Source organism: Amblyomma americanum, chromosome 4, assembly GCF_052857255.1.
Source record: "Amblyomma americanum isolate KBUSLIRL-KWMA chromosome 4, ASM5285725v1, whole genome shotgun sequence".
NCBI classification, from domain to species: Eukaryota; Metazoa; Arthropoda; class Arachnida; order Ixodida; family Ixodidae; genus Amblyomma; species Amblyomma americanum.
Genome location: NC_135500.1, coordinates 172,899,372 through 173,041,531, shown reverse-complemented (window position 1 = coordinate 173,041,531; position 142,160 = coordinate 172,899,372). Strand labels below are relative to the sequence as shown.

The 142,160-nt window shown below is 48.2% G+C and overlaps 6 protein-coding genes across 9 annotated transcripts in view; 4 read left to right on the top strand and 2 right to left on the bottom strand.

The window, feature by feature from the left end:
* Window positions 1–6,107, top strand: part of LOC144129912 (uncharacterized) — a 32,000-nt gene extending 25,893 nt beyond the window's left edge. The window contains exon 5 of the mRNA XM_077663971.1: window positions 2,896–6,107. Within this exon, the coding sequence (XP_077520097.1) occupies window positions 2,896–3,259 (364 nt within the window). The 3' untranslated portion in view covers window positions 3,260–6,107. The remainder of the gene's footprint in view (window positions 1–2,895) is intronic.
* Window positions 6,108–25,938: 19,831 nt separating this feature from the next.
* Window positions 25,939–51,277, top strand: LOC144128663 (cyclin-I-like). 2 transcript variants are annotated; one of them, XM_077662245.1, is made up of 8 exons: window positions 25,939–26,224; window positions 44,042–44,183; window positions 44,412–44,546; window positions 44,970–45,044; window positions 45,141–45,281; window positions 46,494–46,724; window positions 48,087–48,215; window positions 49,732–51,277. In XM_077662245.1, the coding sequence occupies exons 1-8, from the start codon at window positions 26,217–26,219 to the stop codon at window positions 49,882–49,884; spliced, it is 1,014 nt and encodes a 337-aa protein (XP_077518371.1). In that variant the 5' UTR covers window positions 25,939–26,216; the 3' UTR covers window positions 49,885–51,277. The 2 variants fall into 2 exon arrangements, with proteins under 2 accessions (XP_077518371.1, XP_077518372.1); XM_077662246.1 differs by lacking the exon at window positions 25,939–26,224 and adding an exon at window positions 41,945–42,319.
* A 1,489-nt stretch (window positions 51,278–52,766) lies between these two features.
* LOC144128662 (uncharacterized) lies at window positions 52,767–54,683 on the bottom strand. Its single transcript, XM_077662244.1, has 2 exons — window positions 54,535–54,683; window positions 52,767–54,185 (listed from the first exon to the last, which is right to left on the bottom strand). The coding sequence occupies exons 1-2, from the start codon at window positions 54,597–54,599 to the stop codon at window positions 53,075–53,077; spliced, it is 1,176 nt and encodes a 391-aa protein (XP_077518370.1). The 5' UTR covers window positions 54,600–54,683; the 3' UTR covers window positions 52,767–53,074.
* Window positions 54,684–56,059: 1,376 nt separating this feature from the next.
* LOC144128661 (hsc70-interacting protein-like) lies at window positions 56,060–96,194 on the top strand. 2 transcript variants are annotated; one of them, XM_077662242.1, is made up of 12 exons: window positions 56,060–56,138; window positions 57,004–57,147; window positions 57,746–57,806; window positions 58,724–58,802; window positions 58,924–58,994; window positions 61,285–61,351; window positions 70,777–70,861; window positions 71,725–71,835; window positions 72,526–72,628; window positions 93,879–94,022; window positions 95,181–95,279; window positions 95,861–96,194. In XM_077662242.1, the coding sequence occupies exons 2-12, from the start codon at window positions 57,032–57,034 to the stop codon at window positions 95,996–95,998; spliced, it is 1,074 nt and encodes a 357-aa protein (XP_077518368.1). In that variant the 5' UTR covers window positions 56,060–56,138; window positions 57,004–57,031; the 3' UTR covers window positions 95,999–96,194. The 2 variants fall into 2 exon arrangements, with proteins under 2 accessions (XP_077518368.1, XP_077518369.1); XM_077662243.1 differs by having other exon boundaries at window positions 56,065–56,138; window positions 57,009–57,147.
* LOC144128660 (sarcalumenin-like) lies at window positions 80,572–91,799 on the bottom strand. Its single transcript, XM_077662241.1, has 8 exons — window positions 91,480–91,799; window positions 87,258–87,287; window positions 86,141–86,357; window positions 85,121–85,256; window positions 83,649–84,090; window positions 83,114–83,230; window positions 82,859–83,031; window positions 80,572–82,729 (listed from the first exon to the last, which is right to left on the bottom strand). Exons 1-8 carry the CDS (start codon window positions 91,577–91,579, stop codon window positions 81,863–81,865), a joined length of 2,082 nt encoding a protein of 693 aa, XP_077518367.1. The 5' UTR covers window positions 91,580–91,799; the 3' UTR covers window positions 80,572–81,862.
* An 11,492-nt stretch (window positions 96,195–107,686) lies between the features above and the next one.
* LOC144128659 (proton channel OtopLc-like) overlaps window positions 107,687–142,160 on the top strand; it is a 66,375-nt gene continuing 31,901 nt past the window's right edge. Inside the window, exon 1 of one of the 2 annotated variants that reach the window (XM_077662238.1) lies at window positions 107,687–108,185. In XM_077662238.1, the coding sequence (XP_077518364.1) occupies window positions 107,842–108,185 (344 nt within the window). In that variant the 5' untranslated portion in view covers window positions 107,687–107,841. Of the gene's footprint in view, window positions 108,186–117,041; window positions 118,210–142,160 lie in introns of those variants that run through there. The other variant, XM_077662239.1, reaches the window with a different exon arrangement.

Genomic DNA, 142,160 nt, shown 5'->3' with positions numbered 1-142,160 from the left:
CACGCCGGTTTACGTCAGACCGGTGTACCACGCCTTTCTTATCTCACTGCACGTCAATACCAGCACCCTCGTACGTAAAAACACGGCTGCACCTTCAAGGTCGCAATAAAGGAAAATGCGAAGGCTGATGTCTGCAATGGCATCAACGGTGGCGCTGCAAAGAGTTCAGTAATCGAACTATGACAGCTCAGTGACCGCAGTGGTGCCACGCGAGCAAGAAATCCGCGAAAATTTCAAAAAGTTGGCGCGAGAGATTATTCTCTTTCCCCTGTTTTCTCCCCGATCTAGAGGTCATGGCTGAAGCAGTCGATCGAAACAAACGACGATAGTGAGCACATAATAAGGAGGAAATGGTTACCTCTCTAGTATAGAGCAGAACGTTGGGCCATTTGGTGTAGCGACATATTCGCGAAAACTTTGCGCAGATTAACACAAGACGGGAGGGAAAACACGCACGTGTGCGTGTTTCTCCCTCCCGTCTTGTGTTAATCAGCGCAAAGTTTTCCTGAATATGTTACCTGTTTATTTCAGGTAAAGATTCGCAGCTCACAGAATCGGCGAGTTTCATCAGTGTGGCAGAGGAGGTATGCCTTGTGAAAAGTTTAGATTCGGGGGGGGGGGGGGGGGGGGGTAGTTGATGCTAAGCCGTATACTTGAACTCTCCTAGCGTCCGTACGTGTAAGTCTCAACCTTAAAGATGGGGACTGTGATAGTTCCTCTTGCCTTCATAAGATTTTCGAGCGCTAGGGATGGGATGCAAAATGAGTCACATGATGTGGCCCAAAAGCAAGGCCCCCTGGTCTCTGAACTTCTGACAAAGACATGTACGCGAGGCTTTCTTGGCTCGCGCATATACAAGCGGCACCAAAAGTAAACGGAACACGGGCCCGACACCAAAGTTCCCCGGCTGACGCCTTTGGCAGAGTGCGCAGTTGAGACTGCTTCAGTGTCACCTTACTCCGCTGACTTTCTGCGCCCCCTCCCAATTCCTGAACAATGCTCTAGACGCGAGTACAATTACATTAGGAAAACCGGTAACTAAAAGATCGACTATACATGTATGGTATACGAGTAAGAAAAGGAATTCCTCCACTGGTTGATATTGTATGGCTGACAAGACAAAGATTCGGCGTTGTTTCGCCAAGCTGACGGCGGTTTTCTTGCGAATAGGAACATGGATTCCTTCGCCTGACGACTGCAGTTCTTCTCGGAACCGCGTCACACAGACCGGTGTCAAAACGGCCTGCTGCGACGGCCACAACCTTCTTAGGAGTTTCCACACGCGCCCTGCCGTTGCGTTTGCTGCTACTGTTTTCTTTTTACTCGTGTTTCGTGTCCGTATACATAATTTTTCTCGCGATTTATTGGATGGCAGCGCGCCTGACAGCGGCAGCCAGCTGTTGCTATGCGTTCGGCTCCACTTCAAGGGCGCAGATGAGCGTCTTCCCAAGCGTTCTGTTTTTCCTGTTATGAAGTTCTTTCCCGTTATTTTATTTTATTTTTTCCTGCGGCCTGTACTACGTGTCGGCCTTTATCGTTAGGTTCGAGTGCTTGCCGGAATGTAGAATGATGCCCGCTCGTCGCAGAACAATGCTACCTACGTCTGTGCTCAACGATACAGGTTGCTCATGTAATTCGTGCCCTATCTTGCTTCATCCCGTTGTCTGTGGCGCTTGTTATCAGCGCATAATGCACGAACGTCGAATATATCGCGGCGTTCACGTCGAAAACGGTTGGCCTCAGCAATGCGTGACGGCTGTCGGTGCGCACGGATGCCACTTCTGAGACGTATGAGGAAGCCTCTCCTCATATATTTACGTTTCGCCAGTTATTCGAAGCCAGTCGCGCCTTATGCCTTACGCCCGCTTTCGTGTTGGCAGATAAACGGCCAGCCTACGTCTAAAGCTCTCTGCTTGTTCCTCCACTCTCGAAGGTGGTAAACGAAAATGCTAGCATTTTCGTTCATTTCGTTCGTTTTGCGAACGGATAAAGGGAGGATTCGGGGAACATTTACAATGGCCTTGATTGAATGTAAGCGCGCGAATGTGAATAGACGTGTGGTTGTTAACCGTCCGAGACATTGGACGCAGCTGCGCTCTCGCACTGAGTTTTGCCTTTGCTTTATTACATAGACAACCACGTTACGTTGCCAGTGGTCAGACATATGTGTTGATTGCATACTATGCCCCATGAAAGGAAAAGCCACGCGTAGCTGTATCTGAGGAGCGCTGTGATTTAAGCGTACAGTCAGGTACACCTCCGGCAACGTCACTGTTTGCAGTTATGCATGTCATATTCCACTGCATGCACTGCAGATATTTATACGTTGCACTGTGTAATGCAAAAAGTGCTCTTAAGAGTATTGCGTACGGATATACGTGGTTCCCCGCACTGAAGATTTTTGCAAGCAGTCAGTATACCGTTAAAAACGGGCCACTGTGACTAACATGTAAACTCCGGTTAAAGATGACACAAGGGATGTGCGGCGAGATAACTTGCGCTTCCTGTTTCCTGGGCCCAAGCACCCGATAATGCATATTTCCCGCCTGCTTCGCGCGATACTTTGCAGTGGCGTGCGTTGTTGCCAGGGCCCACGGTAACGCCAAAATGGACAATTCTCCTCACCAGACTGACTGACTGACTGACTGACTGACTGACTGACTGACTGACTGACTGACTGACTGACTGACTGACTGATTGATTGATTGATTGATTGATTGATTGATTGATTGATTGATTGATTCTATTTACAGCCCCTGGTAAACGAAACGCGTTTACTCAGTTTAAAGCAAAACTTTGTGTAGCAGGGATGAGGTTTCTTTCAGTATCGTTATTATTTCTGTTAGCCAAATTTGTAACACTTTCTCCTCGCTCTATACCTCCTCCTCTCTCAAGGTGCGAGTCGCTGGGAGGGCGCGCTCGCATCGCCTCTCGGATCCGGCAGCCGCTGCCCAAGCTGTACGCGCCCTACACGGACAACCGGGAGAACGTGCAGTCCAGAAGCTACCGGAACCTGGACATAGTGGCCGCCGACGACTACTCGAGGCCGTACACAGAGGTCGAGCACGCGGCCCCCGTGCGTCGGGACGTGTCGGCGAAGACGACGGCGGCGGACAGTGACTCGACCACCACCACCACCTGGCGGACAGTTCCCGCTTCTTCGTCGACGACGCTGGGGCCCCGGACGTCCGCCCAGAGACTCACTACCGCGGCGACCAGCAGCAGCACGTCGACCGCGACCAGCCGAAGCAAAGCGTAGTGCACGCGAATGTGTAGGCCTCTGTACTTAAACTGAACATGCTTCTAAAGACTGCGCTTTTTCTGCTGATTGTGCCTTTATGTGCCGGCTGAGTGAGCAGAGCTTTCAGCGAGTCGAAGCTTCACTGTCGTCGCTGTCATCGGCTTCGCCAAGGTCCCCACGTGCCAGATGAACTGTCGGCGAAGACCTTTTGCGTTTATGACCTTCGAGAGTATGGAGATCTGGGGGAAATACTTGGCTCAGTGGTCCACCTGCCCATGCAGGCTCTATCTGCTGATTTCCTGCGATGCCTGTGTCCGGTTTGCCACGAGAACGAAGTCACGTGGGTTAATAAAAGACCGTCACATTTGCGCCGATAGAAACTACAGGGGATTGACGTCGTTGCTGAGATGTTTACCGAACAAGTGCAGAAGAAGAGCTAGACAAAACCACAGCAGAGCGGGCTCTGCAAACCTCTGCACAAGTCTGGAACGCATCAGCGTTGCTGAATATACCAGTAAAGTGGAGATGGCGAAGTGTTTTTCTGGCATGAGAAGTCGCCAAACTTCATTAACGTGAAAGCCTGAGATCAGTAGAGTTGAAGAAGTGCACCTAAGGAGCATTGAGCCATAAGATGGTCGTCTTTATAGGAGCTAGCTGGTAATGTCTAAAACCTTGCGCTTCAAGCAACGACTGCGGCATCAACACTTTCGTACAGGTGTTGATGCCACACCTAGTGTCTGGCATTATTTAATTTTTAGTGTACAAGAAGGAAGGAATTAACGCGTTTTAGAACCATTTAAAAGAAACTTTCCAAGCAGCTCCGCCTTTGTACAGGTTTCAGCGCAAAGTCTGTGTTCGCATAGCAACTGCAGTACTCAGGCGTTCTGAAGCAAGCTAGGATGCCCTCGGTGTCACATTAATGGGCTCATGCATTCGCGCGTCTTCAAAGTTTAAGCTTTATAGATCGTACAAAAATGCATACAGATGTTCCGTCATCAATCGTTTCGTCCGCACAGCATATTGAGAGCTCTGTATAGCATCTGTAAAATCCGGTCTAGAGTACTTGATCGGAGTATCTGACGGCGCTCCGAACGAACAGCTGCCTTTCGAAACAGCGCCACGAGACAGCTGAGACGCAGCTCGTGACAGATATTCGGCGTTGCGCGATGCACAATGATGAGTCACGACACCGTCCTCCTACACTTTGTTCCACAATTGTTTTTTTTCTTTTTTTTACACAGTCAGCCAGCGCTTTTTAAGGCGCCGGACTCATCGTTGGGATGGCCTGGAAAAACGTTGATAGCTATATTTGAGCTCTGAGGAAAAATTGAAGTTGGCCTCTATATATAGAAATATTACCGAGTTTTAATGAAGATGACGCTAGTTTCTTTTAAAATGAATCTTTATAGGCTATAAAAGTAAAAAAAATAAAAAAAATGTAGGTGTTGCCGCACTCTGAACAGAAAGGAGTCAAAATTGAGTAAGCTGTACTCTGGCGCACTCCGTTTGAAGTGAAAGCTTCACTACGCTAGGTAAAGCCGAATTCGCCGTGCGCTGCCGGTTGACCTTCAAGTGAGCCAGAGGGTCAAGTGTGGCTATGGGCCTTACCATATGTGGTCCAGCATGGTGTCGCGCCATTTAACCTTTCATTTTTGGCCTTTGACCTTTCGATTCACCGAAAGGTGAATCGAACTCGCCCGATCAACCATTAATTTAACTGCCACCTTCCAGGGTGGCAGTGTGGGCGCTCTGCCTATCCAGGGTGCGGAACGCACTCAACGTTACAGACGCCAAGCCGCGCCTACTTGTCTGATACATCACAGCTTTCGATCTCTAATCAGGTTGAGCAGCAGTTAAACTACAGCAATTTTATGGAGGGAGAGCGCTGGAGATCAGCCTTACTCCCTTTTTACTCCCATATTCTTGTTTATGGCCGATTTCGCGATGAAACCGCGGCGCGTGTACATAGTTTTGCTGTGCGGATCCCAGAGGCTAGGCTACCCGCCATTCACTTCTAAACGGTGATCACGAAGTCCCTTTCGGTGTAGACATCACAAGCTTCACTAGATTGGCGGGGAAATTTTTAAATGCGATTTTCTCAGCAATAAACGCCTACTTCGCTGCAGGACAAATATAAGCGTAGCCAGAAAAATCCACGGAACCAATTTTTGCTGAGAAACAATGCTACATGGAGTTCGCCTTAGGGCCTCTTTAAGAACATATACACACCGAGATTTGCTGAAGCTTCATCTTCAGTACCCAGCAGTTTAAAGGAAAAGTGGTAGCTTCAAGCATTCATCGAAAGGTGAGGAAACTGCTCCTCTCTGTGAAGAGCACTGAGTTAAAAAGAGCACGCGTTACTTGTCTCCTGGCCGCATTTAGGCACATTCTTTTCTATCAGTTTTTTTATTACTTTTTTTGCGATCAGAAGTATGTAAATAAACGGATATTCACTGGAAGCAAGTTTGCGCAATACTTCTAAGCCGGCGGTCAGCCCTCGTTCGGAGCGTGTTTTAAACAGTGTGGCGCAAGGTATACACTTGCAATAGCCAAGTTATGAGCTCGCATGTGAAGGAACCTTAAGCTGACCCTAAGGTCATGCTTAGGACAAGCGTTTCCACTAACTTTTCGTTGTGTGTTCTTGTGCGTGTATGCGTGTGTGCGTGAGCGTTGACGCTTCCTGGTCGACTGTTGTGCTTCAGGGTGTTTCAAGTGACAAAAAAATATATATTTTTCTCCTGTCTCGTTGCCGTGTCTGTCTGTGTTACTGTTTCTATCACCTTCGTACACCTTCATACGTAACATGGCGCGTCTCTTCTTATGTTCTTTAAGTCCGTGATTAATAAAAACATCGTACAGCGTGCGACTGCCGGCAATGCGCTGCCTTAATTTACCATGGCTTGAATGGGGCGGAGATGTAGAGAGGTACAAACGTATCTTGTAAAGACAACTGTTACTTTTAAATGGCCATTTCAGTAGAAAGATCACGTTTCCCTTTAGGAGAGTTCTGTATGTATACGAGTCAGAGTAAATGCAGAAAACATGCTCTTTCAGATGTGGAAGTAAGCCGTCGTGATGCATACATGAATACATTATGTTTTTATTGTTTTTTTTTCGTGGGACAAAATGCAGGAGTTACGGCAATTCACAGCATAGAACGTGAAATAAAAGTAAATGGTCATATGAAGCGAGCAGTCTTGCTGAATGAATGAAATCAAGCTGAGTGCGATGGTGTAGACCTGCGCTAGCGCTATAGCGTTTGTCGGCGTTTCTCGTATAAGCATAAAAAGGACTAGTTACGTGCACTGGAGCGGCTGCATCGCCTGCATGCTTTCGAAAGCGCATGTATTTTCGCACGATGCAGCCAAATTTTGTCGACCCACAGCGGCGAGGGTAATCGTGTTTTCGAAATTCCAAAAACTGATATGGCTATTACTAACGACCGGCTGTAAATCTCTAATTGCAACTAGGCACCTAACTCTACTAGTTAAGAAGTTAAATATGAAAAATTAGTTAACAAGCTTACTTCTTTAAAACGATTCACCGGTTTTCTGGTGTCCGCCAACACTGGTAATTCTATGCCGCAAAAGCCATATTTTTACCCCGAAAAGCCTATAATTTCTATGGAAACAAAAAATGGTGTGTCAGATGGTGAAAGGCTCCAAGCGGGGCGTTACATAAGGGAATTATAGTATAGCAAATGACATGAAAATAAATCGCCAACTTCGAAACAATGAAACAGTACTATTCCAAAACGGAAGCAGTTTTATTCGTATTAATTCTGCTTATTGTGTTCCTACGTACTAGTATTACATTAGAAAAATGGAACGGGCATATAAAGCATATTAAACCTGCTATAAGCATACTCTCGAAAGAAGCCAGAGTCAAGTTGCATTACAATAAAATACCCGTGTTGCTGAAATTGAAAAGAAAGTCCTGGAGTTCCTGGAGGTCGCCCGGTATTTCACTACACAGTCAGATTCAAAAATATAGGAGCGTCACACAATAGCAGGTGGAAGTGCATCTTAGTGCAGCGCTTTCGCATAAACCCTCGAAGTAAACACTCCTTTCGACAGGAAATCCGGGACATTATAAACAGAAATGGGTAAAAAGGGGGTAGGTTTTCTTCCAGCGCACTTCCTTCTATAAGAGAGTTCGCTAAAGGACAACTTGCTCCCTAAAAGGAGTGCTCTAAAGACAATTTACTCCCTTCTTACTCCCATATCAGCGTATTCGTGTTTCCCAGCTAGCAAATGTCACGGCACCATTTGCGCAAGCACTGAGAGCCAGTTCACTCACGTACAAGTACAAGTGCACGATCGCCTCTGGGTGATGCAAAGTTTCGACAGGGAGGATTTTATTAAAAACTTAACGACGTATGCACGAACGAGTCGATCGGTCCCCGCGGTTGCTGTATTCAGGCCAAAGATGCCGTGGTATTTGTAGCTGGCGCATGAAAAGGGCTAACTGGAGATGTGAAAGGACTTTGTCCTGCTAATTTAACCTGATTGATAATAATTACGTTTCAAGACGCCAGCTGACGCGCTGGTGGCGAATGTCAGGTATCAAACGGTTCTGTTAACGACCCCACTAAAGGCGCCCTCTCGGGCGATATTTCTCTGGCATAGAGGAAACGCCGCTGACGTCGTGCATTGCGTAGCAATACAAGCTATACAAGAAAATCAGTTTCGCCACGTAGACTGCAAGGTGCGCAAACGTAACCTAAAGTACGCAATCGGTGACCCGATTTCAGAGCACGTGTCTTTAACTGCAGCGTAGACACGTGTTTTGTGCACCGGTCAGGCTGAATTGAATGCCATTGATTCAACTGGACTACATTGGTGCGAATTAATTGAACTGAAATTCAACAACACGCCCGCTAAAATATATCGTATGGTGCGCATGCACTTCGAGATAGCCTCGCAGATCACGTAAACACCTGCTGCAGATTTCGTCTCGTCGTTTACGGCAGCAGACGGCACACTCCAACTTTTACTGCACCTGAGTCGCGGACTGGGCCTGTACAGCAGAAAAGTGCCTGGAAGTTGTACTGCCACCTCACAACGAACGCGCTCAGTCCTTCCAGCGGCGGGAGCGCTCTATCTGGCCTCCGCGAGAGCGGCCATACAGCACCGAAGCGAGCGCCAGCCTGGATGGAGCGCACGCACGAATACGCCCGAGGCTGCGCGGAAGGCCACGAGAAGGCGACGCCGCGAGGCATACACAATGTAGCCAGTTTTCTCGTGCGCGCGCGCGTGTACGTCCGGCAGCTGAGCGCTCTCCCCTTCCAACGAAACTGAGTCGGCTTTCCAGTCTTCCGGAGGTGCGTCCACTACCCGTGCCCTTCCGCATCTGCGAAGCGGTGCGGATCGACACCGGTTTTTCTCGGCTCTCGCTGAGCGTGATTGCTATCTCGCTAGGACTCCACGCTCCTTGCCAGCGCCATGCGGACGGCAGGTGCCGTATTGTTTCACAAGGATATTAAGTGTGCTACGCACAGGAGGAGGATTTTTCGGGTTAAGCCTAGGAAGGACCGATAAGAGTGCATCGAATTTCTTAAATGCGTTTTTAACAGAAAATGGTCAGGAGGAGGGGTAGGGGGACGAGGAAAAACTTTATACATCTGCAAGGGTTGGGACTGGTTGGGAGACGACAGGTCCGCAAGACCCTGGCTTTCACCGACCCCTGTGGCCCACTCGATGGTCCGAAGTTGTAACCTCGGGTCGGAGCTGAGCACAAAAGCTTCCCACTGCGCGGAAGTAATTAAGGAACTAACCCAGGCCCGGTCAGAATCCTTGACGATCGTCTTAACCGAAATAAATCTGGACGCAAGCAGACAGACTTGCTATGTCTTGGATGGCTATCGAAAGTTCGTGCAATGTCGAGAAAGCAAAAGAGGCGGATAAGTGCTCGTACGACACGGGTAGCTGGCTATTTAAGGGTAGCTGCACTTTGTAGAGAAAATTAACGTGTAAGGAATCAAGGTCACTGACGCATGAGGCGCCTAGGACGGTGTGAGGATAGATAGGAAGGGTGGCTGGTAACAGGCGGGCATACGTGGGCGCCAGATTGCCGGACAACGCCGAAAGCTGTTGGGGAGACAGGCGCCACCCTGCCGCTGGCGACCAACGCTTCGTCAGAAACGGAAGAGTAATGGCAGGGGTATTATACCTTTGTGCATGCCAGCCGAAAAATTCCTCTCGACTCAACACCGTGCCTTCAAGAAACCGTCGGAAAGAGCGGGCGGCATCCCGTTCGCCGAAGAAGTCGCGCAGGAACGAGCATGTCCCTCCAGTCGCCAACGAGGCGTGCTGAGGCAAGGCTGTGTGCCTACAGCAGTAAGCGGCGCACTCGAGGGGTCAGCGCCCGCCTGTAAGTAGGGACGGACCCCTCTCCCCCGCTACGCCGTCATTCAAACGTCGCCGGCCCCATGGATGGATGGATGGATGGATGGATGGATGGATGGATGGATGGATGGATGGATGGATGGATGGATGGATGGATGGATGGATGGATGGATGGATGGATGGATGGATGGATGGATGGATGGATACGGCTGAACCCTTTACATCGGGCGGTGGCTCAAGCCACCTAGCCATGTCTTGTGAAATTTTACTCCCGTCTTGCTTTTAGCCACCAATCAGATAACCTTCGCTTGGTTACTTCTAACCTCTTAAAATCCACTTTCCCTTCACTATCCCTAAACCCCAATGCCTTGGGTAAGTCAGCCCCGCTGCTTTCCACTCTAGGGTGAAGCCCTTTACAGAAAAGTATCAAGTGTTCAGCCGTTTCCTCCTCCTCTCCGCACGCAATGCACAAAGTGTCTATCTTCTGGTACCTGACTCTATACGTCTTAGTCCGCAAAACTCCAGTCCTGGCCTCAAACAACAAAGAGCCTCCCCTACAATTATCATAGATATTTTCTTTGACAATTTCCTGTTTATAGGTCCGGTATGTTCCCAGTGCCGATTTCGTCAGCATCCCTGTTTTCCACAAAGCTCCCTCTGTTTCTTTAACCTTTTTCTTAACCGATAATTGCTGATTTGCCCCCTTACTGCTGTCCAGATATTTGCTTGTCAATTTTCTAGTTCGCTTTCTCCATTTCGTGTCAACATTCTTTATATACAGGTATCTGAAAACTTTCCTAGCCCACCGCTTTTCCTCCATCTTTCTCAATCGTTCCTCAAATGCTATCTTACTGCTAGCCTCTCTGCTCTCGAAAGACGCCCATCCCATATCACCCTGTACCCCCTGATTTGGTGTATTGCCATGTGATCCCAAAGCTGGCAGCAGCAGCGGACACGCACACAGCATATCAAGATATTGTCTTCAATTTTTTCAGCATTTCATCGACGTACTGCCCCGTGTCATCGTCAGAGGATAACCGAGGTGGGCGTGTCTGGCACCCACAGTGAGCGCCACCTGGACTATCGCTTACCTGCAGCCGTGCGAAACACGTATCTTCACATTCTATCAGCAGCAGCGGACACGCACACAGCATATCAAGATATTGTCTTCAATTTTTTCAGGTTGGTGCTTGTTCGTATGCTTTATTGTAAACGGCATCGTCACCTTGCCGTCGCTGCTGCTGCCAGGTGTGTTGTGGTGTAATTTTTGTCGCCTCTAGGACTAACTTTGTCGGGTGCTTTCGCCGAGCTCCTCAGCGCGAAAATGGACAGTGCAAAGGATGACCTACAAGATTTCAGGGCTCTCGGGGATAAGCCTCCAGGGAGCATTAAGGAAGTAGCGAAGATTCTTACCGAACTTCTAACTAAACTTGATCTATTTGCATCCGACATGAAAAGCAGCGTCGAAAAAATGGGCGGCTCAAGCACTGAAATTCGCGCTGAGCTCTCTGGCATTAAAGAGTCAATTGACTTCATGAATGAGGGGTTTGAAAACTTCAAGGCAGATGTGGAGGGTTTTCGTCGGGAGCTTGCGGAAGACAAAAAACAAAATGAACATTATCAGAAAACAAATGAGCTTCTGAGAAATGAACTGCAAGAGACAAAAAAAGAGATGTTAGAGCTAAAACAGTTCACCAGGAACATAAATCTTGAAATCAAGGGACTTCCGCTGGCTCCGAATGAGGACCTTGTAAACTCTGTTCAGAAGGTGGCTTCTTGCCTGGGTGTCGCACTTGCCGAGTCTGACATTGATGTAGTGCATCGAGTGCGCTCTAAAGATAAGGATAAGCCAAACGTGGTGGTCAAGTTTGTCACAAGGTCTATCCGAGATAAAGTGCTCAATGCAGCTAAAAAGACCAAACTGAACACGAGACTGCTTGGTTTTGATGAACAAGAACCCTTGTTTGTTAATGAGCACCTGTGCGTTGAAAACAAAGTACTACTATCTAAAGCAAAGAAAGCAGCTAAGGACCACAACTGGAAGTTTGTTTGGTTGTCACAAGGAAAAATTTTGATGCGTAGGGCAGACAACTCTACTGTTCTGCACATCACAAGTGAAGGTGACTTGGCCAACGTTGTGTGACTTTTCTTTTTTTCTGTCGTTCAGATCTTAGCATGACATTTTTCCTGTTTCTTTTGACATGGCTTTTACGTTTCAACAAGTTGACGATTTGATGCGTGATAAAAGCTTTTCAATTTTGCATTGTAACGTGCGCAGCATACGAAGTAACCTAAATAACTTGATTGTACACATGGCAAGGTATGAATCCTGTTTTGATGTAATAGCCGTGAGTGAAACGTGGCTTAAGCGTGATGAAGTAGTCTCTTTCCCGGGTTATAAATTTTTATCCCAGCCACGGGATACACGAGCAAGGGGAGGTGGGGTAGGGATGTTTGTCAGAGATAGTGTCTCCTACCAGCTAATGGGAGTGGCGTCTGTTAGTTTTGACTGCATTTAAACCCTGTTCATAAAACTTCAGGATGGTTTGATGGTTGGTGTGGTTTATCGGACACCTAACACATCGATAACGGAGTTCCTTGAGAAGTTTGAAATGATTCTAACAGAATGTTTTCATGGGCGTCGCTCTAATATTGTCATAATGGGCGATTTCAATTTAGATCTATCACATGGAGTACAGAACAGCTACACTTTCCTTCTCGAATCATTTGCCTTACGTAACCTTATTACAGAACCTACCCACGTAACAAATACTTCAAGTACTCTAATAGATCACGCCCTCTGTAATATTGTCCCAGGTGTGCTGGCCGGTACCTGCGCTGAGGTGGTAGCCGACCATTCACCCATTTTTCTTGTAATAGAAAAAGACCTGCCTCCACAAGCGCAGTTGACGCAGTGTAAAATTCGTAGTAAGATAAACTATGTAGCACTGCGTGAAACATTAGAACAAGCCGACTGCACTACGGCATATGATGAAAACGTCAATACTGAGTGTAAGAACTTTTTAGACATCCTTAAAAATGTCATTGAACAGAGCTCTCTGTCGAACACTAATAAATACAGCCAGCCAACGTGTCCTTGGATGAATACTGAAATATTAGCCGTGTTAAAAGATAAGGACAAATGGTATCGCAAATGGAAGCAGTTGAGATCAAACGAATACTACCTAACCCAGTATAAGCGCTGCAGGAACTTGTCTGTATCTCTTATGAGAAAAAGAAAAAAAGAATATTATTCATCACTGGTGAAACAGGCGCATGGAAATACAAAAAAAAATTGGGATATAGTGAACAACGCAATCGGCCTGCGATCCAGTACGGCAACACTCCCTGAGACAGTTGACGAAGACACAGTAGAATCATTCAATACCTATTTTACCTCTATTGGGCCTACGGTTGCCGCGCAAGTTCATGCTGACGCACCTACGGCGAAGATGCCGGAACGTGTTAACAACAGTTTTGCTTTGCCTGACATAGACATAGAAGAAGTAATCACTGCAGTCGGCAGCCTTTCAGCCGGCAAGGCGGCAGGACCTGATGCAATACCCGTTAGACTGATCAAAAACAACATTGATATACTAGCGATCCATCTACTACACATATTTAACCATTCATTGGCAAACGGAATATATCCTGACGAGCTGAAGGTTGCAAGGGTTGTACCTATTTATAAAGGCGGTGAGCGATCTGATCCGCGAAACTACAGACCAATATCGGTATTAAATGCAATTAATACAGTTTTTGAAAAGGTTCTTTGTAAACGTATACAAAATTTTCTAAATAAATATAACATTATATGTCATAATCAGCATGGCTTCAGGCCCCAAAGGTCAACGTCATCCGCAGTTCTTGTTCTTTCACAACTTATAAATTCTGCACTGCATAATAACAAGCTGGCCATAGTAGTATATTTAGACATATCAAAAGCTTTCGATACGGTTGATCACACAATACTACAACAGAAATTGGAAACCTACGGTTTAAGAGGGAAAATTCGTGATCTAATTAAAAGCTATTTTACAGGACGGAAACAATATGTTGTCGTGAACAATTTAGCCTCACTACCGCAAAGCATTAATCTAGGTGTGCCTCAGGGCTCTGTGCTTGGGCCGCTATTCTTTTCCCTGTATATTAATGACCTTCCATCAACGCTGAAATATTCGAAAGCTGTAATATATGCTGATGACACTGCACTGCTTTTTACAGGGGAAAATTTTGTGGCACTTAAATGTATAATTAATGAAGAGCTTGGTGAAGTTTCGCAGTGGTTTAAAAGTAATCGGTTAACCCTTAATACTGAGAAAATAAAGTACACCGTGTTTCACTCGCGCAGGAAGAACATGAACTACGAACGTATATCTGTAACTATCGACAACACGACTCTGCTGAGGGTGCCTCAATACAAGTATCTTGGTGTCCTGTTCGCGTCTGATATGCACTGGAAAGAACAAATTAATAATGTTTGCTCCAAATTAGCCTATGGTTGTCATGTTTTACTAAAGGCCAGGGACTGCTTTGATCTTCCAATTCTACGCGTTTTGTATTTCGCCTTTGTGCACAGTCAATTATCTTATTGCCTGGAAGCGTGGGGTGGTACATATAAAACATACCTAGATCCTGTTTCTCGCCTTCAAAAACGAGCTATTCGTATGATAACTTATTCAAATAATACACACCCCAGCAGGCCACTCTTTCAGCAGCTTCGTATCTTACCCCTATCAATGGCATATAAACTGAAGATAGCTGAAATAGTAAACAATGTAATAAAATCTAACAACCCCCTGCCCCTTAGTTTATTTAGATTACCAATGAAACAAACAAGAGCTGCAACTAACAATCTATTTAATTTACCACCTTGTTACAATATGTACGGCCGGAGACTCCTAGAATACAGTGGAGCCCATGTGTGGAATGAAATCCCGAATGAAGTTAAAGAAAAAAATAACTTTTCAGCATCTTTAAAACACTATTTAATTTCCATGGAAATGTAGGAATCAATTGTGTGTGTTAATCTTGAAGTTTTTTATTTTACACGGTCTGCGGTAGTATTGTGCTTGTGTTGTATTTGGACCCCTCACTAGCCGTAAAGGCTATGGGTCCAACCAACAGTTTGTGTACTGTTTCTGAGAATAAAGAAAGAAAACTTCAAAAAAAAAACCTCCCTACTCCCCATTGCCTAATTTCCAGCCTTGCTTGAACATCTGGCCTCATACATAGGACCGCATTACCGAAGGTCAGGCTAGGGACTATCACCCCTTTCCAGATCCCTCTTACCACCTCATACCTATTGTAATTCCACAGTGCCCTATTTTTCATGACAGCTGCATTCCTACTAGCTTTATTCATTACATATTTTTCATGCTCTGTCAGATACTCAACACTATTATTTATGCACACCCCAAGATACATGTACTCATTCACTACTTTTAGCACGAACTCCTGTATTCTATGCTCGCCGCCCTCTTCATTAAATATCATGACTGCAGATTTTTCCTTACTATATTTGAAGCCTAATCTATCTCCCTCTGTACTGCATATGTCTAACAACTTCTGCAGGTCTTCCTTGTTGTCAGCCATTATCACTATATCGTCCGCGTATATTAGTCCCGGCAATGTCTGTTTAATCAATTCCCCTTGCTTGAAAAAAGATAGGTTGAAGCCTAGTCCGCTCCCCTCTAGCTTGGTCTCCAACCCTTGCAGGTACAACATGAACAACAAAGGGGACAGAGGACATCCTTGTCTAAGCCCCCGCTGTATCTCTACAGGCCCTGATACATTTTTTTTCCCATTTTATGAGCACTCTGTTACCTCTATATATATATATATCTTTTAAAAGATTAATTACTCCATTTTCCACATCCAATGTGCCCAGCATGTCCCACAAATGCTCCTGAGTAACGTTGTCATAGGCTCCCCTAATATCCAGAAATGCTAGCCATAAGGGCCTATGTTCCTTTTCCGCAATTTCTATACACTGTGTCAATGAAAATAGATTGTCCTCCAACCTCCTTTGTTTCCGGAACCCATTCTGTATTTCCCCTAACACCCCCTCATTATCCACCTAAGCCTGCAGTCTATCCTTTATAATTTGCATCACCACCCTGTAAACCACAGATGTCACTGTTATGGGACGATAGTTACGTCTGCTTTGTCCCCCTTTCCCTTATATATCATGTTCGTTCTACTTAATCGCCATTCATCGGGGACTTTCTCATCCACTATCATTTTGTTCGGGAAAAGTTTCGGGAAAAGCGCAAAGCGGCAGACAGTGACAGTGACAGTGCACAGCAGTGACTGTTTACCGTAATGACCTAAGCGTAGGAACTGCAAGGGGTCATAACGGAAAGGGCTCTAAGGAGGCTCCAGCTTGACACGGGAGGAAAGGGACGTCGGGGTCTGTCTAGTTTCTTCTTCTTTTTTTTTTTTTACGGGGAGTGAGGGTTTCGTGTGCACTGCCAAAGCTGCAGGGATCGAAGGACGGGCGATTCGGCGGACCAATCGTTTTTGTGGAGGTCACTGTGTGCGTCGAATGTTCCAACTAATTTGATTATTTTTTATTTGGATGTGTGTGTTTTGGGGGAGAGTTCTTAGTACTGTTCAGGTTCAAGGGGGTTGCACGCAACCAGGAACCGATCGTTCTTTTGCATGCTATTTTCCTGTGAGCCAGTTCCGTCTTGTCACTTTATTTATTATGCTGTACAGTTTGTAAATATCCTGTATATAAGCTTCAATTCATTTTCTTTTTATTTCCCGTCATTTCAAGTCGTTATTACACCATCCCCGACGGATACCTCGAGAGCAACAAGCTTTGAAGACTACAAACCTTCACTGACACGGGGCACCCTGGTGCAAGGAAAAGAACCATCCTAACTTTACTGCGCGGAATCCAAAGGCGCGGTGAGACAGTGGGGTCTACGGATTACGGGCGCAGCTGTGCGTTTTGAGGTATTGCTCCACGAATTCAGACACACGCCGGTGCAGACGGGGGGTCCACCTCCTAGCTGAGCTTCGAAACGCCGTGTGTTAACAAACACATCAATCATCCTGTAAGGGCCATTGCTAGTTTAAGTAGTTTTTTTTTCCTCTCCATGTAACGAGGATGACATGATATATATCTGCAGCAAACCCCCATCAGCCTGAAGCCACGCAAAACCGTCATGAAAAAATGTAACGTCCTGTTTTCCGCGATTCGGCGTTTCCATCACGTCGACCATGTGACGCTCGACCTTCTGACTCGTGCATTTCGGCTGGGCTCCCCCTATCTGTCTTTTCAATCCGAAACTTCGTTCTTTTGATCGCAAGCAAGCAGATTTTAACGTGCATTCCTTACAGCCAGATAAAGTTATTCTGACATGAAGACGGCTAGCAGAAAGACATGGTTGTAGTTCCCTAAGCGTGGCAAATGCAGGCACGTAACCAGGATTTTTTTTTTTCGAAAAAGACGCAAGGTGATTTTTTGCCTCGGAGACGAAGGTTCTTCGCTCTTGAATACATGCCTGGGCAAATCTATAGCGTTTAGCTCACTTCTCGCTTTCGTTTATTTGTTTTTCACGAATCCAATTTCGCGGAATAGGTTTTTGTACCACGGCCGGATCCCCTTATTCACTGTTACTTTTTCTTACGGTGACAGCATACCTCCTTGCAAGCATAGCCCTAAATACAGGCATGTACGACCATAATAACTACAGTCGCATCAACCGATTCTGCTAAGAAAGAAGACAAAATAAACTCTAAGCGATTGTGACAGCGCGAGAAATCCACTTCTCTTTCATTTAATGCTTCGTTGTTCATGGCAAAACTAGCTGATAGTTTGTCGGGTGCAGTCATCGAAAAAAAAAACGCCAAATTGTTCGTAGGAAATTATATTCGCTGATAAAAAGTTTCTGAAATGAACTCTGAAACAGTCCGCCGAATTTTCAGGGAAAAAAATCCCTGAAACCCCACCTTTCTTTGGATTTTTTTCTTGTAATTTTGCGTAGCATTAATGGTTTGCTCTCTCGGTAGGTATACACCGTGCTTGCCGCGCTCATCGCTTCCTGAGTCTGAAGTAGTACATGAAACACACTGAAGTCCCTGAATTTCTGCCCAAAAATGAAGTCATCTGCCTGGCGGCTGTATTGGACGATCTCGGGGTCTGGACAGCAGAAGATTGGACCTTTCAAAACATGTATTGAAGCGGCGAAGATCTGACTCTGTGAAACAAAATGGTGTGGTCACCACCACTGTATACGCGGGGAAGCTGCACATCGCGGCATCGTACTCTTCGTCTTTCCCGCTCTCCCCCTTGCGTAACCTCTCCGGGCCTGCTTCCAGGGAACGCAGAACAATGTCTTCTCGGCTATAGCTTCTCCTCTAGATGGAGGCGATATACAAATGACGCCTGTGTGCTCGATGGGATGTCATAGCACTTTAATGCACGTGGTTTAAATTAGTCCAGAGTCCTCCATTACATGTCCCTCGCCGCCCATGTGTCGCTACGGGCAACACCAGCAATCGCTAGACCTCGACTGATACTGTTCCTTTACTACACGCTATATCTTCTTCGGTCTTGTGACGGATTCGATCTTCGCAAATTTACATTAAAAGCTCTTTCGTCGTAAAAGGACCATACTGCTAACGCAATGAAAACTCCGCCCCAGCTTTCCCCTCCAGGAGAGCAGACGTCGCTGGAGGGAGGAGTTTGGTGAGAAGGAGACTGCAGCGTTTATTACGAAGTCGAGCCGGGTCCCATGTTACGGCCTATTGGGACGACGGCTCACAGGAGAGGCCAACTGGCCCGGTTAGCCATTACTTCGCTAAGTCCGTGACCCGTTCAGCTTCTAACCCTCATAAGCGTGCCAGCGGACGTGTCCTTGTCAGAGGCACCGATGCAGTCCTTTGCAGTTATTTTCAAAAGCCTCCTAGTCGTTCTGTTTTTGTGTTTTAGGATTGCCCCTGCAGCGCCCGTGGCGTCCCACTTGTGGCTCATCACTGTCGACAACACCCGTCCTTGTCACTGTCTAAGCCGTCTGATGCGCGGGACGAGTAACAGGCATACCACTCCGGGACCCTGCTTCAGCCACACGAGAACTCCATGGACGGTAGTATTCGCACGCTCGCGCTCAGAACACGCCCGCACGTGTGCGCATTCAAATGCGAGTATCCAGCTTGGATGGATGGATGGAAACAACTTTTATTAGAAAAAAGGGAAAAAAATCTTCCAGGGTGGTCTTTTACTGGCCCAGGAGTCCACGGGCTTGTGCCTCACATAAGACCCGATCCACCAGCCATTTCTGGCCGGCGGGCTGAGCGGTCCGTAAAGCAGCCTCCCAGGAAGAATGAGTGGGATTGGGGATGGGGGGTACTGCCTGTGGGAAAGGACATTCCCAAAGGTAGTGAAAAAGTGTGGATCTGGGCACGCCACAGGTGTTACAATGAGGAGGAAAAGTGGGGTGAAAGCATGAGAGACGGTAGGGTGAAATAAAGCAGCCCGTCTGTAATTGTCGCTTGTGGCGCTGGATAAGGGCGACAAAGTACTGTGGGCTGGTGGTAATGTCATGCGGCTCCAGCTTATTATTATTATTATTATTATTATTATTATTATTATTATTATTATTATTATTATTATTATTATTATTATTATTATTATATACAGCTTATTATATGCCAATACAAGCGGGCACGATATTGATATGGGCCAGCTTTTGGCCTGTCCGAGTGGCTAGTTTATCTGAAATTGAAAACACTTCTGTAATTTACCGTCGGCTTTCAATTTCACGAAATACGGCAAGGGCAGCGGGATGGCTAAAGCCACCATGGTAAAACGCGTTTTCCCACAGGAAGAGGTTTAACGAATAGAAAAGTTAATCCACCTTTTAAAATGGCCGCTACCAGCCATTACTTATGTATAGAATTTTTTCTGTTACCAAGCGGCCAGATAGCCGGTGCCACACGGCTCCACTGATGACAGAAAAATGATGATAAATGCTATAAGTGAAGTTAAACACGAAAATTCCGTATGAAGGACTTCTGAAATTGAGAGCAAGAGGTTTTACGTTTACGGAAGCCGTCCCGGTTAATGACGCGCGCATTAACAGTTCCGTACACGTTCATCCCAAGCCTGTCCAGCTTGAAACATTTTGTCACATGAACAGACCTGAGTATACGGATTAACAATATAGGCTTATGAGCCGCCGCGGTGGCTCAGTGGTTATGGCCATCGCTCGGCTGCTGACCCGAAAGACGGTCCCGGCCGCGGCGGTCGAATTTCGATGGAGGCGAAATTCTAAAGGCCCGTGTGCTGTGCGATGTCAGTGTGCGTTAGAGAACTCCAGGTGGTCGAAATTTCCGGAGTCCTTCACTACGGCGTCCCAAGTCTCTTTGGGACGTTAAACTCCCGTAAACCATAAACCAAACACATATAGTCTTATGAGCGACTGCCTAGCGTGTTTTGCACATTTGAATACCTCATCTTCTCTCAGCTGTCATCGATAAGCATCAGGAGCACCCCACTGTTCTACAAAAATTTTCCCTCCTTTTGCTCTTGCTAAGAGGAGGTTTAGGGAAAGAACACAATAAAAATACGAACATCCCCGTGCTGTATTTTTTTCTTTTCGTGCATGCGCATATAAGGCCTTGCCGCATCTTCTGTGACCTAATTCACCAAGCGAAGAAAGAAAAAAGGACAGCAGCTGACTTGTCGTGATGCACGTATACAGCTGTTTTTAGCGCGATAGCGTTGAGGGTACCTTGTCGCAGAAAAGCCGGCGTCGTTGGCCATGAGCGAAAAATGCACAAAAATTCCCCTAGAAACCTAAATGGCAGGTGAGCTAATTAGGTCACGTGACCTTGTGACATCATCACAACCTGGCCACCAGAGAGTAGACTGCCTATAGCATGACAGCTGGCAGTTAAATCAATGATTGGTCGTGACTCGTGAGACGTTGCTCGGGAAGAGCAACTGTGGTCTCTCAAGACCCACCGCTGGCAGCAGCTGCCATGGTATGACGGTCCCATGCAGGGATCTGTGAATGTAAAGTACAGACTGACCGATTAAGCATATATGGGCACTAACCCATTAACGCTATCGCGACATGGCCTTAAGGCGCAGCTTATGTGCCCCAGTATTTTTCGCTTTTCATCCCAAATTGCAAGCAGATAGGAAACAAGAGCCTTGTGGTGCCCCTCGATGAGCCGCTATGTTTAATAAAACATTTAGGGTGAGTGAGGGCACTCAGCGCCTTTCTCTTCTTAACATACGTTTCGAGACTGCATACAGAAAATTCCTAATGAACGGTAGAAGAACATGGCCGGGATTCAATATGTTTATGTTCTGCATAATGTGTTCTGCGAACACATCGATGACCTATAGACCCTTGCAATTGAAAGCCTGACGGCAGTGGGAGCTTCTACGGGAACATATGCGTTGATGTTCACAAGTGCGTCCGTAATCAGTCACACAACTGTCGCACAGCGAGTAAATAAAATGGTCACAATAACCTTAAGCCCCCTTTTTATATGCGGCCTGCCATTTTTTTTTTGAGAGTCTGGCCCGGTGTTGCCAAACTTCATACAGCTAAACTTACAGAAACCAGCCGTGAGGGCTCAATGGATATATGGCGTTTAGAAGCTGCTATACGACTACGATAGCGCCCACAATGGCCCCATATTTCCATCATGGGGAATGCATAAAGCCTTCGCACGCCAAAATTTCGGGGTGCATCGAAGAACTTCGGGTTGTCGAAATTTCCTCTGAGCTCTTTCTTCAGTCGTGCCTCGCAGGTCGGACGTAGTTTAGGCCTGCAAAAATCCGCTAACATTTCAACAATCACTGAATAATTTCCTGTTGTTGCACGAACTCACGCTAAAAGCCTGGTGCTGAAATAATAAAATTCCCGTATGCGCAACACACAGTATGAAAGCGTTCACAGAAGAAAAAAGATAAACAAAAAAGTGCAGCCGTTTGGAGAAGTCCAGTCAATTTTTTTTTTCTTTTGTAAAAATTATAGGGCTTTTTCCGATCCTGTTGATGCTTCTTCTGCAGAAAAATACGTAATTTTTTGCTGAGAAAAATGGGCTTTAAAAGTCGTATATGTTTTTTTCCGCCACTCGAATCAAACTTGTGACGTCAAGACAAAAAAGCACTCCTTGATAACCAGCGGCGAATGACCGCGTAACCTACGAAGCCTCAGAGATCGTGCGCATACAAAAGCTTCCTATACGTCATCGCAGTTTGCTTGTGAAAACAATGACGGTGGTATAGTTTTTTTTTTCTACCTCTCTCTTATCTGTCGTATAAAAGCTCCCTTTTCAGGCCACTGTCATTTTGTCCTCAGTTTCCGTTTAGGCAACGATCCTGACGGGTCGGAGCACACGGCAATTTCCAGTCACGGAGGACACGCATCCATGCGTCCCAGGCCACGAAACGCTTAAAAAAAAATCCAGACAGCTTACAATGTAAGGAGTGTCCCTGTCCAGCAGAACGGTCTATATTGCAACTCTGTATACTTCGTATGTAGTCAGTGCCTGTCTGGTCCGGCCGCGCTCTTCCGCGTTTGAGCAAGATTTTGCCGCTGGCTGTTGGAGCGGTTGGCTCCTTACCGGTCCCGCTTCGTCTGCCTCCTCTCACGCCAGATCTGCAGGCAGACCTGTTTCCGGAGTGGCTCAGAACAATGAGCTCGGCCATAGCTTTTCCTCGCGTGAGTTGCTTCTATGTCTTGTTCTTTCCTAGCAGTCTTTCGTTTCCGCGTATTTCGCGTCGTTGCCGCGTCGCCTTCAAAGACGATCGGCCCTATCGTGCAGGTTATCACAGCCGAGCTGTGATAACCTGGGAGGCTTGCCGAAGCACGCTCTGTCACGTGTGAAACGACAGTGAGGCAGTCATGCGTGCACCGCTGGTCTCGAGCTTGAAGATGAACCGTCGACATCTTGGGTGTAATACTGGCGCGCTGCGAATTCAGACAAGAACGCATCGATAATGCAACACGAAATCTGAGCAGAATTATTCTCCCGGCATCTCGCGAATTGCACGAGCTTGCATGGCCACTATTATTTTTATCATACCTACAATTTGTAGGCATTTCTTATCGCAACTTCGGGCCGCCGAACAGGCTGCAGCATTAACAAGCTCCGGGAATTAAATGGAAATATGAAGGTCACCTCTGCAAAAGTGACGGTGCTTCACTCGGCAGAAGCCAGTGGCCCGTGATGACGCGGACGCCATCTTTACGTGCCCAGCTTGCAAGTAAGGTTGGCGCCAAAGGTCGGCATTTCTTTTCAATTTCCTGCGCCAAGCTGCTTGCTGCATTGGAACACAGCCAGGACAGGTGTCTCACGTATAGCCGAGAGTTCGTTCCATGCAAAAAATTAGTGCTGATGTGCAATATCGTGTAAACTAAAAATACAGGGCGCCCCATATGAATGCAGCCACGTGATGTGCGCGGCAAATATTACAAAAAATGCAGGTTAGCAGGAATACTGATGTAAGTTTTAATACAAGTAACGTTGCCGGTGACGTCACTCAGTGAAATCACGGGAGTGATTGGGCTGGAGCAGGCTGCTAGAAAGCCTCCCTCGCCGGAGCGACAGAAAACGCTAACCCGTGCGTTGCGTCCCCTCTGAATATTCGAACGTTCGACCTCTTGCAGCATGCAGCGGATTAAGCGTGTCAACTACTGGGACATGATCCGAGTGTGCTGTATGACGGTATACAGTGGATTTATAAGGCTCACCCTGGTTGGGTATACTGGCTTGCCTCTACATCGTCAGTATGTTTATACCAGAGATTAGACAAAGCCGCAGTTGCGGAGAACGATGTTTAACTATAAGTAAACAAGGAAGCCAACAGTCATTCAAACCGAGGAAAGCGTAAGACCTATTTTCCTTCTCCTTTCTAATAAGTGATCTTTTAAGTAAAAAAATGATTTCACTACTAATTTCCCGTTGATCAACGTCACAAAATAAAATATAAACATTACCCTCTGATTTCCTCGGTTTCGATTACTGTTGCCTTTCTTCACATGCGTATCGTCACGAGTTCCTCAATCCCCTACCCTTGTTTGCCAAGTATACGGTGTTTTTTTTTTTGCTTAATGTCCACAATAAGGTTTTCAGACTGCGATGACAACGGAGAAACTTGTGCAAAAATGAACTTCTCCACTAAGGCCGGCCAGCGCGCACAGCTTGCCAAACGCGAGAAGAAACATGACTGAAAGAAATGATGAAACGCAGTAGAGGAGGTATAATTGTGTCACCGCTAAAGGCGCCTTACGAGCGATAGCGGTGTGCTCTAGATCCACGGGTGAAAGTTGATGAGGACGGCGGCATCCAAAGCCCGGCTCGCGAGAGACTGGCGGGTTAATGTACCGCCGTGGCGCGTCACGCAGATCTTGACGCACGGCCAGTTATAGAGAATTATAAAGACGCAACTGCAAAATATATTTAAATATTCAAACATCAGGATCAGGCACTAGAATGGCTCCCGAACATCGAAATCTTAAAGATAATTAGGGAATTCGTCTTTACGACAGTCGCTGGTTGGCTGGCGGTCCTTGTGTACATATTGTTTGTACGTTTTGTTGACCGCAAAAAAAGAAGCTGTGATGGCGTAGTGGTGTAATGCAGTGATCAGCAGTGCTGATCTGTTCGCGCCACCGTGGGTTCGAATCCCGCTCGCAGCCATAAAGCGTTTTATTTGTTGATTGCGTCATCCGCCCACCTGACACTCGACATCCCCTGTATACACTTGGCCTCTCCGGTAGCGATGTCGGTACGATACTGTAGCCTTCTAGCTCCTCCTGTGATGATGAACTTTAAAGTTTGGCGGCGCGATGTGATTGGTCCTTGGTAATACTGCGACACCTGTGACGTCAGCACTGTCTCGACCAATCAGGGAATATTCGGCGCAAGAGCTTTGGTGTGACCTCAAACCTTATGTACATCGCATCAATAAACAGCGTTGTGGCTGAAGGCCAAACGGGGAGAGGAGGAACGCTTTGGTCTTCTCAACGCTCTGTGATAATCGATTCGGTTTTGGCAATAGGAGCGCTTAACTTTTAAGCCTCCAAGCCACCAACCATTGCAGCTATCTATTGTCACAGACGTACCTCGGGGTCTTTGTGGCAGGTGTTTCAGGGAAGACTTCAAGTAACTTTAATAATAATGATAATTGGTTTTTGGGGAAGGGAAATGACGCAGTATCTGTCTCGTATATCGTTGGACACCTGAACGGCGCCGTAAGGGAAGGGATAAACGAGGGAGTGAAAGAAGAAAGGAAGAAAGAGGTACCGTAGTGGAGGGCTCCGGAATAATTTCGACCACCTGGGGATCTTTAACGTTCACTGGCATCGCACAGCATATGGGCGCCTTAACGTTTTACCTCCATAAAAACGCAGCCGCCGCGGTCGGGTTCGAAGCCTGGAACTCCGGATCAGTAGCCGAGCGCCCTAACCACTGAGCCACCGCGGCGGGTATCAAGTAACTTTCAAAAATAGGCTTTTTGAGATAAAAATTACGGAGGACACCTTAGACTGCTTACGTGCTGTGAATTCGAAAGCATGCACGCTGGATCTTCGGCTGCGGTGATGGCGTATGCTACTCTAATGCAGTGGCCAGCGAAGCTGATCTGTTCCTGCCGGCATGGGTTCGACACCCACTTTAGAAGAAAAATAAATTTTTCTTCCTTTCTTAGGTACTCCCGTTTTAGGTCGCGTGCGGGTTTCGTTTCTCGCGGACGGTCGGTCAGCGCCGCATTTTCGAACTATGATGAACCGTATATTGCTTTCGCATTAAAATAGGGCTTTTGGGGCAGAGTATTACAGTGCTGGCGGACACCAGAAAACGGAAAAATCGTACTATTTAGTAAGCTGGGTAATTAGTTTCTAATAATTAACTTTTTAAACTATTAGAGTTAGGCGCCTAGTTGCAATTAGATATTTGTACCCGGTAATGAGTAATAGCCATATAGAATTTTGAAAACGCAATTACCCTCGGCGCAATGACCCACCAAATTTTGTCTACGTCGTGCCAAAATACATGTGATTTCGAAAGGCATGCAGGCAAAGTAGCCCCTCCAGTGCACGTAACCATAGCAGGACGCCATAGTGAAGGGCTCCGGAAATTTCGATCGCCTGGGGTTCTTTAACGTGCGCTGACATCGCACAATACACGGGCCTCTAGAATTTCGCTTCCATCGAAATTCGACCGCCGCGGCCGGAATCGAACCCGCGTCTTTCGGGTCAGTAACCGAGCGCCAGACAAGCCCAGGCACTCGGGCGCGGCGACCGGCGGCTGCATTGCAACGGCGTACGAAATGCCTGCGTCGCGCCGCCGACGAAGCGAGCCCGCATCGTGTCCGGGCAGGTCCCGGCGCGGTGAGGCAGCCGCCTCTCGCTGGCCCGTCCGTCCTCGTCGTCAGCGGCGTCTTCTCGAAGCTTCCTCGGCAGCCCGCGAGCGAGAGTGGCCGCGATGCGAGCGCTCAGCGCCCCGCTTGTGGGAGTGTCGACCTGCCCAGTTCACGCCTCGGCCCGTCGAGATCGAAGCCTCGAGAAGGAAGAGCTCCGACTGACACGATATCGAGGTGCACGCCAAGGAAGCGGCTCCCGACGGATCTCGACCCGCGGCGTTCGACTACCATGGCTCGGTAAGCGTCATTTGGCTCCTTTTAATCTCGCATTCGGCGCTTATCCTGTGTTGCTAGGGTATAGGTCTGCTTATGAGCGTGCTCGTTTCGAATCACTCACACTCGCATTTCCGCATATGAGTGAGTGAGTGAATCATAGTGCCCGTGTGGCATGTGCATGAATGCATGGAGGTAAAAAAAAAAAATATTCGCCGGTGAGCGGGAGTGAGGAAACCTCCATGCGACGGCAACAAGTTGCGGTGGGATCAACAGTAAGTACAAATTCGACTCGTTATACTTATCAGGCGTAATGGGACTCATGGACCTTGTAGTGTAAGGCGGCGCAACTATTTTCATGGTTGTTTTTGCCGATTGCTTTTGACGACGAGCGACTGTAATGTAAATAAATTGTAAATTATGAGGTTTAACGTCTCGAATCGATACATATGGACTATGAGGAACGCCTTAATGAATGGCTCCGGATTAATTTCGACCACCTGGGGTTTGTAATGTGCACCGACAGCGCACAGCACTCGGACGTATTTGTATTTTGCACCTGTCGAAACGCGGCCGGAATCGAGACCGCTCCGTTGGGACCAGATGCCGAATTCCAAAGCCACCGTGATGGGTCCATCATAATGAGTTCTCATAAACTTTATTAGCAACTATGTAGGATTTCAGCATATTATATAACGCGTTAACCTGCAACATTTGTAAAATGTTCTTCGTATTCTACAGCGAATTTTTTTATATATATCTCTTTCTGTTCATTCGTACTTTTCCGTTAATATCCATGTTTCCTCATTACTATATTTCATTTCTGCTCTTCCGTTCCACAGGGTACACATTAACTCTAAGAGTAAAGTAAAATCTCTTGGTTCGGAATTATTTATTTTTATTTTCTCACAAGCACCCGCAGCGCCTATGAGGCATTATTGTAGGGGTGATTAACTACATACAGTAACGCATGCAAAGAACATATTGGGAACACGCCAGCAATTCAGTTGGTAATATTGAATAAGGAAGATTGATAAAATGATTACTTCAGCATCATAGCAACGCGAAAAGGCACTCAACCACAACCCGTATTGATTGGACCGACCTTTCTTTTTCACGAAATTGTGAATTTCGCTTTGCTTCGCTACTGATCCGGAGTTCCCGGGTTCGAACCCGACCGCGGCGGCTGCGTTTTTATGGAGGAAAAACGCTAAGGCGCCCGTGTGCTGTGCGATGTCAGTGCACGTTAAAGATCCCCAGGTGGTCGAAATTATTCCGGAGCCCTCCACTACGGCACCTCCTTCTTCCTTTCTTTTTTCACTCCCTCCTTTATCCCTTCCCTTACGGCGCGGTTCAGGTGTCCAACGATATATGAGACAGATACTGCGCCATTTCCTTTCCCCCAAAACCAATTATTATTATTTGCTTCGCAATGCTACTGACGCATTTCGTCATCATTACGAACTACATTTTGCGGACTCCTTATGGGGCGACGCAGAAACATTCATTTATACGTAAAACTAAGCTGCATGTTCATGCCTAAGCGATGTCGCTTCTTTTTATTTCGGCTTCATGCTGTTCAGCTTAAAAAGCTGGCGAATTATTTCTTGCCGGAGACATCGTCTGAAGCGCTGGCACCCATGATTAATTACGTGCATCACAGGCAGCATTCTAGGAATTTTCCAATAATAGCGCTTGCGGCATTTCAGAACAAAACGCAGTGAGTCACCATTGCCTTTCTTGAAACTCCTTGTCGTCAGGCAAAACCCAGCTGTTGCGTGCTCCCTTTATCGTCAACCTTGTATATTTTCAAAACGGCGCTCCACGAAGTCGTGTTCTTTTTCTTCTTTCTGAGAAGAAAAACTCAAAAGCTCTCTTTCTTAGCCTGAACTCCCGAATTGTACTGCGCGTCTGGGCAAGGTCTTCGAGTAGTTCCAGAGGAAAGTAAAGCAACGGATTCGGGTGAAAACGGAAAACATTCGAAACGTTCTTCAGATTTTCGTCCCAAATTGGCATCGCAGAAACCAAACATCAAAAGTTTTCACGTCCCAAAGCGACACATTGGTTATGAGGGACGCCTTAGTGGAGAACTGAGGATTAATTTTGACCACCTGGCCGGGGTTTTGTAACGTGCGCTTACGTCACGCGTTTCTTGCATTTCGCCTCCATCGAAACGCAGCCCAGGCGATAGGGATTCGATCACGGAACCTTGGGATCAGTAGCAGAACGTTAAAGCGCCGAGCCACTATGGCGGGTAAGAAACTAAGCGAAATTGATGTAATCAAGGGCGTCCGCAGAGCTTTCCTTCTTTCTTTCTTTTTGAGGGTGGCGGGTATTGGGGGGGGGGGGGGGGGGGTCATTTGTTACTAAGAGCGGACGGGGAAAGGGAGGCGGTAGGCAACCACCAAGAAAGGCACTCTTTGTGGTCTAAGATTTAATACAGATCACACAATATTTAGAAACGGCTAATTAGCGTCGGGCTTAGAGAAGACAGATTGAATTTTATGAAAGAACAAAACATTACACTTAATTAGCAAAATGTGAAAAGTTGCTATCGTTTAGTGAACAAAAAGGGTCAGTCTCGCTGCGTGCAGGTTCGCGACCCACGCAAACTGACGCAACTCAATATGTTCATCGACATGTAACTGCAGTCAGTCAGTCTCTATTTGAATAGCAGCTGCAGACAGCTCCGGTTGTTCTAGAGTCATTCTTGTGTTCCATTTATTGGGCTTGGTGGTCAGGTTTGGGGGATGGAGTGGTCGAAATTTTGTCAGAAGAAAAAGGTAATGAGGGTCTACAAGGATATGTGACGCCACGATGTTACACTCTCCCTACTAAGTGTAGCGGTCAAGATTGTCTGCTAAATGTAGAGGGAAATTTATACCGAAATTCAAGTTCTCGCGATAAGATGTAGAAATTTATTTGAATTAAGAAAAGTAAAACTTCACAATTTTCACTCAGAATCGTTCGCTGTCTTCAGCAGTCAGCACAACTAGTCTTTCACTGTCGTGACATGACTGCAAGATAATGCCTAGCGTGCAAAATTGGCTCGCAATCTTGAAGGGCGTTTCGTGCGGATACGCAGGACTTGAGTGTGCTGGTCAAGCTGTGTAGTTTTTTTTTTCTGGTGCACACAGCCCCCCCTCCCTTCCCCTTTCAGGACGCCCATGGATGGAATGCTGAATGCCCGGGTTCGATCCCGTGCGCGGCGGCCGCGTTTCGATGGAGACGAAACGCAAAAGGCGCCCTTGTGCTGTGCGATGTCAACGCACTTTAAAGATCCCCAGGTGGTCGAAATTATACCGGAGCCCTCCACTACGGCACCTCTTTCTCGTTTTCTTCTTTCACTCCCATCTTCCTTCCCTTACGAGGGACGCCGTAGTGGAGGGCTGCGGATAACTTCGACCTCCGGGTGTTCTTTAACTTGTACTGACACCGCACAGCACAAGGGCCTCTAGCATTTCAACTCCATGGAAATGCGACCGCTGGGCCGGGATCGAACCCGCGTCTTTAGGGTCAGCAGCCGAGCACCATAACCACTGAACCACCGCGGCGGCTGTCACTCATTTCAAACTCTTGACATCTACATCGAGGACTAGTTGCCGGCCATCATTTTTAAGTGGACGGCAGTGTAATATAGCTTCTGCGGTCGACGCACACAGGTCACTCGCGCGTTTGGCCGCTGTTAAACGGCGACAGGTATATTTACTCTTTGGCCTATTCTTGTTTATAAAAGCTCCGTTCTCGGCGAGACATGATCTCTGTATTGTTAGAATGTCGTAGTCTGTCGATACATGCCAACTTCAATTTTCCCTCGGAGTCAGAAGTCTCGGAACTTTACGGACAACTCTTCTCAACAGAGTTTCGAACAGTTCCGGGCCGAACGTCATAGAAGCAGTAGCGCGTGATCACGACCGTTCCAGAATAATCTGATTATGCGTTCAGCAAGAATTTGTACGGCCAATAGCTCGCGCCTCACAAGCCTGGAGTGAAAATACCTCGAGCCAGCGGCGATAAACAAAAGGACAGTGGAAAAGCAGACGTTAGAAAGGTGTCACATTTATGATACGCATGCAGTGCACTCCTGTCATGCGCTGTTCCCTTGCTTTAGTGTCCACTGATTGCGGCTCAGGGGGGTGTAATGGATTCAATAGAAAGAAAAAACGTGTAAGAAAGGAAGAGGCGGGTATTGAAATCGGTCACTTTCTCGGCGGCGGATACAGGACAAGCAGTAGGTGACAGACAGACAGAAAAACTTTATTGAGCAAGTGAGTTTTAGACCCAGCTGGGTCCCTGGGCCACTGCGCGGTCCCGCACTGCATCAAGTAGGTCATGCCGGGACATGACGTCGGCAGCCCGAGTCACCGCAGCAAGCTGCGATGTCCGGTCTGCAGCCTTAAGCAGGACCTCCCAGTCCTCCCAGCTCGAGATGGCGTGCTGTCCCCGCGGGGGAGGGTCAGCAGGGCAGCCGAAAAGGATATGGGAGAGTGTGGCGGGGGGGTCACCGCATAGGGAGCATGCAGAGGATGTGCCGAAATAGCGGGATAAAAGCTGAGGGGATGACAGAGAGCGGGTCTGGAGGCGTCTGAAGAGGATCTGTTGGGAGTGCGTAAGAGAGGGGTGGGGAGGAGGGTAAGTCCGACGGTCCAAACGGGGTATTTGCGTGAGCTCCGCAAAGGTGTGCGCCCGCTCCCTCGAGAATCCTGGATCGAGACTGTCCTGAGCCCGGCAGATCAAACCTCGGGCCAATTTATCGGCAGCCTCGTTTTCAGGGTTCCCAGAGTGAGCCGGCACCCACTGAATCTCTACCCTGCGCGGTAAATTTTGGGTAGGGGTGTTCAACAATTGCCAGGCAGGGGCGTGAATTCTTCCCCTGGCAAAGTTGGACAGAGCCGTTTTGGAGTCGCTGAAGATGTATTGGGCGTCCGAATGTGCAAGGGCTAGGGCGATGGCGGTCTCCTCTGCTTCCTCAGGCGTACAGCCCGAGGGAAGACGGTGAGTTAGGGGGTGAGGTAGGGTTGGATTGTAGGCAACTGCCACCGCTTCATGCGCTGTACATGCGGCGTCTACCCAAACGGCATCGTGGGCTTGCCCATAATACTTATGGAGGGCATTAGCGCGAGCTACGCGGCGAGGGATGTGATATTGGGGATCGACGTTTCTAGGAAGGGGTTGCACAACGAGAGGTGTATGGATGTGTCGAGGGATGGCTATAAGGGTTGACTGGTTAGCAGGTATGTTGATGCGAAGGGAGGAGAGTATATGGCGGCCAGTGGCGCTCGTGGCAAGTCTAAGGTACTGTGTCTGAAGGTGCGCGTCAACTAGTTCCTGAATGGTGTTATACATGCCTAGTGCAAGAAGTTTGGCTGTGCTAGTGCTACGAAGTAGGTTTAGGGCTGCCTTAGTCGCAAGGCGGATCATTGCGTTCACGCGTTCGGTTTCCGTGCGGTTCAATTTGAGATATGGGGTTGCGTATAGAATGCGGCTAAGCGTGCACTACTTTCATGTTGTCCGCTTCGTCTAAACCCTTGTTAAGGGAGGACACTCGGCGTAGAACGTGTAACACGGATTGCGTGGAGGCCTTGAGTCTTTTAAGGGTGTGTTCATTTCGTCCAGAATCCTGCAAGTGGAGGCCAAGAATGCGGAGGGCGGGTTTGATGGAGATAGGGGATCCTTTTAAATTGATTTGGATGGGCGAGTTAGCGCCAGATTTTGACCTAATTAGGAAGAGCGCGGACTTAGATGGGGAACATTCGAGCCCGATGGATGACGCGTGAGAGGAGATGGTGTCTGCTGCTAACTGAAGAGTTTCCTCAATTTCCCCGTCAGAGCTATGAGTGGTCCATGTGTTAATATCATCAGCGTACAGGGTATGCTTTAGGTGTGGGATTAGAGCGAGTTTGTGAGCTAGGGGGATAAGAGCAACGTTAAATAAAATGGGAGAAAGGACCGCCCCTTGAGGGGTTCCGAGCCCTCCGAGTGTATAAGGGGATGTGGTAATCTGATCGATGTGCAGGGAGGCAGTGCGGCCCGAGAGAAACGCGCGAGCGTAGTTGTAGGTTTTAGGGCCTACCTGTAGAGCCTGCAGTTCCCGTAAGATGGCATCGTGTCGAATTCTGTCAAATGCCTTGGTGAGGTCAACTGCCAGGATAGGTTTAGTGTGGTGGGGGATGGTATCATCAAGCACGTCATGTGTAATTTGAAGTAGGGCGTCCTGCGCAGATAGATGCGCACGAAATCCGAGCATACTGTGGGGGAAAAGGTGGTTGTCTTCCATGTACGTTGTTAGCCGAGCAAGAATTATGTGCTCGAAGACCTTGCCTAGACAGGATGTAAGAGAAATGGGGCGGATGCTGTCTAGGGTGATAGGCTTGTGGGGTTTTGGAATAAAAATAATTTTTCCATGCTTCCACGAGGCAGGGAGAGTACCTGCCTCCCAACATTCGTTAAAGTAGTTGACTAAGTCAGAGATGGAAGCATCGTCAAGATATCTGGTAGCTGCATTGGTAATTTGATCATCTCCGGCAGCGGTATTCTGTAATTTGAATAGGGCGGCGCGAAATTCTGATTCTGTAATAAGGGCGTCAAGCTCGGGCTGGGGTGGGCCTGCATAGTCAGGATACTTGCAAGGGAGACCGGGGGTTGTATAGGTGCATTTCACCTGGGCGAGGAAGGCGTCGGTGTCCTGTCGATGGTTGTGAGCGAGGCGGCGAATGCTAAGGCGCGTCTGAGATTTGGATTGCGTGGGGTCTAGCATGTGCCTTAACAGATGCCAAGCGCGGGTTGGGGAGAGATTGCCGCGGAGACCGTCACAAACCTGAGCCCAGTTAGCTTTGCAAAGAGTGGCACTACATTGTACTATTTGGGATTGAATCTGGGCAAGTTTGAGTTTTAGTCTCCTATTGTGCTTCTGAGTCTTCCACCTTTGCGTTATGTTGTCCTGTGCTTGGAGGAGGTGGGCGAGCTTGCTGTCAATAACAGGGGTGTCCGGGGTAGAGTCGAGCGTTTGATTGTGTTGGCGAATGTCTTTTTGCAACTGAATAATCCAGGTGTCTAGGTCGAAAGGGACCTGTGTTGGCTGCGCTTGTCTAAATTTGCGGAGCGCGTCCCAATTAGTGTGCTTAACAGTAAATTTGCGCTGAGATCGGCGATAGTTAATAGTTAGATCGGCGTTATTCGAATTAGGTGATGATCGCTGCCTAGTGTGGAAAGCATTCTTTCCCACTGCAGGTGGTCCAAGTTTCTACCAAGCGTGGGGTCTGGGCTAGTATCGGCAGTAACTGTTACCAATCCGCGTAAGTAAGCTGAAATCATTAAAGATGGTCAGGTGGAGCGCCAGCGTCTCATTGTATAAAACTGTGCCTCTGTGGTTGGTGCGCCGATAGCCCCAGTCCACGTGAGCGCAATTAAAATCTCCGGCAATAAGTAGGGGGTTTGATCCGGCCAACGTGGTTGCGGATTTGAGAAGTGAGGGGAGTAAGTTAATTGGCTGACGTGGGAGAAGGTAGCAGTTAAGAAAGAACAGGCTTGATTTTGTAGGGGTGGGCGGTAAGACTTCAATAAGGCTGTTAGCGATAGGGGAGGTAATTACGTGCTCTACGTAATGCAAGGATTTACTGACATATGTGGCCACCCGAGGAAGATCAGTGGGGTCTGAGGGGATAAAAGGGTATCCTGGCAGCAGCCTGGAAACATTGGCGTCCTGAATGGCGATAATGTCTGGTGGGGATGACGAACTTGCGATAATTTGCTGCAGAGGATCGCGCTTTCGCCGAAAGCCCCTGCAATTCCACTGAGCAAGAATATAGGCAGGAAGTACAGAGTTACGTAATGGCGTATGTACGGGAAAACATCTAAACGGAAGGTACATACACACGCAAGTGAAAGCTAAACAAATGCACGCATAAGAATGCCCCGTTATTGTCGTACATACAGCGAAGACCTTAACAAGCCACGCGAATAGTACATAGCAGAAAGCTGCGCCGATAGTGCTTGAGAGACATGCGGACGCCACTGAGGGGCGCTTGGCACGCAGGGGTGGCTGGTCGCACTTTGACCCGCAGCGCGCCCTCCTCCGCGTCGACGCAGAACCGGTCCGGAAAACCGCGAGAGGGGCCGTCGTCGACGCTCGCTTCCTCGAGGGCGAACAACGACCCATTGTTCCTCCGGCGACTCGCTCGGCTGCATCGGGCTGAGGAGACAGGCGAACGAGCCTCACCGTTTGACTTCTTCCGTACTTTCTTTTCGCTGGTGCGCGCTGACAACCTCCGCAGTTGATGGCTATTGGCTCTGCGCTACTGAGCAGGAGGTCTCGGGTTCGCGCCCTGTCGCGGCGTCCGCATTCCAGTGAAGGCGAGATGCAAGCTTGTCGACGTCCTGAGATCTCATTGAACCCCAGGTGGTCAAAATTTACCAGAGGCGCTCTATTGCGGCATGCTTTAGGCCACAGTACTACTTTTGATTGGCAAAAGTTCGCTCATATTTTTTTTTCTGTCTCTAGGGATCTGTAAACGTGAGCTGGGATCAGCCATTGTTTTTTTTTTCCTCTCTCATATATTTATCGCGTGTTTTGCCCTCCCCGCTCCCCCCTAATTGCACTCGCACTGACACATACTCGTTTGTTATGCTCTCAAATAATTGGATTTAACTTGGCATGTTACATCCCGCGTTATTTCGTCAGAATGCAGACAGCCCCCAGCACAGACGTGTAGAGCAAGAAAACCGAGGATAATGGAAGCAAGGTCGTCCACTCCGCTGAGAAGCTAACGAGAGACTTGGAGCATACAAAGCGGGGTGCGCTGCAGCAGCAGAGAATCAGCAGGTGACAGGCACGTGACAGAACGGATGCACAAGTCGGATTATCGGCAATTTTCATTCGTTTCATGCTACCGCTCCTGTTTCCTGGAGCGTATTCTTTTCTTACCGTGACTAGACATATATTCCCTTGTCTCACAGCCGCCACCAGCTAGCAGAAGGTTTGGCCTTTGCCACGCATTGACATTTGAAAAAATATATATACTTTTTTTTTAATACGTTTTCTAGCCCTAGCCACCGCGCTAACTACGAAAAACGTGTGGCGGGATATGCACCGAAACGGAAATTAGTGAAGCAAGGAAAAATTCGCCGAGGTCCCAAATCACATTGTGTTAGCAATGCAATATCATTAGAGGCAGTTGATGCCTTTACATCGAGTTTTGTGCCATTTATGCGTGGTGTTTGCGGACCCCTACACGTCTGTCTGCACACGATACATCCCATCGGGTCATCTAGCACTTGGTTACGTGTTTCCCGCACGCGTCTCGAAGTGGCGACACGGACGTCTAGTTCTCACTTCCGGTCTGGCGACGTCACTTCCCCCCAGCCAATGGGAATTACCCGTTTGGTGACGTCACATCACTTCAGCCAATGGGCAAATTTTATGACCAGCTACATATTGTTTTCCGATGAGTCTTTTAACGCTATTGCATGAAGAAAAAAATAAAAACAAAAAAAGCGAAAGCAAAGGAAAGAATAAAGACCCACGGGGCCCCAGGTGGTAAGCGAGGCGTGTGCGGCAAGCCCACAGCAGGCGAGGCGTGCGCCAAGGAAACTCGTGGGTCGTCTGCCACGCGTGGTCGCTCTGCTGAGAGCACAGGGACTGCGGCGGCGGCGACGAATGGCTCACTTGGCTGCAGTCCTTGAACTCGTTCGCCGAGCACTGCGTATGTGCCGCGCGGGTTATTTCTGAGAGCGCTAGTCGACGCTCTCGGCCCGACCGCTGCCCCCAAAGTAGACGCCGTTCCTTCCGGCGGTTTCCGAGGGTCGCTCCGCTGCAACCCAGTAAACAGCAAGTGCTCAGAATTCTTCGCGCTTTTGCGTCATCGCGTTGTCGACAGCTCCCTCCAAATGCAACAGTGTCGTCGTAAAGGTAGAAAAAGACGCGGTCTGTCGAGTTCCCAAAGTTAATATGGACACCTTGGTTCCCGAGGAAAACTGTCCTTATAGCGGGTCGTCCGTAATAACAAATCTTGATGACAAATATTATTCAAGTTATTAAGGCCTGCTCCTGTGTATAATGATGTTTTGACAAGTGAAAATTAGGTAAAATGTTTAGAACAGTCTGGAGTTGGGACTAATTAGTGTATTCTAAACACGGCAGAAAACTGCGTATTGTCTAGACAGGGCAAGAAAATCTGTCGTGTCTTTCTTGTCCTGTCCCTACATGCTTTTTTCTGCTATGTTTAAGAACCTTGGAGCTTCAAGTGCATTATTCTGGTTTAAGTCACCTTAAAAAAAAAATCAACACAGTCTGAAGCGGCTAGTGAACCATGTGACGCATGAAGGTGTCTCATGGTGCGATGGTGTACCTCAGACTTCGGCAGTTCACATCCGGCCAACAGCCAGCTGACAGCTGCTGAACGTGGCTTTTAATGTTGCAGAAACTGGAGAAGCAGCTTCTTTCAAAATCACTCACGCAATACGTCAAAAGGAACACTGACCATGCACCTTACCAAAGTACCTGTATAACATGAAACAAAAAAAAAAGGCCGTCCCTGAGGCATCTGCACTTTCGCAATACATTTCGCTGCACTCAAAACAGAGGAAAGGAAAGTGGCTGAAGCAGTCAAGCTGTTTTTTTTTTTTTTAGCGTTGTCCATAATAACGCGACGGGAACTGCGTGGGCTCTAATGGGGCTTGTGCATTTTCATCCGGATCATTCTCCGAGCAGCGAGTTTCCATAATAACGAGGCGGAAATGCTTCTAGAGAGTTTTGTTCCCAAAAAAGCTGTCCATAATTCGAACCGTCCGTATTAACGGGGCTCGTATTAACAAGGCACAACTGTATTTTTCCCCGGGTATTTAAAACGGCTCTTTACTAACACCCATAAAAATTTCATTTGCGAAATATAAGAATTATTTTCTTGTTTTTTTTTTTTCTCATTGGTCTCGTACACTTTTTTTTTTTCATGCCGCATCGTGGACGATGCTGTGCCCGGCAACTCTAAAGCATTTCAATCCTCAATTCGACGGGCGGTGCTCTCACTGTGGGGAGGTGTCGGACACCTACCACATGGTGTGGGCCTGCCAGCAGAACCCATCCCTACCCCCTATCCCAAACCCCACCCGAGAGGACTGGGAGGCGACCCTGACCGGCTGCTGCACCCTCCAGGCCCAAAGGGCCTTAACGCAGCGTGCCCGGGCTGCGGCAACCGCCAATGGGGTGCCTGACTAGGCATCCCCACCTAGTGGTTGTAAGGGCGTGACCCTTCAGGTCACGGACCCCAACACCTCTCTCTATAATTAATAAATGTTTTTACCACCACCACCACACGGGCGGGTATTAATAAATGAGGGGCCCAGTTCGCGAATCCGATCCAATACATGTTCGTGACAGGGGCTACAGATCGCGTCGTCGTCTGGCACACACGGCAGCAGTCTCGGTCGCCTGAAGTCTGCTGCGGTTCGCGGTTCATGACTTCGTCGGCATGAAGGGGAGCGTTCTCCGAGAACCACGTCCATTCGAGCGACTGATATTGATTAACTATGCTTACGCACGTTCGGATCCGCTAACAAAGGCCGAAGGCATGCATCGTCAGTGCGAGAACGTCTTCGCCACGCACATGTTCTGATGGGACACCCCGTGGCGTTGCAGCCCCCTTGCGACAGCTCAACCGCTTCGATCATTGCCGCTGTATTGTTCCTGAAATGGCTGGCAGTGCTGACATGCACTGTGGAGACTCTGTAAACCATAAGGTACGGCATTCGCGAGCAAACGAATACTTGGCCGTCATTATCAAATTCAGTTAGGTGACGGCCACTACGGGGCAGAGGCTTGATTACCGTTCCCACCAATTGTCCTAATACCGTCTCTACCTGACTACACCAGTCCCGGTCTGCATTTCGCTGCCATTGGAATCCGCTCTGTCACCCCTTTCTTTTTATTTCCCCTAATGCAGCGTTAACCATCCTTTGATCTCTAATGTGTGTCACGCTAATCGTGTCATCAGATTCCGCCCACAGGCTGTTTTAAAGGCCGTGCCCAACGAGGCACCTGTACGCGCAGTATGCAGGGAAAAACAATGGTATGCCTTTTACGAGCAATATGGACAGGACTTGCACTATATGTTCGCATTCCAGAGCAAAATTCATTTTCATTTTTAGAGGATATTACGCAGAAATAGAAAAGGTGTGTTTTTCAGTCATGGGGTGTGTGTGTGTGTGTGGGGGGGGGGGGGTAATTGGTTACAACACGGCGCCCCTTTATAAGAGGTATTCACGTGGCGTCATGGGCGTCATTGTTTTTCATGCGCGTAACTGCAACAGCGCAGGCCAGAACAGGAGGCGATAATTCCTTTAGACACGCCGGCGGCCTTTCAAGTTTGGCTCCACAGGCAACAAAATGGCGGCGCCTGCGACGTACGTCGTTGTACAGTCCTTATTGATTTCACCTTTGACCTTACGTATACGCGGACAAAGTGCCTATTTTTGACAGTATGCGTGCTACAGTCTCCTGACCAGCCATAGCTATTTGTGTTTATGTTTATTTCGTGCTATGTAGGCAACCTGCTGCATGAGTCAGATACTTTCGTTTCTGTTATCTCTGCTCTGTTTTTTTTTTTCCCCTATATTATTGCTTCCAATTCACAAAATGGCTGGTCCTCCAGCCCACCTGCTAACGTCAAGGCAAACGCGGGAAGACAAGAAAGCGCACAACAAAAAAATGGAGGCACCGGAGTGGCGCGTAAGAATGTGACAAAAAGTCGCAGATGACTGATCGCTTCGCGTTCGCGTGCTCTATTAGCGAAGACCTTTCGCTTCCCAGCGAACAAGACAGGCAGCGCTGAATAGAATGCTCCCTCGCTCAGACTGCGTCAGACCGAGCGGCGCCAATCCGAGCACGTTACAGCCAGCGACGCGCGCTCTCTCTCCCAGCTCCGAACCGCTTCTCTCCAGCCGCGAATCTTGCGAGAGCGTCCCACGCCGAAGTGTTGCGCACGTGGTAGCAGCGTGCGCTTTTCAGCGCTGCTACGTCCCGTAACATTCGAGCTCCCAAAGTTCTGCGCAGCGCTGCAGACGCCGGACGCACTCTCAAGAGAGCGACGGTCCTAGAGAGCGACGGTCCTTGTTACGGCTGGCGTAAAAAGTACACTCGTGTTCCAAACAGCGCACAAAGAAGTCGTTTGCTAATTCTAGCCTCACCAAAGTCGTTGTTCACTCGGAACAAGCAGGAATTACCGTTGCAACGCCTCATCAACATTGAAAGTGCTATGTGAACTACTCGCAATAGACGATGGACGAGAACGACATTCGCAGGAGAGCGTTTTTCTTTCTTTACTGACGTCTTTATGGCGCTGTTCACATCATAATATGTGTCACCAACTAGCCTAAGCTGCAACCCAAGTTAAATTGCAAATGCAACACAGTTGAATGTAAACTCTGTGGAGCGAAGTGACACACGATTTTAAAACAAAGCGTGTGTTTAACAGACCAGCCGCTTGTCTTATGCTGCACGGTACTTGAAGCGCTGTTGGGCCGGAGGACAGGCGCGCTGCGGCTCACGCGCACACCCGCACGCTGCTCTCCGTCCGTAGCCTCGACTGCAGCGGCGACTGGCGAGCCCCTCGTTTCAAGGCCACTTAGCGTATTGGTCGGCCTTGGACCATCGCCTCATTGGCCTCATCCTCACACGCAAGTCGCTTGCCGTTCAAAAACAATAAAAAAATGGGGGCTCGCCCTGCCCTCGCTCTCTTTCCTCTCCGTCTGCCCGCAAAACGCGACGACGGACAAAGCGATCGCGCAATGTAGTCTCGTTCGCGGAAGCTCCTTGCTTCCGGGCTGTCGCGGAGTAGAGAGCGGGCAACGCGGTCGCCTGCATTCGGGCTCCGTCCGTGCTTTTCGCAGCCGTGCCTGCGCAGTGTCGACATCGCGGCAAAAGTGCTTTGCCGCTGCAATGGGTTCTTTTTAATTTATTTGACCCACGCTGGGCGCCAGTATGCAAAGAGAGACTGTTGTTGTCAACGGACTGACATACTCCAGCCCGTCTTATTTTAGGTCGCCGTTAGCTACTTACGAAATTGCTACAGTTCCCCAAACGGATCAGAACGAAAAATACGAGAACCCGGAAGAGGTGTCCGCTTATTCAGTGCCCTATTGCAATGGGGCAAATGCGCATGTCTACGGGACAGACAAAATAGCGGTCGTCGACGCAGAGGAAAATAGCGATCGAGTTGCTTTTCTATAATCATTAAAACGAGCGAATTAATATTACGGATAGGTTCATATTTAGAAGAGAGAGCGAGGACAGAAACGCACCGTTGCCTGTACTGCAGAACCCTCAATTAGCCAAAAGATAAGAACGAGAGTGGGGAAGGTAAGTGCTGATAAAAAAAAAAGCGAGAAAATGAAACAATATGACGAGAGGTTTGTTGCAACAGCAAGACTGAAAAGTGCAGCGTGAGAGGAGGTAAACAGCGTGTATAAGAAGCCATATGGGCGCGGACTTAAGTGTCCGAACACCGCTGAAGTGTTCCAGCCCTGCCGTTATCTCTTAAAGGAAATAATCTCGAGTAGCAAATCCTTCCAGATACGCGTTGCCATGCGCACTTGTGCAGACCCCTATATTTTACGTGCTAGCTGATCGATGTGGTGAAACTCCAAGATAATTTATAGCTGTCGACTGAGTTTCGGGGAAAACAGGCATGCATGGGCTGGTGTGCTAGCTGGCTCTATCGAAATAAGCGTACCGGTCAAAGCGGACGCGTAATCGATATTTTATACTGATAGGCGGCTGCGATCTGCTGTGATCGGCATATGCGCTCATCATACAACTGCATTTCGTTATCTTTTTTTCGCAGTGTCGCTTTAATTGTAAAAGTAATAAAGAAACCGCATACAAATTGCGTTCTCGTCGTCGCCGATATTCTAGCTCCTTGTTCATGCTGTTTTTTTTTCTTTTTTTTTCATTGAGCCTATTTATTTTCGCGCGTCCCATTACCAAACTCATCACCAGCCTGACTAAGCCCACTGCAGGGATTAGTTTACTGTCGTCCATTGGAAATGCAGCGCAAATTATCGTGGAATATTTTTGTAGGTTTTTATTGCGGAGAATGAGCCCGAAAAAATTTAAATGCAATGCAATGCAACACGCTATATTTTATGACTTTTATTAGAGCTCCAGGCCTCTTCGTTGTTCTTTCCCGAAAGACATCGACTAACTGGCCAATTTTTTTTCTCGCTGCGCTGTCTGATCAGTTAAGTGGTATTTAATTTAGTATTTGCTTTTGTCACTCCATGTTTAATATTCGCACAATTTAACTACTGTCGCAGCAAGCAACTAGTGCGTAGGTCGTCAACCGTATGGCCGTGGATAAGTCACTTTCATTTTTTTTTCGCCGTTTCTCTCGACATTCTCTCTCTGACGAAAGTCTCGGCTCTGCAACGGCGTCATAAACATTGCGTGAGATCGGTAGAACTTGTTTGACATCTCAGCGATGCTGTAAACTTGCAAACATGGGGGGGGGGGGGGGAATTCACTGCGTTTGCAGCAATTCAAGCTGCCCCATCTAAAGCAAAGCGCCCGGGTTTCATTCCCTTTTATGCCCGAGAATTTTCGCGAAGCGCCGTGCGCCGTCCGTTGCCAGTCGGGCTCCGCATACCCAACGGACTACGCGAGCGCCGAGATTCGCCCTCGACTCATTGACGTCACCGTGACGACACAAGAGAATGAAAAATAAATACATGTAGAGCGCCACCGCGGTGCGCTTTAGAGAGGTCTTCAGGCGCGTCTGAAAGTAGTTCTCCACTCTTCGCTCATTTGTGTTTAAAAGAACGTTGCAAAACTTAAACAAACTATACCATTCAAGGTTCAACGTGATATCTCGGCTGAATTAGTTGGTTACATTTTTCTATTCAGCTTTAATTTCAAACGAGCTTCCGCGCTGTAATACAATTAATCGCCTCACCTTCTCAGCTGTTTACCAACGGGCAGTCATCTGACGGTTTCTTCACTGCGCTGCTGTATTATAGTTATGTCTCGCTTCTTTTAGCCAGTTGGATTTGTTTAGGAATTATTTGTGCTTATACGCCATCATCGAACATATGCTGGTCGGGAAGACAAGTTTGGCTCGACAGCAGTCCGAGGTAAAGTGGTGTTCGTCTGCGAGCTTCTCTCTGACCGTCACTTTTGTTTTAGGTCGCCTTGCAGAGATGCCGTCGCTTGCAATTTAAGCCTTCGTGCCCGGATAATGTTCGTGTGCGTTGAGCAGTTTTCGTGAGATGTCTTGTATTATGCATGTGCTAGTTATATAGCTACGATGTGTGAAATCAGTAGTTATAGTGCCCTTTTTGACCTTACGATTGATCATACTGCAGGGGCGCTCACTGCGTACGAAATTTAATGCACGCTCCTCTGAGAGCAGTACAGTGCATTGCAGCTGTCGCTGGCCAGCGATATATTTGCATTGCATTCTTGCCGCGCATAGCCAACGAGAGCCAGGCGCCTGAACATTTATCATCGCAGTAATCCGTCAGAATTAAGCGATGCTCGCTATCGCTTTTATCACCGCCTGGAAACATAATCCGCTTCCGCGATGCACTGTGTGCTTTATTCTATTGTCTCGCTATACCTGGTCTGCTGTGAATTTGTGTTGTGCACGAACGGCGAGTATCCTGCCAGAGCAGCGCAACTGTTGCTATCCCTCAATAACGAGTGGGTGTGGCCAGTTTGGACCCTTTCGGTTTTGTCACAGCGCAGAGAACTAAGTCATGCCTTGCTGACCTCCGGTTCGAAGCTGTCTGCTGCCCGACAGTCGACGAAGAGCTCATCCAGCGTTTTATATTTGCATCCATCGAGTCGGTCTTCCGCGGTTCCACTTGTTCAAAATGCTCGCGCCTGTGTGGCTAGACTTGAGCGCAAACTGATGCGTTTTGTACAAGATACCTGTGGCCCTCTGACAAATTCTTCCAAGCTCCATTGTGCGAGGCTGAAATTTCAGCCTCTTTATGAGCTGCATTACGAGCGCCATCGCACCGCGGGAAGGCCCAACACCTGCGCCAGGCTGTCTGACGCAACGTCATTTCACCTTGTCGGAATCCTTGGCGATGCGCTGTGGCCGAGCCGCTTCGGACAGCACCTTGTTACCAGCGGGCACACCCAGTGATTTCTCATTCGGCCTACTCTTGTCTCCTTTATTATTTTTACTTACCATCTGTGTTGCCGCCGTGGAAGGCACCCCGGTGCCTGAGCAGCGGCCCGAAGTTCGTCTCACTTTATCGAAATTATGAAGCGCCTATATGTATATAACGGCTTTTGCGACCTTACTAACGTTATTTCTTTCGACTTCTTGCCAAATGAATAGGCGCATTTCGAGCGCTGCGAAGTGTTATCTGCGTAGATTCACTGGACCCGCGGCGGTAGCTCAGTGGTTAGGGCGCTCGGCTACTGATCCGGAGTTCCCGGGTTCAACCCGACCGCGGCAGCTGCGTTTTATGAAGGCAAAACGCTAAGGCGCCTACGTGCTGTGCGATGTCAGTGCATGTTAAAGATCCCCAGGTGGTCGAAATTATTCCGGAGCCTGGAGCTCCACCACGGCACCTCTTTCTTCCTTTCACTCAGTCCTTTATCCCTTCCCTTACGGCGCGGTTCAGGTGTCCGCCGATATATGAGGCAGATACTGCGCCATTTCCTTTCCTCAAAAACCAATTACTATTATTATTATTGTTAGATTCACTCGAGTGATTCAGGGCCTTTAGAGGTATTGAGTGGAGAGAACTGCCGCTGGGAAAAAAAAATTGCTTGTCATGTGCTTGCTGCAGGAGGCTTCGCTTCGAGTGTTCACCTTGCATTGTTATTCTCTCCAACAGTTTGAAGCGGGTGCATTTCGCCGCCAGTGCAGCTGCCATGTCGATCCAGGCCGGACTCACTGCCGACTCTGCCATCGCCCTTGTGCAGCAGTACCTCAGGAAGGAGCGGCTTCACTGGCGGCCCAGCACCTACGCCTCACAGGTCAGTCTGAAGGTGACATTGGCACGTACACACCCCTCTGTGCTGGGCAGTCTTCCTGGCACAGATACATTCTCAGGCCCCTTGCACTATCTAATCTGAAACGCCAGGAGTGTTTGCGGTTTGCTGTGCTGGCCTTTGCATTTATATCTGCCGCCGTATTTTCTGCTTCTCCTTTTTTTCATCCTTGCTATTGTAGTGACACTGCTTCTGTGATGACTGCCATTTCAGGGGGAAGAGATCACATCTATCCAAAGGAACCACACTGTGAAATGGCTGACTGTCCTCACTCGGTACCTGAAGTTCAATCCTGAGACCCTCTTCCTCTCGGTCACACTCATGGATGAGTTCCTTCGCTTGGTTAGGGTGAGTGCCCAGCCAACTTCGCGACAGCATTTTGCCATCAATTGCGGCCTTTTTGTCTTACCGCTCCTGAGAGGACGCACAAGGGCAAAGCATCTAATTGGCTGAGGACATTGCTTGTACAGGCTATTTGTTGCTGGTGCTAGCGTAGCCTTTCTTTTCGGTCATTGAGCCCACTGGAGCTAGCTTCATTAGGGCAAAACCACTAGGTACGAAAGAAGAGATCCTTATTCTGATTTCAGTAGCATTGATACCGGAGTACTTAGACTGCCATGATTTGACTGCTGCTACAAAGTATCTAGTTGTGTCAACAGCCAGGTCTGCATCTCTTCTGTGGTTGTGTGTCACTGAAAGATTCATTTTGTGTTCGTGTGGTACATCGTACCATGTATGTAGTACTAACCTACCTCTTTTATTTTCCCACAGGCACAACCCAAGTACCTGAAATGTATTGCTATTTCGTGCTTCTACTTAGCGTCCAAGATTATCGAGGAAGATGAGGTGAGCACTGAAAGCAGTTTGGCTCCTTTGTGGTGGCTATTTTAGGAGCACTTTGTAGTGCAGTGTCAGCATGAAGTTTTTCTTTCCACTCTGCAGATGGTTCCACATATCAAGGATCTGATAAAGAACTGTGACTGCATCTTCAGTGTGTCTGAAATTACCCGCATGGAGGCTTTGATTCTCAAGAAACTCAGATGGGACCTCTGTCGAGCCACAGCTCTCGACTTCTTGCATGGGGTAAATATTTGTTTTGTCCTTGTGAGTGAGCTTAAGATGGATGTATGAGCAGCTTGCTTTGTTTCTGCTTTGGAGTAGAAGCTTTGCCCCAAGCTGGTAAAGTTTGCTCACATTGTGTTGGGCTGAAGAGCATGGATAACCATAAATGGAGCAGAGTCCGGGAGTCACTGCTATTTCTGTTTGTATTGAAGTAGTCAGCTAGAAGCTTTCTCTTCCCTTTGTTTCTGTCATTCGGCCCTTTAGCATACATGGGATAAATTTTGTGAGATTTAGGCCCCTCTTAAACCCTCCTTTGTGTCGTTCCGATTTTGTTCATTTTGCTAGCCTGTAGCAACTGTGTAGTACCACTGTTCAAAGAGAGTCTCTCATGAAATTCATGCCATCAGGTCAATGCTGTGACCCCCGAGAAATTCGCCTCCTGCTCTCTATTGTGGCACTGCTAACTATACTTCACCTCACAAGTTGTTTGCAACGTTGCGAAAGGTAGAGCTTTCTCATCCAGTCAGGGCCAAGGACGACAACAAATAGTGCCTCAGATATTTTTTAGCAGTGTTGACCGTTTTTTAAACAATTATTGCAGGAATCGAAAAGGTAGTTCAGGATGGTGTTTTGAAAGTACAGAAAGCATTTTATTAATTGGTTAAATTAGCAGAGAAAGTCCACACGAACACAGCACTTCGGAGGCCTACTGCAAAGTGGTGTGTCGCCATTAATGGACATGGCGTCTGCCGAGCCTGCAGAGTCTCCTGTGCGCAGTAGCTAGATACTGGTGCTCTTTCTTCCAAGTGATGGAGCCTCCAGTGACAGGGTGAGGGGCACGGAGCAACATGTTTTGCAGCATATGCCATTCTCATTGTCTCGGATTTCCGCAGCCTTCAAAGCACTGCAAACGACTTGCGAAATAGAGTATAGCAATGTTACCAATGTCATTTTTTAGCGCGGCCATTCTGAAGCTCTAAATCTCTGCAATGTAACCGGAACCTGCATCCTCACTTTCTTAGCCTTTATGTTAGAGGTGATGCAGGCAGTCCACTCCATTACAAAGAAAACCAGGTGGCTTGAAGGCTTTTGACCAGCGGCATACATTAGGATTTGCCTGCGTGAAAGCGGCAGTGCTTATTCTGAACTGTCCGGCAAACTTTTGCTCCATTATTGAATGCAAGTGCTTACATGTGACTATGTATTTTAACTCTGGTGTAAATTTCTGTGCAGTTCTATGCCCTGCTCGTGTTGAACCGGAGCCTGCTCTTGCCAGACCGGTCTGAGCAGCAGTTGGCAGCCTTGGGCCCGCTTCTGGAGACTAAACTGCAGATCTGCCTGGACCAGGCCTCCCTGGTGGCCACCCGGCCTTCCACCCTTGCCCTGGCTGTGCTCAGCCTCGAACTGGAAACGTGGACCCCTAATTGGTTCGTCATCACCATTGCCCTGCAGAGGCTGGCACAGGTGCGTTTCTACCCATTTCTTGTGGAAAACAAACAACTCTCAGTGGGAGCTGACCTTTTATAAGCTAGAAAAGGGTGAAAAATGAAATGCAGGTATTGCCAGGCATTTTCACGGAAAATTGCAATGGCATCAATGCCTTTTCTTTTTGTGTGCAAATCTCAGAGGCTAGACTACACCAGAGTTTTTACACCCAGCCAGCAGTCACTTAGTCCATCATTGTCTTGATGTCATCATCAGCGTTTTGAATGCAGTGGTAAGAAAAAATGTTCTGTTTACAAATTTCTCAGCAGCAAAAAAAAAAACCTTTTGAATTTATCTGAGAACAAAAACTAAATAGATGGAGTTGAGTCCCTTTCACACCAGCCTTTCTTTTTTTTTTTTAAGTGTGTGGAAATTTCTCTTGAGTGTTTCCCAGAAGCTAAATCCAGTGAGGGGCTGCAGATAGTGAAGTGAGCTGATGAAATTATGAAATTTGCGGCAATGGGTGCCTGCATCTGGTGCGGGATTAATGCGCCACAGACTGGTGCATTAATTGAAGATCAGTGGGAGGGCTTGTTCTGCAGTGGAGGAATGGTTATGTTTTTGATATGTTCTAGATGGGTCCTGAAAGACATAGTTAGCACCTTAAAGGAATATGTTTGCATATTTTTGTTCACTTTCTTGCACTTGAACATTTAAAAGAAACTGAGTTGCATTTTAAAATCCTGTTTTGTGTAATAATATGCCTGGCTCTAGTATTCATTCGATTTCTGTAAATTTTGGGGAAGAATGGTTTTGTATGAGCCCCCATTGAAATGCTGTCGCTGTGCCTGGGATTTGATCCCACAACCTTGGGCTCGAGAAAGAGATGCCAAAGCCACCAAGCCATCGTGGTGGGAGAAAGGAAATGGAGCCCGAAATACTATCAATGTGTGAAATTTCAATGGGACCAAGCCAGGGATACTCAGAAATAAAATTCTCTAAAGTTTGAGCGCTTTTTCGTGTTGTGGCAGCTATACATTGTGTCATCTTTGCTATGCAGTGCTCATTCATTTCACGGCTGACAGGTTACTGCAACTACATTTTGTGTTAACCGGAGCTAAGGCGACTGCATTTAACAAAAATGAGCTGTAGAAGCATGTCAGGAATCTTAAAAGTCTTAATGTAACGAGATTAAGTCAAGAAGTTCTAGAGTATCATTGCATCCATCATGTAGTGGACCCTGCTTTTTTTTTTTTCACCCCAACACACTTGATGTCTGTGTATTCGTTCTTGTTCTCTCTCTGAATTTCCTGCAGAAGTATGCTGGCGAAATGCTGCTGTATTGCAGCTTTGCTTGGCTTGCTTCGACCAATCTTAATCGTCCTCAATGCTCTTGCGCAGGTCGAGAACAGTGACGTCATCCGCTGCCGAGAAGAGCTGGCTTGCATCTTTGCCAAAGCACGCACGGCTGTGTCGCGAAAGCACCGGCACTCCGACTCCCAGAATGCCCACAAGCCATCGAAAAGAAGGGTATGTGTTGACCTGTTGCAGAATCCAAATTTAACAGTGTTGACTGTGAAAGCAGCTTGTCAATGAAGCCACTTCTGTGACGCTTAGATCAGAAAAAGGGGAACTCATTGTAAGGAAACTGACTCCAAAGTGAAGTTGGCGCAGATTAATCGATTAGTACCATGTTCTAATTAAAAAGAGTTTATGAGTTAGGAAAAACATTTATGAGTTAGGAAAGAGTGAAAGATGAAAGGCCAGTTTCGCTCACCATCGTGCCCCGTCGTTTCCATAGCAACCTGTGGTGATATTAGGTGATAGTTTTTTTATGTTAAAAGAGAACAGAAAATGTGCACAAAGGATTGCACCCATGAAGCTACCCCCAGTTGTGCATTTTTATTGCACAAGAAAACTAAATTTGAAAAAATAAAACAAAACCATGGCACTTGAGGCCATTAGCAGCATTATGAATTTGAACAAGAGTGACAAGAAAGGATATAAAGGAGTTCAGCATTAGGGTTGTATTTACATTGTCTCAAGGCTGCACGGACACTGCTTTGCAACTCCATTGCACACTCCTCGCTCGCAAGATTTTTCTTCTTAACTTAGTTACCTGGATGTAATGCGACCATAAATGTAACACGATGGCAGCTTTTGCTGGCACAGATGGAAAAGAAGATTCAGATTTTCACTAATGTTTTGTTGGAGAACAAGGGGCAACAATTTCAATTCTGTTATTTGATCCGATCAACATAAACCCCCTCCTCCCCCTTAATTTGAACTCCATATAATTTGACCTATCTTTGGCCTCCTTCAAATTCAAACTGTCTAAGGAGTCCAGTGCAGAAAAATACATTGCATTCAAGTAAATGCGGTGAGCGATGGAAAAATTTAATTAAAATTCAGATGAAAGTCGTAGGTATCCATTCCCCCGAGCGCTTTGCTGTTCAGTGCAGTTCCCACTGGCAGTAGTGCATTAATTTAACCCAATTGACACTTCAGCATCCACTCTTGTCTAAAAGGGTAAGGGTAGCTCTTTGCCTCACCCATTTTATAGCTCTTGCCTGGTGACATTGGAGTTATGGCTTTTCTTAAGATGAAAGAACACCTGACTGCTGCTACATGCTTGGGTGTTTGGCTAAGAGGTCATGATGGGTATAGTGCATCGTCATTGTCAACAGCTATCCTTGTTCTTCGATGGCGTGCAAGGACTAGGCCTGCATTTGTGGATGCGAGTCATTATTGGTGTGACAGTACTTGAATTTGATCTCAAATTCAGTCACTTAAGAAAATGAAAACTGTACTCCTGAAGGCAAAACGTGTGAAGCACCTTGCTTGATATCTTGGCATACCAGAAAAGAGAATTCCACTCACCCTTTCCTCGATATTATTGCAGTTTGACATTGGAAGGCAACAGTAGTCCAATGAATGCTTCTGTCGAGAGGTGTAGCCTAAACTGATTATTTTACTCTTGGTACATATTCTTTTAATGCGTGCAGGAATGGTGTTCTGATTAGTTTTCTTTTGCGCTCCTGTGCAGATGGAGACGACAGACATCGAAGACATCTACGACAGCATAAAGAGGTTGTACGGGGACGAAAGTGCATCGACAGCAGCAGCCAGCGTCTCGTGTGGCATGCATCAGGGCCAAGGTGGCATCAGCGTGCCTGGCTTTCCCGTCCGCGCCATGTAAAGAAGAAACTGCTCCACTAGACGTAGGAAGAAGCCACCAGGCAGAACCAGGCATACAAAAGAGGCAAAGCAAAGAGAGAAGAAAGGCCCGCTGCCAGCCCAAGAAACATTTTCCCGCCTCCACACCGCCTAGTCCATTGTACTTTTTCTTAGTTTTTAACCCGGGCCGGTTATTGCAACGAAAAGCACCGCCAGTGTTATGTGTAGTACTTGCAGCAGGTCATGGTCTAGTCGCATGCCACAAAACTGTTATCGATAGTTTCTTTTATTTTTCTCGTGCCCATTCTAGCGACTGCGGTAATTAACCCGTTGCAAGTGTGGCCGGGCCTACGGGATGCATTGCACGGCTGTGAGTGTAGCCCGTAGGTTGCAGCTTTCTCAGTTTGATGTTTTTTTTGTTAGACTTTTATATTTTGTTACGCATACAATTGGTTGCTACTGAAGCGTTTTTATTTTGAGCGTCATCACTATCATGCGACAGGCAGTGGTCTAGAATGCTGAGGTTTTTATGCGGTGCTAGATTTTAAAGATATGGAAAAAGTGTACTTTATGCGGAACAAATCTGTGTTCTTGTCCGTGTTGTTCTGTGTTGTCTGGCCGAGACGTTTTTAAACCATTTTACCTGGGCTTTGTGAGCCCTTATCCTTCTCCCCTGCCTGTTAATGGGCCGGATGTTTTGAGAAAGGTCACCATAGTGATGCTGAATTTGTAAAGCGATAAAATTGGCAAATAATTAGCCTGCACTGGGGCCATACCCCACACTCTACTATCGTAATGCATCACCTCATGTCCACCATGTGGAGCAATAAGCATGTCAAGCAGCAGCGTCGTCGTTTGCTGTGTCAAATGTGTTCACTGAATGTTTTTGTTCATTTCAGTAGATGTTGTATGGCACTCATTGTGTGTGAGTAGTTGCCCATGTTGCAGAGCAAATTCTTAGATCAGTCTAAAAATTGGCTGCAGTGTACAGATTGAAAGGCACGCCCACTGTCTGTCATTGTTTTCTTCTTTTTCCACAAGCCTGGTGTAACTCTAGCCCATGTGTGTTTCATGGTTGGGGAGAACCTATGTCTCGCTGATGTCCAGTGCGTTTGTCCTCTCTGTCGTCCAGTTTTATGTTCTACAAGAGAGTACATTGTAAAAAAAATGTATAATATGTAAAAAATGTAAAAAAAAACTCACAAGCCTGAAAAACCAAAAAAACATTGTAAATGAACCTCATTTCATCACCAGTTTTTATCATTTTTAAAAGTGCAAGGCACATAGTTTTAGTGTTCTTTTAATGCTCCAGACTTCCCTGTGTTTGTTTCCTTCTCTCGAAAAAAATACCGCCCAGTGTTCTGGGAAACCCTTTTTCATTGGAGGCATTAAAACAAATATTTATGGAACGCACAGACTTGTCTCATCTTTTCACTGGCATCACAATGTGCTCTACCATTTTAACGTCACTGGCATGTAACGCAACCTTCTCTGTTACCCAGAGCTGCTGTGCTGCTTGTAGTGCTGCCAGAACTTCACATCAAGCCGTTACTAGAAAGGGCAGCAGCACATCCGAGAACCAACACTTTCATGAGCTTGGCTACCTTCAGTGCTAACAAAATTTCAGCATTATATGTGGAGAAATTCTTTCTTAAACATTTTTTCTCTTCTACAACTAGTGAAACGAAGCCCTCCCATAGCACTCAGAAATTTCATGACCAGTAAATAAATAGAAGACCATGGCACCATACTTGCGTCAACCAAAGCTGGAAACATTCTGCTGTAAAAACAAAAAATCTGGTGAATTTAAAAATTTTGTGTTAAGGTTATAATTGTGTTGTACTAGACAAAGAAAAGCTAAAGCTGCAATGTAACCACTCTTGAACTCGTAACCCGGGCCAGCAGCGTTGTGTCACAAGCCAGCCACAGTCAATTTCTTGAACTATAGTGCAGCATGTGCATTTCTAAAAGGATCACAACACATGAAAAATCCTGCAACTGAGTTCAGGCTATGCAAAGATGAGTAAGGTCCAAAGAAAGGGAACAAATGTATCACTGAAGCAAATGAATGGCAAGCAGGGTACCATGGTATGTTTCCTAAGGTGCTAAAGGCACACTTGGTTCTTGAAAGGTGTGGGAAGACCTGTAAACCCCTGCAGAAATGCTCACTAGGTTGCAGTCACAAAGAATGAAGAGAAAAGGTAGGCATTCACATTCTGGGTGAAAAAAAAAAATCTTTTATGTAGTGTTAGTGATAGTTGAAACAAGCAACACTTGCGTTCTGTTGTTGCAAGCTGCTCCTCCTATACTGAAACACTGCTGCAGCTACAGACCTTTTCACAAACAGGTCCATGGGCACCACCATATTGGGCACTAGACTGTGCTCGTAGCACAGGAAAGAGTTGAGGGTTTAGCTCCCCGACGTTCTCCCCACAGCCCAGAAAACTCGTTTCCCGAGGGTCGTGAAAAGGCCTGTAAGTGCGGCTTTGTGATGTGGAACTACCAGTATTTTAGAATAACTTCGTTTATTGAAATAATAATTTGCCAAGCCTTAGTCCAATGTGTTCAGGGGTGTCTTCCCCCCCCCCCCCCACCATCATCAAGATGGAGTAGGTTTAAAAGAAGAGGATAACTACACATGGGCATCATTGTTGAACTATTTGGCCTCGTCCTGCCATCTGCTAGCTGTCCCGGTTAGCTTAGCTGGTAGAGTAACTGCCCAAATTTGATCCATAGACAAGGAAGAATTTACAGTTTCTATGAAAGCTGTACAGCTTTTCTTTGTAGCCATATAGATGTACTTGTGTCGATGCTAATGAGCAATTATTGCCAAGCCTTGTAGATATCTGTCCAAAAAAAGCAATATAAAAGGTGCCGTTAAATTGGTAGTTTCAGCTGGAAAAATACTTAGCATGGGCATTTATTCACAACAGGGTTCAACACCATCCAGTAGTGTGAACAGTGCTTCCTGACAAAAAACACTCCAGCAAGCTTGATCTAGGTAAAGGTAGACAATGACTGTAACAAAGAACCAGCAGGAATGTCCTGACATAATGAGTTAGCCAGACTGAATGCACAGGCACTTAACAGCACCATGCATCATGGCATTACACACACATAGCATCAGTTTTTCTCCTTTTGAGCTCTGTTTTTATGCAGTTGTAGCAGTAGCAACAACTCCAGCAGAAAAAAATTCTTCAACGATGCATGGGTCAGCCCTTTCCATCTCCACTGCCATCTGTTGGTTTTGTGTTTGAACCACATTTTTTAGCCATGGCTACAACCCTTTGGCGCAGACCATTTATGATGTCTTCCAGAGCTTCTATGTTCCTGTTTTGGTTCTCAATCACTTCTTTAGACTTAGTCAGCTGCCTGGATAGCTCCTCGTTTCTGGCACGCTGCTCTTCGAGCTGTGTGCAGAGCTCCACAAGAGTGCCAGCAGAGGTTCCGGCCATAGACTTGGGCGCTGCCTGAGTGGCCGCCTTTCCATCTGGCCCAACGCCCTGTCCTGTGCTAGGCTGTGACCTGTACGCAATAGCCGGCCCTGGGGAGGAAGTGGGCACCAGAACCTCTGCGTCGCTTCCTTCATACTCGTCTTCGTCCAGATCCGGCGCATCTGCATCCTCGCTGCCAAAGTCGTCTTGATCGCTGATTCCAGGCTCCGTGTCATCGAGCTTCGGCGAAACGCGGGGCGCCTTGCGCGGAGGCTCTTCACCGAAGTTTCTGTCGTAGTCACCGGAACGGAACTTTTCGGGCAGTCTCTTCACACGTGTCGGCCGGCCGGGAGACTCGTTGTTGGCATTCAGAGAAGTGACGTGAACGATGATTGGACGCTTGCCATCCGCTTCCTTCGCCTCAGCACTCATTCGCGACCTAGGCGTTCCCTTCGCCACCGGCGCCAGGGCTCTGCGAAGCTGTTCTTCGTCCAGCCGGGAAAGCTCCAACTTCGCGATCTTTACGGGAGCGCTGTTCAGGGGGTTGCCTTTGTAGTCGAATGCTCTCTCCTCGAGTTGGCTCGCTGGGACTGTTTGCGCCTCAGGCGAAATTGGAATCACGGCCGAAGATGAAGCACTGGAAACGACACTTTCCCTTGTAGAGTTCGTACAGCGAGTACCTTTTTGCAGATGTCCCGGTATATCGATGACGGTCGGGGCAGCCCCAGAGTTAAGGTACACTCTGCCGTTAAAGTAGCGAAAACAGCCCTCCTCAAAGTGCAGTGAGCAGAGCTTACTGTTTACGGTAGGCTTCCAAAGACCCTTGCCTCTTGCTTTGGACACAAAATCGACCCATTTCTTCAGGCACTCCTTGTCTCTCGAAGGGAACCTTTCACAGAGAAAACCAAAAAGTGCGTTATTACTCCCCACCGTTATACTACTTTCATCAATCTACGCATGGCGGCTGCCGATGGAGGCAAGGACCACATTTGTCTGCTTGCGGAAGCGAGATCGAAGCTGAGCACGTTCTCGGTACTGTCATAAAGACCGATTTTCATTTTCAGCCTCCGATGTGAATTGGCTCAAACGTGCCTCAAGGAACACAAGCCGCGTTGTAATCCGTTCAAGCCCAGAAGCAACTCCCGCCTACAAGCTGCCGAGAGGTCTTGTGCAAGGTCTAGTACCTCAACTACACGTCACAACCTACCCTACTGGACGAATGCTAACAAAACACTCACTTGTGAAAGGTTGTTTTAGTCCCATTATTCGATCGGTTTTTGCACGCCGAGCAGTTTGCAGGCATCACTTCTCGGGTTTGGCGCGACGTTTCTCAATAGCATTCGTTCATTGTTGCGACGCCATTTACGCCAGTACAAAAAAGCGCACGGGGTTGTGAGGGCGCCACTAGACATCCGACCGACAAAATTGCTCATCAATTTGATTTGGCAATAAAAATAAAATAATTAACACAGCCTTTATGCCTGCTTACGATAAAATTGTAAAAACCGCGAAAATGAAAGAGTCGCGAAATAACAGGCGCAGTAAAGGCGTGGGAAAGTAGCAATATAGATGCAAGATGCCACGGTGGTGCAGACGCCGTGAAAAGAAAAGGTCTGACAAATGCATGCGCTAGACGATTTCATTTCAGCAGGGACCTAAACGCGAGTTAAATCTTGCCCCTCGCTCTGTGCCACTAACAGCGCAGCAATGACGGATTCTCCGACATCGAAGAAACCTTTTCTGCCCTTTTCCCAAACATCGTCGAAATTTAACAACGATGCTTTCCAAGTGAGCCTTTTTTCTCGCATAAGGGCAACCGTTACTTCACCTTAGCACACTTAGCTTCCTGCAGTGAGAGGGCTGAGGAATTAATGTCGCAACGAAAATGCACGTGATAACCTTCTAGCTGTTGTCTATAGGCTATTATACGTAACTGTACAGTACATGTTGCTTTCCAATCTATTAAAATCTTGGTTTTTCGAAATATTTTGTGTGCTGATAATTTCCACAACTCTTCCTCTTTCTTTCCACGTCTTGTTCATTAGCGGGAGCTGCAGGAACTTCGTGTCAGTAGGCTCCACGCCTATCCGTCGACCATCTTCGCGAGAGGCGGCCTCATCCCAACAATGCCCTCTCGTAACAGCATTACTATTACGGGTCACAGTATATCCAGATCTTCTCTCTTCGAAGCTGCAACTTCCCTCTGTGACGCGGACAACGTTAGGGCCGTGCAAGCCATGTCGCCGGAACACATGGAGCCTGCTCCAAAGACTCCAGAACCACGACCGGGTCAGACATCGCCTTGTGCTAAAGATGACACCAAGACAACCAAGACTCCCGAACCGTAAACTCTATCTGCGGACAGTGAGCTGCGCATCCGCTGGACTGCTTCCCAAAATCAAGATAAGTTCATAGCGCACGACACTCCTGTGCTCAAGCGTGTCGAAACGACTGACACTTCGTATTTGAAATAAACTATTTTTTTTTACCTTCCAGTATCCGCATTGACAAAAACAGCGGTAATGCTCGCACAGTTGCAGTATTTTGCTAAAATTTAAAACAGAACTGAGAAAGTGTGACACCCCGCCAAACTACCCGGAATTCGAAAATCGCGCGTTTTATGACAGTAAAAATGACTGCGTATTCGACGACTGCCGGTTTGAGAAAATTTTTCATTGCTAGAAATTTGTTGCAACGTAAAAAATTATGCCAGCTGTTCCTAAACAACAAAAAAAAAGGCCTAAATTGCGCATTTTCTTCTGTTCACGCTCCCTTCCATTTCAAAACCTGAGAGGGCGTTCACATCAGACGCTGGTCTCGAATTTTCTTCGCTGCACGTGAGGTACGCACGCTTGTTTTCAATTTTTGACGTTAACTCTATTTCTAAAAATGAACTATATACGTGTGGTTTGGTGAAACAGCAGCGTTCGGAGCTCGAATGTCTGCTTCGTACCGAATTTTTGAAACGTGCGATTTCTCGCCTAGATTGACAGTGCGTTGCGAACGTATCGCTGGTTATGCGAAAACACCCTTGTTTGCGTTATGAAGTGTGGTGCACGCTGGGCGCAGTTTGGCATAATTTGTTTTGTAACTTACAGAAGAATCCTAGCGCTGATTAGCTGTCGAAAATTCTAGGCGATGTTGCAGGTGTCTCGAGGATGCAAATCAAGCTGTAGCCTGGTGCCCGGCGCTTTTTTTTCCTGCTACTATAACGGTTGAAAGTCTGAATAAAATCTAATTCATAAACGTCCTGTGTTTGCAGCTCCATCTGAAAACGAGATAACTGAATAAATGTGTTTTGTTACGGTAGTCAACGAATGTGCCCCAGACGCATCGTGCAACAACCCTTAACAAAACGAGGGACACACTTGCAATGTAGTCGCTGTACAAAAAGCACGGTTCGTTACATCACTGACCCATCACACCAATTTCGCTTCAAAACGATACGCAGTGATCTTTGAGTCCAATCCTTACTGAGCAACGCATGCAACCGGCTCAGACGCTCGGTATCTCCCTGTTGTGGCGGTTGTGGCAAAGCGCGTTCATCTTGCCGCGTGACGAACACTGGGAGAGGCAGTGCTTCTCTGAATCATTGTTGCGGGTTTGAATCGCGCCTTGAAATATAGCATTTTGGTGGAAAGAGACAACGCTGACGTTTTGTGCTGCTCTGTGCCGTGCGTCTTCATAACAACAGACCCGTTTTTCAGTGCAGGGCGCTCATAAAGGTGTGGAAAAATGAACATGCAAAAGGAACAGCTGCTTCAGCTGGAAGCGTTCGTCGAGTTTTGCAGAAAGAAGCCTGAAGTTTTACACAAGCCAGAGTTGAGCTTCTTCAAGCATTACCTGGAAAGGTACTGCTAACAGTGTTATTAACAACTACATTTTGAAGTATTTATAAAATGCTTGTTTCTCACTCTCAAGCTTGATGAAATGTATTGTGGAGGTGTGGGGCAGCTTGGTGGTAACATAAATGCTTCAGCCTACAGTTATTTGATATAAAACACTGGTGTTAGGAACCACCTTTATAGCACAGAAAGGGGGTGGTTGTCAGTGTCTAAATATCGTGCCTCTGCTCATGGTTTTGAGAGATACTTCATTAAAACTTCTTTTTGGGCTAGTTGGTGCATTTTGAACCTGAGAAAAAGAGCAGTGCCAAAGCATGCAACCACAGACGAAGAAAGGACTAGACACAAGTGCTTTTGCCATGTCCTTTCTTCATCTGCGGTAATGTCCTTTCTTCGTCTGTGGTTGCATGCTTTGGCGCTGCTCCTTTTCTTAGGTATTGAGAGGACAGTGCAGAATAATTCACCATTTATTGAGAGGAAACTTTTCTGCCGCGTAGTGCCTGCATAAATGTTGCAGAGTTGGTGGTTCGTTTGGCCTGAAATTATTTCTGCTAGTAAGCATGCTGTGTGTACAAGCCTATTTTGTGGTTCATAAAACATGCAGTCTAGGGGCCAAGATTCCACCAGCTCCGCGTCCCGAGAGTCCATCAAAGGCTAAAGAGGCGGTAAGTCTGTGCCTGTTTTGTTAAAACATGTAGCAGCTTCTAACACATACTCAAATAGAAGAAAGAAGCTCCTGTTAAAGCAACACTGAAGACAAATTAGAGTTCGCCTATATTGTTTGGTTACTGCATTCTTCACAAAGAGGCTACTTTGCTGAAAACGGAACTTTTATAAGACTGAAAAGGCCAGAAATGAAATGTCAATACTGCTGCCAAAGGAAACAGTACAACAAACTGCGATAATATAAATTTTGTTTTTTGTTCCCTCTGCCTATTCTACCCTGGCATCTACTTCTAGCCACCGATAAGAGGACCCATGATCCTCTTGACATTATAGTCTTCGCCAGTTTGGATTCAGTGGGTGGGAAAAGGTTATTTCATTTCTAGCTCCAAATTTTTGAGCAAGAATTGTGTGTTCTGCTGCTAGATGAACGTCCACATAGCCAAACAGACGAATTTTACCGTGGACAAAGACTGGATGGACTTGCCCTCAGTATCCCTGCAAATGTATTGTGATATCTGGCATACCTTGGTTCAGGCTTCTGATAGGAAGGACTGATGTTCATTTTTCTGAAAACAAAAAATAAACCTTTTAACATTCAAGCTCAACTAGGTTCACACCTTTCATTCGATGCGCTACGACATCTTTGTGGGTTATTCACAGACAGCTGCATCAGGTGTGGGTCAGCATGTTCTGTTTTACTGCTTCTTGGGCAGCAGGTCCTCATGGGCATCTAAATTTGGCCCGAGTGCCCATTAGGACCTTGTTTACTCATAGTCAAATTCGTTTCAGTGTCCCTTTGAGGGCTTCTGCAATAGTCTGCACCTTTACTTACTACAACTTTTTTTGTACATTTCTCGTTGTTGAGTTGTGCAAGTGCGATGGTCTTGAATGAGATGTTGCAACTCAAAATTTTTAGGAAGAAGTTAACATGGAGGAGCCGTCAACACCTGAAGAGCCAGAACCAGAGATTCCAGAAAGTGAAGAGAGTGAAGTAGGTGAGGGAGAAAGATTTGTTTCTGTTACAATTGTCTGTTTATTTGCTACTCATGCATAGAAAAAAAACTGTTCTGATGTGCGTAATATATATTGATTCCTTGTTGGTTGCTCACGTGCTAGAGCTGGACAACAGCGGTGTTGTGGAGCCTGACAATGATGACCCACTGCCCATGGGAGACTCCAGTGTTGAGGTGGGTGCATCCTACAGGGCTGTGCTGTGATAATAGTCTTGTTCTTTGAAGTTCTCTTTTCTTATTGCAAGAAAGGCTTTTTCTGTTTAACCTGGTGGCTCCATCCCATTCAAAGATGGTCTGCAGTACTTGTTGGAGCTCTGGTGAACTTTTCTGGCTGATTTAAATCGCTCCTTGCTTTCTGTTTATGCAACATTGTTTGAAAATTTGTAGAAAGTTCGATTTTCATCGATATCATTCTCCTACAGCAAAAACTATTATTTGTGAGAGAATATTTGTCTTTTAATCCTTGACGCATTGGAAACTTTCTCAAGTGAAAAACAAATGGAAGCGTACAGACTATGGCCTTGTTGCTTCTAAAATTTGGTCACTGCAAAGGAATGCATAAGCAGGGTCCTTTGTTTTCGGGCAAAACATAAACCCCAGGCTGATTTCTTGTAAATCTGGATAAACTGATTTATACCCGAAAAAGCATCGTGAGGAAAGAGTTTGTCAGTGTACAAAGCTGTAGGCAGTGCACGGAAACTAGCAGATGTCTTGTAATTTTTTCAGAGTGGCATTTGATGATTTTTTTAAACCATTTTAATTTTTCTTATCCACACCATTGTTCAATTCGTGGATAAGTTTAAACGTATATCTTGGACGCAAGAAACGAGAAGCCAGAAGACAGGCACTGATGGGACATTTTATTGGTGTCATTGTGGCAGGCGCTACCTATTTGCCTATCATATCCTGTTCGAAGGCTATAGGGCATTTCAAATGGCTGGTGTGATGTTGAATATTGTCGTTGTGGTGCTCAGCTACTGAGCAAGAGGACCTGGGTGCAATCCCGGCCGCAATGGCCGTGTTTCGATGGAGGCGAAACACACAGTGCGCCCGTGTGCCGTACGTTGTCAGCATATGTTAAAAATGCCTAGGCTGTCTAGAGAGAGAGAGAGAAAAACTTTATTTGGTCCATTAAGGGTTTAGCGTTCGGTCTTCGTCTTCATCGCTGCAGACTCTTGACCTTCAAAGCAGGGTTGGGCCCCTAGTCCAGGGCTCCACTGAGTCGCGCTGCTTCGCTTGCGTGCTGCACCGTTGCCCTTTGGGCGGCGAGCTCGCAGCTGGTGAGCCGGCTCTCCCACTGCTCCGCACTCGGGGTTTTGTGTTGGTGGAACGTGTAGTTTCGCTTACACTCCCAGGTTATATGGTAAAGCGTGGGGGTTGCCCCGCACCACGGGCATGTGTTCCTATACTGTGTAGGATACATCTTGCTAAGTATATATAGATTAAAGAATGTTCCCGTTTGCAGCCTCCTCCAACTAGCTGCTTCTTGTTGTGTTAGGCCCTTATGTGGCGGGGAGTATCTAATTCTCCTGCCTCTGTATTCCGGCACACACAGGGATAGAAGGAAACGAAAGGGCAGACAGCTTGGCTCGAGAGATCACGTACCGAGCCGAACGGCTATACGCCCTGGGACAGCACTTCACCGTGGAGATCGGATTTTCAGAATACCTAAACTATCAAATAGGCTGTCTAGAATAATCTGGTGGCCTCCACTACGGCGCCCCCCACAGCCCGTGTGCCACTTCGGGACACTAAACCCTACAGTTAATTCACCTTGTTTTTGCAACGCACGAAGGCACGCAGCTCTCGCACAGGTGACAAGTGCAGCGCACAAAGATGTATGTGACAAGATAGTTGTAATCACAAAAAAAAATTTTTTTTGGAGAGCACTTTCTTAGTGTCAGCTGAGGTTTCTAGTCTGCTTATGAAAGTAATCAGTGCAAATAGGAAACTTGTTGCCCCAAACAATAATGTAGTCACTTTTTTTTTTGCTGCTCGACAACTAACCCCAATAAATCCGTTTGTTGAATGACGTGAATTTACTGAAATTTAAATGAAAAATAGCATCTGGCTTTTGTCCCCCCCCCCCCCCCATTTCCAAAAATTTAAAGCCTGAAAGCTAAGGGTCCTAAGTATAATATGCAAGGTAGGGGGTAGATTGGCATGGAACACTTCTTTTATTTAACATTTAATTGTTTCATTTTTTTATTGTTATGTATAGACTTATACCAGCACATGGTGAATCTTGGTGCGCTCCAGAGATCTGTGAATGTACATGAAGTTGACAAGCGAGAAGCGAGGAAAGTTTGGAGCTCTGTAACGATAACTTGGCATACATGTGCACTTGTAACATTGTAGCACAGATTTCACTATGGCTGGCCAGGGCCATTTAAGGAGTCTTGCCATTTTGATTATAGATTTTGATTGTTTTCTATGCCTCTGTGGCATACTGTTTTTGTCTCAGGTCACGGAAGAAAAGATGGAGCAGAGCTCTGAGAAGAGGTGCCAAGCGATGGAGGCCCAGAGTGAAGGTTTGGTTTGAATTTGTGCCTTTGTGTGTGTGCATTCATGTGTAGCTATGAGCAGAGGGCATCTGCGTGCCTGGCAACATGTGGGCAAAAAATTAGTGAAAACTCAGCCATTAAGCCCGTAGGAAACACGTTTATTTTTGAAAATGGTACCTACATGGTCATTCAGTACCTGTGCTGCCATCAGTTGGCAAACCGAAAAAATGCTTTTGATGAGCCCTACTCACCTTAGCACAGCTATTACAAGCTATGAGAAAAGATATATTAAAAACATATAACAAGCCATCCTGTAACAGATGGCGGTGATGGATAAGGCAGTGGGCTAATAATCCATAATTTCAGCCATCTCATGTCCATTTTTTAAATGTTATTTTTACTATGAAAAACTATTAACACTCAAATTTTTTGGACCCACAGCCTGGCTAGTGAAACCAGTTCTGTACTGTTATGCTGTTAGTTTTTTTATGCAGATGTTGGGTCTTGAGTTCCTGTTCAGAGTTCCTACGTGTTGGGTGTCATGCTAGGTCTCGAGTGCCAACACTGGGTCCCGCTCGGTCCCATTTGTAGCATGAGATGAGGAGCTATTTGGAATTCTGCTCGATTCTCACCTGTCTCCTGGAATTGTGGCAACATTCTGCTCTTGTTGTGCAGAGTTGTACTTTAAGGACCATGGATGGCATCACTACTTGGATCATTGTTAGCAGATGTACAGGGTCGATCAAAAGTTCCTGGGCCACAGGGTCTGCTTTCGAGCGCTATAGTCGGGACAGTTACAGCACCCCCAACACCAAGATATTTATAGAAGACAGAAGAAGTATCATTCTCACCTTTGAGAACCTTGATAGCTTTATTGCTATCATAAGTGGCAGGATATGCTTCGATAAGCAGACCCTAAGGACTGGGAACTTTTGACCAACCCTGTCAGTCGCTCAGACTTTACCACGTTGCATAGTGCCTGCTTTATGAATCAGCACTTGTTGCTAAAAGGCTGCCTAAAACTGACAGCAGGTCAGCCATAAAAAGCCACAAATGTACATTGTTGGCGTCTGTCTGATGCATAACTGAATGAATTAATGTTTATATCAGCTTTTATCATACCAAAGCTCGTGGGAGACGAAAAAAGCAGTTCACAGTGACTGCTTGACCGGCTTCGTCACCTGTAGAAGCCGACGTTAACAGTGACAGTTCATACATTATACAAAGTAGAAAACTATACTACAGCAGGGAAAAATAATGTGAAACAAGGAAAAAAATAAGAAAAATATGGGTACATTTCAACACAGCCACAGATACAAGCTAATCAACGAACACTTTGTGAACGGCAGTAAAAAACACTTTGTTTAGGTTGCTGTAGAGATCTCGTAGCGCTCAAACTTTTTGAGTAAATGTATCACAATTCGTAACATAGCAATGCCATGGTTTGTTCTACATCTGGCTACCACAAACATTTTGTGGTCTCTTGTGTAGGGTGTGTTGTATGGTGCAAGCTGTACAATGCAAGGCAAAAAGGGCTCATTTCATCCCGCATCCTTTTTATAAAAACGAGCAAACCCATGCTCACTGCTAATTGACTGAAATGATGACCCTTAGCATTTTTTTGTACAGAACAAAAAATTGCTGGTGGTTTAGCTCTGGTTAACCCTGGTCGAAAGCGAAAAGCTGCATTTCCCTGGCTACGTTTGTGGTCTAGCGACTGGCGGTTTCCATAGATAGCCATACTGACACACACACAGTAGTAGGCATTTCTTTATTTGTTAAACATCTTGCTTTCTACAAAATGACAATAAAGGCACTCACACAAGACAGTATATATTAAAGGGACACTGAGGAGTACTCTTATCAAATTTTTTTTGTTAGTAAAATCTGATAGTTTGGCATTTCATGGGTTTGTTGCCGCTTGTCTGGGAGCAAAAGATGCATTTATTTCAAAGAAATTTGGATTCGAAGTTGAAAAAGTTTTTCCCGCCGCTCCGATTCAAACTCGAGAATTCTTATGACGTCATGGAGAACTCTTATGACGTCATAGGACGGAGTGACGTGAAACGTGACGTAAACGCAGACTCCGTGATTTCTGGTGGCTAGCAGTGTGGTCTAGCAGCTGCCGAAATGAAGGCTACCGCCGCCGCATGTTGAAGGCATCTTTCGGGGGTTGCTACCGTCGCTTTGTTTATGTTTGCACCGGTGTCTTGCCAGCGTTACGATGGATCCCATGCCCGAACCCGACGACGTAGTTCTCGCAAAAACTCCGGCCTGCATTTCAGTGACCTAGGCCCCACATAGCGTGCGATGCTTTTAGGTTAGGCGTCGGCGGGTCGTTTCCCCCTTCCGTTGTAAGCAGCCTTTGCAAACTAAATATCATAACCCCAGTGCAGGGAGTCGCGAGGGGCCAGGACAAGGTCGGCGCGTTTCGCCCATCGAAGGCTGGCCGGGGCTTTGGGGCCAACGGATTGTGATTCCTTGAACGGCGCGGTTGCACGGTGCAGCAGGCGGTGTCGAGGTCTCCCATGGTTGCAAGGGCCAAGTTATTCATTTATTTTTTTTCCACAAAAAATGGATGGGTGCTCAAGGGCGGTCGCGTTTAAAGTTGGCAGCTTGAAACTAAAGCCGACGCTTCAACGGCTTCCGCTAGATCCAGCGGGTCCACTGGATCGGGCTCTCACGCACTTGCATGTACCTTCAGATGTGTACTGTGAATGGATTAAATTAGCCGAGAGCTCGAAAAGAACAGCTCCGCCCAACAGCCGAAGCTATTGAATTACGTCACAATGCGCACCTCGCCGCCGAGCCAAATCAGCCTGGCCGGGCCGGCGGCGGCTGGTGCACTCGGTGCGAAATAGAGACATGCTCCAAGTCTCTGCCAGTGCGGTCAGAATGCGGCGAAGCCGCCGAATGCGTCGGTGGTCAAGCGCAGGGCCTCGCTTTGGCCGACGTGACGTCGCCGTGCAGCGTGCGCGCGCGCGCGTTACGCTGGAGCATGAACGCGCCTTAACAGAGCCTGCGCTTTACCGCTAACCAACGTATTCGGTGGCGGCATCTATGGAAGCCACTGAAACCCCCCGTCCATTCCCTGAATAAAAAAAAAAAATCCTGTGCCAAGGCTTAGAATCGAACTAGGGCATTTGAGGCGGAGATGCTACCTTAAAACCAACTTTCATTTCACTTTCCTTCCCTTGTGCATTGTGAGACAGGCATTATTTCCTTTCCTTAAAACCAACTTTATTTCGCTTTTGTGATTTGGGTGTCCACTGAGATATGTGGGAGATATGTGAGACAGGCATCATTTCCTGATACAGGCCTGATTTCCTTGTTTGGCCTCTAGCTACATTCAAGGTCAAACTTGTGGTCCCGCTGATGGCTCGAAAAGCTGGTGTAGTGAAGCTTTTCACTACAAAAGCTTTTCAGTATTCCACATACAGCTCGGACCGTTTACAACGTAACCGTTTATAATGCAGGACCAAATTATACGTGTTTTTTTGTGTCAACTGCTTCGCTTCTCGTAGAGTTCAATGTATTGGCATACTGCTTAACATGTGGCAGCGCGTAACTGGAGACCGCCAAGCGAAGAGGAAAAGTAGCGGAAACATACATTGCTACTCGCTTAACTTCGACTTCTGTAATTTCCATGCTCATAATTACTAATATACACCACAGTACATGTCTCTAAAGTACCCTTCTAAGACAACGCCGTATTCACTAGACGCGCCTTTGTTCATTCCAAACCATTGAGCTGGTGTGGCGTAGTGGTTAGCGTGCTCGTCTCGCACTCCGGAGGCCCTGGTTCGATTCCCCAACTCGACCAATTTCCTACTCGGTTTTATTTAATAATGCTTCCAGGATTTTTCGCTCACGGCCAACGACGCCGACGATGACACCGGCTTTTCTGCGACGCGAGGCCTTAACGCTATCGCATTAAAAGGCTACGGTGGCAAAAAAGTACGATGTCGCCAACGCTACTGTGTCTGCCATTTGGAAGAATAGCGGCAAGCTGTGACAATAGCTGCAGGAAGTCTCCGCGTCGCTTTCAAGGAAGTGGATGCGTGAATCGAAGTACGAAGAAGCGCGCTGCTTTTTTTAAACGGTTTCGCGAGGTCTGGGCCCAGAGGGTTCCTGTGAGTGGGTCGATATTGCAAGCCAAGGCCAGGTGCCTTGCAAACATTTTGGGGCGTGATGCTTTCAACCCATTGAACGGTTGGATTTAGTGTTTCAAGGGTCGGCACGAGATAAGCTCGTCGTTGTTGTCGCCAACCCCGACGGCGTTGTGTGTGAAGTAGCCGCCACAGATGAAGACATTGTGGCAGCGGTGCACGGTCGCGATGAGCCTCTAGCCGAGGATGAGCCCGACAAATTGATTGAAAGTGCAGCAGAAGTTTCATGCAAAGACACGCTTGACAATTGCAACAAACTGCGACTTTACTGTGCTCAGAGAAACCTCAGCGAGCAAACCCTCAAGGGCTTCACTGTTTTTGAAGATGAAGTCATTGTTCACCCAGTTCAATCATAGTGCCAGACTAAAATAACGTCGTACTTTCGTTCACTATGACGCTTTGACAAAAAGATCAAATAAATTGCTTTTTTGCCAGTGATTGCAGTGTTGTGCGTTTGATGCATTGTCAGGTGTGTTTTGAAAGGTAGACTGGCCATTCTGAAAACGCGAATGCATGGCAAAGGTATGTTTTGGTTACAGTGCAGTACTGCTTATAATGCGATTTCCCCGACTTCCGCGGTATGCGTTCTAAGCGGTCTATGTTGTAGTATTTCTTTCCCCATGCCAGATAGCAGCACCCTGCATATGAGAAAAAAAAATGCGTTGTAAAGGTCAAGCTTGGTTTTTATGGGCAGACTTTATTTATTGCGAGAGCCATTACCCATAAAATTTCATCAGAAAAAAATTTGCATTGGTTGGCACCCAGGAGCAGCTTGAAAAAGTAGAAACATCTTAGTGTGGTGATTTTGATGGCTTTGATAACACATTGGAAATTAATGTAATGAGCTCAGCTTGTTTTGTAACTTGCAGTCTCACTGGCACTGTATTAATCATCTGTCTGAGAGTATGTGTGAACAACTCTTTTGTTTACTTCTGTCAGTAACCAGGGTCCCAGTTTAGGAATATTTCGCGAGCTCTTAATATTGGAAAGCATACATGGCAGCATCCTTACCTCTTCCTTCATCCCTGTGGCCTGCAAGATTTCTGATCCTACTAATACCACTGCGTCGCTCATGCTACATGATTCCCCACTCTCGTGGAACAAGCCATAGCAGGAACCAGGCAGCAGACGCAAATGAAACACACTGATGGCTGTTGTTCCTTAAGGAGGACATTTGAGAAAGCAAATGAGTTATGAAGGTTTTGTGCTTGTCGCTGGGTCCAGACATTTCACAAAGAGGACAGGGGCTGTGATGTAAACACAAATGATCGAGCAGAAAATCTGGTGATAGCTTGAGAAGATTATCCTTTAAACTCTTTTCTTTTCAGCACGGGGGTCGAATTGCCTGTGCATTCTCCACTTCTAGTCTCAGAGACATTCTTTTGCAGAATTTTAGCTCAATGTTTACTTGAAAATATTCGTGGGACCAATTTTTTCTGAGCTGTTTGTGATTTGCTAAAAGCACAAAAACTAAGTTGTTTACGGAAGGTTTGGTGTGTCACGGTTGTTAAATCTTTTGTAGCCTGTCGCACTGTTAGGCTCATGAGCACTAGTGACTATAGTCGGATACAACGCAAGAATGAATCAAGGATTGCCCCTAAAAGGAGTTCCTCCAGTGCATGCTGCCAACTGGTTCTCGTGATGTCATGGTTAATTTCCTTGCGCCAGCTAGCATGACGTCCTGGGGGCGTGTTTGTGCAAAGGGATTAGGCAGGATTAAGTGGGTTAGGTAACCACCATGTCAGGGCTCAGGGCAACCGGTAGACACCATTGTCCGGAGGGCCTCCTTTGAGCGATGTATTACTACAATAAGGGTAATGAGCATAGATGAATATGGTTCCAGAATTCTAGGTAATGACCACAAGCGTATTAAATTGAGTTTCAGAAGAGAAACCAATGTAGGACTGAAGTGCACCGCTTTCTTCCCTTATTCTCTCACTCCCTCCTTTATCCCTTACCTTACAGCGCGGTCCAGGTGTCCGCCGATATGTGAGACAGATACTGCACCATTCTCTTTCCCCAAAAACTAATTTCCAATTCTCAGTGGTTAGGGCGCTCAGCTACTGATCCGGAGTTCTCGTGTTCGAACTCGACCGCGGCGGCTGCGTTTCGATGGACCTTCTGAACCCGTTCTGAAGTTCTCTGAGTAATTTATTACTTTCTGCCCATGGCCCCATTTTCAATTTCACCGCCTGCATCACCTGCATGTACATAACTGATGTTATCGTGCTCGCTGCACTCACGGCTACTTGGTTCTTGAGTTGTACTTGACTATAGTCTGTTTTTGTAGCAAAAGCTACTCTAGGCTAGTCAGCAGTGCATTTCAGGCGGTCCACGCTAGTCACTTTTGCGCATGTGCCATAACCATTGCTATACACGTGCTATACACTTGCTATACAACCACTTGCTATACACGTGGCCGCCAGCTGCATCTGATTCTTCCATTGCGCCTTCTCCCAAGGTGAGCGGCGGCTAACAGCATAGCCCATGCGCTGTTCCATTCCTCAAAATCATCGGCATGAACACAATGAACACCAACAGCTTTCACTTTGTATATCCTGGATTACTATTTTTTTTTAAATTTGTTTTTGGGGAAAGGAAATGGCGCAGTATCTGTCTGCAGTATCTGTCTCATATATCATTGGACACCTGAACTGCGCTGTAAAGGAAGGGATAAAGGAGGGAGTGAAAGAAGAAAGGAAGAAGAGGTGCCGTAGTGGAGGGCTCCGGAATAATTTAGACCACCTGGGGATCTTTAATGTGCACTGACATCACACAGCACACGGGCACCTTCGAACAGCGGGTTCGAACCCGGGAACTCCGGATCAGTAGTCGAGCGCCCTAACCACTGAGCCATCGCGGCAGGTATTACTAATCCATGTTTTCTTTTTTTTTTTACCACTGATCTTGCTTTTGCTGCATTAGCTGTTCCAGTTCCTTTGTCAGTTTTGCGCCATTTTTGGTGGGCTTGCAGACACCCACCATCAAATGCATCTCCCGCCCACAACCCCAGCACCTCCTACATATGAGGTGAATGCTCTTACCTTATTGGCCACCGCTGCGGTGGCCTTGTAGGTACAGCGTCGGGTGTTCTTAGCTCCTCAGTTTTGCGCCGTTAGTACTGGCGGCCACAAGCGCACCACCGAGCACTGCTAGGTAAAAATTGGGATTGTGCAAATGCTTGGAATTTTCAACACGTATTGAATGCATCTTCGTTCAGTCCATATTCATTTCAACAAATGGATTTTCTAAAATTTTCAGATATTCGTTATTGACAGAATGCAGCTGACTTCCATTAATTGGACCGTGGTAAAACCAGAATATCTGGGCCAAATATCTGAACATCATGTTTGTTTGCTTTCTTCTCCGTTGTTTATCGCATGGGTCGCTCATATTCAGATGCACTAGTCTTGGACCTCACCCGAAATTCCGCCAGTGGGCTGTGCCACCTACAATACTTGGTGAAAAAGAGATGGCTGACCACCTGTTTTGAACATTTACAACCTGAAAGTACACGGTTTTTAATCGTGAAATGCTTTTAGCTCCCGTTGTCGGCATGCCGCGGATGCGCTTGGTGCCGGAGCCGCGGATGCGCTTGAAGCCGAACCGAATGAATAGAAATGGAATGATAATAGAATCAGTACTGGAATAGAGTTGGAATTGGAAAAAAATGTTACTTGGAATAGATTGGCGATTGAAAGAAAATTGCTATTGCATTTCCTCTGCATGAATCCAATTGATTGCCCCCTAAATTTATTGTATGATGCTGTGTTAGGCTAGTTCTTATTAATTATGGTTTTAGAGACAATATTTTGCAGAAGAACAAGGACATTTGCCTTTTTTTTTCTCTGCTCAGTGGCTATGGCACTCGACTGCTGACCCGAAAGACGCGGGTTCGATCCCGGCCACGGTGGTCAAATATCAATGGAGGCAAAATTCTAGAGGGCCGTGTACTGTGCATGTCAGTGCACATTAAAGAACCTCAGGTGGTCGAAATTTCCGGAGTCCTTCACTACGGCATCCCTCGTAGCCTGAGTCGCTTTGGGACGTTAAACCCCTATAAACCAAACCTGAGTCGCTTTGGGACATAAAATCCCCATAAACCATAAAAATATTAATATTTTTCTTTTATTTTCTTTTTTACTGAACAGAAGTTGAGTTTCCCCTATTCAGACTGCGCCAGTTGCAATCCCCTTCAGGTGGCGATGAGAGGAAGCACCTTGTAAATGATGAAATCGGCGCTTCTTGATGACCCGGTGGTTCTATCTCGCAAACATTCACGTTACTCGAGGAAAGGAGAAGGTTAACTATTTATTTACAGCATAAATAAAACAAGAAACGAGCAAGGGGAAAACTGCTTACAACATGACTAAACTGTTGATCCGCCCTTAGCAGGGACAGCAACCAATAAGATTACAAGCGACTCACCTCATTAATCGGTCGTTAGGGAAAGGAAAATAAGGTTTCCGCCAACTAATCACAGATTGGGGAAAGAGTACTGATTAAACATTTGGGAAAGGAGAGGTTGCAATCAAATACACAAACAGCACAAACGCAACCACCCTTTCCCACAGTACCCACGGCACAGCCGTTACTACTTTCCCAGCATTGTCATCTATTTTCTCTTTCGCACACGCGACAAACATATGCGGATGAGACGATCACCCAAGTTGTTTACAGAACACATCAAAAGAGAAGAAGACAGTCGTTATGGGAATAATGGGTTGCGTAGTCACTCGGCTCCTACCCAGCCGTATCTCCTTCATTCCTGAAGCCTCGGCAACCCCTTGACAGCTCACACCTGTCGACAGCTGTATCTGGTTAGGGTTCTTCCCGGCGGGTTATGCCCGTGACGGCGCAGAGTAAACAAGGACGTTCGCCGCAAGAAGGGGAAGCCAGGACGGGACGGGTCCTTTTGTTAGCGACTTCCAAGCGGCCTTCGTTGCGAACGCAAGACCAACGAGTTTGCGGAAAGGTCAGCGAACTCCACAGCAGATATGCAACATTCGAAGGCATTTTTTCTTCGTATTAGTATTCAATTCATATTAGAAAATTTCAATATTTGCGCACCTATAGCAAACATGCATCTTCAGGAGCACACTGGTAAAAATGCACGTCCCACATTTGAGCTCAGCACCACCTGTGTGGTGGCCTAGTGCTTAGAGCATCGAATCAAATATATCAACTCAAATATGTCTTTCTCTCTTGCTACCACAAGCCAGCGAATATTGGATCGTGTGTGTCACAAGCTGATAACTGTCTTGTGATTTTTTTTTTTCTCAGGAAAGCTTGATGAGGCACTGAAGCTGTGGACAGAAGCCATTGAACTAAATCCAACAAGTGCAATCCTCTATGCCAAACGAGCCAAGTAAGGGCACTGTTTTTTTCTGCATTTTCAGTGACCTTGGAGCTTGTGTCTCATCTTTTTTTATTGCAGTCAGGGATGGTAGCGGAATCTTAGTAGAGGGGTAGCAAGAAGAAAAGAGGGTGGTTGGGGGAGGTTTAGAGGCATGATTCTCTCTGACAACGCTGCTTGTAAATTTTAAACAAATTAACAAAATGCAGCAGTGAACGCTTTAGATACGCTTGCTGATCAGAGAGGTAGCCTAATAATAGCTTCATTATTAAGAATCGTGAAGGAATCACGCAGAAAATTTTTGATGGGGCCTTGCAAATTCTCGTGTGATGGCTGCCATGGCTTGTCCCCTTGGTGGCATTACTGGTTGTAGTGTTATTTCTTTTGTGTTTGTCTCTCCATGACGAGTTTGAGTGATTGTGTTTTATAGTTTATTGCTTAATCATTGGCTGCCTTCATTTTTTTGGTTCAGTGAGGTGTTTTGTCAGGTGCGAAAGGCGTATATAACACTCCTGGTTGGATGGCTCGCTGCCCTTGTTGCACCTTTTGGTGTTTCCTGGAACTCCATGCATTGAAATGATGTACCTCTGGAAGAAAACTGTCACCTTCTCGTCTGTCTGGACAGTAGGTGCTACTGGAAAGTGGTGCAGCAATCAAGTCCAACCGAGGATGTAATGTTATACACCACTTATGCTCCTGACAGTGTCTAATATTCACATTTTGATATTGGGCACCTCAGTCTGCTGCACGTGCTTGTTGTAGCCTGTAGTTGTTTAATTCTGCACTAAAAACACCGATTATTTTTTAACTTTCGTCAAAGGGACACTGTGCTGGTTGTTGTTCCAGCAATAATGATTTGATTTTGTCTCTTTCAGTGTGCTGCTAAAACTTGAAAAGCCAAATGCAGCCATTCGGGATGCTAACAAAGCCCTGGAGTTAAATCCTGACCAGGCGTTGGGTTTCAAGATCCGAGGAAGAGCGCACAGGTGAGCCTCGTATACTTTGGTTTGTTTGTTAAAAGCCTCTTTCATTAGCGTTATTGCACTGCACATGGTAAAGCTTAAGTTTGCTTTGGTTTGATCCACCAAACAAGCCTATGAAGTAGGTGCTTATGCAAATGAGTGCCCTTTTCAATTCTCAAATATTTAACAATTTGAAGTTTTCCACTAAAGACAAAAGGAGACCAAGGCATATGTTTGTAGCATGTGTATTTACTGGCTGTGGTGGCTGAGTGGATGCAGCAAATCCTGGCCACAGTGGCTACGTTTTCATGTAGGCGAAACACAAAAGATGTCTATTAAGAACTCCACATGGTCGAAATTAATCTGGAGCCCCTCAGCATGGTGCGTCTTCCTTTCTCCTTTCTTTCCACCTCTTCGTTATCACCTCCCCCTTAGTGCAGTTGAGGCTTCCAGTGGCAGTGAAACAGTGTTTGCACCTTTCTTTCCATTCCTCATAGCCAATTTGTGGCATGAGTGCATTGTTTGTCACATTATTTTATTTTTGTGATTGTTTGTGAATTACTTGGTGAGCATGCCTAATCTTTCACTCTTCCTGAGAGAACAAGTGTTATATGAACTGCCACGTTTGTTGAAAATCTTGTGCCTCTCGTGCAGTGCGCTTAGTTTTTGGTTGTAGCGAAATTGTGCATTTTACGATCTCTTTTTTCTTTGCAGACTGCTTGGTCATTGGGAAGAAGCAGCAAAGGATTTGGCGATGGCTTGCAAATTAGACTACACTGATGAAGCCAATGAGTGGCTGAAGGAGGTCACCCCTAATGTGAGTTCTGCACAGCTTTCCTCTCTCTGTACTGAACCATTTGCAGTAACTGGCAGAACAGGAGCCATTTGCAGCAGTTGATGTGGAAAGAAAATTGTCACCCTTTTGCTCTCTGTTAATTCAGCATGTGTGGCATTATTCAAGGCATACTTATTGTGGGGGTAGAAGAGCCTTATGTCAAAATACTGGAAGATATATATAGCAACTGCACAGCTACTATAGTCCTCCATAAAGTCAGCAATAAAATTCCAATTAGGAAGGGCGTCAGGCAAGGAGACACGATCTCGCCAATGCTGTTCACCGCATGTTTACAGGAGGTATTTCGAGGCCTGAATTGGAAACAGTTGGGAATAAGAATAAATGGAGAATACCTAAATAATCTGCGATTTGCTGATGACATTGCCTTGCTGAGTCACTCAGGAGGTGAACTGCAAATCATGATCAATGAGTTAGACAGGCAGAGCAGATCGATGGGTCTAAAAATTAACATGCAGAAAACCAAGGTAATGTCCAACAGCCTAGCAAGGGAACAACAGTTCACAATTGGCTGCGAGAGCCTAGAAGCTGTGACGGAATACGTCTACTTAGGGCAGGTATTGACAGCTGATCCGGATTATGAGAGGGAGTTAACTAGAAGGATAAGAATGGGGTGGAGTGCATATGGCAAATTCTTGCAGATCATGAGTGGCAGTTTACCAATTTCCCTCAAGAGGAAAGTGTACTACAGCTTAATTTTACCGGTACTCACCTACGTGGCAGAAACGTGGAGGCTAACGAAAAGAGTTCAGCTTAAGTTAAAGACAACGCAGCGAGCCATGGAAAGAAAAATGATAGGTGTAACGTTAAGAGACCGGAAGCAGGCAGAGTGGGTGAGGAAACAAACACGGGTTAATGACATCCTAGTCGAAATCAAGAGAAAGAAATGGGCTTGGGCAGGGCATGTAATGCGAAGGCAAGATAACCACTGGTCCTTAAGGGTAACGGAGTGGATTCCAAGAGAAAGTAAGCGTAGCAGGGGGCGGCAGAAGGTTAGGTGTGCGGATGAGATTAAGAAGTTTGCAGGCAAAAGGTGGATGCAGCTGGCAAAAGATAGGGTTAATTGGAGAGACATGGGAGAGGCCTTTGCCCTGCAGTGGGTGTAGTAAGGCTGATGATGATGACGATGATGACTTATTGTGGGGCATAATTTGCCATGGCGTGAGGCCAATAAGCACGAGCTGATGGACTCGAGGTGAAGTGACGCTACAGTGGAGCAATTGCCGGCAGAATAAGCAAGGCTAATCCCACCTGTAGCATACAAGAACTCAACTCAACTCAACTTGAAGCAGGCTTCCTGAAAGTGCATTTAAACACACATTTGACTGGCTTTTGTGGAAGTGAATAAAATAAGAGCACTAGTGTTCAGGCCTCTTCGTAATCATGTTAAAAATTAGAAGCTTGCATAACTTGCTGTGCTTTTCTTGACTAAATTTCACACAAGGAGTACTCTAGCACATTACAGTGTAGTAGTACAGTCGAATCCGCGTATATCGAACTTGCAAAAAAATACGCTTACACTTGTGATATAGCGTGCAATTTGATATAAAAGTAGCATTAAATTTGACAACGTACTAACACATTGGGATGGAAAAAAATGAATTTCTATGGTACAGACAAGGAAGGGAAAAGAGGGGCTCATTGTGACATACATGACCGAAAAGGAGTCATACCCCTGTCACACGGACACTGTAAAGGTACTTTGAACTAATGCTCCATTACTCTAAGGACGAACGCGCGCTGCCACACGGACGCGCCAAAGGACACCTAGCTCAAAGGAGCTTCGAAACAAGGCAGCTCGAGTTCGTCCTTTGAGGCTTCAAGGGAGTACTCTCTCTCCCAGCGAGTTAACAGCATAAATAAATTGAGAAAAGAAACGTTAAATTTTCATTTTATAAATTCACTTCATAAGATTAGTGGTGTTTTAAAATATAAGATCATTTGTTTTGTGGCAGTCTCACCACGCCATACTCTCGTTCCAGATATACGAGCCATTTGGGCTCAGTGTGGCCAGCACTGTGATGTTATGCTCTGTACTTGGAAAATCATGTCATTATTGCAGTTAAAATTGCATTGCTTTAACTAGAGTCACTAAATAAAGACTTAGAGTACCGGCACTCTTTTCTCTTATTGTTCTGTGCCGCCGCCACGATCATTGGTCAGTTTGCATCACGTGATATTTGTTTACACTGCGACGGTTCATGGGGGCTGCCATTTTGTGGCTTATGCGTTTTCAGTCGGGCAACTGTGGTAGTCCTAGTGCTGCGAGTGCTGCCGGTGACCGACTCAGTGGCCAGGGATTCCGCGCCTCGCAGCATTTCAGCTGCACAAGAGCATACGAGGATGCCGTTTTGCTGCGTTGTTGGCTGTTTCAACTCGCAGAATGATGGAAAACGCTTCATGCGCTTTCCGCTTTCCATGCCGTACGGCTACGATCCCCGCCGCAGCGCAGGGTGGCTAACAGCGTTGTTTACAAAATGGCCGGGCCAAAGTTAGCGGCGAGGTCGCCGAAGCGGCAATCTGGCAACAATGATAAACAACAAAATGGCCGCCCCTGCTTACCGCCGTGCTGCAGTGATGGTACTCTAAGTCTTTATTTAGTGACTCTAGCTTTAACATAATACGGTTATAAAAATAATTTACTAAAAAAATATGACATTTATGTATTTATATGTGCAGTGAGGTTTGCAATTTAAATAACGCTTTTCGCCGATGAGGGCGCTAAAAAGTTCTTGCGAAGGTCGTTCCGCGACCGTGTAGCACGGACGAACTCCCTTGAAGTAGTGCTCCTTTGGGAGCGTAAAGGAGCATTAGTTCAAAGTGCCTTTAGAGTGCCCGTGTGACAGGGGTATCACCCAAACCAAGGAAGATAGGGTTTTTTTTTTGTGTGTGGTGCTGATCAAGAGGTCATTTATAGTTTGATTAATTGGCAATTGATTAGAAAAGTTGTGGGTTCGGATCTCACTGGCACCTTATGGTTGCTTTTTCTTCTGCTTTCTAATCAATTACCAATTAATTATAAGTGTTAATGCCTCATTGATTAGCATCACAAAATTAAAATAAAAAACATCCTCTGTGATTCTTGGTTATGGTGACTGTTGTCTCTCGTCATGCATTTCTATGATAGCCACTTACTGCACGCAGATTACTGAGTGAAAGTGGTGAATTTTTTCTTTCTTCGTCTTCATTACCTCGGAGAAAACACATTTTTCAATGTTTGAAGGGACCAACGACTCAGTTTCAAGAACCAAATTTTTTTCAGTGCAACAGAAAACTGTGTCCAAGGTGGTCGATTCCTTAATGGCTTTGTTACAAAAGCTCTGGAAGATTTTCACCGAGAATTTTAAAATTCAGTGGATGTGCTCATTTTATGTATACCCATGCTAGCAACCATGATCAGCGTGCACATTACCGATTGCATGCCAGCAAAACTGGTGGACTAAAAATTAAGTATATGTCCCAGCCGCCAGACAGTAAGTAATTAGACAGTTTTGATATTGTGTAGTGTCCATACGAGCTTCCACATCCAAGGCCTGTATGGCACAGTGAAGTAAACTTTGTTGATCATTGACAGCAGTTTTAGTGGACTGGGGTCACCACTTCAATTGAGGAATACCAAACAGTGTGGCTACTTCTGTTAACAAAATCTCAAAGGACAGAGCAGTGCTCATAGGTCGCATTGCCTCTCATTAACGGGTGTAATGGACAGAGCCTGAAGTATAATGTGACTAACACTTCAGAAAGAAAAAACACTGTACACTTATTCGGATGTAGTCATGTGGTGAAATACGCCGATAATGGCAAGGTTTCAGTTTGTTTTACAGGATTTTCAATGCGAAATTAAAATTTTAAATTCGTGTTTTTTTAGATATTGTTGCGCTTGATTCTTACGATTTGAGGCAAGATGTAATCATTTCCACCATGGCCTCTTGACACGTTTTGGTCAGTCGTCTGTCCCTTTGAGTCGGTGCTGTTTAGTTTATGTTCTGGAATTTCAGTCAGTCCAAATATCTGTATCAGGCTTTGGCAACAAGCAAACAAATTTGAGGGCGTCGTCAAAGAGCAAAAGAGGTATGATAAAGAGTTAAGTGTATTGTCTGATGGGGAGGCATAGAAACTTCCTCAGGAGTTACAAAGGTTGTTGAACAGCCATTCTAGAAGCATTGCACTAAGAAATAAATTTTGTGTTGACTTTGCTAGCTGTGGTAAACTTTTGGGCCAGCTTGGTTGCAGAATCTACCTTAGCATATAAGTTGACACTACAGGTCTTTCACTGAAGTAAATGTTTCCCTTGCCTGCATGAATGATTTTGCTTTCTGTGGTGACATATATATTTGCCCTCTGGTGCCGTAGGAACCTGGTTCACAGTCACTTAAGTTATCATTCCACTTTGTAGTTGTGGCACGCGTTGTTTCTTTGTGGTCAATAAAGTAGACATTAGAATGTAAAGTTGCTCTTTTTGTTCGTTTTCTTCGTTTGATTGAGGCTGTTTTCTTGGCAGTGTTGAATTTTCGCTCGAGAGTTGCCTGCCTTAGTTTCTGGTGCTACGGTTCTGTTGCAGAGTGCTTCCACTCTTGAGCCATTCTGTGCCAAATGAGATTGGTTCTGTTGTCCTTACAAAAATGACCAAAACTGAGCCAGAGTGCTTCAGAATTGGATCTATTGGTTAGTGACGATAATGCCAGGCCTTCTAGATAGGCCTAGAGAGGGCACACGCGCCTGGTGCGACCTGTAGTTGGGCAGCTGTTGCCCCAGAAACGTCCCCAGGGTAAGAAATTGAACTCTATCAGACCAGTAAAAATATTCATATTTAATGGCCCATTGAATTTTATGAAAAGGAAATAAAACGGGGGAACCAAGCGTCAAATTTTGTCGCTGCCAGTTGCCAGAATTTCGGTTAATAGACGTGTACGTACATGTTCGTGCATACCTGTTAGTATAATTCAGAATTCGACGAACTGCATCACTGCTTGCCGGCACAGATCACCCTAAATTTAATTTGCTGCCAACCGCGTGACGCCACATGGAGCATCAATTAGTTCAAAGAAGGATGTGTGCTCAAAATGCTCTGCCTGGTTGTAAGTGTGGATTTAGCCAGAGTTGTGTACTGTGCCGTTCCCTGTACATTACTGAGCCGGTGCATGAATGCTGCGGTAAAACCTGCGTGGTAAATTTTGGGAGCGTTGAAAGTATGTTCAAGTTATTTTGAGATGAGCAGTGGCACTGAATCTGCCGCGTATGGAGTCTTGGAGGCCACAACCAAAGTCGACAAATTATCTGACCAGTGGTGCACTAGCTGTTCGAATTATCCCGCGAAATGCAATAGCCGAACACATTAGAACGCAAAGTGGCAGAAGGGAACCGAGCGGAAGTTTGCGTCAATTTAAGGACGTAAAAAAAGACATGCCATTGTCTGCAGTATTCGTTTTTCATGTCCTGCAAGGGCAACATACTTCTCTTGAGTTTGCAAGTCTGTGTGGCTATCGTGATTGTCACTTTTGATCAGCACTCGCGATCGTTCTTCATGCGCAGAAGGTCCTATAGTGGCTCTACATTGGCTGGTGTAGCTGTCGTTAGAAAAAAGGAAGCTCATGGGAAGCAGGCAAAGCTGTAGCGTGCGTGCGCTTCTTCATGGTTTTCACTGTGACCTCTTTAATTCCACTGATCTTCTCTGTTGGAATCTAGAAACTCCATCTTTAAGCCATGGGGAACAAGGAAAATGTGGATGTCAAAAACAGAAGCTCCAAAGAGAGCGCTCACAATGGCACCTCATGCCTGCGCGCTGTGGCTTGATGGCATAGTTTCATTTTCGCACTTTCAGTTGCACCCACTTGCCTTACTGTGGCTATGACACTTTATAAGCAGCTGCAACAAAATTCACGCCTCTTGTAAGCACTTGATTCGTCGGCGTGGCCTGTGTGCATTGGAAGCTCCCAAACCCTAGGCATTACAGGTTTGCACTATGGCCAGTGTGCTGTGTCTGTGCTGCGCGCACGTGTTAAAGGGAACATGAAATATTGGACATTTTAGCATACTGGAAACTCATACCAGTTTACTGGCTGCTTCCTGTGCATGCGCAGTGACACGGGTGGGGCCAGGCAGAGCCAATGCACGTACGCAGGAGGCGGCTGGTAAACTGGTATGCGTCTTTGCTGATACGTCTCTGATATGCTAAAATCGTATTTTTGCTGAGGTTAGGAAAAGCACACAAGCGATCAGTATTCCGTCACTCGTCACTGCACCGCAAATATATTTAAGCTAGCTTCACTAACACTGAAGATATCAGCAATTAAAAATGCTCCTCCTCTCCCCCACCAACTCTTACACGCTGAAGCGCCAGAAAAATAAAGGAAACAGGTCGGGACTGCACCCCCCCCCCCCCCCCCCCCCCCCCCCCCCCTCTGCTCTATCTAACCTTATCCCGCCCAGATTGCCCACTGGCGCCATCAGGGTAGGGGCAGCTCAGAACGCATCGCATGTTGAGGTTTCACCCTAATTGGTTGCGAGCTATTGCGAGTGGCAGTTTAAAAAATTTTTTTTGCAATTGTAGGGCCTACACAGAGCTTTTAAATTTGACTCATACATTAAGGCCATCTGTACAGAGCTATTGCACTAAAATATGACCGTAAAAATCATTTCAGGGTCCTTTTAAATGTGCATTGAGACGCGTGCATCCTCTGTGATGCTCACCGTGGTTGATTCTTGTGTAGTAAAGCAAGGCCAAGCAGTATCAAATTTTAAAATGGCTTCTGGCACTAGTCGCATGGATGTGCGGGTGGTGGCATTTGTGACATGCCATGTAGGAAAGCTCTCTAAATTGCAGTGTTAGAGCCGAATTTATATTGCATGGAAATCTGTGCAAGCTACAGTGGGACCAGCCCGCGAGAACGTAGCGGCGAGGGAAACACAGCTCGTGGAAACATAACAGCTGTGTTACTGTATTGGGCTTCTATCCTAACGCAAAGTGAAGGAGCCTAAAGATGCCTCTTGCTCTCTGTGCCGGTATGTGCGTTACTCTCCCTGACACGTGGGAATGCTGGCCAAGAACATCGTTCTAATGAGAACACATGCACTGCAAATAAACAGGCAAGCCTCGGAATTGCAGGTATCAGCAGCATTCACGAAGTAGAAATGTATGTAAAATATTTTGAATATAGTCTTTCCAATGCACCCCAGACAAGCGATTCTGGTGGGGCAGTTAGAATTCACCTCTAACTAGACGTGAACAGAAGCCAGAATTCACCTTCTTCCGTTATGATTACCTCTTTCAAAATGGCAGCTTGCTGGACAAGCTATGTCTAGAAATGGAGCAGAGCTGCTCTACACTGCTCCAAAATGCTGATTCTGCTGCTCCCAAGCGCTTAAAGAGAGCTCTCTAGCTGCTCCAAATCAGCTTGGCAGTAGCACAACTTTAATTGCACTTAGCAGCTTTTTCTGTGCACTCTATTGATTTATGTGGAAAATTTCACTGTGCATAATGGCCTAAACTATCACTTTTGCAATGAGAGCTTGTTTGCATAACATGTAGAAGCATGAGGTGGGAATGCATTTCTGTGTAAGAGTTCTCTGCCAGGTATCTTTCTACCTTGAAATGACCTTGAGATTTTAATGCAAAAGGTTGCTCAAGTGACCAGAAATAAGACATAGCTTTAGAGGCTTGTGTAGGACATCTTTATTGCCTTCAAAAGAAAATTAAAAAAAAAAAGGACAGTGCACCCCAGGCAGCTTAGCCATATCATATCACAGATCCATGCTAAAACAGCTAAACTGCAAGGCTTGTAGTGGACATTCTTAAAACCACTTTCGTGGCTATTTTTCACAGTTTTGAACATGCCCTAAGCCTCAGTCTTTAATGTGTCATTAAATGGTGCCAGTGTAAGCCGATTTCTCTCATAATACCAGTCTAGTTGAATGGAATAATTAGTTTCCTGTGCATTACTATCAAGAGCAACTGAAACCCTGAGATTTTGTCATAATGTTGGTTGCATTCAGATAAAAGTGAGTGAACTCTGAATTCAAAATGCAAGCTATGAAGCTGGAAGGTTGGTGAGAATTAATGACAGATGTACTTCTAGTTAGCGTGTAGTGTGCTTACCAAATGGGTTTATTTTGCCCACTTAATTGGCCATAAAACTAATGTAATTCATCAGGTTTATTGTTGTTAGGAACACAGAGCACAGACAGCAGGGAATGTGTCCTTATCATCACTGGAACCTCAGAGTGCTTGCTTATTGCTTGGCAAAGCCTCATGGATTTCAGCCGCCCTAATAACTGTGCCTTGAGCATTTGCACACAGAAGTGCTTGATATTGTTGTGATCTTCTGTGGTGTGGAATTTGCACTCAAACATGCATTTGGTCTGGCCAAGGACCTGCACCATTAGTTATCAAAGAACTCATGGTGAACGGGCAACATTTGAAAGGACCTTACTACATGTGGAGGCTAGCAGTTGTTTAATATACCAGCTGCTCAGTTTTTGTTGTTTGCGTTTGGGTAGTGATAAAGAGGGCAGGTATAACATGACCCATGAGCAGTAGCATCTCAGTAATGTTTCTATGAAACTACGTGAAATGACCCATAACAAACCTATTAGTCTGTCCTTTAATTGCATGAAAACGTGCCCCAAGAGCCTTATATTCATCTTACCCATCACACTGTTGATGACAAGGTTTATTTGCTATAGCTTGCTTGCTTGCTCACAGGTTTAATCATTGCATCTAGGAAGGGCCTTCTGCATACAAGAATTTTCCCTCTCATTCTGATAATTGATGAAGAAAAGCAGCAGAATGATTGAAGAACAGCACCATATTCTTTCCATCTGGAAGCCAGGGGCTTTGCAGTACATCCTACCAGAATGCAGATAAGTGAGGGGAAACGAAAGGTCCAATCAGAATCACACGTTCTGTACTCCACTCGGGGTGGAAAGCAGGGCTGCAATTCACAAAGCTGCAAAGACCACATCTAGTGAATTGCCTTTGCCTGGGTAGCTGCCACTGCACAGATACTGTGTAGCATCATAGCTTGCGTAAATGCTTATTCAGCACGCTTCCTAGGAGCTGACCTTTGACCTGCAGTTGTTGTTGAACAGTAGGCGCTGTCACTGGCAGTAGGCAACTTTCTAGATGCAGAGGTACAGCTTAGCATAGCCACCTCCGCCAAGGTGTTAATGGAGAGATCTGAGGATTGAAGCAGTGGTGTTTCAGCTTCGTCGCTCCCCGGTCGTCAATGGCACTGGAACATGTCCTGATGGGGACTTGTCATGGTCCTTTTTCAGTTTTGTTTGGTCATTGTACTTGCCCAGCAGCTGTGGCAAGTCGTAGGCAATTGCAATGTCCAGCTTGTCAAGTGGGCATCCCTTGAAGTAAGTGCAGGTGGCAGTGAGGGGCTTGAAGTCGTACATTGGGTTCAGCTTGAAGAACTTGTAATAAAGCTGGGGGTCCGGAAGGTCATAGCGGCTAACGTTGCTGAGTCGGCTGAGCCCTTCAAAGATGTGGTACTTGTTAGGGTCCTTGGCAATCTGCTCGGCCACCTTCTTTTTGCTTCCGAATATCCCCTTCTGCTTGTAGAACGTGGTCAGGTAGCAGTCGACCAGCTTGGCATGATTGCGCACTCGCACGGCATGCCGGCGGGCAAAAGCAATGGTGTTCTCGACGCGCTCGTCCATTATTTCGCGCAAGTGCTCGAGCAAGGTCAGCTCTTGCTCCTCGAAGAACTCTGCGGGTGCGCCGGCGTGGAACGGCCGGGAGGCCATGGACACGACGTGGATGACCGGGGCGTCGCTGCTGCCCAGCAGCGGGGAGACGTTCCACAGCAGCTGTCCCGTAATGCGCATGATGTCGTGGGGCTGGATGAAGTCGGCCTTGTTAAGAATGAAGCGAATCTGGGCTTCGCGACCCTTGAGTTGGTCGAGGAGGGCCGCCATTTCCTCCCCTATCTCGAGCTTGCTGGGGTCGAACACGACATAGATGGCGTCGGCGCGGTCGATGAACCACTGGAAGGCGTCGTTAAATGGGTAGTTCTCTATCTTGCGCTTGTCGAGAATGCCGGGTGTGTCCACGATGGTCACCTGAAAGATAACGACCGCGACGAGGGGTGACTGTTAGGTGAACTTATGCTATAGCTTTTGTAACGTTCGTTCCAAGAAGCTTGTGTGTGTCCCTTCGGTTTCTCGGGCTACACTAAGGGTGAGGCGTACCTTTTGCAGCAAGGGGTGAGGCAGGCCAATGCCTTTGAAATGATCTAGGAAGCCTTGGCCGAACTTTTGGACGCTTGAAAAGGCCCAATGCGCCGCCATTTCAGTGCCGCTTAGCCGCTGAAGCTTGTCAGTGTAGTGAACAATGGTGAAATCAATGTCGGACGGCTGCGGACCTGCGTTATATCAGGAGTGAGATCATGTCACTAACGGGAGCTCCTTTTGTTGCAACAGCAGTGAGTAACAAATATTGCGCACCTGTTTTGAGGCCCGCCTTGGTGTGCTCAGTCCCCAGGAGGTAGTTTATGATGCTGCTCTTGCCGGCGCTCCAGGGCCCAAGGAAAAGTGCCATAGGCTTGTTGAATATTTCAGCATCTGAGGCAAGAAGAAGGAGCAGGGTGAGGAATCCTTGCCCTAGCCATAAATGCGCTGTAATCGTGTGCGTGCGGTATCAAATCATGCTGCTTCCGTCCGCCCTTGCAAAATATTCCTAATGGAACACGGCAAGAGAACCATTCGAAGGTAGTGTTGGCGTAATGCCGCTCTTCAAACTTAATTTTCCGATCAATGGGGAGTTCCCCTTCCTAGCTAACCAAGTCGGTACTTGGCCCTTGTATAATTTTGACTGTTGGCAAGAATAGTTGTTCCGTAGATGTTAGGCAGGACAATTTGATTCCGGGTCATGTTTCAGTGATTAACGGTAATTTAACGCTTTTATCATATGCTTAAAGATGCATATCACTAAGGTGGTCATATATATAACGCAGATCCCTGGCCAAGGTTTGATAGCTACCTCCGAGCAGCCTGGTGCTGATGTCCTTGAACTTGTAGAGCTTCTCCATGGGCTCGATGGCAGTCACAGAGAGCTTTTTCAGCTCTTTGAGGATGACCTCGATGAGTGCCTCTTCTTCTTTGTCCTCTTCGGTGCCGATCTCGGCAAAGCCGAGCACGTCGGCAATATGTTTGCGTGACCGGGGCCCCGACTTGGCTTCTTCCACACTCTCCGCCTGCTCCTGGGACTCTCCTTCCTCCTCACCTTCCTCTTCTGCTGTCTCTTCCTCCTTTTCCTCACTGCCTTCTTCCTCCTCCTCCGATGCGGCCTCTTCTTCCGATGCCGCCTCTTCGCCGCTCTCCTCACCTTCCTCTTCACCCTCCGCACCGTGGACTTCCGCCTCAGCGCTCTCTTCCTCTTCTGTTTCCTGTCCCGCCGATTCGCCTTCTTCCTCGTCGGCCTCCTGCGGCCCGATTTGAAGCGTTAGCACCAAGGAGGCAAGGTCACATCTGCGATCTTTGCGGCACTGGCTGCTTGCTGTGACCCGAGTGGTGGTCGTAGCACGCACAAGCCAGCTGATATAACTTGTGAAGACATGCTTATGTCCTCATGGGCTGGTTAATTGGCTCGTTTTGCTTCAGTTTTGAAAGCGTAATTCAAGCCGTGGTTCAGGCCTTAAGTGAAAAGAGTGAGTGCACTATCAGTGTGCTCTCTGTGGTGCTTGATCTGCCAGTCGGGACACAGTGTCGCAGAAGAGAAACTGATGGGTCTCGCCCTACACAGGTTGCAGAGGTTGCTCTCGCAGATTCTCGTGAGAGCAGGTTGAGATTCAGTGTACATCTACATCCTTTCTTTGTGGCAGCGGTCGGGCTGTGCTTGCCTTTCTGGCACAGCACTTTGAGTCCCTAACACGTTTCAAAATCGTGACATTATCCGTTGATTAGTGTGCCTGGGCATGCCATTGAGTTCGGTAATTTGCTCGTCGAGTGTGCAAGAATGCACAGACACTTGGTTATGTGCAATTGTAGAGCTTAAAGACAATGCCAATTTTCTCTGCGCGAACACGCGTTAACAGTAAACGTACGCTCTCCTATTACTTTTCTTGATATTTTATTTAACGTTACCGTCGTATTGCATACATCACTGCAGACAACGACAATGCAGCGTCTTCACACAGACGGGCAGTGATACCTCCAACAGACGAGCAATTCCTCATTCGAGGTCTGAATGAGAGGGGACGCCGTGCTACCTACACGACCTGAGCACTTGGTGTGTGACTGAAAAACGATCTGGAATTGGTTATTGGAATTTGGAACTGGTAATCTTTCGGCATGGGTTGGAAAGGGTCTGGGGTCGTGTGGGTTAGGGGCAGGTGGCAGGAGGCATAGATCGTATTGTGGATTCTCTGCGACCTAGGCGGTGGTCTTCTTGGTTTTCTTGGCAGTTTTCTTTGCCGGCGCCTGTGTCTTGGGCTTTTTCGGCTTGACCTTTACCTCCTCGCTCTCGACGGCTGGCTTCTTGGGCGGTTCCTCCTCGTGTTCTTCCTCTGATGAGACGGCTGCTGCGGCTTCCTCGTCTGGAGCCTTGGCTCGGCTGCGAAACTCGTCCAGCACGGCAGGCTCTTCCTCACTGCAACGGAAAGACGCCTCCGCTGTGATGGCTGTCCGGTGCTTTCCCAGCCCCGGTGGGCACCCAGTTTCAGTAACCTAGTTCCAATCAGTGTGTTCACTGTCTTTCCTCTCTCTTGGTTTCGTAGACTAGCATAAGAGACTCTGCAATCATGGGTGCCAGAGTTTGCGGAGTTCCTCAGCAACGTCACAGATGCTACTCTTAATGTGGTGGTTCGGCCAAGTCAAATGAGCGCTACAAATGTAATTACGGTACCGCCGTGCGTTTTGTTAGTTCAACGCCATCCGCGACTATTCAACGTTTACTGTACAGGACGGCGAGACTGCTTTAGGCAAATGCTGTAATCTGCACTTCGATGCTAAGTTTGCATTAATTACTCGCGTTCCTTACATTTTTGTATTGGAATTTGTGTGCAGAGAGAGGAAACATGCGGCCAAGTGAGCCTGTTGGTTGCAGTCATGCCCTCAGTGGAGTTATCTCATGGCGGGATCCGTTGCCGTGATCCGCTTCCGTGCGCCGCCAGTGCGCACGTCCCGAATGACCCCGACGCGTCAGGCGTGCGCGCAGCTTGCCGGCACCTGGCGCCGTCTGTCACCCTCAAGGCGACCTGCGCTTGCGTAGTGGCGCCCCGCAGGAGCAAATCACGGCAGCGGATTGCGGATTGTATTATGTTGTGGTTCTTTAATGACTGCCGAATTTTGCTTACCAGGCTCCTGTTGAGAATTATGGAATTTGCGTTTTGGAATGGATAGTGCGACCCGTGTGTGCCTGAACCATTGATGCCTAGTGGCGTCAGTGGTTCGTGGCGGCTCTGCACATTTGTCTAACGCCTCAAGCAGCCTGTGCGGCTTGGGAAGGGGATGCAGAGGAACGGTGCGACTCGCCTGGTGGCAGCCTTGTCCTCGTCGTCGCGTGAGGCCGGTAGTTCCTCGGCCGAGTCGTCCCTCTCGATGGGGTGTCGTTCGACGTACTCTCGGACGGCCTCGAGCGCCAGCTTTCCGCAGTCCTCCACCGTCAGCAGGACGGGCCGCGGGGGCTGGCGCACCACGGGCTCCGGTGCTTTTGCGCCGCCCCGCTTGGGCGGCACGTACACGAAGCCCGCTGTCGCGCAGGGAGGGGCAGGGCATTGCGCAGTCTTATGAGCGTACGGACCTGGTCCATTTACCTTCCCCCGGAAGCCCCCTGGAGGAGCAAAACTGGGCTCCCGCGGAGTCGTGTGTGCTCACGGCTTGCACCATGGTATTGGTTGTCCATGGTACAAGGCAAATGCTGTTCTAAGGTGGAGTGACCGAGGGCACTGACATGGCATGCAAACTGGCCTTCCTTGAAGTCTGGTCTGCTGGCTAAGGTACCTCAACACGAACCATGAACTGTGCTGTTGAAAGATTGACCGTGTGGTAATTGGTCATAAAAAGGATTTTTGGTTGGCTCTACTTGTTCAGTTTTCAGGGCACCATTGCCTATTGATTTTTACTTAATGAATGTTGTTCCTTGTGCACCATCTAGATTCGTGAAAAAGTAGAGCTGCCTTCCTGCATATGCGGCTAGCTGCAATGTCTTCATGTGATGTTCCTCTGCAGTTCTTTGTTTTTGACAATAAATTTACAGAGAGCGTATACTCTGTCCTATGCCAGTCATTCTTTCGATTCCTTTTTTTTTTTGTAGCTAATACAGACCTCTTTTGTACTGTTTTTCAAGCAAAGCGACTCAAACTGGTGTCTGGTGCAGGAAACTTTAAAGGGTCTATTAGATGCTTCAGCTATCATTGCACGGTGGCATAAGCCCTAATCATGCTCTGTCAAATGATATTCAGTCTGCTGCGACTCTTACCTACTACATATCAGATGTACACATCTGCATTGTGTTCATGTATACCAGGTAACTTTTGACTGTTCAGTTGGTGTGTGTTGTTCGCTTGTTTTATGCCCAGAGAATGCTTAAAAGCCTTGTTCAGAACCCAGAGTTGGTAAAGGCATTGTGGAGAGTAAGAAATGACCTTACGGGGATAGTTGTCCTCCGACACCATGAACTCTGCAAAGGAAAACAAATAGAACAAAACTGTCACATTCTTGCACTCGTCCACATTAAAGCATTGCATCTGCCGCGATTTTGATTGTTATTAACACATTTCGTCATTTTCGACTGCCTTCTCTTGCTTTGCTGGACGGATCACACACGAAAACCACTATTATAACAGTCCTTTGTTGCTGCGCCATGATGGGCCCTTGTTTTTGCTTGCGCTAGAACTGTAGCCAGTATTATTGTCAGGCCCTTTTCGACCGGTTTTGTGCAAGAACCGTTCGCGCGGCGTTGTCGAATTTAACACTTGATTTGTACCCTGTGTTGCTGACCCCTTTGAAGATCATCCGTGTAGCTTCGACGAGGACGCTCCGTCTGCAGGCCATTTTGAGTGGTCGGCGCTGGAAGCTCTTCTGGGGCTGTCACCTGATCGTTTGCGCTGATCGCAAAAAGGTATCGCTCCCCGAGAGTAAAAAGAGGTGGTCCCCTCAAGAAACCCTGCCCTGTGACGTCAGTGCGTAGCAATGGAACGAAACCGTCAGCGAGGTCGGACGGAAACGGATAGTTAAACCGCGGCATGCGAAAAAGCGGGAACGATGGGAGTTCATGGGTCTCACTGAGTCATTTATGAACGATTCCGAGGAAGACGGGATAAACGGTGGCAGTTTTATCATCGGCTGACGCGGACTTTCTGTCAACAAATTGGTTGGGTAATACGCGTTTTTAGCATGCCGGAGACGCATTAGCGGAGGCGTATACCGGTTTACCGGACGATGGTATGCGGTATACGTCTCCGCTGACACGTCTCCGGTTGCTAAAAAACGTCTAATAGACGTTTTTCTAATAAACGTTTTTAGCGTACCGGAGACGTAACCCTGTTACCGGACGCCTCCTGCGCACGCGCAGTGGCTCCGCCTGGCCGCACGCATGTCACTGCGCGTGCGCGGGAGGCGTCCGTAGAACCGGTATGCGTCTCCGGCAGTACGTCTCCGGTATGTTAAAACGTCCAATATCACGGCCTAGTTACGTAAACGCTCGCTGCGCGTGGCTTCGGCAGTGCGCGAACAGGCGTGCTTCGAGATGTGCTTGGGTATATGGCATCGTGAAAGCGCTGGGCACCCTGGTCAAAGCTTATTCCTCTAACTAGGGTGAGTGTTACGGCGCTGCAATCGGCGCGAGAAGCCACCATCGCAGATTCATTATGCAAGCAGACTCTTGGACGTTGAACGCACCGTGCACGCAGCGCGCTACGCGGCGCCGTCATTTAGGTGGCTGCTTGCGAATCGCCCTGAGCATCCGGTTGCCTCGACCTATCTCGGCTCACAGGCGAGCGAGATCGGTTATCGGCGAAGTTCGCGTTTTAACTGCGCTTTCGTGTAGATGTCTTGACCACTGGACCGCATGCTCATTGAAGCATGCCCGCGAAGCGAACACTCGTGATCACTTGCCGGCTTGAAGGACTCGTAAAAGCCCCAGTCAGCAGTAGCCACCGCGATGGCTCAGTGGTTGTAGTGCTCGACTCCTGATCCGAAGGACGCGGGTTGGATCCCGGCAGCGGCGGTCGCACTTCAATGGAGGCGAAATGCTAGAGGCTCGTGTGCTGTGCGATGTCAGCTAGTGCACATTAGAGAAACCCAGGTGGTCGATATTATCCAGAGCCATCCAGAACCCCACAAAACCCAAACCTAAGCGTAGCCAGCACCACCGTGGCCAGCACTCATTCACGCCCGTCGTCGGCGCTTAATAATACGTCGTCCGTCCCGACGTTGCGCCGAAGAGCAGCCTACTGGGCGCTGATAACTGAGACTTCTCACTTAGGCTCATATATGAAAGGCTGATAGTGCGGAGGGTGCTGTGATCAGGCGTTCACGGCAGGCACGCTCGCGTTTGGACCCGCGCCAGCCGTAAGAGTACTCGCTCGCAAGACCCCATTCAGTGGAAGAACGGTTAGATTACCCCAATGTACTTCATTGCTCGTATCGTACAGTGGCACACTGGAGGCATTAGCAAGCATTGAAAGTGTGCGCTTTTTGTCCCGTTTTCTCGTTGATTGCTGCATACATCATTGCATGCCTGCCACATTACTCACTGTGTTCCTACATGCACAGCTGCCTTACTTAGAAACTCGAAAAACAGGATGTAATCGCGCGTAGTCGGGTGTGCACCGAGTGACCCCGCGCCTCCGCCTTGCACTGTTAGTGCAGCATGAACGTGGACGGAGCCTTGCGGCAAGATTGATATGTCTGCGGTGCCTTCAGCTCTTCTTGCTGGGAGGCGGTACTCTGCCCGTCTAGAGAAAGCGCAGCAGTGCTTCGTGCCACTGTGAGCGCGTCCCGCATAACGCGCCGTTTCCCTAATGCCCCCTGACCATATCCGGCAGTCCGTCGTCGGCAAGCGCTCGCGCCAGGATGTGTGCGTGTTGGATGTTCTTGTCGTACACGCCTTGATTAGTCGGCGCTGTTCTTGGTCAGGGGAACCGCGGCATTTAGCGCCGCCGCTTACCACGAACAAGTGGCGGGGCGCTTTATTTTTGGGCGTCGGGGGCGTATTTATAGCGTGAAGCGCCGCCGCGGGACGGAGCGTCTCCCCTTGCCGCACGCGGTGACGACGACGGCGGCGACAGCCGTCCGCACGGCCGGCCCCTTGCATGCGGAATGGCCGGCGAGGCGCGCCCCGCGTCTGCGGCGGCCACACCACGCCGTGGCCCCAGTGGAACATGTCCAGTTCTGGGACTAAGAAGCCCGAGCTCTTCCGGTGACGTAGGTCGGGCGATGCGCGTGTGTGACGAGAGAGAGGAGCTTTTCGAGCGGCAGTCGGTTCCGATCAGGCTGACCTTGGCACGCAGCCAGGAAGATAGCATTACGCATGATTGGGATTTGGGCGCGTCTTCGCCTCCGGGTGCTCCGAGCGCATGGTCCTACGATAGTTCGGCTGTGGCTTGGACTGTTCCTCGGCCGTCATTACTGAATGGCGAGAGTGGTTTGCTGCCGGCGGACGTAGTCATGGACACAACTTTGCGGGTTCTCAGGAAAAAAAAAAAATCTGTGCGGCCGAGTAAAGCAAGTCAATGAAAAGTACTGAATCACAAGTGCACATGCGGGCTCTATTCACAGGAAAAATACCATCTGACCGACTAGCGAGGCGACCGAGAATGATTTTTCCTCTAATCCGCATTCCACAAACTTTTGTTTGTGACTACGTAGAGTCCTGTTTGTGCGCTGGTATGCACGATTGACCTGAACAGACGCTGCCTTGGGAGAGTAAATGTTTCACGGGCGCTCGCGTACGGGCTCGTCGTAGTGGCTAGGTATAGGCCGGCAGCTGCGGAATAATTAGTGTTAATTTAGGCGTTCCGGAAATTTGGAAGCTTGCGATGCTTTGGCTGCTGAGTACTATCTGTGACCAGTGCACCCTTCCGCAACAGAGATCACTTTTTGGCTTGGAGGTCGGCCTACTAGGATAACTAGAATACAACAGATATCGAGCAATATGCGTCATGCTTTTAGTGGACGTCAAAGATGGTATTCTGCGGCAATTCGAACCAAGAATTTATTATTATTATTTTCAATTACGCCTGCATACCCAGTGGTAGGATTCACTCATTAATTAGTGCGCTTGTTGGTACAAGTTCGCCATACATGCATGTTGCAGCTAGCGTGACCCGTTCCTTTCGTGACACATTCAAGGTCCCCGCAGAAGGTGGTTTCGCTTGGCGGTTTGTCAGATTGCGCCAGTCTGCACGCGCCGTTGTCGCTTGCGCGCGTTCTCGGGCGCACCTTGACAGCCGCGAATAGTACGCGCCCGCGAGCGCGCGAAGTTCAAATCCGGCGCCCTAAGGTTGCGAGTTGTTCGAATCGGGGGTGATTCTTCTAGCATAACAAAAAAGGAGGAAAAGGCACGCAGAAAATGGTCTTGTGTCAACATCTTTCGAGTGCTGCTGCACGCTTTAGTTTCTACGAGGGTCCGTTGTAGGTTTAGTAACCCGTGAAAACCGCTCTTTATGTGCGCCAGGGCGTCGCTATCACCGCTCGCCCCTCGTCGACCGGCACAAAGCGGCCGTTACAGAGCTCACTCAACCTACAGACCGCCGGGCCGTGGCCGGGACACAGCGGTGGGGCGACCTTGCGTCTATTCCGAGGAGGTCAACAGGCGTCGGGGCGCTCGCTTGTCGCTGCTCGAGCGGCGGTGGGCGGCGCGCACTCACCGTTCACCCAGAGGCCGACGATGCCTCCGAGGGCGACCAGCATGATGAGCACGCCCCGGGCGTCCAAGCTGACCTTCTGCTCGTCCGCCGCCGGTGCCATGCCTCCTCTGCAGCGTCGCCGGCGCTCTCGTCCTCACTCCGCCCCCGGCGTTCGTCGATTCCGCGTCCCTTGCGTCGGTACGGCACAGCGCGGGTCGTGCACCTGCCGCCTGTTCGTCCACACAGTCGGCGACCAGTCCCTACCCCAAGTTCCCCGCGGAGCGCGCGCGCTCTAGGCCCTGGTTTCGTCCCGTCGCCCGCTGTGGTGCTGCTGCACAGCCGGCCGGGCTCCGGATTCGAGCTCTCTCTGTGTGTGCTCCCTCCCTCCTTCCATCGCCCCCTCTCCCGCCCGCTGGCTCCGCGATGATGGGATGGGGGTGAGGGGCAGTGCGAGGAAGGGGTGGGCTCCTAAGTTTGGGACCCCGACCCTTGGTCTCCTGCCAGGCTGTGTGGTCGGATGCATGGCGTCGCCCGCCCCTCACTTCTCTCTCGTCGTTGTGTTGTTTGTTTTAGCCTTCGCTGCTTTCTCCTGCGACCGCGCCTCTCAGGTGTGTCCCACTCGGGACACTGGAATGTGTTTTGGCGTTTTCCTCTGCCATCAGTGCAGCGCCAGTGGGCTGCCCTGCTGCACTGCCCCCCCCCCCCCCCTTCCTCGGTGCTTGCTGCCTCTGAGGCATTAAGCGCCCGCACCGGAGAAACTTTGTGCTCGCTGTGCATCGCCTGCATTTTGTTGTCTGTCGCACAACGGTAAAAAGTGTATGGGAGTCCTTTTTTTTTTTCGCTTTCTCTCCTCTAGCCTGTGGTTCTGTGACGTAAAATGTGAGACGCGCGACTTCGGGACTCCTGCTGACTTTAAGAGGAAAGAGGGCTCTTTTAGTGGAAAAAAGGGACCACAAAAAACTAATAGGGAATTTCTTGCGTTGACGTGTCTGTCCCCTCGTACATTCGTTCCTCGTTGTTGCAGCATTGCAATAACTGCGCTTGCAGACTTCGTTGCAGAAGCAAGGGGGTTGGTTGTGAAAGCCCCTAGTTTTTACGCAGCTTTTAGACGCAGGCAGCGCGCAGTTAACAGTACTTCACCATTTTCTATTTTTCTCTGCTGCGCCTACGTGGTGCACATGTATTCGCGTTAGCCAGCTGGAGATACCGCCGACTCTTTAAAGTGTTCGTTCTTCCTACGTGGATTTTTAACGCACTACGTCGAACGTGGTTCCTTGTTGGATTTGATGCGTATAGTGTATACCATTCCTGGAATTGGTTTTGAGCGCAGAAAGACAGCAGAGGAGGGAACGAAGGACAGAGCGGTAACTAGAGACATAACTTATGATGACGTTTTTGCACGTCCTGCCTTCCTGTTCTGTCTTTCTGCGCTCAAAACCAGTTCTAGTAATGCACCGGCTAGCCTGCAAAAACGTCCTCGCATGTGTACCATTCGCTTGCCGTCACTCGCATGTGTACCGGCAACACAGCGCAGGAGTGGCTGTGTTGCTTTCTCGAGTGTCGGTTTGTGTTTCTCCGTTTCGGACCGAGGTGTTTACGGAAGCGTAAGCGCAAGTTCGCTCTTTCCCAGCTGCCGAAAGAGTTACGGCTTTTGAGCTGCGAAAACAAACTCGCAGGCGGTTTCCCTGCCCCGGCTTGTTCGGCCGAGGCTCCGTGGTTCGCGTGCCTGTTAAGAGAGAGCGCAACTTGGAACGAGAAGCGGAGCGTGCAGCTTTTGTCAAAAGTATGCAGGTCAAGCAGCTTTGCTTTTGGGGTCGTGCCGTGTGGCTCGTTCGGATCGAGTCTAGGGAATGAGGGGAGCTGTGTAGCCCTCGCTCCTCCAGAGCCTGCGAGTTGAACCAGGGGTGTGCTACAAGAGCGCCCTGCGCGGCCCGGGAGGAAAGGCGGTGGCTTGTATGTTTTTGAAAAAGGGCGCAGGTTGAGGACTAACCGTCACTTGTAATCCACTCGCCGCTCTCATTGCGGCATTTGTGCCCACTTTTAATAATGCGCTGGCGTTGGAACCGCCATTAGAGGAAAAAATGTCCGGCGTTGTCATGAGTATGAAGCCTCGGGGGAGAAGAGGCTTAGTGGAGAGAGGGAAAAGGGAAAGAGGTGAGAGGGTGATTCGGTGGGGAGCGACGGTGGGGAATCGCGGTCGCCAATGAGAGTCGAGTGGGGGTGGTGAAAACTATTTTGAAACAGGGGAGTTTAGGACACGCAGGCCCTTGGGCCCCCGCACTGCCCCACTGCACTCAAACGTTCATGTTCCCGAGGCTCGTGACGCTGGCACCCGTGAACATTTTTTTTTTTTTCAGCGCAGTGCAGCGGGACCGTTGGTTGGATGGCGTTGACGCGTTGTGTTGTCTCTGTGTGTGCAGGCCAAGAAGCTTCAGGAGCACCGGCGCAAGTGGGAACGCAAGCGCGAGGAGCGCGAGCTCAAGGAGAGGGCCGAGAGGGTCCGCAAGGCGCGGGAGGAACAGGAGCGCAAGTACAAAGCACAGCAGCAGCAGCAGCAGCAACAAGTACGTACCCCACTGACTCTGCGCTTACAGCCCACTCTGGCGGCGTGTTGTAACAGTTTCGGAGAGTCGAGGCCATTTTTTTTTTTTTTTTCACGCGCATCATCACTTTTCCCACTCAGAGTTCGGGAAAATTTCGTCTCGCTAGATATCGTAGAGGAAATGAGAAAACAAAAAATTCGGCCGTGGTTCAACTTGGCTGAACCTCGGTAGTTGGGGCGAAAGGTCGGTTATGCTTGGTTAGACACTGTTTCTGTTGATTAAACTTTATCATCAACGCCTTAGTACATAACTCGAGGTTGTGTCCTAAGATATATATGCATTCACTAGACCCGCGCTATCTGCTGGACCATCGCCGTACATGGAGTGTTGGGGGGGGTTTCAGTGGGTGCCGCATGATTGCGCTACGACTGCACGCCATGCGCGAAGGAAATGCACAGGAAACGTAATTTGCTACTCTCTTAACTGGTTATAGGTGTAATTTAAAAGCTCATAATTAAATGAGTTATGCACGCCTCAGTACATATCTCGAAGAAACGCTTCTTATAGGCATCTATTCATTGACTAGGCGCGCCTTCATTCGCTTCCAAAAGTCGAACACTCGTGGCGGAGTGGAAGCGTCCCCGTCTCGTATGCCGGAGCCCCGGGCTCGGTTCCTACCAACACCACAAGCAGTGAATCCATATGGCTTCCTTGACAACAGAGGGTGTTTGAATTCATTTCTGACATACAAGTGAATATCGTCTATATTTAAATGCAGGAGATAGCTGTACGGAGCAAGCGAATGGACTGACATGTTACCATCTGTGCAGTTAATAGCCTGAGGAAGACTCTTGACGTAGGCGCGCAATCTAGTTTGTGACCTTAGCTGTACATAGTATATGATGACAGTACCGTCTCAGGTGATGTGGCGCTTGGGTTGATGAGCGGGATTAAGGAACGCCTGACTGACGTCGTTTCAGGATCGTCAGTCTCATTCCCAGCGCTGATTGAGGCTTTGTCAGCAACTGCAGTTCCTTCGCTTCTTTACCCCCGCGATACACGTCACCTTGCTTGTGCCTTTGCGTGGTCGTGAAATTTCGCGCCACGCATTCGACGCTGGAGAGCCGGCTTCAGTGCCGAGTTTGGTGGCTATACTGAACTGCACTTTGTGTGTTGCAGGATGAAGACGACATGGGTGGCTTTCCGGGCTTCCCGGGGGGCATGCCCGGCGGGCTCGGGGACTGCCTTCAGGATCCGGAAATTCTGGCTGCTTTTCAGGTGATGCATCTGGGGGGCAATGTGCGCGCAGTCTGCACGTACGTATGGGAGTGGAGACTCCGGTGTACGGTGCAGCGCGATATATCCGTGCCGCTCGCATGCTGGGGTCGTGTAATATAACGATTCCTTAACCGATTCCATGCAGTTGTTGTATTTCCTGCGTTTCCCCCATTGGCTGAAGTGACGCCCTGCCCGGCATTCGCGCTTGGTTATTGGCTGAAACCTAGTACGTGGGATCGCTTCAGGCACTGACAAAAGACGGGAAATAAAAAAAAACATGGCATCAATTTCGGAAGGTGTGCGGTATAGCATTACGATTTCTTGCTATGTTCCGATTGACTCACAAAATTTATTGCAGTGAGGGCAGCCGTTCACTCGACTGGGCGGCACCTGGCGCCATCTGGCGCCCTGAGAGCGATCTGCGCATGCGTAGCGACCCCGCGCGGAAGCGGTTCGCGCTGTCCTATTGCCTGTCCTATCCTTTTCCGAGAGCTGTTTCTAGCACGATGGCGAGTATGACGCATTACTAAGCGTCTTTCTTTTTTTTTTCTCTCTCTCTCGTCGCCGCGTACTCTTTGCAGGATCCGGAAGTGGCTGCTGCATTCCAGGACATCAGTCGCAACCCGTTGAACATCGGCAAGTACCAGTCCAATCCGAAGATCAAGAACATTATGTCAAAGATGGCCATGAAGATGGGAGGGCAGGCACCGCCCATGTGAAGCATGTAGTGCGCGACTGTTGCCCCCTCCTCCTCGTTTTCTTTCTTCTTCTCCTTTCACCTACTGCCATTGAACTTACACACCTCTCGTTGTAGGTGGTAACGTGCGAAAGAGGCACGCTATCTTCCTTTTTCTCTCTCAGTTTATTACTTTGTGCGTGCGTGTGTGTTGAAATAAAGCAGTTTGAGTCTGGTAAGAGGCTGTGAACGGTGTGCTTTTCTCCGTGTGATGGCGGCAAGGTTGCTTTGGGAGCATCTTACAACTGCGGCTGCTATGGACCGGTTGCAAAAATCTGGGAGTAAGCATCCCTGCAACGCAAAATCATTAACCACTGCGGCGCGGCTTGTCCTGTGGGCAGAAGTTGGGTGCAGCGCTGGAGAGGGTTTGCAAGCCTTATGCCCTCTTAAGACAAAAAAAGTAGACCAGACGTAGCCAAATGTCACAACTCTGTATAGTCCCCATACAGCCAGGCACTTCGAAACAAGAAAAAGCAAGTGAGAAAGGGACAAAAGCAGGTTCTTTGCTTTGTCGGTTTACCGAGGCAGGTATATGTCTCCTCGATTTGGCTGCACTTTCTGCACTAGTTCACAAAAGTGCCGTGCCAGTGCAGCGCCAGTTCTTGCGGCGCGAGTGTAGCCTGACACTAGTGCTGTCGGTGCAATGGCCAGATCGAGTGCAGAAACTTTCGTCTGCTGCGGCTATGTGTTGGTGTTTGTCGTGTGTGTTCACATATGCGCGAGATTGTGCTAGCTGCATTGAACGCTGTGCATTCGCTCGAAGTGGCGCATCTCGTGGAGCGGCTATGAAATTTTAATTCCAAAAGTGGTGAATTTGACACCGTTCTTTCCGTTGTGTTGTGCAAAGTGGCGCAGGCCGGTCGACCGTCACTGATTTGACGGATATTTTGAAGAGGCAACAAACATTGGATTCGAGAGGTTATTCAGACTACCGCTTGAGACGATCTTTTACAGTTCATACGCGTGATTCGGGCTACTTCCGTTCTATCGAAAAGTGACTGCGATTGTCCGCCAACAGTTGCCTGATCTATATTTGAACTCAACTCGCGTTCACTTTCGGCGGACGGTGACGTGTCTGTCAGAGGCTAACTGGCAGGCGGTGTGGACTGACGGCGAGCTCAAGCCCAGTCGAGGTACTGATGTTGCAGCGAGTCACAAACGTTGCGATCACCCACGTATTATAAAACATCTCGCCATATGCCTCTTATGGAAGCGCCCCATCGTGCTGCGTCTATAATAATAATTGCACACAAAAGAGAAATGGTGTAAGCGACGTGCGAGGCTGGACAAAAAGATGAGAACCAGCCGGTCGCTTACGCGCGTACACCAACACACGCGCACATGCACACACGTAGGCGCACTGTCATTTCAGCTGTTTGGTGAGGGCACGGCGCAGATGCCGCGTCTCTCACGGGTACGCGGCCGTCTCAACCATGGTCTCAACGCCGAGAAGAGAACTCGCCCGGAGGCTAGTGCAGCACGAAGTCAAATCGGGTGCCGAAGTGCAGGTGGCGCTAGCTGCACCGTCAAATCGAGCGCGAGAGTGCTGCACTTCCGAACTGGTGCAGAAAGTGCAGCCAACTCGAGGAGACCTATGACTTTGCCTCGTAGCTTTTGCGCTTCTCTCCTTTCACTTGGATTCCCTCCCCGCGAATAACTTGTCAGATGCGAGCTCGGACCGTTAACGCGGCGGACGCAATAATCGCGCCGAGACAGCTCGCAATGGGGGTGGGGCATTATGCGAGACGGGTGATTTCGCTTGCGCAACAAAAACGCTATGTGGGGTGTCATAATGGAAATAAATGCGTTCAAGTATGCATGAGTGGCGTAGTAGTGTTAGCGGGTAAAATTATTGAGCGTTCTCATTTCCGTGATTGAAATTAATTTTTTTTTTCTAAAAAATCGATGAACATAAGTCGCTTGTTCGCAACACGATCTAATTAATTAAAAGAAGAAAATACGGTATTCCACTTGACGAGAACAAAACAGGTTTTCAAACTGCCCATATGGCTTATTTTCTAGTAGAAATGGAGTCAAACCGAAATTGGATAACCTGGCAGAACCGTTCGTAACTTCTTAGTTCGCGAGCGTGCGCATCGAGGGATAAACAGTGACCTGCTCAATATGCTCACATTTTCTGTTTCTGCTACTAAAATACGACAAGCTACGCTCCAAGCGGTAGTTGAGAAATCTCCATTACCTTCCATTTGGCAGAAATATATTGGAGACAGCGTATGTACCGCAGAGTAAATAAGTGCAATAATTAAACTAATAGGGGTAATCGGAAATCGTCACCCAATTTTGTTCACGCTGAAAAATTCGAATGATTTGCAAAAGCTAACGTTACGTTTCCGAGCTACGTGTCGCAACGCTCCTTCTTTGTTCCCGTCCATTGACGTCAATTAAATTCTCATAGTCGAGTTGACTGCGTGCGAAACTGCCTTCCGGAAATCAGTCCACTACTCGTTGCTTGCTGGTGGCTTTCGCTGATAGACTCGCTGAGCACGACCAGATCGTTTGATTGAATCCCGGTAAAAGCTTTTGATGGAGAAAATGTAAAACACGCCTGTGTGTTGGGCTAATTAAGGCAGTGCATTCAAATGACATTGTATGGGCCAGCCCTCCACTACTGTAGTCTTCGGCTCCTTCATCATTTCCCACACTGCGAGGTTCAGGTGCCCACACTGAATGGGCAACAGCCGCTCATTTCCTTTCCTCAGAACAAATTATGATTTCATTAACGCCTCTATCTCGTCCTACAGTACAGAATGCGGTGGTTCGCAATAGTGCGCCCGCGCATTTCTTCCAGCTGACAGCGGTGGCTCTTCATTCCATGGACTGTCACTCCCCGGTCTCACGTGGAAGAAATGTAGCCATAGTTTCCGAGTAAAAAAAAAAAAAATTCTCTCTCTCCACAATAAGCATACAAGAGGAAAAGAGCGCATGCCATGTCTAAACTTCAGGACTCCAGGCTCTCGTGTTGGGTTCACGACAACGAAGACTACAGCAATGCTTTTCCCAGGAAGCGCGACCTGCCAGGATGTTTTTATGTGTGTGTGTGGAAGGGGGGGGGGGGGGAGAGGCGGAGGGGTGGCATGGCAATTCATTTTACGGCAGTTGGGGTAGGGAGGGGGCAGCGGTTATGCCGAGCGCCCCTCATGCCCAACAAAGCTCTCCCAGGAAAGATGAAAAGGGATAGCTTCATTTTTGGAAGAACCTTGACCCCGCCTTCCAACTTTTGTCAGACGACCGGATTCCTCCGGAATTCTGTCCTAAAATTAAAAAAAAAATTCTCTCTCCGGAGTTTTGCTCCATGTGACTTGTTCGACTTGCGACCGAATTTCCATGGCTAGAGATGGGCAAAACGGCTCACTTCAGGGAGCGGCTCGGAACTGCTCAGCTCACTGAAGTGAACCGGCTCATTTGAACGGCTCACTCAAATCTGTAACGGTGATTGGGTCGTTCAGGAGCGAGCCGGGTCTTTTGAGCCACTCCTTTAAAGACCGAGTGAGCCATGGTTCTTTCCTTTCCACTCCCTCTCTCCCTAAGTGCGGCACAGAACGAGTGGTTCGGTAAAAGTGAGCGGCGGTTTCTCTCTCGTTCAGTGAGCCATGCCGAACCGTTCAGTCAGAGCCGGGTCTCCTGGCAAAGTGCGCCTGCTGGGCGAGTTGGTTGAAATACATTCTGAGCAAAACAGCGCTCGCAGAGTGCTATATATGTTGTCCCCCCTTTGTGTTGTCCTGCGTTGTTGTGTCTTCCTTGTTCTCGTCCGTTGTCTGCGAGCGCTGTTTCGCTCAGAATGTGTCTTCTGGCAAATCATTGGCAAATCATTGGCAAATGATGGCGCCGTCGTTTACAGCCGCTGTTCGAGCGATGCCTCACGACTTCCACCTATCGTGCATCGTGAGCTGGTGCAACACTTCAAAGGTATTAATAAAAATACCTATAACACGGTTATTCTACTAATGCATATATCGTTTTTTTTTCCAAAGCCAAATAACTAGACTGCATAACAGAGGTTACAGTGTAACCTGTGCTATGAAGTATAGTTATTTGGCTTTGAAATAAAACGATATATGCATTATTAAACTGGCCGCGTAGTAAATTTAGGCATGGTCTTTTCCTTTTCTTCGGAGGGGCACAAGACCTCTCCAGGCAGTGTTTGAAGATGGGGATGGTTGACGAATGCAGATGATGAAGAGATGAAATATATTTACATAAATGTACAAGGGCGAGCTGAGTTACAGAAGCAGAGTCACACAGACGGTCGAACTAACTAAAAAAAAAGGAAATTCTCACACAGAGAAAACACTCTACAAGACCTCACTTATCGACCCACGGGTTAAAGCCTAAGTACTTGTAGAATTACAAGCCACTGCAAGGAGCCTGTAGCTAAACTAGACAAGACTGACTTGTGACTTCTAATGCTTTTGCGTTTTTGTAAGTTTTACAAACAAAGAAGTTAGTGCGGTCATATTTATAGGCCCGCCCTAAGCTTCGATAACCAATGAAGGCAGCCACAGCCCCTTAAGTTCACCACACCTCGAGCCCAGGGCTTCGCTAAAAGAAAAACAAACACATAACGAAAACATTCCGAAAGCTCTCTTTTTCCACGGGAGCCCTTGTCCTTATCGCGTGATACTCTTTTCCTTCCCTGCCGCTCCTGCGCGTCACCCCTCGAAGGATGACGAGATTTCTTTCAGCTAACTGGCAGGACCACTAACCCACTGGCTCGTCGTGGATATGTCGGATGGCGGAGGCCCACGACGCTTCGGCGCCATCAAGAATGCCAGCAAAGGAAAGGGGCCTTCGCATAACAAGTGGTAGTTCGCATATTTCCGCAGAAGCGGCATGGAGATCCGCTGCGGTGGGAATGGAGCATCGGAACGAGCGGCGCCACGTGCTCATTGTGTGCGCCACGCTTGCTTTCTTGGTGCGCGGGTGGATGTGCGTGCTTAACAAAGCTAGGAGCCTTCAGCCGTCACAGCGATGCTGTCAAGCGGACAGTGACTCCTGCGCCTTTGTCAATGTTTGCATGGGACAAGGGGGTGGGGGGGGGGGGGGGGGGGCACACCGTACCATACACAACCGAGGGACCAAGGGGCTGGTTGCGACTCTTGCGAGGAAGAGCGGGAATGGAGTTGCTTTATCGCACTGCTAATAGACGGCAAGCAAATCGCAGCTGAAGAACAGCACCACAGGAATTGACAACTCCAGCCGACTTCCGGCTCTTGCCTTTGCTGATGATTTGGTAATTATGGGAGAAAACACGAGGATGTGCAAAAAATGCTAGACATTTGTGCCGCGGAGCTGCGAAGCCTTGGCCTCAAGTTCAACCAGCGAAAATGCAGGGTTGTTCAGCTGGCAGGCGAGGCGACTGATCAGCTATCGCTGATGTTGAATGAAGAGACCCTGACAGTCGACAGATCGTATAAATACCTGGACATAAATTTGTGTGCTGAGACTGACATGTTCAGACTGCACGAGGCCAAGGTCCGTCAATCTGCACTTCGAGCGCAGTGCATCCTCCGACGTCGGTGCCTGTGGGGGTGCCACCAGTACACCATGGTCCGCGACCTCTGGAAGCTCGCGCACGTGCCAGGACTCACATTCGCCAACGCGGTGGTCTGCTTCCCATCAGCCACCAGAAATTGGTTAGAGCGCAGACAAACAGAGGTCGGCCGCACTGCAGTCGGATTTCATGGACGGGTGGCCAATGCAGCCATTCAAGGCGACCTAGGATGGTCTAGTTTTGAGGCAAGGGAGGCATGCAGCAAGCTGGAGTACCGCGGTCGACTGCAGTTCATGAGCCGCAACCGATGGGCAAGGCGGGTCTTTGAATACCTCGCTGCGACATGCCTACGCACTACATGGGTGAAGCGCCTCCACAAGATAGAAGGCAAGTATGGACTTTTCCAGACACCAATAATAATAATAATAATAATAATAATAATAATAATAATAATAATTGATTTTTGGGGAAGGAAATGGCACAGTATCTGTCTCATATATCGTTGGACACCCGAACCGCGCCGTAAGGGAAGGGATAAAGGAGTGAGTGAAAGAAGAAAGGAAGGAAGAGGTGCCGTAGTGGAGGGCTCCGGAATAATTTCGACCACCTGGGGATCTTTAACGTGCACTGACACCGCACAGCACACGGGCGCCTTAGCGTTTTTCCTCCATAAAAACGCAGCCGCCGCGGTCGGGTTCGAACACCCATAAGTGCCGAATCGGCAACGGCATGGAAACAGGAGGCAAGGAGACGGGTCCAGGAAAAAGAGAATCGCCAATGGCTGCAGGCGCTCGCGGAAAAACCGACACTGGCTGTGTACCGCGAGTGCAAAAACAGCATCGGACCTGAAAAGATTTTTGACAACGGCCTGGGTAGCGCATTGCTCTTTGAGGCCCGTGCCGGAGCGCTGCGAACACTGGTGTACCGCCGTCGCTTCGATGCAACACCAGAAGCACAGGCAGCAATATGCCGAGCGTGTGGCGACGCGGAGGAGACCATCGAGCACCTGGTGATGTCGTGCCAGAGACTCCATCCGATGCCGACACAGGGCACCACATTCCCACAGGCGCTCGGATTTCACGGTCCTGCAGTGGACGACGAAGGAGACAGCTCCAAGGTCAAGAGCGAGGGGATGCTGCGAACCAAGCGTCGACTAACTCTTTGGTGGAGCACTGTGTCTAAAAGCGCGAAACCGCAGAGTCGGAAGTGAACGAGGCCGATGAGCGAACCCGCCCCCCCCCACCTCCTGACTTTAGCCTTTGCGTGTTTTTTTGTTTTTTTTTCTTTTTTCTTTTTTGTGCGTTTTATCTTTCTTTCTCTCCTTGTGCGCTTCCATCTTCTTGTTTTTTTGTTTTTGTTTTTGGTCCGGGTGCCCAACCTAGTGGTGCCCACCCTTTACAAAGGGCAAGGCCTCCAGTATCTATCTATCTATCTATCTATCTATCTATCTATCTATCTATCTATCTATCTATCTATCTATCTATCTATCTATCTATCTATCTATCTATCTATCTATCTATCTATCTATCTATCTATCTATCTATCTATCTATCTATCTATCTATCTATCTATCTATCTATCTATCTATCTATCTATCTATCTATCTATCTATCTATCTATCTATCTATCTATCTATCTATCTATCTATCTATCTATCTATCTATCTATCTATCTATCTATCTATCTATCTATCTATCTATCTATCTATCTATCTATCTATCTATCTATCTATCTATCTATCTATCTATCTATCTATCTATCTATCTATCTATCTATCTATCTATCTATCTATCTATCTATCTATCTATCTATCTATCTATCTATCTATCTATCTATCTATCTATCTATCTATCTATCTATCTATCTATCTATCTATCTATCTATCTATCTATCTATCTATCTATCTATCTATCTATCTATCTATCTATCTATCTATCTATCTATCTATCTATCTATCTATCTATCTATCTATCTATCTATCTATCTATCTATCTATCTATCTATCTATCTATCTATCTATCTATCTATCTATCTATCTATCTATCTATCTATCTATCTATCTATCTATCTATCTATCTACCTACCTACCTACCTACCTACCTACCTACCTACCTACCTACCTACCTACCTACCTACCTACCTACCTACCTACCTACCTACCTATCTATCTATCTGTCTGTCTGTCTGTCTGTCTGTCTGTCTGTCTGTCTGTCTGTCTGTCTGTCTGTCTGTCTATCTATCTATCTATCTATCTATCTATCTATCTATCTATCTATCTATCTATCTATCTATCTATCTATCTATCGATCTATCTATCTATCTATCTAAAGACCGGCTCTGAGAGAACGGTTCGGCCGGGCTCACTACGGCTCACTGAACTAGAGAGAACGGGCTCTCGAAGGAACCGGCCCTCGAGTGATACGAGCTCATATTTTGCTCCGAGGAGATTATGAAATTTTTGGGACCTGCAGATGCGCGCCAATTATCAGCGAGCATAAAAAACAAATAATAAACCGCACTTCATTCCTTAAGCGAACCCGCCGCGGTGGCTCGGCTGCTGAGCCGGAGTTCCTGCGTTCGAACCCAGCCGCGGCGGCCGCGTTTCGATGGAGGCGAAATGCAAAGGCGCCTGTGTGATGTGCGATGTCAGTGCACGTTTAAGATCCCCAGGCGGTCGAAATTATTCCAGAGTACTTCTTTCTTTCTTTCTTTCTTTCTTTCTTTCTTTCTTTCTTTCTTTCTTTCTTTCTTTCTTTCTTTCTTTCTTTCTTCCTTTCTTTCTTTCTTTCTTTCTTTCTTTCTTTCTTTCTTTCTTCACTTTTGTTACCAATTTTTCCTTCAGCGGCATATGCAAGTAGAGTTTTAACAAGCGAATTAACTGGCTCAAAACACTTGTGTTGCCCAGTGCTGTGGTACCTTCGTGCTTCCTGATTTATACTGTATTTGGTCTTGCAACAGCGGCGCACAGGTACACCTACTCAAAAAATAAAAATAAAACATTGGAGCCAGTTGGTTCCTAACTATTTCTAAGACGACTCAAGCTGAGTGCAATTGGTTTCAAGTGAATAGTACAAATGGGTTCCCAGCTGATTCGAATATGAGACTCAGACAGAGTACAGCTGGTTCCAATTCAAATTATTTCATATTGATAGTCCAAATACACTCCACACCCAGATGGAATAGAACATTAGAACAAATGTTGTAAAATTGTTGTGTAAGCTTCAGTAACGTTATATGTTTCATTGGAACGTTAGGGCGAGGTTAAAATAAAAAAAGATAATGTAAAATATGTTACACAGTAAACATCAGGTCAAGGTTAAAGCTAAACATTACTTCAGGAATGTTCTGGACGTTATTTCAATGTCAAAATCTTAACTGTTAACCCTACAAATCCTAATGGTGTAATGTTCAGATCATAACCATAAAATAACAGTACCAATATTTTCAAACATTGTGCCTCAGAACTTTTCACATTGTTTGTGAATAGATGTATTTTTCAACTAGCAGAACTTCGCAGTTCATCTGACATGATGCCTGCCATCGATTGAATGCAGAGATAAAAAAATTTGTTCGTAAACTTCGCATGTTACCCGTCCACCACTATCACATGCAGGACCTTTCACGACTGGCTACAGAAGCTTGAAGCCTTGCTATTCATTTGAAGGTAAATGTGGTGAGTGCCTGAGTTGCATGCATTAGCTGTGGTGTATGTAGTGTACGTCGCCCTCGTTGCTACTTGTGAAGTGTTGATTGAAGTTGCGGACCACAATTGGCGGGTCCGGTACGTCTTGCAAGGTTCCGTTGCCATTTTAGCGAAGTTTAACTGTTTGATTAGGATTAGGAAAATGCTATTCCAAAGCTCGTTTTTAATGTTTCACAAACGTTACAAAAAGAATAGTGCATTAACGTTGCACCAAACAAAAATAGCATTGTAGTAATGTTGGCGATGGTTTTAGAGCTACCTGGGAAAGGTACAAACTAGGTATCCAACTGGGTGTCCAACTGGTTTCAAACGAACACAGATGGAATGTGATTGGTTCCGATTAGATAGTTCTGATGGACTGCCAGTTGGACACTGTGGTAGTCCCATAGGTTATTCACATTCCAATTGGACAGCCGGTTGGATCAGTCTGTCAACCGGAAATGCTCAACTGCTCTCTCAGTTGCAAAAATTTCACTTGTAAGAACTTCACCGCTAGTCCAAATAACGCCGAAATGTTGCGACAATGTTTCTGTTTTGTTTTGGTTCATTTTTAATGCAATCCTGTTAATATCCTTTTTTTCTAGCGTTTGTAAACAGCTGTAATGAGCGTTGGAATGACGTTGTTATAACCTTAAAAACCATTTAAGCAATATACACGCAGCTTTCGCTAAAGTGCTGACGTTGCACTGCAAGACTAGTCCTGCAAATTGTGATTCGCCTTAAAGGGACACTGAGGAGAACTCTATCATTTTTTTTTTGTTAGCAAAATCTGATACTTCGGCATTTCATGGCTTTGTTGCCGCTTGTCCGGGCGCGAAAGATGCATTTATTTCAAAGAAATTTGGATTCGAAGTTGAGAAAATTTTTCCCGCTGCTCTGATTTAAACTCGAGAACTCTTATGACGTCACAGAACGGAGTGACGTGATACGTGACGTAAACGCAGACTCCGTGATTTCTGACGGCTAGCGGTGCGGTGCGCAACCTTCCTTTGCCAGCCTCAGAGATTCGTGGCTTCCATGAAGTAAGGAAAATTCCTCTAAGGTGGCGCCTCTTGTCCTAGGTAGTCATCACGCTTTTACTTGCGAGATTGGCCTGTGGCGGCGACACCTGTATTTTGGTTCTTGCTATTTTCTACATTACAAGAGCTTTGTTTTCAGTAAGAGTGGCGTTTTTGTGATCAGGAGCTGCTATTCTATCGATACAAGCCAACTTCAATTTCTCCTCAGTGTCCCTTTAACTAACGATAACTAATACTGCAACTAACACACTACCATCCTAAAGATAGCATATGGCCTCAAGCTTTATAACCAGCCGTGAAGGACGCCATAAGTGATATCGTGGCTGGGTAACATGCAGAGTTTTCTAACAACATTTTTCGGCTCTGCATGTAATAAGGCATCACCTGAGATGCTTTACTGCTAGTTGAAAATATCGTTTTTGCACAAACAGTGGAAGAAGTTCTCAGACACAATGCCTAGAAATATTGCAATGTTGTTTCTGATTACGGTTTCAGTATTACAACAATATTATAATTCGTAATGTTGTTTTGTACTTATGATTTGAACATTAAAAAACATTTTGAACAGAATAATCATATTGTTTAGTTGTAACATTAAAAAATTATTTACTACGCAAAGACCAACGCTATTTGTTCCTTTTAAAAATTGGCAAAACGTTCCAATGTACCATGTAACGTTACTGCAACAAATTTACATTATTATAATGCTTAGTACTGCCTGGGAGGTTGCTCCTGAGTGCAGTCCTAAAGCCTCCCCCCTCATTTTTTTTGCATCTTAATAACGTAAGTAAATTTATCGGCGAAGTCGTCAACTTCCGATACAAAACACAATTCGGAAATTTTATTGGAAATGTCTGCAGTTTTTTTTTCTTCGACTGGGGTGGTCGGGGGCAAACGTTCTCTTATATGACATTTTCGATCTTGCGGCGCCCCGAAACACCGTTTCTAAGGCTTCACGCTGAATGCTGTGCCCTAGGCAAGTGTACAACGTGTAGATCAGGAGGAAGGCCCTTGTTCCTAGTACGTCTGGCGCATAACGTGGATAAAACAAACGCTTGGGCGAGTTGGTAATTCATGACTGTAGACAGCGCAAGAAAGATTAGAATGTAGGAAGAACACAAAGTGTTGAGCACTGAGTTTGAAGTCAGCGCTAGCTTTGTATAACAGCGTTGGACTCCGCTTGGACGTCTCTCTGCGCTTGAAATACCGCGCAGTCGAAATGTCATCATAACAGGTTGAAGCTCTTTGCGAAGTGCATTAACTAAAGCATCGGCAATACCATTACAGGTCATGCGTTGCCCCACGCCTTATACTAACATGATCATCACTTCAACGTGATTCGAAAAAGCTGCCCTTCCGCGCAAGTGCATGTTTTAGGCGAGAGATGGCGCCAGTGTTCGAGGGTCTATTGTGGGTTGGGCGCTCTTGGCCCCTAGAGCGTGCGGCGTGGTGCGTGGTGCTGAGGCAGCGTGGGGATGTTCCGTGCGCCGCGGAGCAGCCTCGTAGTGGCGCGGCGGCCGATTTGAGTAGCCGCTCGGGCGAGGGTCGGGGCGGCCTCCTGGCCTTTGTGCTCGGATGGTGGCATCCGTGCGATGGCCGCGTCCGATGACGACCGGAGCAGCATCAACCTGAGCCTGCGGCTGCGGAGGGGCTCCAGCGGCTCGCGAGACTCCTTCTACATGGACCTGGACCGAGGCATCGACTCCGACATCGAGATGGAGCCCCTGTCGCAGAAGACTGCCATCGAAATGGTGCGCATTGCGCCTCCTCCGCAACTACAACAGGCTCAGCCGGCGACAACGACCGCGGTGCTGCCCGAGATAACCGTGGACCCGGCTTCCACGGCCACTTCAGAGCAGCTCGAGTCCGACTCGTCGGCCGGATGCGCCAGCGAGCCCTACCTCGAAGGGGACTACCCCGGCAAGGACGCCAAAGAGTAAGTGCACTGATCGGAGGCCGCGCCCCCCTCCTTCCCGAGTCGGTCGGAGCGTGCTTTCGCTGTTGACAGCCGCTGTGTTGTTGGCTCGCCGGAAGGAAGCGCGTGTATCGTTGGAGGGAGGCCGAGAGACTGCTCGGAACCATAACGAGTTTAAACGTGCTTGTTGTGACGGATGGCTTTGTAGACTGAGAACTGCGTGCCTTTCTCGCTCGTCTCCCGTCTCGCATTTTTTGTTTACAAGCATCTCGTTTCACTACCTGCAGCTGTTTGCTACAGTAAAAAAAAAAAAAAACGCAGGTAAGGAAGCCTATAGGTATTTGCATAGACACAACGGAGTTTGTCGACGGTTCTCTTGTAACTAGCCCCTTAGCTGTCATTTGTCGTATTATTTCATCGACCAGATGCGTTGTCGATGACCGAAAGCAGTGTGCCCACGCCTGGTGCGATAACTGACTAGGAAGCTCTGATAACAGGTGGATGACCCGCCTTCATATAGCGTAATTGCTTTACCCCTTGCTCTGCCTAAGCCGTTGGCAGGCATGCGTACCGAAGGCCCCACCTTCGCAAGCTGTCAAATGGCGTCACATCTTCGGGCAGCAAGCGTGCAACCATGTACAGCGTTGCGGGCGGAAAGACCCGAGACGTTCACTCTCACCTTTGCGCTGATTCGGGCTCGATTATATTACGTGCAAATTGAGATAAAGTTTTTTGACTGGCTTGCATGAGTAATCGTCATCGCGACTTACGTATAATGACATTGAATCTGGAAGTGTAGAAGCAACTCCGAAAGTAATGGCAATAACGCAATTAAGGCATTAAAAATTTCCTGTCATTTGTTGTTGCGCGTGTTGCAAGGTTATTATGCAGGACACCTTGACCTCCATACTAACAGTATTAGATATATGTAGAACGCCAGAAACACAGTCGGAGTGTTTTGGTAGGAGATACAGGAGAGTCTGGCTGTAGCTGCAATCCTACGAAAGTCAAGTAAAGTACTACATTTCTACTATAAACTCACCACACAAATGGCAGACATTCGTCCTGTTTACATTTTTGCAGTAACCAGTGCAGTGCATGCCCGATTCCCTCATTTCTGAAATGTGGTTCGCCCCATATAAATATGTCCCAGCAGCGACAGTACGGTTATCCTAGCGGACAGTAGCGGTTATACAGACAGGAATGCGCATCCTCGCGGACGTAGTTCACAAAGGAGAGCATGTTAGAACCAGGAAGACTGCATTTTGACTAGGTGCTATCTCTTGAGGCCTTCTAGCACCTATGCTATGGGAGGGGGCTATTACGTGTTTTTCTCAAGGCAAATTTGGTACGCAGCGAAGCGGATCTTACACGCCCTAATCAGTGCTCTTTATTTGACGACACCGAGAGCCAAAGCAGCGTACCACACGTACTTCTAAATCTTCTAAACGCGCAGAACCTCGATGTGTTGCATTCGCTTTGCTACGTCTGCAGCTGCTGTTCTCGGTGTGCGGCATCCCGAGAAAAATATAAAATTTCCATCGTTCTTGGCGGGCAGCCTGGGCACGTTGCCCCGTCGATTACAATTCATTATATGTGCACACGTTGCGAATGGTCCGGCGAAAAAGTGCAGACCCCTGAATGATTGCCTTTCTTGAGCAGCGAGGAAATTAAGAGTGTATGTGTTTACAGTTGTGTTTATTTCTTCTTGCGCGTTCTGGGGTTCTGGGAAGAGTGGGTGGTGGCGGCAGGATGAGGGGGGTTGGGGCTTTCCGCTACTCAGAATATTGTCACCAGGAACGCTTGACATTTCCACTTCTGAGGGCTGACTTCGTTCCCACCGCCTTCCTTTTCAACCACTGCAATTTTATCAGAAGTAGTTTTCATGGAATTAAACGAGAATTTCTCAGTGGATTCCCTTCTCCGCACTGCGCTACCGGAAAGACCTCGTAAAGTGTCGTCAGCAGGAGTACGAATTATTAAGGCCGGACCAAAATAGAAAATAAGTTTTGAAGTATCAAGCAAAAAGCATTAAAATAGTAGAAATGAGTCTTTGTTCCTCCCCGTATCGAATAACTTCCGGAGGCAGTGTTCGCGCTCCCGTGGTCTGGAAACTTTTGCGGTCCACGGCGCACAGCACGCACCGCGAAGTGTTTTTAACGATGTCGCGTTGCATTAATCTATGACATTGAGTCTGTTTCAGACAAGTTTGTTTCCTTACGAAGCATTACGGCATGAAACGCATTTCTTGAATTCTCGTGTGCAGCATGCCACGCCGTGGGACAAAGTACTATGCAGAAAAAAAAAAGATTAACGAGCGTTCTTTCCAGGATATCGTGGCCAGATTGGTTGTATTCGCTCTGGTGATGCCGCTCACGCTTTTTTTTAAGCGACGTTTATTGCCTCAGGGCATAAAAAGGGTATGAAATAAGGGATGACGAGGATGCTTAAATAAAATCAAAAAGGTTCGCTGATCTAATGAAATCAAGGAGTGAACGATGATGTTGTCCCTGTGTCAAAGCGATATATAAATCCGGTTGTTTTTCAATGCGCGTTTTCTTGCCTGATCGCCTTCATATCACTGCGGTGGTAAAGTTTCGCTCACCCCACAGCTATTTTTTTTCCATGTTCTCTCTATAATCATATATATTTTTGGTTTCATGCCTTCCCGTGACTCGTTAAATCGCCGAAATGCGGGGAGATACAATGTTGTGACTACGTTCATTTGTTGGAGAATGCGTCCGAGGTGTCGGTAAACTGTGCTGCTGTTGAGGGTCGGAAATCGATACGGAGGCCTTGGACCAGAGCCTCACAAACAGCGATTTTCCTACACATCCCCAAGGTGGGTTGTCACTTATGCACACCCGCCTATTGTTTTTCTGAAGGCACACAATGGGAAATTTTGTGCAATAGCGCCGGAAGAAGGCCGTGCACCCAAAGGGACGCGTTATCCATGGCTGACTTGTGTTGTAAAGAACCACGAAATAAAAATTAAACGTGACTACCGCTTGTCGACTACCCTCAACCACCCTAATTTCAATTGCTGGGGAATGACCCCTGCTCACAAATATGCCAGCCAAATGCAGTTTAGTGCAAGTGGCACATCCGGTACGAGCCCGCTTCCTTCCTACCAGCTGCCATCCGTACTTGTCTTTAAACAAAGCACCGGCCTTCCTTCATTTCGACTACAGTCGTGCCCCATTCCTGTAGAGAGTTCGCCTGGTGTCACAGGAGAAGGCTGAAAGGTTCAGGGAAACGTCTACGTCGAATTTCTTGCAAGAAATACAGGGAAATATTGTAATCACCAGAAGGCGATTATGGGAGTCATTCCTCAATGTGCCTACAACGAGGGGCCGTATTTACCACGGTCATCTGTTTCCGGGGTTTGTAGCGAATCGCGCAAAATCAACGCATACGTAAGCCGCACATCCATGAAACGTTCCTCTTGCGACCAGGTGTCTCTGCTTATGAGATACAACCGTCGATACGACGCACACATCAAAGAGGGCAAAGAAAAAAAGTACCGACAAGAAACGATAGCGCGTGCAGTGCATCCCACGTGGTCGAAAGACACATCAGCCGGTCACGATTCCAATCGCCGAGCAGAACGAATGGACGCAGAAGTAGTGGGGGAGGGGCTGGGCGGGAAGGGGGCACTTTCGTGAGTTCGGCGTATCAGCATCTAGGTGCCTGCGAATCCACGCCACGACTGCCGGTCCCCGTCCCTAATGGCGTCTGAATTTGCGATTCGGTCGCGAAGCCTCTCCCTCTTCTTCTCCGGTCAGTTCAGTTGTGTGGGCGCCGGTCTCCTGTGCACGGGGGTGCCAGCCTCGCCGGCGGCTGCTTTCCAGTTTCGGGTTCCTGTACGTTTGTGCGTGCGTGCATGCCTGCTCGCCTCGCTTATCTGCACCATTGGCGCTTCGAGGGCTGTGTTTGCACAGGCACCATCTGGGCCCCCAGCCATTGCCACTCGGAGCTGGGATTGCGCATCCTCTTTCTTTTTTTTCCGTTTTGAATGATCTATTCGAAAGTGGCACCACCTCCGGGGGCAAGAAGCCCGGGCGATGTTTCGGCATGACGTTGTAGTTGAGGAATTCGTGTGTCAGCGTGTCCAGGTGCGACGTTCGTGCATGCCCAGTTTCTGCGTAGGGCTTTTGTTGCGGTTCTGGTTGTTCGAGGAGCGCTTTCAGGGACGACGTGAAGGGAATCAGCTTTTGAGCTTCAACCAGGCCTGACCGACGGGCCCCTCCCGGGGTCAAGAGAATCCGCTCTGGGGTCGCAGCGACTGCGCAGCTTGTGGAAACAGTGCACCGTGACGGCGCCAGGGGAAGGCGACGGGCCAAACCGCGAAAATTGCTGGGCGCTTCCTTCAGTACTGGAGTAAAATCCGGTTAGAGAATGTTCGAAGAATGTCGTCGATCTTTGTAAGGAACAGTGGCAGGGAGCACCATGCCGGCCAGAAATGTTACTGCGCGCGCTTGCAACTGCGCCACCTCACCACAAATATCCTAACGCCATTCCTGGCAGCGTACAGAGCGATACAGCCATGGATGCGCTTCCTTGCGCTGCAGTTTCAGTCGTACATGTGGCGCCATCTGGGAGGCGCAGCGGAAAAACGCGGCTGTCCCGATCTGACGCCGTCGGTACCGCCGACGCCGTGCTCCTCTGACTTCGTCGTAGCTTTTCGCAAGGACAAGCAGGAAATGCCTAGTAAAACAAACACCTGTGTTTGCTGTTGCGTTTCCATCTCACACCTGAATTCGTGTACAGTGGGTTGCATTTGCGGTGCGCATTTGCCGTGTTTTTTTTTTTCTCCGGGACTGCGCAGTGACAGCACGACCGACCGTTTGAATCGAGCGCAGATGAAACGAAAAGAACCGCGGAGCTGGTGGACCCAAACAGAGCTTTTAGAATCAGACTGCTATGCACGCATGCATGCCTGGCTCGACGCCTCAGGGCAAGTCTTCAGACAAGACCGTGTTGGTGAGCGAACGCGATATCTGTCCGGCCTGCAGAAACGCCTTTCTATGACGGTTTCCTGCTGCTCTTATCGTGAGCTTCATGGCAGTCCAGCCTGCCGTAGACGCACGTCACTGGGAGGAAAGCCCATAGACGCAGTGCATGCTTGCTTGCTTGCTTGCTTGCTAGGCGTTCGATCTGGCTTCCCGCAAGAACCGAAAGAAATTTGCGCCCTTTGAAACAAGGAAGTCGATTCACTGTTGCCGTTATGGATGTCACAACAGCTGCAAAAATACCGCCGGGATGCAGTTAAATATTACGTTTTATCGTTTTTACTGCAAATCTTACAAGAACAAAACGAAACGGCGCTGCCGAGAGCAGTACGGCGTGCAGGGCGAACAGGCCAGCGTAGAGAGAGAAGCGATAGAGAAAATTGTCAGGCGAGGGCTGTGTACACACACAAACAATCAATTAAACAAGTCCGCGCCGCGCGCGCGAGTGTCAGGCACTGTTCGAGAACAAACTGCGCGATCGAGTACCACTGGTCATATTTGCTAAACATAAAAAAAACCCTGCGTATATAAAGCCGCGTGCACGTGGCGTCCTGCAGTCGCTAATTAACCGCGCACGCGTCACACAGCAAGCAGCCTGGGTGATGCACCGGGCCGCATATCGTCCGAAGTAACACACGCGCGGAGCGTTCACGTCATTGGGCGCACTACCTGGCGATGAGAAAGCGGGATGCCAAGCCTGCCTGCTCGATGTATGCACAGAGTGCTCGAAACGGACACACGGTGAAGAAATGAGCCGCAACAGAATAAAAACTCGCCTCCAACCTGAGCCTGCACATATCCCGAAGGTACCCGAGTGCACCGCTGCACAGAATGCTTCGCACACATCATACACAGGCTTGGCGTCTCAGAATGTGCGACCGCGCACCAAACAGTTGTTTTTAGAAACGCGTCGTCCAAAAGCTACACCACGCGCTGAAGAGCTTAAATGCCTGATGTTCTTTCCGGACAGTGCGCTCAAGCGCGACCCCGCCGTCGTTTGGACCGAGCGAGCGAGAAAGCGAAAGAACGGCGGTGGTGATCGACCCTGCTGGTGGATACCGATTAAGCACTGAGAGCGGTGTTGTAGTATGCATACATGCCTGACCCGGCGCCTCACGGCAGACTTTGAATACGACCCGTGTTACTCAGGAAGTGTGTGGCCTGCCCGCCCCGCGAAAGTTTTTTTTTTCTTCTACAATGCCTTCACAATGACTGTTTGGGTGTCGAGTAAACTAAAACGAAGCGCCACCAGCAGAAGCGCTCGCGCCAGGAGGAGCACCCAGGGTGCCGGCGGAAAAAAAGCGCGCACGTCCGAGAACAGGTACTGACTTTCATTGCTCTGCTTTTAGCTAATTTTGCCACACAAACACGGTGTGTGCGGGTGTGCATGCGACGCAAAGCACAAAAGCGGCCGAAAGAAGCTCTCTTCTGACGCGCTGACGGCATCGGAAAGCACGCATTTCAAGGCTCCTTCCGCTGCCTCACGCCACAGTGAACAGCCGCTTTTCGCGCGCGCCGCGCGTGAGGTGGCGCCACTTGTTCTGGAGCAGTGGCGCCACCATACCAGAGCACGAGGACCCTATAGGTAGGCTACACTTGCGTCATTCCGATTACCTGCGTCAAAGGTGATGTGGAGCTTTATAAAATAGGGAAGAAGCACGGCTGAGAGCCTGTGCGAATGCGTGTTTCCCAACTGTTCTTTTGTCTTTTAATGCAGGTCTGCACTGCAGGGCTCATCAGGGTAACGGTAAAGACCGCCTATGTATATAGAAGCGTATATGTTCGCCTAGATAGTTAAAAGGAAAAGTGCAGCCTCCATAGAATGCAGGGGCTGCATGAAAATGGATGCGGATGCATTCCTGGAACAGCTGCGCAGCGCGTTTCGCGCTTGTTTTGCAGGCTTCTTTCTGAGCGAAACAGTTTTCATTTAAATAGCCGCAGCGTCTCCTGCCTTCTCAAGCGAACAAAATTAGAAAACCTGATGCAGATCTGTCCCTTGATGAGACAGCCGAAAAAAGGGTATCGCAATTTCCGGGACCCCGAAAACGCAGAGAAAGCTATCACATAATGGCAGCTTCCTAATCAGGTGCGGTCGGACGTCAAGGCTAGCGGCAGTAAACAGCTGCGTGGATATGGCATGCGCGGGGCTTACCGTAAGCTCTTTCGACATAAGCACGATTCGTTCTCACTGGATTACACTGCTTATAGCTGTTTTATTCTTAATCTCAAAACCTTGGTGAGCTGTTCTACGCCGCAACCTTAACAAGCGAACTAATGAAAGCTTTCTTTCTTCACGCTAGAGGGGATCAGAAAGTAAAGACGCATAAACTTCGGCGCACACAAAAACACCACAAAGCCTCACTTTTGCGGGCCCTGTTGGGACGTAAACCTCGGAATTCGGGCCCATAACCTCAACACAAACGCCTCAGCGCAAAGTAGCGGTGAGCGGCGGCCGTAATGATAAGGGCGCGAGCAAGGACTGCTGCATACACTGGCCACATGGCATGCTTTCTTGCACAGCGTATGTCTCTGTTTCTGCGAGTTGTGCGCGTCTTTACTGCGTCGGCTTTGAGCAACGACAGGAAGGAAGCATCATGCGTTACCTGAGCGTTCTTACTGGCAATGCTCGATGTCTTCAAAGAAACCAAGCAGTGTAACCTGGCGTGTACTCCTTCTTATGTCGGTGGGCCCGGAGCAGAAGTAATCATACACAGTTGAACCTCGTTATAGAGAAGCTGAAGGGGCCCGACGATTACTTCGTTATAGCCGTAGTTTCGTTATAGCCCGTGTTGACCAAGCTTCCAAAGGGGAATCGTCCTTCCTTCGTTATATCCAATATTTCGTTACAAATCTTTTCGTTATAACGAGGTTCGACGGTAGTATATTCCATATTTGCTGGTAGCAGGGACGACTGGAAATAATGCTAACTTCACAAAGGCGCAAAGGAACGCGCATGGCGGACGGATCTGGGAGCCCTGTGCCGTGTCGGGTGGAGGGGTGAAGTATGTTCAGCTTTCGTTGCATGCGCGCCCGTGTGGCGTTTTGTGCGTGCTTAGCAGTTTTAATACCTCGGGCCAATCCACTGACAGATGGGCTGCAACCGGGGAGAGCGTTCGTCAAAGAGACTGAAGAGTTTTCTAGTCGAAACTGATGAATGTTGCCTTTCTTGCTTGTACGTACTTACATACGTTCAGTGCTTGCGCCAATCTCTATCATTACTTTCGCCGCCTCAGGAGAGAAAACAACAGAATAAAAAGCGGTTCTTTCTCTACAGACTTTCTCAGACGCGCGAATGCTTTGCTGCCAACTCATCTGTCCGAAAATACGAAACATTTATTTTTCGCAACAGACAGCTTGGGAGGAACGCCAGTAGTTCACAATGTTGAGCCAGTTGGTAGCACGTAGTGCGCGGGATTTCGCTATGAACATCAGTAGCGCAAGCGGATCCATCACCCAGTTGATCTTAATGAACGCACAACAGAACATTTGCAAACGTATCGAGTCCCGCATTCTGTAACACACTTGCGCGTGGAGGTTTTTTTTTTTTTATGTCATCCGAACCGCGTGGGTCCAAGGAAAATCTTCGTCGCTGCTCTGTCCAGTCGATTGGTGCTTGGCTGGTGTGGTTCCAGTCAGTCCGGTCCAGAACATCGTGACAAGCCGAAACGTGCGCGAACACGTCGTGCGCGGTCCGATCTTCGCGAACGGACAATCGTCGGGGGGGGGGGGGGGGGGGGGAAGAGAGACTGGGAGGGGAGGGGGAGACGTCGTTGGTCTACTGCCGCGACTCGTGACTCGTGGTGGCCGAGCCGAGGAGGTTGGCGTCGGTTGCCAAGGCGCCGCCGCCTGCTTATGCGCTCGCGTCGTTCTCTCAAGTCGCCTTGTCGTCGCTGGTCGTTCGCGCGATCTTGTCGCCGCTCGCGCGTGTCTTGTTTCGCGGCGCGTGCCTAGCTGCCGGCTGTGCGTGTGTCTCGGTGTCGGTAGCTCGAGTTGCGTGCCACGCCGCTCCTGCGACGAGTGGGGAGAGAAGCGGGAAGGGAGCCTCGGGAAAGCCGTCCCCGCGGCGTTGCCTCGTGTGCGCGTGTCGTGAATCCGGAGCAGGCAGGACCCGGTGATTCTGCGTCAGCCGAGTACGCTCTCCTTCTCGGCGTTCGGTCTCGACTGAAGCGATCACGGTGAAGCGTGTCGGGTCGCTTTCCTGTTTGTGTTCGAAACAGCGCGTGGCTATTGCTGCTCTTTTGGTTGAGCCAGTCTTCTTTTTTTTCGTTTTCCTTCCCTTCCGTTGGCTTTGTTGGGCTGCGTTTGACGGAGCGCTGTCTAAAGATGGTAATGACTGTTCGGCGCTGTAATTAGGTGGCTCGTTAGCGGAGAACTTCTAGGCTCGGCTCACGGGTGCCATACGCTCTCAGCGCGGTTTTCCCCACCGCTTCGCTCCGAGGGTTCGCTCCACGCTCCTCTCCTTGCTGCTCCTCAAATTTGCCCCCGAAGCTGAACCCGAAGAAGAGCGGCGAGGTTTTCTCACCCGATAAAACGCCTCGTTGTTTGGCTGGTCGAGGAGGGACACTCCACAGCGTCGTTTTCCGGGAGCCGCGGATTGCTTATCGGTAGAGCCGCGGTCTACCGCGCGCACCGTCGCCATTCAGTGCGGGCGCCTAATCCAAACGTTCCTCCTCTCTCGCAACTTAACGCTCGCCGTTGAAATCAGCTTCGTCGGCGTTCCTGACTCATGCGAGCCTCCGGTGTGGGCCGGAAGGGCTACGCTAAAGCTTTAGCAGCGGTGCGCAAAGCTGGCGGCAAAATTGGACGCCTGTGAGGACCGAGTGCGTCTGTCTGCCAGTCATGCTAGTCACGGCCGCCGATAAGCCGGGCCGACTGGCCGGACTGTCGGCCCTGCTCGTTCGTCGGCTGAGCCGGTGTCTGCCCACTTCGGGGAGGCTGCCGTGCGACCGCTGTGGCAACGATGGCTCGTCCGAGAGCGGACCCGGCTGCGACTACTGCAGGCCCCGGAAGAAGGTCCAGTTCATCGTGGGCACGTGAGTCCTGGCGACCGTGCAAACGATTCCGCTCGAAAGCTCCCTCCTGCCGCCGCTGTTTTGCCACCCACCTCTTCCCTCCTCTCACTGTCTGCTTTTCACCGCGCGTTGCTTCTAATTGCCGCGTTTCATTTAGCCGAGCAGGCATTTCGTGAAGAGAGTGAAAATAACCTCAAAAGTGGATCATGTGGTTTTTCCTTTTAATTTCGTCTATATTTCGGGTGCGACATTTCAGCCCGAACCTCATTTTTTCTGTGCAACAAAGCACCAATGCAGGAGGCACAGACCAAAATTGGCCGCCGTGAAGAAATTGAATTTGGGAGCTGCGCTTGGCAAAAGAAAAATAATAATAGTGCGACAGAAAAGCAGAAACGGAAGAGCTTCGTGTGAGATAGTTATATGGATGTCTCTAAGCGCTTAGCAACTGACGCGGTCATCTCCGTCTGTCTTCATGCCGATTCAAAATCAAACAAAAGAGAACAGAATGTTGAAGCGCAATCAGGTACAGAACAAGCTGCCAACTATTCCAGTGAACGCTATATTTTCGCGGTCGCGTTTGCGGCTGGCGAGAAAGTAGTTTGAAGGTCAGGGTTTCAGAAGGGAAGCCCCCATGCGTTACTTCGTGGGAATAGAAGAAATGGTTTATACCGTGCAGTGAAAGGTAAGTCATGCCGAAAAATTGAAAGTGCCTTAGCTCGGCTATGCCAGGATATACGTAGCACAAGCACGTAGCATACGCATATGCGTAGCATATATACGTACCGGCACGAAACATACACGTAGCATAGCTTGGTTAGCCTTGGTTAATCTTGATTGCCAGTCCAGTTTAGTCTGGTTGTCCGGCTATTTGTTGTCACGCGGTTGGTCACGCGGTTGGTCACGTGGTTGGTCACGTGGTGCGGTGCGACCACGGCGAAACTGCGAGTTCGTGGCCAATGCAGCTTGCGCTACAAAAGTTGTTTTTGGCGTGATATTCCCTTTCATGGCACGGTTGAAGGCCGTCTTCTATGCAGCCTCCACACCTTTGATGCTTCTCGCTTGAGGACAGCTCGCAACCCACAGCTTTTCGTGGAGCAAATGAAGAGGAGCGTTGGTAGCACTGCATCGCTTTATTTTATTTGGCTGCACGGCCTTTCCTCTGATTGTGCAAACAGTTGCTGCACTTGGACACTTTCCTGCTTCTTCTATACATGAAAGGGGAAAAATCACAGGTACACCTAATTACCTTACGTGTTGAATAAGAAAGCAGCGGTTGGACCCTTGCCGGAATGACCTACGACACATTTTTTTTTTAAATGCGATAGCATTTAAGTTCTCTACCAAAAATTTCCGGCTTCGCTGTGACAAAATTTCCTGATTGGTCGAGGAGGTCACGTGACCCAATGACATGATCACAACATGCCCACCGGCTTGTGACCAAACTGCCCATCTTTGCCAAATTCAATGCATTTGTCACCTTCCCACCTTGGTGCTGCGCATGAGCCTTACGGGAGCTCGGGAAGAGCAAGCTGGGACCCATAGGCCCCATCAGTTGCTGTGTTTAGAAACAGCCACCTGCCGGGGTAGTGGGGCACCGCTTAACCTCTGCACCACTGCACCATAACGGTTATACGACCCCCCTTCGCCTATCTATGAATGCGATTGAGAGGGTCGTGACATCATCAACATAACGTAGCCACCAGTAGACCAATCGTAGGGCGCCGCCAGACTTGAAAATCTGAGGGCCCCAAAACTTGGGAGCTGGTCCACAATTTGCATGCTCACGCTTATCGCCGTCTCTCGCGGTCGCACTTATCGGGTCATGAGCGAGAACCGGAGGGTTTCGGTCTCGCCGTCTTGTTGACAAAACTCCTGATTGTGTACGCGCACTGGGGCGGAGATTTGATTCACGAGTCGCTGCTTGGACGATGTACTTGCGCAACTGGAGAGAACGCATCGGCGGTGTAAAGACGAGGTGGAAAATTGGCCAGCCCACGTGAACGTGGGCGTTCTAATTGCTCGTGCTTCTGTATGTGTTTATTCTGTTTTTGTTTTTGTCTTCTGCATTTTTTTTTTGCCTGGGCAGACGGAAACCGAATGTCCTCTCTCTTCTTTCCCCGTTGACAGAAGGGAAGTGACAGCTATGCGTGAACATCGTTGCGTGTCTCGGGATTTGTGCCACGCTCTCTTCTTCTCGTCCATCATCGACCGTGACCTTCCACATGCCGCAGCGCGCTCTTTCCGCAAAGCGGTGTAAAGCCGACTGGTTGAACTCGGCACACTTTTTTGCCTTGCTTTCTTCAAAATTTTATGAGTGCGCGTAATCGTTTTAAAATATTATGTCCGTGGCTTAATCATGGCGCGTAATAAGTTCATTGTACATACCCTAACAATTCTGGACAAAAGAATTTTTGAGTGGCAACGAATTTATGAACTTAATTTTTTATATATTGTAAGATTTCACTACAACACTCAGTATGTCCTGTGAGCTCCCGTCGGCAGGCTTTTTTTTTTTGCTGTTAACGTTCTTGCTATCGATAAAAGCGTTACCCATTGATTTTATATGGCAGTCTTAACTGCCACAGAGAAATTTTTTTCTAGACTCGGAAGAATGGACCATTACGTTCAGTATTTCCTCACAATACCTTACAATATTTCAGTATTCAAAATTTTGTCCAAGAATATTGGACATGACTACACCTCTGTGAAACACAAATATCGCATACACGAATATCTCACTACATTCTAGACACACCACAAGAGAGGCAGTGCAGTCGACCGGCTATACGTCTAATACGAAAACAGAAATGTCGTTCAGGTTCAGCACTGTGATTTATGCTCGTTACAGTGCAAATTAAACCCACGTTTAATGCCCGTAGCGATCGCTCAGTGGTTACGGCGCTCGGCCACTTAGCCGGAGGAGCCGAGTTCATTCCCGACCGCGGCGGCCACGTTTCGATGGACATGAAACGCCAGAGGCGCCCTTGTGCTGTGCGATGTGAATGCGCGTTAAAGGTCCCCAGGTGGTCGAAATTAATCCGGAGCTTTCCACTACGGAGTTCCTCGTAGCCCATATGTCGCTGCAGGACCCCACACACCATATACTCTAAACAGAAAGGAGTAAAAATTGGAGTAGGCTGTCCTCTAGTTCACTTCTCTTTTATAAAGGGGAGTGCGCTATAGAACTGCTTAGTACCTTTTTACGCCCATACAGGCGACTTCGTGTTTAGACTGTACTAAACCAAGCTTCAAGCAGCTATAGCAGGAATCCCAGACTTTGTGTGCAGCTTGTCTCGTGCGCCAGCGAGCGCAAAAAAAAAAAAATTACGATTATATGTGTCGTTAATAACTATAGCACAACTGTGTTATCAGCTAGACACGTACATAAGAAATGCCCCGAAAGATCGGCTCTTTCTTGCTTTGTATGCTTTTTTTTTCCGAACATACGTCGTTGTGTTCCACGTGGCCGAAATACGGGCGGCGGCAACCTTCGATGTGCGCGTCTTTATAAGGAGACCCGGCTTCTGCAATTACCCTTCAAGGTCGCATAGCCGAAAGCGCAATTACGCGACGAACTGTCCGGTGGGTCCACCGATGGGGGCTCCCTCGTCGGATGATCTGTAAGAAAAACATATCAAGTTCGGCGACCATGCTGACAACTCACGCCCAAGGTCATCGGCATTTGCTCCCGGCGCAATTATCCTGGCCAGCCCTGTTCATTTCTTGAGCCTCTTACGAAACGAGCAAGCGCCATCAGGCTCGGCTCTTTGTGGTCTGGTATGCCGGGTTCCGAACTGTCACCAGTGCAGCCTAACCTTGTGTTTTAACATACGTAGTATATACTGCTTACACGGCACAAGAAAACAAGGTCAAGGAGGGATATGTCCAGCTCTGATTTCATGCGAAATTAAGGAACAAAGAACCATAAAGCCCGAAGCCATTATAGTGCGAATGCCTGTCGCTCGAATGTACATAAACAAACAGCGCAGTCCTTCTAGCACTTAACATGCCATGCCAAGCTGATTGCATTCGATAACTAACGATCTTTGTGGTGGTATAGGGTTATATGGTAGACATACTGGTTATACAGGGTGTTTCAGGGAAGCCTTTATGTAATTTTCAAAAATAGGCTTTTTGGGGTAAAAAGATGGCTTTTGCGGCATTGTATTACGTTGTGGCGGACACCGGAAAGCCGGTGAATTGTCCTAAGTAGTAAGCTGGTTACCTAATTTCTGATAACTTTTTAGCTATCCCAGCTTACTTTAATCATTACTGCATCCTTCATCACACCTTCGCCCATTGATGCCCTGAGGCAATAAATCTCGTTAAACAAAAATAAAACTGTCACCGCTAGGTAACTGGTTGCAATTAGAGATTTGTAGCCGGTCGTTAGTAATAGCCGTATCAGTTTTTAGAATTTCGAAAACGCGATTATCCTCGGCGCTTTGGCTGGACAAAATTTGGCTACATCTTGCCAAAATACATGCGCTTTCTAAAAGCATGCAGGCAAAGCAACCCCTCCAGTGCGCGTAACTATAGTCGAAAAAGCGAAATTTTGTCGAGCCACAGCGCCAAGGGTAGTCGCGTTTTCTGAATTCTAAAAACAGATATGGCTATTGCTAACTAGCGGCTACAAATCTCTAATTGCAACTAGCCGCCCAACTCTTAATGGTTAAAAAGCTGATTATTAAAAGTTAGTTAACCAGCTTACTACTCAAAACGATCCACCAGTTTTCTTGTGTCCACCAACACTGGTAATGCTATGCTGAAAAAGCCATGTTTTTACCTCAAGAAGCCTATTATTATTGAAAATTACTTCCCTGAAACACGTACCCTGTATGTGCACCGGCACGTTTCTTCATCTCTGTTCCTCTTCACTTCCTTGCTTCCTCTCACGGTATGGCAAAGGTCTCCAACCACAGTGGAACAGTTACCACGTTTTTCATTGCTGCATAACCTTCACCTGCAAAAAAAAAGAAGAAAAAAAGAAAAAAAGGTAATTTTTGTCTCGAAAACAATATCTTATTGTAGTGGGATGCTCCACGCGCTTCCTATCAAGCAATTCGTTATTTTGATCTACGGCTCCCTTGAACTTCGCTATAACGAGGTTTAGGTAAGACATTGCTTTGTTAAACACTGCTCCCATTACCCCGGCAGAAGGAGGAGAAGGTAATGCATGGTGGAGGACATCATCCATCTTCACCTGTGTCAAACAGTGACGATTGGCGTCGGGGCTTGAACCGCGTGCCTAAGCTTGGGAACAAAACGTCTCGTCCACAACACCAGGGAGTTAGCCGTACCCTCATGGACACCATATGACGAGCATAACGGAGGCGTTCACCCCGGAACTGGTGCGTGAAAACAATTCTTTTTCAATGTCGGATGAAGCGTGGCCGTTCTGCTGATAAGAAACACATATGGTGTTTTTTATGCGCGGGACGTCGACCCTGGCCTGAGTGTTTTCGCACTGAGGCAAGCTTGGTACTTGAACGCTGCCAGGCTGCACAGAAGAGAAAAAAAAAATTCGCTCCGCATTTTTTTTTTCATTTGGGGGGGGGGGGGGGGGGTATTGAGAGGTTCCAGAAAACGCCTCAAACGTTAGCGATAACGTCAAGAAAATATACCGAGATATCTCGGCTGTGGTGAAGTGCCCCTTTGCAAAATTTCGTGCCCTTCATTGAGACTCTGGAGCTGCCGCACTGTTGACATTCAGGTTACACCTTTTCGAATTTCCGTTTTAATTTCCTGCCTGGACCAAGTGCTTCGTCTGCAACGCTTCACAGCGACAGTTAAATGCTTAAAAGAACACAACGGGACACTTTCTAACTGAGGTGACGTCTGCTTCTGTGCATAGTGGTGGGCAGGCAGTGAAGTGGAGATTAGACGAAATCCTGAGAGCTCCGAGTACGTTATGCTGGTCGTCATTATCATTAAAAACAATGCAGTGCTGTTCGAAGCTACTAGTGATCCATGGGGGGCGCAATGAATTTCTTCCGGTGTGATGACGTGTGTATCACACCTGATGACATGTGGCCTATGATGTACACATCATACGAACCGGTAGAACTATCTGTACCAACTCGTTTGACTGTTGCTAAACGGGTATTTCAATGGCACAGAAACTGTCGAGAGAGGTTCCTAAAGAGGCGTCCATGTAATACGGCAAATGTAACGGTGCATAGACTGGGCATCTTACTACAGTAATAATTGAAGCCCCAAATCAACAACAAAAAAACAACAAAAGGTCTTCACTTCAGTATTTGATCTTTTTCACTACCTTCCGTTGGCCGGTGCTTTGCGTTCAAATCACTGGAAATGAACAACTTGAATTGAGCTCTTGTTCGGGTTACCGTCCACATTAACGCAACAAGAATGTTCTTTGCATTTTCACCTTGCCCATTGTCCGGACAGCGAGAGGCCCGTATTAAAGAGGCGAAAATACATTGGAAAAGTTTGGTGCTCAGAAAAATTGTTCATAATTCGAGTCATGCATATTAACCGCGGTCATATTAACGAGGCACGACCGTATATGCCTATAGTGTACTCCACATTTTAGTGCTTCGCGTCGGTTTATGGCCGCCCTGTGAAAACTAGAGCCGAGTGGCCGACCTTGTGAGAAACTCCGTGAAAGTATCTTGATACGTTGCTTATCGCGTCTGTCATTTAGCTGATCGTTGTGTCCGGTTCTGGGGAAATTCACCCACGCGATGCGCGTTAACCCTAAGAGGTACGACTACTGTCCGTGTGTCTCGGTTTTGTGATATGCTCTCTAACGCAATGTGTTGGGCGCAAAGGTCTCCATTGACTCGTTCAGCTTGAAAAGAGGATCGTGGAATGGTACCGAAATTTCCCAATAAATGTCTTACAGTAAGTACAGTCAAACCTCATTTTAACGAAACGGCCTATAACGAAATAATGGACATAACCAAAGAATAACGACTCCCCTTGGAAGCTCGGTCAACAAGGGCTGTAACGAAGCCACGGCTATAACGAAGTAATCGCCTGGCCCCTTCAGCTTTGTTAAAGCAAGGTTTAACTGTACGTTCTTCGGAATGCAGCGGAAACGCTCAGACACTAAACTAAATGTTCTGGACAAGTTTCCCATACTACTCTGATTTTCCTTTTCTGTATTCCTTCCTCGAAGACATAAATGCAGTGAAAGCATAAACGCTCTGCAGTCGTCCCCAGCGGGACAGGCCCTAGTAACTCAGTGTGTGCGTAACCGCTTAGGCTTGAAAGAACCTGGAGACAGCGAGCGCCTTTGTTATACTTCGAGCGTGTGTCACGAAGACACGTGGTGTCCCAGCGTGAGACGCGCGCTCGGCGCGGGCTCATAAAGGATGCAGAAGCGATGCTTCATTCGGTACTGGCAACCGCGACACCTCTGACGTCGTTTGGCACCGGTGCGTTCTTCAGCGACGCCGGAAAGAGCCGTGCGCCGACCTGCGCCTTCCAGGAGCCGCCCTCCCAGCGCACACGCCCCGAGGCGTACGCCTTCCTCTCATCAATCGTGCTCGCTACGGCAAAGCGTGGCAGCTGAGGAGCTGTTGCGACACAGTCTGTGAGCCGTCGTAGCAGCAATGCTCGTTTCAAGAATGGAAGACGCGGACGTCGAAGACGGCTCGCTCGGATATGACAAGTAAGGGGCAGTGCGCGCGGAAATTAGCGGCCGCTACATTCGTTGAGTTTAAATTCGCTGCTTTTTAAATCGGCTACTCACTCAAATCGGTCATTGCTTTTTTTTCTCTTTCTGACATTTTTTCGAACTCTTTGCGTGAACTAAACTAATTTCAGCACGGTTGTGATAGCTGAGGCATCCTGAGGAAACATGCCCGGCTCAGAGATGGACCATGGAATTTTAACCGCGCTAGGATGGTTTATGGTTTATGGGGTTTTAACGTCCCCAAAGCGACTCAGGCTATGAGGGATGCTGTAGTGAAGGGCTCTGGAAATTTCGACCACCCGGGGTTCTTTAACGTGCGCTGACATCGCACAGTACACGGGCCTCTAGAAATTCGGCCGCCGCGGCCGGAATCTAACCCACGTCTTTCGGGTCAGCAGCCGAGCGCCATAACCACTGAGCCACCGCGGCGGCGTCGTGCTAGAACAGTCTCGACGATCAAAGTCGTTGATTCAGCAGGGAGTTATTACTCATAAAGGCCAGCACTATTGAATCATCTTTCTGCCAACGATTGGCTTCTAGTCTTTCGCCAGATTTCGTCGTCGGATATACATGTTTTTTTTTTTTCGTTGGGCCACTCTAGCTGTACATTCTCTTGGTTTAGAAATTACTTCGTGGTGCTTTATTTACCCGTGTTCCAGGGTGAGCGGTGCCCTCCATATCAGTTCTTGGGGTGCTTGGCGTACCATGCGCAGTGTAGATGGTGTAATACCGGGTGCTTTATAATAACCAAGGTGCTTTGCCGTTTTACACACGTCACGTAGCTCGCACCCTTTGCCTGCATGCTTACAACGCGCCGATTGTCGTTTGCTGAGCCGTCTCCGCGTTCGTTCCGAAACAGCGGGGCCTCTTGAGCGTGAAAAGTGCGTTCGCTGCGCCGAGGCCGCCGACGGCGATCGCTCGCTCTGACTCGACGGTTTGCCTCGCGTCGTCTTTCCGCATTGCGCGGTGCCTTGAGCGTGCCGTATACAGCGCCGTCGTGCCTCAAATAGGGCTGTCTACTCCGCTGTTTGTGCTAGGCGCTTCCGTTATTGCGCGCCGTAATCTCAAATGTCGCGTCGTCTAATGGGACTTCATGGTCCAGCCTTTGCTGTGTCTACGGCACGGTGCATTACACCCAACTGGTACTTGACCTTTTTCGCGCTATTTTGTCGCTTATCTCAACGTCCGTCCCTCATGGTACAGTTTTATGCCGGGTTTACATCGTTTTCCTCGTACGTGTCCTCATGGTGCTCTAGACTTGATAATTTTGCCTGCGCCTGCAAACACGAGCTATGAAATTCCGAGTGCAAGACTTCCCCCACCCCTCTTACCCCCTTGCCCGCGCTATCTGCAAGTGACGTATACAAGCGGAGTGTACGTTAAAGAACAAAAGGGCATATAAAAAGGAACTTCTTGCCAGCGAAAACAACTTAGTTTCTCTTTCCAATATTTTTCTTGCTGCACTACCAACCGTAATGTTCAACACGTTTCCAAGAGGTGACCGTCAAGGTTACTGCGGGTTAATTTTTCAATTGACTACTGCACGTGTGCTCGCGTCAGTGATGTTCATTTTATAGGTATTTTCTCTCTTATCTTTCTATCTTAAGAGCGATAGATATTTACTACTGGGACCGAGAGTGTTCGATGACGAGCGGGCACGGTGGCGTCTGTGGACGCCACAGGGAAACCTAAGTCCGAAAAACGGGAAAAGCAACAATCATATTATTCCGTTTCTCCTCCGTCAGTTCAGCTGGTTTAGCGTGGCGTGCATGTGGACGCCGCGCGAGGGCGGTATGTACTGAGGCGCATGGAACCGTAGAGTTCATAGCTCGGAGCTCTTGGGGATGGCCGAATACTACCCCAAGTTTTACCGAGGGTAACCTCGTTGGGGTGACTCCTAATTGACAGGGTCCAACTCTGGGGCATGTTCGCACTTGAGGGTCGCGGACGTCGCGCGGGCGGTTTCGGTCAATTAGTTGCAGTTTCCGAGCACTAGGAAAGCGGGGAGGGGGCGTAACGATTCGACTTGTACCTGTCGGTCGACCCCCGGGACTCGCTATAGTAAACCCACCTTTACTCTAGGCTCGTGTGCCCGTATACCTTTCCAATTTTTGGCATTTTCAAAATTAGTCGCAGTGCTGAAATTTATTTCCTGGACAAAAAGACTCGCCTTTCACACTCACATTCTGGGAAACGAATTCGCCATATCTGTTTGACATGTGCAGAAGATGTCTTAACAATGAACTTTCAGGAAACCCTACTGGGATGACAAGTGTGTCTGTGCACATTCTCCAGTGCGTGTGTGTTACGGGGCTTTTGCACTGTGCCCCGAGTGCGGCCACCGGACACCCTTTCGGATTGCGACTCAATTATAGTGCTCAGCACGCGTATACGTGCCATTTTTGTGCCGCCTTTCCTGGCCTTTTTTTTCTTCTTCGGGATCCCAACTCAGGTGCATTGTAGCGCCTGACCTGTCTATATATGGGTCAAATGCTTAGTTATTTAGGGCCCTATACAGGGTGTGTAGACGACGCATCTGTCATAAATATATATTCATGCTGACCAAATGACGTCAGTTGCTTGGTGAAGAGACGCATAGATTGCGTGCAGGAAGAAAATGGGAAAAGAGGGAGGTGCCTTTAGGGCAAGTGTGAGAAAGGAAGGATGTTATGAGATGAATGAAAAATGGGAAGAGTTAATTTTCCCGATCCATGATAGGTGACGTAGATCTTGATGCTCGATGTTGGTGATCTTCCAGTTTCCAGTGGCTCAATGATCCGGAGACACGCTGCAGAACGGGCTTGACTAGGTCTTCGCTCACCAAGCGTACTCTGTTGCAACGCACGGGTCAGGCAGATACACTGGGCCAGAGTGGCGCTTCCACCTCCCTGCGATTCACAAAACGGTGGCTGGCCTAAGCGAACCTGCTTTCCATGGGTCCTCTGGCGTCTCTCCGAGCCCCGCGGTCCAGGTCTGATCCCCTTTCGATGATGGTGATGATGAGTGGACGCCCAAAAGCCGCCCGTAAATACGCTTCTCCGTCATTCTGAGGACTCTTAAAGTGAGTGACAAGAATTTCTTCCAAACTGAAGGAGCCATTGGCACACCGGTGCCCACGAGGTTGTTTACTCGCAAGCACCGCGTGCATTCCACGAAGCCGTTGCGCATTTCCGCTTTTAGTTATGGCACACTAACACACAAAAAACACACAAAAACGGCAACTAAAACATAAAAAAGGCGAACACGCAGTCGAGACCGCGCTCACTGCTCTGGACGCTCTCCCACCCTTTGCTGCCCGTCCCTGGGACATCTGGTCCTCGTCACTTGCGGCATGAACTCGACCTTCTAAGACCTTTCCCTTCGCCGTCGGCCATGGTGCAGTCGGCTAACCGCCGTTATTTCATGCACTTTAGAGCAACTGCTGTAAAACAAGCCATTCGATGGCTCTGCTGGGAGGGGCCTGCCCGGGGAGCCCTGACGAAAACCTAAGATCACAAGCAAAGACGGCCAAGCTAACGGCCCCTGGGTGCGCGCTGCCCGCGGTGGCCCCCTGCTCGACAGCCTGGTAACTTATATGATAGTGTCTTTATTTCGACGCTAGCTCCAGCATTTACACTCCACAAAAAGGGTGTGGTGACGTTGATAGTAAGAGGTTGCATCTTTACTTCAGCACTGGCGTTTGAAGTCCACGGTCATCTTTACTGAGGAGTAGTATGGCATAAGCGTCCACCGGTGCACTTGTAAACTTTGTCTTATTTAGGCCGTGTATGGGTTCGGATTGGGTGACATTTGATATGCGTCACATATGATCTTTTCTCGTATATTAACGGCGAGCATTGTTTCAACGAGGGAGTGCCGACTGGACATGGCTTGTGCGAATGAAGTACATATTTAGGAACAGCGCGAACAGGCGAAGAAGTGGCAGCACGAGTATAAATTATTCAGGAAATAAAAGTAGGCATTTGAGCCGGGCTTTTCATAATAATAACAATAGCCGGGCTTCACTGCCTAAACGCGTTTGCTGAAGCTAGCTGCGAGCCAAGCGCAAGGTGATGGGGAAACCTGTAGCTCTGGACTGTCACCTGCTCTTCGCAATTGTTCGCTATGACCTTATTCATATATGCGTAATTGTTTTACCTTACCGAGCTATTCTCACGCCTCCTCATTGGTTGAAACTTGAGCGGCCGGCTTAAGACTTTCCTTGCCGTTATTGTCCGGCGTTTCTGCTGCAGCGTTGTATAATTATGGACACAGCCATATCAGTGATATCAAACCACCAGGCGCGTGCCCTGCATATATGGATCATATGCCGTATTACGTAACGATTCATTTCGTTTGGCCGTCTGCCATTTGTCGCCGCTGCCGGTGGCGTAGGCCGTCGGGGTTGACGTCACGATGGTGGCGGCAGGAACACGTCCATGATGCCAGTTGCATAACGCGCCCTGCGCCCATACCACTCTGGCGGACCGTTGCCGACGCTGGAGGTGCACGACGTCGCGTTTGACGCTCATGACGAGCTTAAAGCCCGGGATACATGCGACGTTTTTTCCGACGATGTTCGCGCGGCAGAAAACGTCGCGGCGGCGCGACGCCCGGCCGGAGATACATGGAGCGAAAAAGCGGCAGCCCGCCGCCGCGTATCTCTCAGCGCGAAAGCAATGTGATCAACAAGTGGCAAATATCATTGAGCGAGGAGCTCTTTGAGAGCAGCGACGCTGACTCCTTTTTCAGAATAACGAAATTGTTCATTTAGACACCACTGTACTTTTTGCAGCACGCGTGCATAGATATATACGTGGTTTTGCGTGCTCGAATGCATGCGGTTGCGTACCTTTCGATGCCCGCTCAGCCGTGGCTACCATCGGCTGCGGTTTTCTTCGGAACCTTCGCTTCAGGGAGGAAAAGCGGGCATTTCGATCCAAGATTCCGTCCTGTTCTCCAAAAAAAAGTGACATTTCATGTCTCGTGAAGCGTTTATTTTCACGATAACAACATTTTCGTGCAATAAACACAGCAGAGCTCGTCGGCCATGGCGGCCATGTTGGCGGCGGCGGCGGCGGAGGCGGCCAAACCGGAAGAGCGGGCTTTCTGCGCTGCTATTGGCTTGCTCCGGCTGCCGCTTCCGGTCTCTCCGAACGCCGCGCGTCAATATCTGGCGGGGCCAGATCGGCGGCGGCGGGCGTTTTTTTCGAGGCCGGGCGTCAAATGCGTGCCGTCGGGCGAAAATCGCCCAAAAAACGCTCCATGTATCCCGGGCTTTATCGTCGCTAATCTCGGCTCGGAATAGAAAAACTGCGCGGTTTTTGTGTGACCAGACCGGCCGTGCCTCTGACTAGTCGTTTGCTTCCCCACCTGCTGTTGCTTTCGTCGGCAATTGACTCTACGACCAGATGAAATTAAAACGAAATGAACTCTTGCAGAATACGGCCCCTGGTGACATAAAATGTCGTATTTGGGTCAGTAAGCTGGCGTAATATGGGTTAAAAGTGCGCTGTTGGTCCAATTTTACTGTGTGCACTGACTGCGTTCGCCGTGAAACACCGATTTATTCCTGCCCCTCAAGGTTGACAGGTCGATCATTAAACCTGATATGGGAAAGCTATGATAGTAGTTTGATTTATCCTTGATGATTACTTTGATGCTTTTACTCTGAGACGAGGCTTCACACATGCAACAGAATTTTTCCGGGGGGATGAAGGTGGACGGAGGTGTGTGGCGCCTCTGAAAAAAGGGGGGTGGGGGTGGCCCAGGTGGGCAGGTGGATCGAGGGTGCTAGTGGGTGGGTGGGCAGCCCCTATAGGTATGCATGTGAGAGGGGTGGCGCTTCCGGAGGGCAGCTGGCTTTCCCACTACTTCTATTTCGATTTCACCGTCGCTTTTTCGTTCCGCTGCTGCGTGCGCTTCTATAGATGGGTGGGGGAAGGTGAGTTGGTGGTGGGTGGAGAGTAAGTGGAGGCTTCACTCGGAATCATTAAGTAAGGTGAGGGCTGCGTGCCGGTAATGCAACCAGAAGAGAGCGCGAAGATGACCGAACCACGGTTCGCCTGTTATACGTGTGTGCAGGTTGTCTTACTTTCTTCCGCGGCGGAAGTGAATGAGCTGTAGGTCGCTCCGTAGAGTACACAGCGCCGAAGACAGCGACTCTGCATTTGTACTGCAGCCCTATCTGCCTCCTGTTTTTGGTGCGGAAAGGCAAACGCTAAGCCGTACTGCTTCACCGCGTTAATGGTGCCCGCCAGCTAACGGTGAGGATCAGCATCCTTGGACGGTCAGCTCAGAAGGTTTATGCTTTATGGTGTTTAGGGTTTCTAAGCGTCTAACACCCCTGTCACACGGGCACCGTAAAGGCCTTTAAGAATCAGGTCCTTATATCTAAAAGCGTAAGGTGTGCAGCTACAACAAATTCTGCGCCTTTGTCGCTAAGGGCATTGGAGGCGAAGGCGCCCGTCAGAGACCTTTGGAGCCCGAAGGCGCGGCCTTAGAGAACCTGCGATCGCAGTGCCATCCAACATAAAAAGTAAAAGCAATAAAAAAATAGATACAGCTAACAATGTTTTAAAATATATTTTTAAAATACGAAAGGTGTGTCTGGCTTTGCTTTTGGTGCGGGTGTTTATATTTTATGCCCATATTTCAAGAGAGTGAAAGTGTTGCAGCAACACGGAGTGCCCCTGGTGGCCAAGGCAATACACAATACCTGCCGCTGATGATGAGAGTAGCTCTTGCAGTACTTTTAAGGAAGCTATCAGAATAAAAAAAACTGTCTGAGCTCAACGAATGAACAGAATACCCCACTTTAATTTTAAAACACTCACTTAGCCGCCTCGAGCACAGCAGCGGGTGCTAAGCCTGAACAACTGCTTCACCTTTGGGCTGCACCGTGTAGCTGCGTCGCTGCTCGTTTAAGCTTTCGCTCTTTTGGTGAAAAAATGTGCCTTTGCTGGAAATGCCTTCGAGGAATGCCGTGTGACAGGGGTATAAGGCTGTGAGGGACGCCGCAGTGGAGGCCTCTGCATAATTTCGACCACGTGGGGATCTTTAAAGTGCATTTAAGTCGCACAGTACACGAGCCTCTAGCATTTCGCCTCCATCGAAATGCGATCGCCGCGGCTAGGATCGAACGCGTGTCTTTCGGGTCAGCAGCCGAGCACCATAATCACTGAGCCAATGCGGCAGCTTATCAGCGCAGAAGGCTTGCCATCAGGGACGTATCCTAGGCGGGGTCCGAGGGAGCCTGCCCCCCCCCCCCCTTCCCTCCCTGAAATCTCCCCCCCCCCCTCCAAGCAGTGTTCTTTTTAGGCATGAGTCCTGACACCCCACGGACTTCGCCCTATACAACTGCCTCGGGCCCCTCCCGAAAAAACATTTTTGGCTACGTGCCTGCTTGCCATGCTCTGCTTCGCTTCCAAGGGGGAGAGGTTATGACAATGCCGCACGCTCCCCGCCGTTAGTCAGTCTTTCTTATTCTCTTCCCCTTTTGATCCCCTATTTCCTTCAACGATTGCGAGGTCTGCCGTACCGGACTCCTCTTTTCGGTGACTTCCTATGGTTTTCCTTTCCTTGTCCTCTTTCTGTCTCCCCTTTGAAGCCACTTTTTACATCTCGTCGACTGTGACGTCAACAGAGGCAGTAGCAATGAACTCGCTACTCGTCGTGGGGATGAGGCTCACTGGAGCTGGCCCCGTGGCGTCGTGTCGTGTAGCACATCTCTCCCGTGTATAGACCGCCTTTCCGTCCTCGTGCACCACGCGAGCAATGTCGCTCGTCTGGCGGGAATCCTGTTTATTCTGCAGCCCCCACACGGCGTTGTCTGTGCCGAGATAAGTGGGCCGCCTATCGCCGCGCGTAGTGTGGGGGTGTTCCTTGGGCGGCCACCGCGGCACTCGAGACGGTCCCCGGTTTGACCCGGCGTGCGCTCTCTCCTCGCAGATTGCCGTATCCCGTTCTAGCACGACACCCCCCCGCTGCTACTTGCGCTCTTTCCAGCTCTTCATGCATCAGCACAGGGCCAACTGTGCACGACGCAGCAGCGGTTATGGCAGCACGTCTCTACCAAACGCTCATTCAAAGCTCAGCACCTGAAACACGAAAGCACGACTGATGTTTCAAAGAAAGAACCGCTTAAATGGAATACATACCTGGGAAAATCCATCAGAGTGGAGGGGAATTCACACAAAGGGATAAATGAAATTAAACTCCACCTGAGCGCATGCAGCCATGCGGCTACAAAGGAAAGCTGCACAGTTATCTGATATTTTAGCTGAAAAAAAAATTATGTGATGGCGATTCGATAGTATTAACTGCCCGGTAGTGACGCCGCTTCTATTCAGCCAGCGGGAATGCTCCCGTCTGGCGACGTTATTTTGCTTTACCCAATGGGAATGTACCGATCTGATGACGTCACTTTCCTCTAGTCAGTGAGCGAATCTTATGATCGCCTACGCATTTTGGCCCCATGGGCTTTCAAATGCTATCGCGTCAAAAAAAAAAAAAAAGGAATTGCTTACTGATTTGGCCTCATCCTGTCATCTGTCTGGTTGCAGTCTTGGTTAGCATTATTTGATGGTACGACTGACTTTGGTGTGGTGGGGAACCCAGGTTCGAATCCCGGAGCAGGACTAATCTTCTTTCCGTTACGAATATTCGAGACAGCTGGGTAGCTTTCACTTCACAGGTGATTGCGAATTATAAAATTTATAATTAATTCTCGTGTTTGAAGGGCCGCTTTAGGACGATCAAGTTGAAAGGACGCCGAGGGAGGCACACTTTAGAGGCGAAGCTAAAGAGGCAACAGCGATATGGCTTAGTCGCGCAATTAGAAGAGGCGACGACTACGGTAAAGATATGGTATTAACTGTAGTGCAAATGGGGGGAAGAGATAGCAATGCCGAGCTGAGATAACGCGTCGAAACGTCATAAGGGAAACAGTATGCAGAAGCCAAGAGCTTAAGAAGTGGTGAATGGCCACGTTTTCTAACAAGCAGGGAAACGCCGCTCTGCAAAGAGTCGAAGGTCGAAAAGCCGATGGTGGCAGTATATCCAGGGTGTCCCGGCTAACTTTAGCCAGGGTTTAAAAATATGCCGCGGCACTACAGACGATGCGACCCATTGCATGCTACTGGGTATTGTATGGAGTAACTCACTCTATTTTTGTACTGGCCCCAACTGCATAATTAGCCGAGATTAATTAAACGACTTCGAAAGCAACGAAGATGGGTGAAAAAGTCCAATGAGAAAGTTGTAGAACGGTTCACGAAACATCCCACTGAACAGTGCCTAATTTTCCATCTATTACGGATCAGCTTTTTTTTCGGTCTCTACAGATGCCCGCGAAATGCAAGAAAAATACCACGTGACATGCCCGCTTGCGCGCTACGACTGCAGTGCTCTCAACCGTTGCGCCCAACAAACAACAGACAGCTCATTTAGCCGGGCGTGCTGCTGTTTAAAAGGTGACAGGGCTGCGACGCACGCTCTGGCTGCGCGATTACGGGAGCGCAAGCGATAAGGACTGCGTCTGCTTGTCGCTATCATCAAGCGCCGCGAGGGAAGCATACCGCTGGCGTAACTCGCACAGCCAGCTGCTGCGTCGCTGCCCTGTCACCTTTTAAGTGGCAACGCACCGGGCTAAAAGATCTGTTAGTTCCTATCCGGAACGTTTGAGAGCACTGCAATCGCGGCGCGAAAGCGGGAATGTCACGTGGTATTTTTTTAATATTTCGCGGGCATTTGCAGCCAGCGAAAAAAAAAAAAAGCTGATACGTAATAGATGGAGAGTTAAAACTGTTAAAACGAAAGTTTTGCGGACCGTTCTACAACTTTCTCATTGACATTTTTCGCCTATCTCCGTTGCTTGCGAAATTGGTTAATTGATATCGGCTTATTACGAAATTAAGCACAATATAAAAAAATAGTGTGACATGCTCCATACAATAGCCAGCAGTATGCATTTGGTCGCGTAGTCTTAGAGTGGCTCGGCGTATTTTTAAATCCTGGCTAAAGTTAGCTGGGACACCCTGTATATTGTTACGAAGACGTAGAGGGCAGTGGCGCGGGATGGTGCGCTCGCGCTAGGCCCGCAGCCGTTAAATCATATCTTCATTCTGTCATCATGTCGTCCTGTTCCTTGGCTTGCCACCTCGTAACAATATCTGAAGGATACGTTATTTATGCTGTCTACTGTGTGCCATGGGTGGTGCGAATCAAAAATGTGCAGCAAATGCGCTTTCCTACCCGACACCGGATGCTCCCGTGCCGTATTCTCGTGAAGGTCTAGGTGTGATGTCCAAAATGAAATCGAAGTGTTACGTACGCGCCTGCGCTTTGTGCTCTGAAAGGGGAGCAAAGGACAAAAATGCATCGTCTGTCGTAAAATTCACCCATTGGCTGGAAGGAAGTGGCGTCACCATACCGGAGCTTTCCCATTGGCTGGAGGAAAGACGTCAGCTGGCGGGAAGTGATGACACTTCCGGTAAAGGCATCAACAGCTGCTAAAGCTATCACATTGCCAACACATAATAGAATCAGGCATTCCTCTTAATATTTTTTTCATTCGCGCTCTTCATTCGGAGTCCCTTGCAGTCCGAATATATGTGGCCTTGGATAAGTACGTTGTTGCAGTGCCTGAAAGAGGACCAGACCTTCTGCAGTCTGCCGGTTTCATTCCAGTCTCAGTGCAGAACACAACTAATCTCGAAGTCATGTCGTAGCGAGCACGCATTGCTTACTCGGTTATAACGCACCACCGCTTACAGCGCAGATTTTCGGTACTCCCCTGGCAACCGGTCCGCGCTAATGAAAAACCAGCGGTTCTTATTTTCGTGCGCGGCGCACTTTTGTTGGATGTAAAACACGTGACAGCGCGCGGGAAGAAACCTTGAGACCTGCGGTCGAGTGCGGTAGCGTACGGTCATCGAGTAACACTCGGCACGTGCGAGCACTTACTAGTTTTACGTCCCGTTCCTGCAGGTGCTCACACGCAGGTGCTCGCTCATATGCAACCAGGTCAGAGTCTCCGGTGCCGCGTACGCAAACAAACCGATAGAAGAACTCAGCATTCGCTCTGTACGTGCCTCCAAAGGCAGGCGCGCTTTGCGTATCGCTTGCGAGTGAGTGCGCTACCGCGATAGCAGTCTATATAGTCCCTGTTAACCGCGACGTCGCTCGCAGACGGTATCGCCGACGCGCGGCTGCAGACGCCTTTCTCGTAGGAAGCGCAATCGCGCCCGTAATCTGCATACTACACTGCTCCCAAGGCGCGGCTCTCCAGCGAGATCGTGAGCTGTACTCGGGAGCGCAACGAACGATGGCGTTCAAAGGCTTGCACAATTGTAGTTTCCGAGCATGCTTGCCTGCAGCGTCTGCGAGTCGCCATGGGGTTGGGTCAACGTTCAGTCACGTTGTTTTCTTTCTTTTTTCTATTATTTTTGGTTGACATTATTTTTCTAAGTTGAATATTAAGCCGATCAAACGAATTGCTCCCCTCATTATCCGTGTCTTAAGCCGAAGTTTGTATACATGAAAGGATATGAGGCATGCAGAATCGTATGTTTCGGAACAGCTGTGGCATTTAAACTGAAGTCACGGAATAGAGAGGGCTAAAAGAGCAATTCGAGCTCCGCTTCTTTAACGTCCTACACGTGATGAACTATCTGAGGCGCCTGAGTTCCTCAAGGAGAGCTCAAACATCGGTGTGCACACTGAATCATTTCCGTTTATTTCTTTCCTTGCACTACTAATCACTTGAGTTTTGTGGCTGACCATCTCGTCGCCTAAACGCGATACCACAAAGCTTCAGCTGCCAGGTTCCGCACGGTTTTCTTTCTTGACGTAGACAGAGGATCGGTCGGTTGCAGGGACGAATGTGGAGATGTTTATGCCGCAACATTCGACGTGTTCACCATGGCGCGACTCTTTCCTCTGAGCACCAGCAAGCCCCGTTAGCTTCTATTCTCCCTCCTCTCTCTCTCCTTCCTTCATTCCTTTCCTCACGGCGGGGTTGAGGTTGAGTTACTGGCTTACTGCACCTTTCCTATCCTCACGAAGCACCTGTATTTGCATTTTGCTTTCTTCCACCCAGTCCCAACGCCTTTGCTGCCTGTCCCGCGCGCACACTCTCGAAAGGCGCCCATCTCGGAGTCCTTGTCTGTCAGCTGGCCCTTGATTGCTGTTTCTTTTCTGACGGTTCGCGCAGCAGCGAACCTCCCTTGTATGCTCCGTGCTTATTCCGAAACATGAAGTATATTAATGGCAAATTTTTTTCTTGAACACAAGTACTGCCAGTGGGCGGTCATTATTGTTTGCTTGTTGCGATTTTGTCTCCACTAACATTGAATGCTTTACTCTGGCCGATCGATGGTTTACTGAGTGATTTTGATGATATTGGAGGTGATGAGTTTGTTGTATATAGTCGCGTACAACTCAAGAACGAAGCGTCCAATGCCCCTCAAAGCAGGCCCTCGAGCCAGTGGTGTCGACCGATTGCCATTACGCCGCGGCCAATCACCTTGCACCTAATAAATAGCTTGGCATCGCAGGAGTCACGCGAGATTAACCACGGGTTAACGGGATTAACTTCGACGCCATTGACTCGAGGGCCACTTTTGAGAGGCATCTGCCACTTGGTTTTTGAGTTGTATTCGACTATATTGTCGCATAGCGAGTTTTAGAGTTTTGCGCGCCAATTGCTAGAGCCGGGAACCGACGAGAAGAGTGCGTCCTTTGTGCCGTCTGTTTTAGTTTAGTTGCGTCCTTCTATTTGCGAAGAATAGCGGCCCGCCTGCTTCCCCCGCTTCCGTTCGCCGGATTCGGGTGCCATTTCCCTGGTCCTGTCGTGCAGGGGTCTTCCGCGGTAAGCGTTTGGTTAGCCGGTGTCCTTCGGCGGATGGTTCGCGCACAAACGCGCGCGCATTCCGTCCCTGCTTGTACAAGGGTGCGAGCTGCCGCCGCTGGGTGTTTTTGTGTACTTTAGTTTGAGAACGTGTATGCGTTTGCTGTTGATATGTCTTGAAAGGATGGGCTCTGATTGGTTCCGATAACGGCTTTCTCGATTGGTCGAAAGAAGGGTCGCCAGAATGCTGGTGAACTAGTTTTTCAACGCCAAGGGGACGCGAGAGAGGAACGGCTGCTTTCCGGCTGCGGCTCGAGACCTCCGCTCCGAAGATGTTGCGCATCCCAGGGTATGACTGACTGTTTTTTTTTTATGTGATCTCATACATTTTGTGTCAGTTTATAAGGTTAACCAGTGATTAAGATCTATCTTTAATAAATCAAGTTGATCAATGCATCTTATCCACACCTGCTAGTCCCCTTCTTCAATACGGCAGAGCTCTCGTCCCGGCACGGAAGGACGCTTCGTTACAATATAGTCGGCAGCTTTTTCTTAACCATACATTTCAGAAAAACAAGTTATACTGAGACCCTCAGTTTAAAATTGACGAGCTCTTGAAATGAATCGCTTTTACGCGTGGGATAGCTTAAAGTTAACCTGTAGACGAAGGTAAAGTTAGTAGACTTGAGGGCGTACATTCTGAGGAACTATAACGAACTGTCGCTTACCTTAATCCCAACACGCTCAGGAGGGCCGAAACAAGCGTGTAGCACATTACTCTGTTTATCCTATAGTGCGTTGCCCCAGACGTACGTCCCCGAATACTTCCTGATCTCTGCTTACAGTCAGGAGCATGCGCGCGGTTTTTTTTCAATCCACAGACCAGAGCACAAATCCACGCTGCAGGGCTGCATCCACGACGGCAGATGAGGCGGTCTCGTCTCTGCGGCTTCCGCGCCCATAGTGGCCCCAAACGTGTGTATTTTCTCAGGCGGGCTCCTTTCGACACGCAAAACGGCGTTCACGCTCAGCGCTAGGCTAGCGAGGTCTATATTCGGAAGTCCACGAGCTTGGACCAATGTTGTTCCAAAGCCAACGGCTCACAGCTGCCGTGCGCGCGTGTGCGCGCAAACTGCCGGCCTTATCGGTTTGACCCGCGGCAACCGCGCGCCCATGCTCGCGTTTTACTTTTTCGGGTACCCAAGTGTTTGAAGGGTTCTGGGAAAGATGCGCGCGTGACTACAAATTGGCTCCCAGAGTTTGTACGTGGTCTGCGTCGGTTCAGTCGTCACTGGAGGATTCTACTCCTGCAGAAGGTCGTTGTCTGGTCCACGGGGCAGAGGTTGGATTCGGTCTGGTTTAACCTTCTTGGTTTGTTCTACGCTGTGTTTGCCTAAGCAAGACATGCTTTCTAATAGTGGCACTTCGTGACTGGTTCCTCCTTATCAAGTGTGTGAACCCGAAGTTATTCCATTTCATTCGCCATATTTAGTACATCTAGCTTGCCTCTAAACGAATGAAAATTAAAATGTATCGCCTGTGAAAAGCATTAGCAGCCAATTTTCAACTATAAGGACAACCATTTGACGTTCACCACAGATTAGATGGCAACAGATTGGAAGAGAAAACAATTTGGTTAGACGCAGTTAGGCGAAAAGTAGCAGATGACGACGGGCTTGAAAAATTGCTTGAAGAGCGATGCGAGATGCATCATGTTCCGCCACCAACCTGCACTATTCGGCCCGGAAGTAAACTCACATCTTCACTTTCAACGATTCGCTGCCTTCGCGACGCTATAGCTTTCCGTAATTTTTACATGCACTATACAGGGCACCAGTACAGGCCGTACACACGCGCTATCGCATTCGGACACATTCGATATTTGTGCACTTTACTTTTTTTTAATGCTATATCATCGAAAGCCTGATCGAAAAAAAAAAAACCTTCGCTCATAAAATTCGGCCATTGGCTGGATATAAGTGACGGCACTATACCGGAACTGACGTTACTTACAGCAACGACATCAACATCTTATAATTAACGCACTGCGAACAGGGGTAATTAGGCGTCCGTGGGAGTTTTTTTCTTACAGCGGTTTCATGAACCGTTAGGTTTCCTTTAAGTGACTCCTCATAAAATCATTTATTGCCGAATATAATTTTAAACTGTTACGCTGTACCAAAGTTGCAGTATCAAAGTTCCGCCACGCATCATAACGGAAACCAACTAGCCAATTGCTTTATACCTGGACCTCCTTTTACAGCGTTGTGCTAGTTTGTTCACATAACACGAAAAACAGCGCTGAACAATTTGCAACCACTATGCTAAATTAACAAGTGGGGTGTTTTATTTTGTACAGGAAAAGATATAGTAGCAGGCGTTATTAAGACTCTGCCACGAATGCTTGGGCTGGCCGTTCCAAAGCCTTGCAATGAAGCACGAGTTGACAACTGAAGAGCGAAAAAAAAACAAAAAAAATGGAAGCAAAATGGAAAACTGGAGATTGAGGTTGTTGCAGGCATACTGGTGTGGTTCTAGTTGGTCATTTCTTCATTCATCGTAATATTTAGCGCTGCTCTTACACGTAAAATGGTGCCCTGTTCTTTTACTTCCCTTCGCGTCCATTTCTCGAGAGAATTAATCAGATGTGATGAGTTTTGCGTTTCTCACGAACACAGTTGACGGTGTGGATGGAGAAAAGCGTGTATGTACGTGGGCTTTCCGTGGCTTTGCAACAAACATACTAGAGCGCCTCTCCCGCATGGAGAGGTCGAAGAGTTACGGCGTCGATCACCATGCATGCCGTTCCTGCGGCTACGGCCGGAGTGGGGCCGCGTCCATGTCCCACCGGCCCACACAGCATGCGAGGCGCCAACCTTCCAAAGCAGTCGCCTTCGGAACGGGGCCTGCAGTGGAACGCGGCGCCTATCTACTGCTTCCGGTCGGTGTGAACCTGCGGTCCGTCTCGACGTTTCCGTGCAGTGTTGTTCAGGGCCGAGTGAGCATGGCGAGCGTGCTTTTAGATTTACCCATCCTCTTCAGGGTGGTCCTTCGAGCTGGACAGCATTCATCGAGACGCGTGACCTTTGTCAACTGTGCATTCTGAACCAATAGGCGGCGAAGAATGGAAATCAGGTTGCGCCATCTCAGTGGCCCATTGCAACGCAAGATTTAGGTATCCGAGCGCTCGCTGAAAGTGGGCCGGCCCACCATGGGCTGCTGAGCTGACTTCCTGCGTACTGCACTGAACTACAGAGTCAGTAACCAGCGGGCCCAAGGCGGCCAGTGGCGCCAGCTGTCTGTCGTCCAGATGCTGCCGTGACGACATGGAGTGTGGGCGTCACCAGACCTCGCGGCGCCGCGATACCTCTCTTGCGTGTCGTGGGGCGGACAGGGTCCGTTGCAGTAAGCCACGGACGTTCGAACAGAGGGGCCGAGGAATGCTCCCTCGGGGCGGCCGTAACGGGATACGGGCCATCG

Bases quoted from the DNA above. Each gene is read 5' to 3' on its own strand.
- LOC144128663 (XM_077662245.1), top strand. The intron at 46,725-48,086 runs GTGCGTTTCTAC...GCTCTTGCGCAG, and splicing joins CCCTGCAGAGGCTGGCACAG to GTCGAGAACAGTGACGTCAT. The intron at 48,216-49,731 runs GTATGTGTTGAC...GCTCCTGTGCAG, and splicing joins ACAAGCCATCGAAAAGAAGG to ATGGAGACGACAGACATCGA.
- LOC144128662 (XM_077662244.1), bottom strand. From the start codon at position 54,599: ATGCCTGCAAACTGCTCGGCGTGCAAAAACCGATCGAATAATGGGACT. The intron at 54,186-54,534 runs GTGAGTGTTTTG...TCTCTGTGAAAG, and splicing joins ACTAAAACAACCTTTCACAA to GTTCCCTTCGAGAGACAAGG.
- LOC144128661 (XM_077662242.1), top strand. From the start codon at position 57,032: ATGAACATGCAAAAGGAACAGCTGCTTCAGCTGGAAGCGTTCGTCGAG. The intron at 61,352-70,776 runs GTTTGGTTTGAA...TTTTTTTCTCAG, and splicing joins GATGGAGGCCCAGAGTGAAG to GAAAGCTTGATGAGGCACTG. The intron at 94,023-95,180 runs GTACGTACCCCA...TGTGTGTTGCAG, and splicing joins AGCAGCAGCAGCAGCAACAA to GATGAAGACGACATGGGTGG.
- LOC144128660 (XM_077662241.1), bottom strand. From the start codon at position 91,579: ATGGCACCGGCGGCGGACGAGCAGAAGGTCAGCTTGGACGCCCGGGGC. The intron at 83,231-83,648 runs GTAGCTATCAAA...TTCTTGCCTCAG, and splicing joins CAGCACCAGGCTGCTCGGAG to ATGCTGAAATATTCAACAAG. The intron at 83,032-83,113 runs GTGCGCAATATT...GATATAACGCAG, and splicing joins CAAGGCGGGCCTCAAAACAG to GTCCGCAGCCGTCCGACATT.